The 144,179-nt window shown below is 32.9% G+C and overlaps 1 protein-coding gene across 1 annotated transcript; it reads right to left on the bottom strand.

The window, feature by feature from the left end:
• Positions 1–39,698: 39,698 nt before the first annotated feature.
• Positions 39,699–138,328, bottom strand: LOC129219080 (uncharacterized). The gene is made up of 4 exons (XM_054853399.1): positions 137,385–138,328; positions 135,622–137,279; positions 57,343–57,484; positions 39,699–39,910 (listed from the first exon to the last, which is right to left on the bottom strand). Exons 1-4 carry the CDS (start codon positions 137,551–137,553, stop codon positions 39,699–39,701), a joined length of 2,181 nt encoding a protein of 726 aa, XP_054709374.1. The 5' UTR covers positions 137,554–138,328.
• Positions 138,329–144,179: the final 5,851 nt, after the last annotated feature.

Raw genomic sequence — 144,179 nt, 5'->3', positions numbered from 1 at the left:
CCCTAGGTGGGCACCTCTGTTTAAATAAGCTAGGATAATTAATATGCATAAGTCAGTGCAAGAAGTAGGCTAATTTGAGCTCATATATAGAAAATAAAATGAATAGTTTTTGATGTTGAGATTAAATGGTCATGGATTATGGTATCAGTTCTTATTATTATTTTTTTTTAAAGTTATTATCAACACATGAAGTTTTATTGTCTGACCACTGTTCGTAAAACTGTTTGATTTTTTATTTAAAATTAAAATATATATATTTTTTTTTAGAAAACAACGGATAGAAAAAGTCTATAAGATGCACTGCAAAATTATCGATGTTGGAAATTGCATCATGGATAGAGGGAAATATGTAGTTATTTTTATTCTTAAAGAATATTAATCTAGTCGAAGTTCGTTATAACAACCCTGTCGTCCAAACAAAATCGGTCACTACAACTAATAGTGGCTAGCAAATGCACACAACATATTGAATGTCATTTTTTTCATTTTCAAAAATACTAGGATAACTTTAACAAGTTCAATCTTCCATCAAACCACAATCACTCATTCATTTCCAGTTTAGTGTGCCACGAAACTGGTTAGGGTACCACGAAAAATGTAGCGTAACTATGCGCAACATGACAGTGCATACAGAAATGTTTGATAGTGTTTCAGGAGAAACTATTTTTTTTTTCTACAGTGACCCTGTACACATATGCGAGAGATTCTTAAAAATTATGTAGATTTAAAATAAAAGTTCTAAACACCAAGAAATCCAATAAATACCATCTAGATAACTAAAATTCTCAAAATCATGCTTTGATTTTCTCTTTATGAAAATTAGTTTACAGTATTACTTTATATAAACTTCGCAAATTAACTGACGACACAGAATTTAATTTTGCTCATTTTACTGAATCATTTACTGAATACTAATCATTTTACTGAATACTAAAAATTAATTTATCAAAAGTAAATGAGCATTGCAATAATAATGTAGAACTGGACATATAAATGTTACATTATGGCTGCTATTCAATAGTAATCGCCTGAAGCACATCAAGGTGTATGTCAACTTTTTGGAACCCTTGGTTTTATTACCAGTTAATTTATAGTCTAAGATCCCACTAGCAGCGGCGTACGCAGACAAATCAGTTCTGGGGGGGGGGGCTGAGCTCGAAAGTCTTTGAGCTGGGGGGGGGATACTTATGAACTGTAGCTAAGAAAAGTTCATGTATCGCTTTTCTGATATCAATACGAATGTAAGATTTCAAAAATACATCATAAAAAAAACTTGTTCTTTATTATAATTTTTATAATTAATTTTGAAAATTTCGGGGGGGGGGGCTGTAGCCCTATCAGCCCACCCCCTGGGTACGCCACTGCCCACTAGGCTTGAACTACCCCCATCGAGTTTCTAAAATTGTTGCCATATAGCCTAATAATGAGTAATTTACCCTCACCCGAGTTTCCGGAAATTGTTGTCATAAATAAAGAGTAAAAGCTGTAAATAAAACGCGAAAGTAAGGTTGTCTATCTTTTCCGGTCTCTAAACAGATTGCCAGAGGCTTAAAAGTGCCCAAAAATTTGTAATTTGCCTTCATCGAGTTTCCACAGAAGTAATATAAAATAATGTAGGTAAAAATATTACAAAACCGAAGGCATACACTGTTAAAACCAGGGGTTCCAACCGAGTGAAAATATTCCCTCTAAGGTGAAAGCATAGTGCCTGAAGGTGCAACACAGGCTAGAAAATAGAGCAGAGGAGCCAGAACATCATGCAATCGCAGAAAGACTCATTGCGCATGCGCTTTTTGCCTTAGACATACATTCAACCACCTCAATATGGCGGACAAATGATGATTGCGTTTGTGTGTCTTTCACATTGAATGAAGTACACTATTGGATTAAAACCCAACTTTTCTAGGATTAATTATCCGAAATTACAAGTAAGTACAGCTTTTGATCACTTTGCAGCTTTTAGGGCTTTCAAACATAGTTAAGTGTTTAAAAGAGCATTTATTGCTTTTCAGTAACCATTAGTCTTCTAGTTCTCGTTTACCGTTACTATCCTGAAATTTCCATCATTCAAAACGCTACTCAAAATATCTGTCATTATTTTCTTGAATACTCGATAAGCAGCTTTTATTTGTCACCAAAAGAACCTTAATAAAGATGTTTCTTGTGCTTCGTAGATTATAACATAAAGCTAGCGGAAAAAAAAAATCTCTCTCAGTCTAGCTCTTTTTTGCTTTTTCATTCAAGTGTTAGAATCATTTCCTGTTAGCGGTCCTCGAAAGCGTTAGAACTTTCTTTTGGTTTTTTATTTAACTGTTGAAAAACTTTATGTGCATTTTCTTTTGTTACTCTTGATTAACGTTTATGAAACGATTTTGTGTTTTTCCGTAATTGTAATATCCCTGAATATTTTTGGCTCTTCATGTTAAATAATCCATAAGTACAGCTATGCTTCATTTTCGGAATGCGTCATGTTTTAGTAAATGTATAATTTCTCACATTATTTAAATAATTACTCGTCTTTAAATTATAACGATTTGTGACAGATCTTTGATACCAAGTAAAGGGGTAGATATTTATTGTTTTATTGATTCTTAACATTACTTTTTGTAAAAAAAAAACTCATCAGAACTCTGAATTTTTCACATGTTAACGGCCTCAGAGTTATTATTAATATTATTTATTTTATGAATTTTTAAGAAAACGATAAAGATTTCACTGGTTCGCAAAGTTTTTCATTTGCTTTTACCGCGCCCGTGGGTCAAGAGGTTGAGAAACACTGAGTTAGAGCAATGAGCACTTCTTAATTATGTTGAAAACTCTGAAATATGATCAAATGCTGTAATTACATGTTTTAATTATTTCCAGTACCGAGTTCAATGTGAAAAATGTCCAAAACGTAGAATATCATTAATAAAAAAAATAATAAATAAAAAAAAACAACTGTATTCAAAAACGCATTCAATACGGGAGAGGGGGGAGGAGGATCTATAGTAAGGGTGCCATTTCTCTCTCCGAAGGTTCCTTTTTTTCACTCTGGCTGTCTATTTTTTAAAAGGTGCCTGTTTTTCACCCTAATTAGAGGTGCGATTTCGGCTCCGTATTGGGTGCCGCTGGTGAACAAGCGTTTCTCCCCTGAAAGGTGCCGAATGCATCCTGTAGTTTTAACAGTGTAGGTATTCGAAGTTTCAATAATTGAAACTTCGAATAACGACAACCCTATGATTAGATCACTTTTGCTTGGGCAACCCTATACCATCGGTTTTGTAATCTTTTTACCTACATTTTTTAAAAATATAACTTATGTGGAACCTCGATGAGGGTAAATTTGGGGCACCTTTTAGCCCCTGACAGTCATGATTAGGGACCAGAAAAAGGTAGGCAACCTTACTTGAGCGTTTCATTTACCGCTTTTACTCTTCATTTATGACAACAATTTTTTGGAAACTCGATGAGGGTAAATTACTCATTTTTACGTACCTTTTGGCAACTGGCAACCGTGATTAGTTCACATGCAATAGGTATGTAACCTTACTTGAACGTTTCGTTTACAACTTTTACTCTTTATTTGTGACAAAAAAAAATTGGAAACTCAATGAGGGTAAATTACTCTTTTTTGGGCACTTTTAAACCATTTATCTCCTGAAGTCATGTTCCACTGATCGATTCAATTATAAAATGTATCTTTGCGGTTTCTGCTTCACACCGCGGTTCGGTCATTTCTTTCTAACAAAATATCCAAAAAAATCGCAATTTTTGAGACAGTCTATCATTGACTTGATGTTCTCAATCGTTGTAATGATAATTATTTTTGTCTCCTTTTATTTTCCTGTAACCATTGCTTAACTTACATGGGAGCTCACAGAAAATGAGCTCCCTCACTTCTTTTCCATTTCAAGTGAATTTTTACATTTTAGGCTATATTTGATTCAAATGGCTCTTTTTAGATTTTTTTAAATAAATATTTCCCATTTTTAACCAACCATATGACATTGTACTTAGATAAAATGCGTTACTAAGAACAATCTGATGACAAGAACTCAATTTTGTGAAAAAGTGCAGACACTTTTGTGCTTAGCACGGCAGAAAAGGGTTCCAGCACTTCTTTTGTTAGAAACTAAGTCTTGCCTAGTAACCTCTACCTATTTGCTGAAAATAAGTGCATCTTTAGTGTGATTATTAATTCTAGTAAATGCTGAAATTAATGATAGAATTAAAAATTGCTTAACGAATTAAATTTACTTGCCATATTGACTCATTGCATATCTGAATTAGGGCTGTGGAGTTGGAAGGGAAATTATTGAATCGTGGAATTTCAAAAGGCCTCAACTAATTTACCCCAAAATCAGTCTGAATCTGAGTCGACGACTCCGTATCTCTGAGTACAACAAAAGAAAATTACGCAGTTCTACCAAACCAAACTTCATCACTCCATTTCCATCTAAAAATACGTTCTTTCGAAAATTTCAGTGTATCCCGTTTGAGACTGATGTTACAGCGCTTATTTTATTTTTCGTTATCTCTTGTAATAACGTTAACTAGACAAGATATAAACTTATTTATGATGCTTCTTGTCTTGTTTGAACAATACCCATTTGCTAACGAAGAAAGAGAAATCAAGTATAACCATCTCATGAACAAGAGTAATAACAGAAAGTGACGCAAAAATTACTCATAAGAACAATTCTCGATGCAATGTGGAAGGAGAGAAAAGTGGAGGGGGTAGCTAAGAGACACATCGAAATCAATAAAAGAGAAATATTCGCCTGGAGCGAAAACGTAAAATTGCGTCACGTGACCTTGGAATTCATTTTACGCTCACACTATAAACGTCGATTTACGACTTCTTTACTCTAAAACTTCGTAGAATAAATTTATTAAATCTAAGTGGTGGTAGAGTTTATCACTCCACATCACTTACGCGAAAAAGCATTTTTCATTTTGTCTCGAAGATTTCTAAGAATGTGGGATAATATTAGAGGTAGGATTAGCTCAGTTCGGAATTCATTTAATAATTCTTTGCTAAGAGTAGTAGCCATTATATTTCCATGAAAGATTTACGACATTTCATGTGAATGGTACTGCTCAGATATAAAGCTGATTTTACACTTTTGCTCAACTATTAATCTGCTCAGTTACAGCATCCAGAGACTGCAGTTTCTCTCTTCTTTTGGGCTTATCAGTGTGAAACAGCCATAACAGAGTTGACGGTAAAAAACGGCATTAACTGCTGTTTTTCCCCCAATCACTGTTTTGGGCTCTACGAAAGGGTCTGAATTTTTCGTATGCAGCTCAGGAACGGAGGCGGATTTGGAGCCCGTCGCAATACCATTTGAACGTCACACCTCCCCACAGTTCTACAAAATCCCTCACATCCATCAACAATTACCAAAAAACGAAAACCAATACCGATAACCCCCCCCCGTCCCCCCCCCCCCAAAAAAAAATTAATGACACAAATTTGAGCTATGCCCCCATCCCCCCTTATGGGGCACCTTTGCAAAATACGAAGAAGTTTGATTAAAAAAGAAAAGAAGCAAACTCAATCTTCATCATAAAATTAATCCTCATGTTTCATAAACTTTATTAAACTTAAATATCATTTATGTCAGAAAACACAACAGAAAATTTTAAACTTTTTCTTTTCTTTCTAGTATTAAGCTGTCAAAACAGCTCTTAGTTTTGACTTGTTACTAATAAGCCACGGTGTAGAACAAAATATTTCTACGAATAAAGGAAACAAAAAAGGAATATTTGCTAATGCAGTAACTTATTTTTATTCGGGAGTATCAATTTAAATTTTATTGTTTACTTTAATATATTGTCTTCTGCGTGCAAAATGGTTTGAATATTTAAATATGTTTCCCTATTTCTTCTTCATTTAAAAAACGATTCCCATCTTCTTAATGAAAATAGGGTCTCATTGTAATGTGGGCATAAGTAAGGCTGTGTCATTGAGCTATGATGCAATAGCCAATAATACTATTATAACTCAATTGCAACAATTAATTGAATGCAAGATCAGCATACGAATCGCGCTTTGATAGTAAAGCTTCTGTTACTGCAGCCCTGGTAAAGCTTGACCACGAAAAGAAGGCGGATGACCTTGAAGTGAAACATCATTTGTATCATTTGTAATAGGTAGAATCTGCCAGAAAGCACCAAATAGTGTAAGAGGCATGGTCTCGCTAATCCTATCTATTCCAAAATAATAAAAAACAACCTATTACAAACGATAAACATGATGTTTTTGCTTCAAGGTCATCCGCCTCCTTTTAGTGGTCAAGCTATAATGTGTAGTTTTTGTTGTGTTTAGGGGCGGAGTTACTCGATTGATTGGTCTGGGCCAATTGCCAAATCGGACAACTTGAATGATTTTTTGTTTAACTTTCCTAAATGAGCTGATGTGTGCATCACATGACTTCCTTTTACTCCAATTTAATGTCATTTCCCCATTATTGGCAATTTTAATGTGATTCAATTGTTTACTCTCCAAATATCACCAACAGTGGCCAAATTGAAACCATATTAAAAAAAAAAAAAATTAAAAAAAATTCGCCAAATTTGTCACCAAGTTGGCGACAAAACTTGGCGACCAAAAGACTGGCGATATATCGCCAAATGTCAGACAAATTATAACACCACTTGAGTTTACATCGAAATTAACAATGATTTCCCCCCAAAAAGGGGCAAAAGACCCCCTTAGGAACATCCGAATGCAAACAAAAGGGAAGGTGCACAACTAGGTCCCACTAGGAGTCTACCTACTAAATTTCAACTTTCTAGGACATACCTTTTTTGAGTTATACGAGATACATACACACATACATACGTACATACGGACGTCACGAGAAAATTCGTTGTAATTAACTCGGGGGTCGTCAAAATGGATATTTTGGGTGTCTGTAGATTCCTAGGCATATATCCACGTGTGGTCGGGTCGAAAAAAAAAACTCAACATTCATTCGGGGTTGAGAAAAATGGAAATTAAGACCGATTTTTGAGTGAAATTTTTTTCGCGAATACAATACTTCCTTTTTTGTAAAAGGAAGTAAAAATTACATAAGTTCTTGCCCTTCAAATCTAGTAAGTTCAATTTGTAGAGGAAATAAAAAACGGTTGAGTTCTTCAGAATTGAGCAAAGGCGAATCCAGCTTCTGGTTTCGGATTTGGGGTCTTAAGCACCATTTGCGGGCATATGTAAAGGGATTGGGCCGAATTTTTGGAAATATGTCTCCAAAAGGCACCTTTAAGTTATGTTCGGTTAAAAGACCCCCATGATGACATGACCCCCTTCATTAAGGGGATTAATTAATGAAACTAATTGATGGATAATGATGATGAAACTAATGAATTAATTTTGGGGGAGTTAATTAATAAGGGGTCATTAAAATTATGAAAATACAACGTTAGCATTCACTATGTTCACTGTGTAGTTTATGAACTCAGCTACTTATGAACGATTTAACTGAATGCAGTAAATTAACAAGAGATTTTCTTGGTATAGTGCAAGCGGTCGAAACTTTCATCACAGAATTGCAGAAGCGAAAGTGTGGACTGTGATAAACTATGAATCTGAAGCACCCCCCCCCCCCCCCGCCCCTTAAACGGTATTCCTTGCCTTCAGAACACAGCCAGAAGTTCCCAACACTACTCAAATGAAAGCCAACTTTGCTCAAGAACTCGTGCAAATTTCAAAATCTATTTTCCTTGAAATGTGTTTTAAGGGGTGAAAGCTATTAAATCTTTCATTACTTCCCCATCACGTTTTTAGTGCATCAATGTCGGAATTTTCCGGGGAGAGCTCCGGAATCCTTTTCTTTCCTCTAATGTCACCAAACAAAGCCTAAAAGTACATTTTGAGGCGTCCAATTTCGAAAAATTTCCAACGTAGAGCACACATTAACTTGAGGCTGTGTGTACTTTAACGTACATACACCCTTAACGTAGCACCATGTAACCTAAAATTGCGTTTTAAAACGTAAAAAATGTCACAATTTTTCTGGGGACAGCCCCTGAATTCTGACATTTCATCCAACGTCATTAGAGATAGCCTAAACTGAGTTTCTACTTCTTCAATTTCGAAAATCTTCTGGGGTGGGTCCCTGAACCTGTTTTGCACTGCTAAGACCAAAGACAGTCTGAAATAGCGCCTTTAAGATTTCCATTTCGGTAACTTTCCGAAGGATATCCCTAATCCGCCCCCCCCCCCTCCTCCGTCTCAATTGACGTCTCTAAAGAATCTAAGATAGCCCAAAAAAATGCGTTTTTAAGATTTCAATTTCAAAGCACTTTTTGGAGAAGGTAAAAATTCCATCAAAAGACAAAAACTTCGGTGAAGTGTTGACCTACTCAGCATCAACAAACAACGCCTACAATTGACTTCCATTTTGAAAAAAAAAATTCCTTTTAACGTTCAAAAAAATTACCTAAAATTACGGTTTATGATGTCATTTCTGCAAATTTCGCTAGGGTGGGAGCTGGAATCAACCCCCCCCCCCTCCCCCGTCCCTTTTCTTCTAACACCGCCAAAGATTGGCTAAAACTGCGTTTTAAGACATACGGACTAGAACACCGGAATTTCGAAAAAAATTCCGGTGAATTTCCCCGATGTATCACTCCCGATCCTTCTTTCCTCTTCTTTCAGCATAGAATCCTAAAATTTCGTTTTTAGGACTTATTTAGTATTTGCCTTCAAACCAATAAATTGCACATGAAACATTTTTCAGTGTCAATCTTATCTAATGTTTTATAAATTCAGTCAACATATTTTTTCTTAATTTAAATCTTCAAACTTTAAATAGTAACTGGGAAAAAAAGAAACATGAGCATGGGTGACAGTTACAAGTCTTTGCTCCACCTAAGGAAAGACCGAGGAATAGGCACTGTTCATTTATTTTTTGTTTTTTACAACGGTGGGATAAAAATATGCTTTTGTCAACTGGACCAAAGTTTGCCAGTTCACAATGGCTGCATCTCAACTCTGCCCCCCCCTTCCCCCACGAGGGATAAACCCCTATACAAGTTGCCAATTTATATCATATATTATCGGTCTTATGATTTACATCCTTACCCGATTAAAGTAAACCTACAATCTACAACAGCATGGCACTATCTACCTAAAACAGAGATTGACTTCCATGGGAGCTTACGAACGGGAGCTAAGTTGCCACACTTATTTTCAATTTTTTGAGAATTTTCTCATAATCCGCGGAATTCTGCAAACTATACGGCTCCTACACTTCTTTAATTTTTAATTAAAAATTACACCAGTACTGGTGTAAATATGATATAAATGAAATGGAGAAAATGTGAAAAATTAACTTTTAAACAAAATACTGTTTAAAAACTTTCTCAACTCCCACTCCTCCCAAATTGAAATACGTCCCTCCAAATCAAATAGTGAAAAAATACTGCATCAATTATTTTTTTCCCCTCCTAATTCATCAGATGACATCGTTTAGTAATTCAAAATAATTTCAATCAATACATATTTATAGTTAAAATTTAGTCGTGTGTAAAATAACATCAAACAATTTGTTTGATCTCGAACAATTGCATCGATGGAAATAGACAATATGCGGCATTACGTTTAAAATTTTATAAGCTTATCAACTCAAAAAAGAAGAAGAAAAACGAAAAATCTTTTCTGCGAATGAAGTTGTTACTTATCAAAATTATACATGGTCAAGAAATATAACATAAAATTTTACTTTGTTTTTGAGCATACAAGATAGAGTAAAGAAAATGTGTACATTGAATAATACAAAATGCCAATCATATATTTAATAATAAAAGATTTTACACACCAGATCAAAAAAGTTGAAACAAATTCTTACCGGTTAAATTGTCGTCACCAGAGCACTTTAAAGTTCGTCAGACAACAAACGACGTATGATAAAATGACGTCGTGCTGGCTGAAATGCACTTTAAAGCCGCATTGCTGGACTGGACATTTGCGCTTAACTTTTAAAAAATAGTGGCGCCATCTATTGAATAAAATAAGTATATATCGAATATTCTGCTAATATGTTGCTGAGGAAACAAATCTTTTCTTTTTGCTCGTTTTTGCTTTCAGATTTTTGTAAGAGACTATTTCACAGTGATTTCAAGATACTCAGTCCCCCGACTCTTGGAGGAGGATCGTTCCTAGTATTCGATTTGCATATTGGGAGCCACTGAACTTAATGGGGTATTATACTGGGTGTCTGATAGGGATGAGTGTGTCTAAAGGAGGGATTAAAACCCATGAAGCTCTTTAAGTCAACCCCTAATTAGGATAAGTTACTACTTTTATCACAAGGGCAGATAAGGAAATTTTCCAAGAGGGGCGATTGATTTTTACTACTTATTACACTACGTACCCTGGATTTACACATAATACTGATTACAAATGCTTCGAACTTCATCAATTCCAAAACATTTTTGGGGAGGAGCCCGGAATCTCTCCTTTCTCATGATAGCACCGAAGGTAGTCAAAGATTGCGTGAAGGGAGGGGCTCTCGGGGAATCCCGAACTCCTATATTCCGAACATCAACGAAGATCGTCTAAAATTGCATTATTGAAACTTCAAATCGACAACTTTCGGGTAAGTTTCAAATTCCAGCCCACAGAGACTGATTTGGGTTCAGAAAGACAAATCCAGCGGGCAAATCCAGCTTACCCAAATAACTATAAATTGAATAGAATTTAAACCTTGCAATTAGTACCGTCATATAGCTAACGTAATTGTAAATTTATAGTAAGGAAAAAGTAATTGTCGAAAAGAAGGTGTTTTTGTGACATCACATAATTAGTCTGCAGTTGTTTTATTCCTGAATTCTACAACCTCTAATTTGCAGGTAAGTGTACTCTTATCTTAAAATGTTAATTTAGTCATTATGGCTATTATTTATATACATGTAGCTGCGCGGCCATGTTTTTATTTATTTGTGCAGTTCTTCGTTATGCCAATTATATTGGATTCAAGTCCAATATGGCGATGAAGGGTAATTGCGTTCACTTAAGTTGGTAAGTAATGCCTCCAGCTCAGTGACTGAAACCAGCTCACATTAATGAGTCTCAGCTTGATAATGATGGTGTTGATCCAGATAATTGGCTTCGAATCTAACGGGATATGCAAACATACGTATATCTGCTGCTTTTCGCAAAATTCAGAATAGATAACGAAACATGATTTTGCTGTACTCAATATGTAGAAAAGGATGGCATAAAGCCTCTTGTACTGGTAAAATACATATGTAGGAGTGTGAACAGTCCACATAACTACATTTGTGACTTTTGTCGTATATTTAAATGTTGTACCCAAACTTTCAGCGTAATTACCCTCCTTGTCGAGCATTACCGCTCAAGCAATGGTGCAATTTAATAAACGATTTTAAAAATTCGTGAAATTTTTGTGCAAATACATATCTATTGATTTTTTGCATAAACTTGACTAGCTATTCATTTTTTCCCATAAGTGAACGGTATTTCCCTACTTTGCCCTACAATATGCAAATATTTCGTTTATTATTGTATAAAAGTACTTACTCGGGTACAATTTTTGTATCGTAATTAGTACCATAATTAGCTTTTAAGTCTCTTCGTTTTTCGTTCCAATTTTAGTTTGAATGAGTAATCTTCAAACAAATATTCGATAATGATTGAATTCATAATTTGTTTTACAAAATGAACAAAAGAATAATATTATTACACAACTTTCTTAAACATACAAAATTCAAGACCAGATGTAGTATAAAGCACAATCAGAGACATGACACTTTAATGCACTTGAAAACTATGCACATACATTTAAAGTTTAAATATTGACATCTGATTTGACAGTAAATGAAGCAGTTTCTAAATCAGTAGTGCCAAATAAAACAGCTACATTTTCATTTGCTTTTAAATATTCGTTTCTAAGTCATTTAAAAAAACATATAATATAGATAACATACTCTGTCGCTCTCAAATCCAGTCATTCAAACTCTCTTGCGTAATCTGACGCATTGAAAATAATATTTATTTTTAACACATTTTGATAATATATTTCCTTTTTTCCATAAACTAAAACTTTTCATGCTAAAAAAAGTTGCCAAAAGACAACATAGGATGAGGATATGAGGAATTTCCCAAGAAGATATGGTACACATGCTCAAATAAACGCTAAACTTAAAGGAAAAAAACCTTTTCCTTTAATGAGTTATTTGACGAATCAATATTCTATGTAACATTAATGTAATCGTCCTCAAAGAGCTATAAAATAGCTAGGACAAAACTGGCTATTTGCTGAAACTCTTTCCTAGTTGGCTTTTTTTTTTTCCATTTTTAAAACTCACTTATTGTCACTGAGCTATAGCTTGCTTTGCCAAATAGCGCACTGAGTTTGTTAATGGCCAAACATCAAGATACATATAAAGCAGTGAGAAGCAACTGGATGTAAGTGGCAGAATTAAAAATTTGGAGATAACCAGTACAAATGGTAGGTGAACCTCCCCTCTGTCTTGGGGCAAGAGATAGTACTAGTAGCCGTGGTAGGTGCTGCTATACAGCATGATTTAGAAAAACTTTTCAATGAAAGCATTCCTAGAACCTTGTCCTTAAACTCGTTTTACTCAAAACTTGAAAATGTCCACCTTCTTCCCTTTGCTTCTCACTGCCCCATATCTGTACCTCAGAGCCAGAAGGACGAAAGTCCAAAAATTACGGATTTTCTGTTTATTAGTGCATTGTATGTAGAAGCTCATCCCACATCGAGCCATGTAAACGTAATTCTTTAAAAAAAATCCTTTTCATTTTTTTAACAGGATTAAAAGAGCGCGCGTCCCATCCTTTGCATGCGTCAGAAAAAAGTTTTTCCTCTCTAGTGTAAAATTATCATAATGTGACTTACGTTCCTCTGGCTCTGAGGTACAGATATTATCTACGCTTTCTCCCCAATCATTTGATTAGTTTTTTTTTTTTTTTGCTACTTCTCAGTATAAAAAGAGTCATATTTCAGAAGCTCAAGTTCAAATATTATTGCTGTTTGTTTGAGTCCGCAATGAAGATTTACTTCTGAATCTTCCGGTTAAATATCTGTGGATCAAAGTCTATATGGATTCCAGAGTCACATGTTGTTATTATCAACAGTTCTTTTCAGAACATCGTAGTGCGTTGTCACCATCTAAAAGCAGTTTTAATGCCCTATCGGAGGAACCTGAAAGGAGCCATAAAGCTGGCAATGGGAATTTTTCAAGAGTTGATATCAATTTATCGACTACTTTGATAATATTTTTCCTTTTCACAGAAAACTGTTGTCGGCATTTTGTAACGCAATTTCCAGCATTCGTTCTATCTCAGCCCTCTGCAGCTGTAAGAAAATGTTCTGCCTTGAACCTCCTGGTCGGCGAGTAAATAAGCGTTGGAAAGCATCAGGTATGCGAGATAATATTCTACCTACGGCTAAAGTTAGAAAAACAGGTAACATAAGTCCACCAATTACGCTCGATCCTATAAATTGTTTGGATAGTTGTGCATCTGATGTTAAAATATCATCATTATTCTTTTGCTGTTTCAGCATCTTCAACACTAAATCTTCTGATGATTTTTCACAGGAGTGCGGTTGCAGGACAAGAAGTAGGAATAAAAGAGTGGATATTCCAAATTTCGAACTCATCCTCGTTTCTGGAATAAAGATGAAACTTTGATGGCCTGCAATGACAAAAATATATTTAAAAATGCGTAAGCAGCAGTTAGTAAAAACATAGAAAAGGAAATACAAACAAAAATATAGGGACACTTTTCAAAAATTTACATTTAGTGAAGACTAAGTGTTCTGTAACTTTCATCAAATAAAAGGTACGTTCCAGCTGTCATTTTCCAATAAAAATTAAATCACCCACGCATTTAAGGGATCAGCAACAAATTGAGAAACCAAAAAAGGTGTTCGATCATCTTTCATCGTAAATAGCTAGGAATCAGCTACAAATTTCAGAAATAAATAAACTCTTACTATGTATAATTTACTTTTAAAATTTCGTGAGAGCCTCACTAACATTCACGACTGTATAAGTATTTCTTTCAAAAATACAAATTTTATTTCAAGTGTTTTGGCTCATAACATGCAGAGCTTTCCGTTACACCTAGCCAAACTTTCAGAATATTTGACAGCACACAAGAGAAACATAATATCGAAATTTGAGGTTGAAATATTGAAAATTTGAAGAAATGCGAACGTTTTAAGTAATTGATATTTCACTGCGCGTGCGCGAGAAATAGAATTTATAACCTTTTTTATTTATAACTGAAGTAGATCCCTCAACTCATAGTAAAATTCCAGTTCACAATCTTCAAAAAATAAAAAGATATCAGCCATCTAATGAGCTGAATTTCAATAATTATTGGATATTAGACGAATCATAAGGGGTTGATCGCAAATTTGCAACACTTGCCTGCAATCGTTCAGTGTGATTCATTTTAAAAAGCAGGTTTTATGTGAACGATCCCTCACGTTTCTTTGCCTATCCAAGAATTATTGAAATTCAGCTAATAGATCGCTGATATCTCTTTTAATTTTTAAGACATAGAACTGGAACTTGGCTATGAGTCGAGCAATCGAATTGGGTTTTTTAATTATGAAGGTCATAAATTGCTATCTTTCGCGCATGTGCAGTGAAAATTCAATTGCGTTAAGCTTTCTTATTTCATGAAATTTTCTGAATTTCAATTTCAAATTTTGGTATTATATACGTACTTCTCTTGTATACTGTGAAGTTTCTGAAAGTTTGTTAAGGTTTGATGGAAAACTTTGCGTGTTATGAGCCAAAATCCCGCTAAACAAAATTGGTAATTTTTAATAGAAATGCTTATATCTTCGTAGATATAAGTAATAATTCACGAAAATAGAAGTATAAATTCTTCATTGTTTGTAAACTTATTTCTGAGTTTTATAGTTTATTCCCAGCTATTTAAGATGAGGATGATAAAAAAAACTTTTTGTTCGTTCTCTCAATTTGTTGCTGGTCCCTTAAATGCATAGGTGATTTACTTTTTCTTGAAAAATAACAGCTGGAGCATACTTTTTATGTGACAAAAGTTATAGAACAATTGGCTCCTTATTTCGCGAGAAATCCGTAAACATGTGAATTTTTGAAAGTGTCCCAATACGTTTGGTGATATAGCGTAGTCAAGGTCCGATTATGGTTTTTGAAGACATTGGGCACGAAACCCGATCCTTCCCCCCCCCCCCAATCATGAGTCCTCCAGACTGGAATCATGTCTCATTGTACACAGGAGACTTGATCCTTTTACAAACTTCTCTCTCTCTCTCTCTCTGTCTGTTTTCTTTTAAATATTTTAGTCTAATATATGAATTTTAAATACCACACAACAATTTGACACGGAAAAGCCTGTTTTAAGTATACAACTGTAGAGGCATCACTAAATTCAAAAAAAGTTATAAGCTCCCAACAAAAAATGGGATCAACTGTCCCCAGACTAACCTAAATGTTATTAAATCAGAAATTAGGAGTGTCGGGGGGGGGGGCTTCCTCTTGGCATTTTTCGAAATTGAAGATGTAAAAACGTAGATTTAGAGTATATTTTAAGTTGGGGATAAAGGGGAGAGGGAGGTCCGAAAGCCTCCCCCGAACCCCCCCCCCCACCCCAATTTAAGTTTCCAAAATACAATCGTACGTTATATTTGATTATGTTCAGAAGAGGAGGTCCGGGGGCTCTAATACGGGAAATTTTCAAGATTGTTAGTTGAAAAACATAGATTTAAACGATCTATAGTGATGTTAAGGAAAGAAGAGACTCGGGGGCATTCCCCGATAAATTTTCAAATTTCAAACTCCAAGAACGCAATTCTGATTTTTTTAATTTATTATTTTTTTTTTAATTTTTATTATTTTATTTATTTATTTATTTTTTATTGTGACAGATAAAGGGGGCTCCGGCTCCCCCTGGGAAAAATTTGAAAATTGTTGTTTCGAAAAATGCAGTTTTAGACGATCTATAGTGATATTAAGGAGAAATGAGATGCGGGCGCCATCCCCCCCCCCCCCATTGAAGCCTTAAAAACGCGGTTGTAGGCTTTTTTGTTAAAATTGAGTGCACCACCAGTTTCTTGAAATTAAAGCTCCGAAAACGTAAATTAAGCCAACCTTCATTGAAGGGGGGGAGGGGAAGGAGCTCGCGTATAGAAATGTTTCGTAATTGAAGCACTAAAAACGAAATTTAAGACGTTTTTCGATGATGTTGGCAAGAGAGAGAGGGGGGGAGAGCATTCTCTCGAAAAATTTCCGATCTGTAGAAAACGTAGATTTAGAAGAATTTTTATAATGTTAATGGGTGGAGAGATTGGGGGTCCTCCCCAGGCAATATTTTCAAAATTGAAATTCAATTAAACGCAATCGTAGGCTAATTTCAATACTGTTAGAGGGGTAGGGGGTTTGGGAGATCTCCTCCGAAAAAGCTTCTGAAGCCTTAACAATGAAATTTTTGAGGAACTTCGGTAATATTAGAAGGAGGATAGGTTCTCAGGGAGTTTTTTTTTACTTAAAGTCGAAAAGATGAAATTTATTCGACCCTGAATGATGATGAATGAATTAATTGAAAGGGGGTTTCTCGGGGATTACGTTGGGAGCACTCTCATGGTTTTTCGAAAGTGCAGTCCTAAATACTCATGTATAAACCATCTTTAATGACGTTAGGGCAAAGAGATGGGGTTTGAGAACGTTTTCCCCAGAATTTTTCAAAACCTAAGTTTTAAAAACTCAATTCCAGACCAGCTTTGGGGACGTAAAAAGAAGGAATTGGAGTTCTCCACTCTACCCTCAGTTTGTCTACGTCCTTATCTTCATTTAAAACTTTAATTATTGATAAACATATTGTGCTAATACTTTCTTTCCAGTTTTCCTTTACCAAACACGATTGCTTGCTTGGATTTTCCATAGTAAAATTCTCAATTTCCAGCCCAATATTTTTGTTTTCTTGAAATACAGTAGCCCCCTCGTTTTACGCGGGGGTTACGTTCCACGGAAATACCGCGTAAATCAAAACCGCGTAAATTAAGACAATGTTAGTGTTAAAATAGGGGTTAGGTTCCTTAGATAAAAAAAATACTTCATTCTAGTAATGACTAATTGTATAAATAAGTTTAATGTGTACTTATATCGATTTCTATCGGCGTAGGTGATTAAATGAAAGAATATGCAATAGAACCAGAATTTTTTTTTTGCTCATTTAGATTTTAATAACATAGATATTTTATTTTATTTTCGATTTCTTAGAAATACTTGAAAACGACATAATAGTACGTTAAACTACGCACTGCTTCTAATATTAAAGTTGGGCCCAAAATATAGTTCGATCACGCTCTAAATCTTCGCAATAAAACCATTTCATTGTTTTACCATATGCTATCCACCCGCGCTCAACCGATCAATATTTTGGTTCTAACCTCGCACTAGTCTTTTGAGCGAGCGAGACTCATTCTAGGTTTCAGCTTTCACCATTCCTGCGGGAAGAAAACGACGCCGCTTTATGGTTCATTCTTTCCCCAAACAGAAGAGCCAGCAAATGTTCTCCTGATTTTGGTTCGATGTTTCACCGATATTTTTTTAGTGTCAGCTGTCACAGAAAGCTCGATAAACAATCAAGCAAGCTGATTGCCACGATGGCAAGCAGTTTCTTATGAGTAGCATGTAATCAAATTAATAGGTAGTCAGTTTTTTTAAAAAAATGCAAGGAGAGTCAGTGAAAATTAAAGAAATAAAAAAGAAACCCTGGAGTCGGAGTCAGAGTCGGCATGTTTTCGAACGACTCCGACTCCTTTACCCCGAAATCAGTCCAGACTCCGTCTCTGACTCCGATTCCATAGCCCTTGTTTAGACGCGTTTTATTCAGAACTTGAAATTGTCCACTAACATCCCTTTGATTCTCACTGCCTCATATGGGAATGTTTCGGCGGCCCCTATGAAGCCATCCTATTTATTTATCTATTTTTTTTAAACTGAAGAACCATAAAGCTTGGTTTTGTATAACCAGGGCCGCCGAGAGACAAGGTGTGCACGTTTTATAGCTGGTCCTTTCATTCCATTATTCTAATTTTACTCTATGCACAATACTTTAATTTGAGCCGAGCCCATAGTTTCTGATTAGGCAGATATACCCACTCTGCGGTCTTGTGAATAGTGCACTGAATACATTTTTTTTTTTTGCGTTAAAAATGTTTTGAAGCGTACATTTTTACGGCACTTACTTAGATAATCTTAACAAAAGAGAATCATGGATGTTCCTAAATTGCACTTTAAAAGATTACATTTTCCATTCAAATTTTACAGAAAAAAATACTACTTGTCCATTGTTATTTCAATTCATGAAATACACCGCCAGCTCAGTCATTCCAGCCGAGGACTGCAATTTCGTGCTTATTAGCACTCATCAGCCCGGCATAGGAAGTGACTGAGCTGGAGGTGGAAAACATCTTAAGGAAGCCAAGAGAGCCAAACAAAATGGTAGCTAATATAGAATTAGCACTGACCAGACGAGTGACCGAAGCATGGTTCGGTTCAACTCGAAGATTGCAGGCAAGGCATGGTATATTCATTAAGTTACCGCCCTATAACCAGGGCTAAGGTAGACATACATGAAATTACACCGCCAGCTCAATCATTCCAGCCGAGGACTGCAGTTTCGTGCTTATTAGCACTCATTAGCCCCGGCATAGGAAGTGACTGAGCTGGAGGTGGAAAACCTCTTAAGGAGTCCTTAAGAGGTTTTTGCTCCAGTTCAGTCACTTCCTATGCCGGGCTGATGAGTGCTAATAAGCACGAAACTGCAGTCCTCGGCTGGAATGATTGAGCTGGCGGTGTATTTCATGTATGTCTGCCTTAGCCCTGGCTATAGGGCGGTAACTTACTAAACATATTATTTCAATTCTGTACCTCAGAGCCAGAGGAACATAAGTCACATTATGATAATTTCACTATAGACGGGAAAAACTTTCTTCTGACGCATGTAAAGGATGGGGAGTGCGCTCTTTTAAGCGCAGTAAAAAACTGAAAAGGATTTTTTTTCTGAATGATGTTCACATGGCTCGGTGCGGAATAGACTTCTACATACAATGCACAAATAAACGGAAAATCGCAATTTTTGGACTTACGTCACTCTGGCTCTGAGGTACAGAATTGTTCATTTATATTTACTATTTATTTTTTTTAAAACAACGAAGAGTTTCCCTTTTTCTTCGTTTGTTGCATCCCTAAAAGGAAATTGGTGGCCCCACTTCTGAAAAACTGGGGGGGGTAGCCCCCCCCCCCCCTACACACACCCTTAGCGTCGGCCCTGAGCGCAAGAAGTTATGACAATTGGAATATCGGTAAAATATGACATTTTCGATACTTCAATCTAATGTAACAGAAAGCATATTGAACTTGCCTGAATAATGTATAAAGTTTTTTAAAGTGCCTATACTTGCCTTTCAAACGACACTACTTTAACTAAAAAAGCAAGCTGTTTTTGAACCTCAAAAATGCGAAAAAATGTCGAAAATGCCATTTTTGTGACCTTTATTTACCTTGGGGGAACTAGTTGTCGCAAATTTATCGTTTGTTATATAAAGTTAGACCCTTTTTATATTTCAAACATTTAAAAAAAATGGATACTAACAGTTTGTGGAAAGAGTTGTGGTTCATAGCAATTTCTATCTCTCAAATATGCGCTTGATTGTTGATACTGCACATAAATCTTTAGAGACTCGTAGAAACTGAACAACTCAACTTTAGAGTAAAAAATTCTGGAATTGGTCTTTTAAAAAGATAAGTAACAATTAGTAATTTTTTGGAGAAAATCTGAGATGGCATGAATCACCTTAAAATGCTAGGCGTGACAGTTTCTCATATTCGTGCTCTTAAAGACGAATTAACTTCTTTGAGCTCCTTTTTTAGAAGTAATTAGTATATATAATGTTCTTCAAAGGTGCTATATTTTGTGGGAATGCTATAAATTCCTGAATATTTTATCAGGCTTCATAAGTAAGTCATCATTTTAAAGATTTTTTCCACTGCTTTCTGCGTAAAATGAGAAAGTAATTCACATTTTGGTTGGTTAGTCGAAGCAAAACGTTTTTTTTTATTACGCATTGCTTCAATACATAACATTCCGAAACGGACACCCATAGACTCAGTTGTAGAGTGTCTTGCTAATAATAGGAAGACAGTGAGTATCCCCATGTGCCGAAAAACATCGTTTTTATAATTTATTTTTCTCAGCAGATTTCTGGTTCATTTTTTATGCATATATAATCTAAGCTCCATTACAGGATTCTGAGCTACAGTTTTTTTTTTAATTTGGACACAAGAGGACTACAATTTTAACACTGTAATTCGCAGTGTAACTTTATAAAAAATATTTTAATAAAATAGAAGCATTAGTTTCAACTTATTTTATTGCTTTAATACGCCTTGCTTTAGTGTAATTTTATCAGTACTGATAGGCATTTTCATTCTTGCTTTGCGCCATAAAAAAGCGTCTATGCCAGTGGTTCTCAATTTGGGGGCGATCGCCCCCCAAAGGAGCGATTCGACTCCTCAAGAGGGCGATAAATTCTTGAGGGGCGATAGGGGGGCGACGAGTATTTAAAAGATAAAATAAAAAGACAATCGAAATTGAAAACGCATTCTAAACCAATTGCAAAGAGTTCAGACAAGGAATCATAAGCTATAAAAGAAACTAACAAACATTCAAGAGCTTCCTCCTCATGCCCCGGTTGAACCTTAACCGAGTCAGTATTTCATTGCTATCGCGAAATTTATAAAATTTTTCTTTTCTTTTCTTAAAAGAAAATAATTTCATTAAAGTGTACTTTTATTTTGAAAATTACGTCAATGATGATTACTCTTCGAATAGTTATCTGTTCATTGCGCGAAAGAAAGGGGGGGGGGACGTAAAAACGTTGATTTTATTTATATGTTATTATTATCATTATTTTTTTAGTTGAAGAGTGATTGGATAAAATTGCGTCATTATGTACATTTTATATCAAATTAAAATTAGGCAATTATGTTTTCAATAATATTGATTCTCTAGCCTAAACTTATGGGGGGTTTTTTCAAGGAAGGGGGGGGGGGCGAAAAGAGTCAGTCAACCTCTAGAGGGGGCGATGGAATCAAAAAGGCTGGGAAACACTAGTCTATGCTCAGACATCCAAATATTCAGATCGCAAGGTCAAGACATCCTGACCATTTGTAAATTAATTTATTTCTTCGCAGGAATAAAAACAATAACAGCGGAGGATGAACTTAAGAGTGCAAGTGAAAAGAATTATCTCTCGATAATCCCTCAGATATCCAGTCCCTGCTGCAGGAATTCTTAATTCTTTAAAAGGCCATAAACTTTGCCGTACAGTACTTACATTTTTAAAACATAAAACTATAAAATATCAACTTAAGTAATATTTCTATCAAGCTTTGAGAAAATTGGTTCAGTTGATTTTGAATAAATGGATGGGACGTATCACTCATTGTCAACACGAGTGACACAGCTCAAAAAAGCAGCATCGGAAAAAAATTAAGGAATTATGCAACATTATTTTTAGCTAATTTATTCACAAATACTACAATAGTAGTTAAAAATTAATGATATGCTTTTTACTGGTTGATTTTTACGGTCTAAATTAAAAGTTTGTACTTTAAGTTCGAAAAGTTAGCTTCCAAATTACGAAATTTTAATGAAATGTCTTTATTGATTATGTTGTTTGTGTGCCCCTACGCAGCAGTTATGTAAATTAACTTTGTACAGTGTTGTGGCAAGAAGCATCATTAAAGTTGGGTTTTAAATGTATAAGTGGTACATTTTTAAACTTCTGTTGTGTATTTCTACTGTTATTCAACTATGAAACATTTGGTTAAAAAATGACTTACATTTAATCTTCCATTAAGAAGTATGATCAAAAGTATAAACATAAGAGTATGAATGTTATACTTTCAGTCAGTTTACGTGTTTCGTTTGAGATGCTTTCAAAATAGAATTACAATGCATTATTTAACTTTTTTTCCTTTTTGATAATATTAAGGTTCTGATGTCAATAACATGAAAAAACGATACGCATTTTTAATTATTTGCAATCGGTAATTCAGAAAAAAAAATTAACTCAGGGGACACACATACGTCCTAGTGTCCGCAATGGGTTAAGAAAGCGCTACTTCGACCTTACGTCGAATTCGTAAAAAGAAACTTTTTCCATTTTCAAGTCAAAAAAAGAATGAAAAATTACATTGTTTGTTGTTTCAATGGACGGTTTTTCTGGACTAGCGAAAAAATCGTCAGTTCGTAAATTAGAGGTTCACATAAAACGAGCGTCAACTATGTAATAACAATACTATTCATTATTTATCAGATAGTAATGTAATGTAATAGTAAAAACACCAATTACTTACTTCACTACAAGAAAATGCTTATCCTCTTCTCTGATAAACGGAACTCTCTTCAGCTTGTAATCTCACCAAAGTTCACTGTCATCTCATCATACTTTCCTTGCAGTTCTCAGCTACGCCGTTGGCTACTTTTGCTCTCTTTTAAATATGTCTATAGCAGTTCAAGTTCGCGGCAAGACAGTTTCTCGGAAGATGCAAAACTAAGACAATATTCTTCTGCCGACCTGTTTTGAGTTGAGTCACTGACACAGATTCAGATATCTATTTCAGTAATTAAACGAAAAGAAAATAATATGATGCCCGAAGAAGATACTGGAGGCGTGAAAGGGCTGTTTCATTAAAACGGCAAACCTGGATTGGACTTGTTTTCAGATGAAATGGATAGTTTCATTTTTCCCTTTATCATCCTTCTAAACTTCAGAACGTGAGTTTCATACCTGATAGTCATTGCATAGCTAAATATGATTTCCTAGGTCGACACAGTTGCCAAACTTTTATCGATACCGTTCTAAATTTCTAGTGTACCCCCAAAGCATTAAAAAAAAAAAAAAAGATAATGATACTATTGATGGAAGACAGTAAAGTATTGATGGATTGTGTGAGAAACCAAACTTGAACCCTACTAAATTTCTAGTGCATCCATTTCTAGTGCAGTGTGTCTTGAGAAAAAAAAAACATAGTGCTACCGTAAGCGGAGGTTACTTAGTGAGTGCAGAGTGATATTGTGAATCACGACCTTTCTTTTTTTAAAAAAATTAGTTGAAACATTTCGCCACACTTGTGCTTGTTGGAGTTAGTTACGACTGCATCGAGCGCCTGGCAAATAGAGTAACAAAAAAACCAGCAAAAACTGAAATGAGGATGAAAACTCAGGAATTTAAGGAGAAAACCGGGGCCAGGAACAAGGGAAATGTTGGAAATTTTGAATTGAAAAAACTAATGCATAATTTTAAGCACGGTTGCTATGCTTCATCACAGAAAAATAAAAGGCTTTCCAGTTGAGAAAAAATAATTTTGGACTTAGTAGCAGATGGTTAAAAGGATTTTGGGTACAAATTGTCTGACTTTGCAGGAAGATACTAAATCTTTATCAACAATTCCTTTTTGTTAATTATATGAGAATAAGTTTGTAGTACATTTGTTAGGTACATCGACATTTTATGAATGAAACAAATGTAGAGAACAAATATTTTAAAATTAATAAATTCAGATAATCCATATCACAATCATATTGTAAGGACGTTTTTTCTTGACTATTAAAAGTTTAAAAATTAAAAAAAATTGTGGATATTAAATTGAAAAACATATTAGAAATGTTTTGTACTAATGAAAATATTTTCAAACCAAAACACAAAAAAAACACGACATCCGGTGAATCTGAAAAACATATTTCTTTAAAAAGTTAGTGATAAAAAGAAAAAATATACAAGCTAAAAAAATTTTGAAAATTCTAAAAAAAATGGGAATATTCAAATTATGTGGAAAAAACGGGAAATTTAGTACTTTACATCTCTTCCAGCAATTGTTGCCATGTGTTGATTATAACTAATTTGTAGTTTTAGGCAAACTTTCATGCCTCGTATGTATTACAATGTTTTAGTTAAAACATTGTGTTTGTTATCCGAAGAGAAAACCTGCAAACTTTATATAGCGCAGTATTTAACTAACTGGTATTGCTGCAGTTAATTATATCAATAATCATGTGTTTATTGACAATCATTTTAAAGTGCAAAATATTTTTAACGTTATACAAATATAACCAAAATTTCAAAGGCTGATAGAGACAGATGCAAATTGTCACGCAGACGGTGACAATTATTGTTCTCTGCTCCAATGAAAATGGCTGATTTGAAGGAACAAACACTGAAAATCAAGTTATTGAACTGCAATGTCTGAGGAAACAGATACTATTCTTTCCAAACCATCAGCCATTTAAAATTCATTTATATCTATCGATTTTTTTCTTACTCAGAACTAAAAGTGAAGTTGAAAATAATGTGTACTTTCATAACGCCAAGGGACCGCAATTTTGCTCGTTATAACAGAGTGCTTGTAAAGAAAATAGAGTTTGTGAAAAAAAATCATAAATATTCATGTATACTTACTTTCTCAGTCTTTTAGTTTATGTATTTTCCTGAAGAAATCTGAATTTGTTTCGAAGTGTCTTATTCTAAATTTCTTGTAGCATTGTTTTTCAAGAAATATACACAAGGCCTGAAAACAAAGTCATTTGCACTCCTGGCATAGAAAAATGTTTGAAGTTTTTCTGCATGTGAAAAGCTATTGAACATTTTGCGGGTATTCTAATTTCAATCTCTTCACATTTGTTGCTATCATTTTTTTTTCATCTTCATTTGAATATGAACTGCAATATTGTCTCTCGGTATTGATAACAATTATCAACATTTATTTTTTGTTCAAATGCTTCTCTACTCGCAAATTAAAAGAAAAAAAAACTGCTGTCATCATTTGTTAAGAGAATTATTGACTCATCACTAGTTTGCAGTTGACTTTGGATGTTACAGGAATTTTTCAAAGAAGGGATAAGTTGAACTTGAAATAAGTGAAAAGTCTATGAATCACAAAAATATTGCTAGTTTTAAGCGGGGTTTGCTCGTTAAAAGCGAGTTATGCTCCCATAGACTTAACATTGTACCCCATCCAAATATTTCCGACTTCCTCGTTAAATCAGGGCTCGTTATAAGCGAGTTCAACTGTATAACGGAAGATTGTTGACACATACTAATAAATAGAAATAGAGACGAAGTTATTGTTATCTAACTTATGTACAGTTAAAAAAAGACAAATTCGTTTCTGACAAACTAAAAGTTTCACCATCAAGATTTGCAGCAACGTGTTCACTATGTCTCTATAAGTTGTAATGTTATGCAAACTTCAGTTTACCTTTTCATATTTTTTTTTCGTTTAAACTATCATAATAAACACTATTTTATGTGAAAAAACTTCGTAGGAGCTAACCAATATGCATCGTTTGCAGCATTTAATTCAAAGTTGAGAACAAAAAATTGCACAGAAAAAGTTAATTTCTGAAAAGAATCAGTGGAATTTATACGCAAAGTGCCTTTTTATGCTAGAATTCATTGTGGAAAGCAGAATATTTGAAAATATAAAAAAAAGGCTTTGCCGTGATTAAAAAATGTCACTGTTAAAACTGGACAAAATTATATGGACAACGAGCATTTTGCCCTGAAAAACTCTAGCAATCAATACCCCATAACCAAGAATTTTTGGCAACACTCAACCCTTCTCTTTTGAATTTTTATTTCTGACATTAGAGTTGGTCGTGATATTAGTTTCACATCATGAAACTTTCTTTTTTTGTAAAATATGTTGAACAGTTTGAGAACTGCATTGTAACATGAATTACCATCTAATATGTATTGATGTTTGTTTTTTGGAGCAAGCTCATCTCATTATCATGTGTTTCACACATACAGAAACAGATTTCCTACCTGTTCGTCTTTGTGGTCCTTATTTGCTGGGATTTGCGAGAAAGATCTAAATGACTAATCTTTATCTATTCAGATTTGTTGCTGTTTGATGTACATTAAGTCGTGAAGTTTTTCAAGCAACCACTTTCGTTTTCTCAAATTCTTTTTAGTTTAGTACCTAACGGCACAACAGTAAAAGTAGAATGTGACTTTCCTTATCGTTTACTGAGCATTTATATTGTTATGTAGTGCATTGTGCAGAACAAAAAACAAGCAAATTTTGCTTTTTAGATCACAAATCTAATTGTCCTTATAATTTTGTCCAAATAACAGGGATGTATAAATTCAAACTTCATTGTATAAATACGAAATTTCTATGAATTTCCAATAAAAGAATTTAAAAAAGTCTTACCATTAGTTTCTAGTCTTAAAATTTGCATAACTTTCCAACCAAAATGAGTCAAGTTTGGGGGATTTTCTTTTGTTCTTATAATTTCGACCATTACTGTATTTTTATTTCAGCTGCAAACTCTTTAGTTACAACCCTTGGCTTCGTTTATTCTCATTTGTTGTTAATATTTGTTAGTTTTTTCGATTCTAAGAAATATTAACACATGCAAAAATGATTGATAACCAATATTCTCAACACAAGTGGAATAAAATGGATTACTTCTTGACAACCTAATTTACTTTTTGGAGGATTTTTTACATTTGAAGCAACTTTTGAGGGAATTATCATAACTTGAAACATAACAAGTTGGCGATAGATTTCCCATCCAGCATTCATTAAGAACTTTTTACAGTGTTTGAATTTTTGGGTGTCATTTGTCAGCAAATTTCTTTCAACTAAAGCCTGAGAGGAAAAGTATTTTCAAAAAAAAAAAGAAAGAAAGAAAATAAATGAACAAACTAACTACTGTTAAGTGAGAACAATAAGCAATTCGAGATAGCTCAAAAAAAAAAAAAAAAAAAAAACTCAAAATTGACTTTTGGTTCTGATTTTAGAGGAAAAATAAGGTATCGATGATAATATGAGGAACCTTTGCATCAAGAGTTATTAGAAAACAACTACTGTATTTTCTGTCAGTACTACAATCTGAAAGACAACTAGCAAGAGCATACAATCAGCTTACATGATCCACTGCAAAAGTAAATTTCTCTATTTACTTTCAAATTATTTTATATATTTAAATACACAAAAAACTACTTAAATTGGTTTAAAAAATATTCTGAGTGTTAAATTTTCAAAGAAACTAAATAAAATATTGAAAACAGAAACGTCTTCTATTGCACCACCGTTATATGCTCTATTCAAATTAAAGAATTTTGCAACAATAAAACTTTGTTTCAGATATTGAAATGCCTTCTTTTTTCTTTTGTAGATTTGAAAAAAGTGAATGATTTCCACTCTTATTTTTACTGAAGACTTTATCAGTCATGCTAATAAATGAAAAAAAAAAAAAAAAAACACACACACAATACAGCAGAAATACAGCTCACTCATTTTTTTTTCTTTCTTTTTATTATTACATAATGTTTTGTAACATATTTATCACAAATTGACAATTTTAAGTTTTATTCTACTACTTTCTATGATCTTCTGAAGTTAGAAATCGCAAATTTAAAAAAATGTCCCACTCTTCATACATGTGACTTAAGGCCACTAAACATTCACATACAACAATGAAAATGATAAGAACAAGTACACTGATTTGGCATCCACAATTTTCTCTTCAAAATCAAAGGACAAACTGTCAATAAAAAATTAAATAACTATTCACTTTGTTGAAAATTTTGTCAGGTAAAATGAAAATACTTTATACAAGTAATGAAGATACAAATAAGTTACATAAGAGAAAAATGAAATGAATACTAAAAAAGGAAAATGCTACAATAAAATTTTAGACTTAAATAGAAAATGATCAACATTTTTCTATTTTTGGTTAGTAAAAAGAAGCTGCATTATTTTATAAATGCAGAATAAGAAAAATTCAGAATTACAAATCACCAAATGCCTCACCATGGGTTAACACGGATACTTAGAGACGTAACGCTCAGAGTGAAATTTGGAAGTTAAAATGTATGATAATCAAGCTGTTTTAGATAAAATTTATAAATTTAACAAAATAACTAAAAATTAATAAAACGACTCGACGTCATAATAGTATGAAAGTTCAGGAAAAACTCTTCTATAATCCATATTCAAAGTTACAATTAAATCTTTCAAAGTTGATTTCTAAAAAATGTATAGAAGATTTATTTAAAAAAAAGCTAATAAGTTACATAAAAATTCATATTAGTTAGTAATTGCATTAGAATTTTCCAGCAGAATATCACAATTCACATGTTTACTAAAATGCTTTAAACCAGTTATTCCTCTTAATGCTCTACAGAAGTATGAAAAAAAAAAAAGGCCGACACATGTATATACTTTATTATAAATTACTGTAACTTTAAACTACTTAACTATAACTGAAAAAGTGATATAATTTATAAATCTGCTAAAATATTAAACGTTATGTATTACTTAAATAAACAAGATACATTTTAAAGAAATTTTGAAATTACCCTTTTAGTCATCTGGGAAAATTACTAAATGCAAGAAGATTTTATACAACTTAGCTAGAATTTAGCTTATTATATGAAAACAAAGTTTCATACATTTCAAGTAAGAACTTGTTTAGAAAATTATGCAAGACTTAATTTTTTCTATGAAATAATTTTCAAATATGTTAATGTAGGGGCAGGTGTTTAAAAATATAGAAACAAATATTAATGACCTTAACATGCACTTTAAAAATAGGAAGAATCTCAAAGACATGCATTCAAATCCTGTATCACATAATGCAGTTGTATATAAAAGCAAAAATATAAAATGTACACAATAAAAGTGTATTAAAAATGGTCCCAGAAAAAAGGCAAAGAAAAGATCTTTGCTTGTTTCCACAAAATAAGTTCTCAGAGACTAAAGAAATATAGAAACATGAAGGTACAAAACCCTACATTTCTAATATCATTTATAAAAAAGATAATTTTTATCTATCTTTAAATAAATCTTATAAAATCACTGGATACAGATAATTAAAGTGTCATTACAATCTGGCATGGGAAAATTTCAGAAAACACTTCACAAAATATACTATCCTAACTGTTACAAGAAATGCTCAAAGACTAATAATAATCACAAATCATTTCATATACCTGATGTTCCTGCATGACTGCTGTAAAAGTTTTACAAAAATTTTGTTTTGTGAACATGTCATGAGTCAAGAAAACCTTTTCTGAACATAGTCATGTCAGACAAAGCATGAAACTATTTTTATATACTATCTGAAACACCTCAATAATATTCTAAGAGTGCAAGACTTTTCAACTGCATTTACAATGAGATGAAATACTTGAAACCAAATACTATGGTAGAAACATGTTATGGAAAGAGCCAAAATAAATGGCTGTACAATTTTGGTAACATGATAGCCTCTCATTATACTATTCATTTGACCTTTATCTTATTTTTTCTGTTTCTTGAACCATTAACATTTAGTGAAAATGCTTTACTTTATATTTGTGGCACAAAATACAAAAATTATTCATTTCTCAGAGAAAGTCCCCCCCCCCCATCTATGAACAAAACGGGGTAGTTTTCTATTTATATACCTTATCTTGATAGAAAATATAAATTTATCTTTAAAAAAAGTAATTAGTAATGTTTCTTTTTTCTGGCATTTACTGAGAAAGTCATCGCATCAAACATTTTTCTGTAACTACATTTTTTTTTGCAAATGCACAGATTTATTTACATTCACGTAAATTAAATTGTTATTTTTGATGACCTCATTTACATCACCACTTTGGCATATAACTCCCCCTCTCAACAAGGGTAATGTAGTGAGAGGCTACAATAGCATGTTTTTCCCTTTGATCTAAATATAAAAATCACTTATATCACCAAAAATAATTTAGGGATGCAATGCTTCAAATTTAAACTAATCATTAAAATATCTTGAAACTATGCAATGATTTTCTGAATAGTAAAATGTACCACATTACTATGAATATATAACAGGGAGACATTTTTAAGTATGCAGTGAAAAGAACAACAAAAAATATATAAAATGCTATTTATCATTTAAAAATAAAAAATAATTTATACAAAATATTCATATTAGTATAAATGTATGAAATATGTACCCTACAATTGAAAAGTTAAGAGTACAATTGATGCATATAATACTAATAGATCTTATGTCATGCACTTTGCGAGAAGTTTACACTTGTTGTAAAAATGGTTTTAATGTCTAAGTCAACTATATCTTAATGTGTTTACAAGTACATTGCAAGTAAATATTCATATAAAAAGCTAAATATACTTATATAAATACTTGAGCAGCATGATTACAAAAATGGCATAATAGTTTTGCAATGCAAAGTATAACAGACTTATTTTTCTAAGGAAAAAGCTTAAATGGAATACATTATATAAGCACCTTTCTTTTTCTCTCTAGAAAAATCCTACTAAAAATTTCAAAACAAATATTGACATTTATTACTTCAGTTTGCAAGGTTGGTTATTTAAGAAGTCTGAATATTCAATTAAGTCATGGTACTAACTTATAAATTTTAAATTATAACATTATTCACCACATTATAAAAAAAAGTTTTAAAATTAAAAATATGTTGGAATAATTATCAGGGAAAAAAAGAAATATCTTGATCTCATAATTTCACTTAATTACTCAGACTATCCACTTAACAGTTAAATGCAAAATGAAGTTTTAATAACATGAAAACAATATCTATATACTGTCTTCCATGTGCATTAATATAATAGCTAGTTATTAATTAATAACTAGCATCATAAAAAACCAAAAGCTCCATTTTAACCAATAGTTATATTTCACTTTAAGTTCACATTCATTTTATTTTTTGATTAATTTTATCAACATTTCAAGTTTGTATGAATGAATCTTAAAAATCGTTTTTAATTTATAAAACCTATCCACTTCGAGATTTATAATTAACCCCAGGAAAATTAAACCAAGGCATTGAGTAACTCAAAAACTATATGCATTAATGACTGCAATACCAAAATAAATATGAAGATATACAATTTGTATTCTGATGAGACTATTATAAAGGCTGATATGGAACAGGCGATTTGCAGTTTAACAGCTATCTAGAGACAGATGATCCTGTAAACATTTGACAGCTCAAAGGCTCAAGTGTCCTTTCCCCCGAGTTAAAAAGTAATTTCAGATTAACTTGGTTGCACTAAGCAAAAAGCCATCAACATTGATTCATGAATAATATAATAATTAATACTATGTGTACCAAGAGCACACACCTGTTTTAAAAATGAATCTTTCTCATTTCAACTAGTATAGAGTTTATAGTTAGACTTGTAGAATCAAAAAAGGCACAGCTGTTTTTAAATAATACTTACAAAATAACTGAAATAAAATGGCTTTTATAAAGAAAAAAGTAATAAATAAATAACAGAAATGTTGCATTCCAATTCATATTTTGAAAATGTTTCTTATACTTTGGTTTGTTGTAAAACAATAAGGGGGAAAATTAAGCTCATGAAATATACTTTCTTTATGACTCCAATAATCAGTCACACTCATCACTACATTCATAACATAGACTAGTAACAATTCAATAAAATAAAATTTTACATGAATGAAAACCAAAGTAAAATGCTTCATCATTTTGGATAGAAATCTTACAATAAAAAGGTGTAAGTTTTCTTGACAATCCATTTTAATCATACAGTGACTCACTCTTTCATACATTACTTCTCTTTTATACTTCTTTCAATTGGTCCCAGCAGAGTCCAATACATATTAAAGTTCATCTATAATAGGTTTTTCATTTATGTGTTTTTCAGTCACTTCAAATACCTATAAACAGTGCCTCATTGTTATTCAGAATGTCAAAAAAAGTACTTTGATTGAAGCACTAAGGAACTCATAACTAGAGGAATTATCAATACATTTTTGACTATGAAAACATAACTATAGAAGTTAAATATCTTTCAAAAAGATGAAGATTAAAAGCGAATAAATGTAACTACAAAGAAGTATCTTTTAATGAAAAAAATGAAACACAATAGTAAAAGAACATAGAATATTAAACTTGCATAATTCAATCAGAAATATTTAGCACTGCTTCATTTTCAATAATATTTAACTTACTAAATTAGAAAAATAATGGTACAAAATACCTAATAAATTGTGATTCACTAAAACTATTCAAACAATAACTAATTGATAAATAGATTAATATAACTCTTTCAGAGAACAGAAATATCAAAAAAACATAACATAGTTTACATAAAAAATATATTTAAAAGAAACATTATCTTTCATTGCTAACAAAAGAAATAATAAACTGGGAAACAAAAAATTATGATGATTATACACTATTTATACATAATTTCTTTATAAAAACTAGAAAGATACACAATAAAAGGTAAAGGAGAATTGAAGCTATTACGTTGCAGCCATTATAGCTTTGAACCTAAGCAGTGGTTGAAAAAAGTTTTTAGCCTTAAAAATACATGAAAATTCTTAATTGAACCACAAATTAAAATTTAAGAGGGACTGATTCTGTGAGCTTTCATAAGTGAAGTTAAAGCATATTAAGCAAACATTAATCACATTTTTTAAGGATACTTAAAAAAAACTGTTGCTACAAATATTGTGCACGTTACTAAGTTGTATATATTGAGTTTTTATTTGTTTATTTACATTCCAAACATGCTTTTCAGTAGAGAGAAGTTGAGAAAATGTAACAAAAAAGCTTAGATTAATTAATGTTACTCTGTTTTGAATATTTCAGCTCAGTACAGTGAAGTTCAGAAAATGTAAGAAAAAAGAAGCTTAGATTAATTAATGTTACTTTGTTTTGAATATTTCAGCTTAATGCTTTTCAGTTTTATTATATTCACTCAATTCTGCTAAAATCGCACATTTTTCAGTTTTAAATTGAATTTTGAATAGAGAAAACTTTTCCATTTTCCGCTTCAAATAGCATTTGCCGATGACTAATCAGAAATCTTATGATGAGTATTATCTAATAATTTATTTTTCTATGAAAAATATTTTTTTAAAAAAAGGGAAGAAAATTGATCAAATACTTTTTAAGTTCAGAAAAAAAAATGATTTTGATCACATACTTTTATTTTGAAACTTTTTTTATTTGAGAAGAAAATGAAGTATTTTGAAGATGAATTTTTTTTTAAACAGGCTTTTATGTTTTTCGCTCAAATTCAGATCGAAATAATAAAAAGGACTTTTTTAACTTTGAATGAAAGTTATAGATATTGAAGTATAGGAATCCTGATTAGATTCTACAACAAAGTTAGGGAACGAGAAGGACCCAAAAGGTATAACAAGGTTAAAATGTCTCTGATTTCCCAGTAATCAAGAATAAGCTTTATAATATTTTAAAAGATAAATGTTCAAAATACCAAGCTCAACGTACTGCAAACAAGAAAAATTTGAACTGCTTTTATTTTTAAAATAAGTTTGGTTTTTACTTAAAAATGCTAAAAAAACTAATAAAAATTAAGCATGTTGCAGATTACTTTTAGGTATAAATAAATGGAAAATGCAAAAAATTGTATTTAACCTCTGATTTTCAAATGTTACGATATTTTGCTTATAAAAATAACTATACTAAATGAAGCATCCAAATTCAACTAGTAATAATTGCAACTTCAAAGGCAAATAGAAATTTACAAGGAAACTATCTAAAATATTTGCATCAAAAAGAAAAATAATAAAGGATCAATAAAGTTCCCTTTGCAGTGACAGGAGAATTTTTGAATTAAATTTCATTAACTCTGTATTCTCTTTTTGCTTATCAATTATGTGAATTTGAACATTGTTATATGATATTGAAAAAAAAGAAAGTAGCACTTTAAACTTTTCATAAAAAGTGTTTGAATGGAATTAATGTCTGTCATGTAAAATTTACAAACAAATCTGACTCCCAAATGATCATTAAAAAATGAAGTGTTCAAATTCCTTATCAAATAAAGTAAGAGTTCAATTGTGAGTAAATCATAAATTAACTTTAAAACAATTCTAAAGTTGGTATTTTCATTGTGTTTATAAGGAGCAATCCAAAGTTTTGGGACAACAATTTTAGAATCTGAGCAGCATAACATAACTGCCTCTTGTTCATCGTTCTTAACAATTTTCGATGCCTTGAGTGTAATATTTTACTGGCAAAAATATGGTAATTGAATAGAATTTAATAAGGATTTTATAACTCTAAGAATAACCCAATTCATTAGGAAATAAATTGCTGCTAAAAACAATTTTCTCATAGTTTTCAGGAGCACAATTGAATTCATATAAGTTCAACTAATTTTTCTGCAATAAATTCGGAATATAACTACAGTTTTCTACAACGACAGTGGAAGTAAAAACTATATTTAAAAAGTTTTATTGGGATAAAAGATGTTGAAATACTGTAAAATATTCAACTAAGCATTTTAGTTTTGAGTAAATGAATTGGTATAATTAACCTATTTAAAAATTATATGTAATACAACTTTTGTAGAGATTATTTAATATTTTACATTTGCTTGATTGAATATTTCATTAACTTACACAGTATTAAGGCTAGATAGAATTAGAATGAAATGTCATGGCTAAGAATATCAATGCAGATAATCCTTAAAGTGGAAATAGAGAAGTACAGCTTTCTTAAAATCATACATTTACAATCCTTTTAATGAAGCATTTTACAACCATATTACAGAACATAACACAACAGTTTTCAACCATAAATATCTAACAGGTAACTGTTGTAATAGGTACATAATTCTTATAACTTAAAACAGATTTTAACAAATAATTAGCTCTCAAACTAATTAGGATCCTTTTTTTCTTCCTTCAAAAACAAGCGACATTTGAATACAATATCTTAACAAACACAACAGTTTCTATAACATCAACACTCTTTTTACAAAAAAAAAAAAAAAAAAAAAAAAAAAGCTTACAACATAAAGTGGCAGAATTTACCTACAAAATGAATCATAGGTCATGGATTTGAAAAACAGCACTTCTTTTAACAACACATAAATAAAACCTACCAAAAGCAATCAAGAAATCAAAGTAAAATCGTCTACTGAAAGTCATCTTAAAGGCCCACAAATATACTTTTACAAATGTCAAGTTAAAAGTATATGACAATTTTCCGAATTAGTAAATACTACATCTCGGCTGATTTTACTTGATTCTAACTTCAAAACCTTTCAAAACTTATCACAGTAATCAACTATTGTTATTATTAAATCTTCAAAATTACCATGCACATGAAAATAAGCTGAAAGCAAAATTAATGAATCACATTAGCTGATGATTGCTTAATTTTGTGTTTTGTAAAAAGTAATTACAGAACTAAAATAATTTAAAATTAATAAAGGTTTTTTGAGCCATTTAAAGAACCTTCATTTAATGGTTTATACAAACAGAATAAGTCAATGAAATACTAGAAATGAAAACAATATGCATTATGAAATTTAAAATCTGCTTGATAGAAGCAAAAGGAAATAATTTACTGAAGTGGTATCCCAGTTAATGAGAAGTTCATATGAGCAAGCTTCCAATCCAAATTCTTCCATGAAAACAGGTAAACTTCATATTAATGTTTATGATAAGCATAAATTACCTGAAACCAAATAAAACAATCATTAAAATCATACTTTTAAAAGAAAACTTATTCTAGAAAGGAAAAGATTCTTTGAAATATTTAATAAATAACACATATTTTCATCTTAATCTGTTATTTTAATAAAAAATATTAAAAATATATATTCTTAGTTCATCACATGTCTATCATGTAAAAAGTGTAGTCCCTTTTAGTAAGTTATGCATTCAGCACTATTTCACACCTCAAATACTCAATTTCTATAAAAAAAATTTGATCCAGAATAACATCTGCTGTCAAATATAACCTGCACTGAACTGTGGAAACAATTATTTTTCAAGGGACTGAACCATGTCTCATTTCACCAAGAAAAGGTAAATTTAGTGTTTCAAGAGCAGAAGAAAACTTGGCTGCCCTATCTGTGGATTAAAGAGTTACCATGTATTTCCCTGCATAGGCAAAGAATTTTTATAACCTTTTTTAAAAAATTAGGTTATGGAGGTCTGCCTACATACGAATCTGTACATTTTGTAAAAAAGTCTGCACTTCAGCTGATCTGTAAGCAAAATGACTAAAAACTGCCACTCCTTAACTTATGTAGTTTATCAGGACTGGTAGTGAGTTCATGAATGAATACCTGAATGTTTAAGAACATTGATGAAGGGAGGGGGTTTAAAATTACCACCCTTATTGATTAAATATACACATGGGGTTGCACAAAAATTATGTTACCCATCACTAATGACTTTTATGGGCACCCTCCAACCCTACATACATTTCACCCCTTATTTGAAAAATCTCGAGCCCCCTTTAGGCTCGGGCCCAGGCTAACAGGTGTCCCCTGTCACCTATCCCCCCCTGTGAGCGCCCCTGAATATACATCCTGTCTGTTTTCCTTAGCTGAGACTTCTCCCACCTATTTGCACATTCATCAGGTCTGCTCCCCTTTTATCAAAATAGGGAGGAAACCCAGAAGTAAAAAGGTGCAAAATAATGGGTTCAGCAGTTCTCGAAAAGTAGCATCTAAAAGGACAGAGATAGCAAGTGTGAGCGGAAAGTGCACCCCTTAACCTCTTGCCCCACCCCACCCTTAACCTATCGCCCTTTCTTAAAATGGAATCTACCTCAAGTAATAGTCCTTGCTTTGGGAACCAACAGTACATTAGTTGCTTTTGATAAACCTAGAAGAAATATTTCTTAGGTTCAAACAGTTTAAAATGTAAAAATATTGTGTATATGTTTAATTGTTGATACATTATAAAGATATAGTATTTGTAATGACCAACATAATCGCCAGCACTTTGGAGTAAGGAAAACATTTTCTGAGGTTGGGGAGATAAAAAGCATAACGAAAAATACCGGCCCTCCGGTGGTGTGACTGCAACACAATCAAAAGAAATCTCACTGAGATGGGGGGTCTGGTCATGGATGTATTTTCTTTCTCCTGTCCTGGTCTTTTTTTGTGTGAATATGTTGTTATGCTGTCAATGTGTGCTCACCCTATTAATGGGTCCTTATAGCATGTGTGTATGGTAGAGAAGTCTGACTTCACATCAAATTACGGTACAGTTGGAAAAGTGAAGCAGCGCACCTCAAATATTTTATAGGGTGCTTACTACACACTTGTAATTCTACACATTGATGCGATCCTGCAGAGCATCAGATAAAGGTCTGGTTGTAGAATTTCAAAACATTCTGCTACTAGGGACTGTTGGAGAGTAGTAACACCCCTCAGATCATATTCTATAGTTAGTTACAACAATCAATAGTTTCATTCTTTTTCTTTCTTACTTTTTGCGAAGTTTGGTTTACAAACATATCAGCATGATTTCAGCTTGAATCTTTATGACTAGAAAATATATTCTAAGAGGATATTTTAAGAACCGTTTTCATATTATAATTAATTAATGGGGAATTTTAGGAACTAATATTCTTAATCTAATTCAGACATTTAGCAAAATTAGAACTTTACTAAATCTCTGTCCTTATTAATCTTTGCAAATACTGGAGCCTCATTACATTATATTCTCTCCAAAGGAATAACACAATATTCATGGTAATCCATGTAAAACAATATACTATGCAACTATAAATAACTTCATTCAAATAAATAAATAAGTAAACATTTTATGAGTCTTCTTAAAACATAAAAATGAGCTGAATTATATTATAAATATTAAGGTGTATTAAAATACATTTTAAATTAACTAAATAACTTGATGTGCTCTTTATTTTCAAAGTTCCAAATTTCTTATTTGATTCAAAAAAAAAAAAAAAATCCACAGGCAATGACAAATTACGATTAATCATTTTCAGCTTAACTAGTGTATAGCACTTGATATTATTTGCATTTTCTCTCTGTGATATAATTACAGTTGCTATATTCAAAAGGCTTGTAAGATTATGTATTACAAAATATATATACACATAAATAACATATAAGTAAAAGAAAAACGTCTACAACAATTTGAGTTCAAATAATGTTGAGAAATACAATTTTCATTGGTAATTTAAAGCAAAAAAGAACAAATAGCTCATTTGATTGTGTCTGACCTTTGCTCTCATGAAATTCTCGGTATAGACAAAACAGATTGATGAAATTTGGTACAAATGATAACAACTGCTTAATAGTGCTAATTTGATTGAGATAATAACAGCATCAATTATTTCAAGTGAATTATTAATAAACTAGAATAGCAGTTTCAAAAGGTTTAAGAGAAAATTAAGATTCTATCTGCCACCCGGATATGCCATAATTTTATCAATAAAGTAGTGTGATGTGTAATCACAGAATTATAATTTATACTATCAGGGTTTTGTTGCTGTGATTAAGTTAAACAAAAATTGAACGTAAATGAATAGTTAAAGAAGAAATTTTGTAGATAAGGAAAAAATTTCCATAGTAACTGGCTAGTTCTTGCATGAGTTATAACAAAGTACACGGTTTACAGAATTTTGTTGTTTGTAATGAAAATTTGAGATATTTACTTTATTAAGGAGTTTAAAAGAAGGCATTCAAATTCGGGAGCCTTTCAAACCAAATTGTAGAGTTGGCAGCTATGAAAGTATAAACTTGGAGGAGGAAAGTTAAAATGGTATGACAAAGTTTTTTCTCAACAGAACATTTACTTAGAAATTTTTTTATGAAAGTTAGAATTAGTTAACTCTCTAAAACACTAAAAAAAAAACAGAAAAAGAATTAAAAATTTGATGAGCAGATTTTTTATAAGTCTCATGAATGCATGAGACAAAGGAAACAATACAATACAAAGGAAACAATTACAATTTGTTAGACAAAGGAAACAATATTAACAAATCAAACAATAATAACGGTTAAAGTGAAATCTTTGGAAACGTGCAGGGTGACTGATCAGTAAATGAGCACTTGAACAATTTCATTTTCAAAAAAACAAAAATTTATAACATTGTTGAAAACTGCAGCCTTTGACACAGAATAGTAAAACCATTGGTACAAGTACTGTCTGACCATCACGAGAAAAGCCACCGCCGAAATGTTTGTTCCTGTTTACTGCTATAGTAACGAGAAGTGTCTTATTTTTCCAAGGGAAGCTCAATGTTGGAAAAACCTGTACGACTGCACAAAGGCCAGCAGACAAATGGCGAAATAGTGCCAAAAAACCTTCCTGCTAACACTTGCAGAAAATGAACGAAGTCCGTTTCTATGGCAGTACATGGGCTCAGACTTGACGGTGGGAGCTTTTCTCATGAAAGCCAGACAGTAATGTGTTTGTCCTCCGATTATACAACATTTTCTGTTTGTTTCTTATTTGGAATGACATTGAAGGGTGTTATACTTTACTTGCAAGAAGAAAAAAGAAAACTTTTGAAGCTTTTTTTATAAATTACTAGCTAGCTATTCATTTATTTAGTGCTTGACCTACACTAACCCTTTTTTTTTTTCATGAATGTTATTTTTTTCAAAGGAAATGTGAGTTACTAATATATTAGACGATGATGTGAGGATGGGAATTTAAAACTTTGGTTTATTCATATTAAAATTTTATTGTTGGGAGCAAGTTTCAGCAGTAAGACCTTAAATATTAAAAGTAAAAATTTATGCCTCAGAGAAGGAAAAATGAAGCAATTCACGACCACAGTATTATTCAGTTAAAATGAAAGGAAAGCATACTGACATTAATGATAAAATGTTACCTAGGGTATCTAAAAAAGTATGTCGGCAGTTTCAGTTGCAGACCATCCACCTGTATCATTAGGATTGGCTGGAATTAAAACATCCAAAGAAGGAACATCTTTTATCACCTCAGGACTATCAGGAGATGATAAACTAGACCTGTGATTTGGTTGAGAGATGCCAAGTTCAAACTCTTTACTGCTACTAAGAACTTGAGGTGTATAAGTTGACAAGCCTAAACCTACAAGGATTCAAAGATTAGATTACATTAGATTAGAAATCTGGCAGTGAAAAAACTGTAAAAGTAAAAATTAGAATTAATGCTACATAAATACACCAAGGTTCTTACAAAATCATTTTGACAACCCTTGGATAAATATAAAAAATACACAAACAAGTATCCTATTTATCAATCAACTATATTAATCATCATATCATACACATTTCAGTGGAGTCTTTACTGAGGCGATGGGTGCGAACCCGACCCCTCGTGTAAATGAAAATTAAGTGTTGTGAAAAAGGATATATTTTTAATGCATGTACAATTATTTTAGACACTAATAAACATTTCTCAAACTGTTTCAAACCATTTTCTTAACTATTTATCATCATTTCCCCCATAATGTAACGAATCAACTAGCGCCAAGGGGGCCAGGGAGACTAGATTAGCCTCCTCTTATATTTAAGAAGTTTTTGAAATTTTAATAAATTGGGTACCACCACTATAAATTATTGTTTAACACTAGGATTACGGAAAGGGCCATTTTGATCCCAAGCTAACTTTTTCTTCTAACTGCTCCTCCAAATTTTCAAGAAAAGCTTTATAATTCCTTGAATTTTCCTAAATAATCATGCTGTGTAATAAAGTTTTCAAGAAAATAGTACCTTATTTAAAAACCCAAACTAAAGGATTATATCTAGAAATGTGGGTAAGTCAGTTTGATTCTTTTGATAATACAAATACATTTATTAATGCTGAAACAGCAGAAGCTCAAATATGCCTGTTGGAATACGTATATATATCATTGCAAGAACTTGAAGTATTCATAATGTTTTTTTACATAAAAGGGAACATTAGCCGCTAGTTTCTGAAATGCAACTGAAACAATGCTGGTGATTCTAAGGTAATTTTAAATCTTTTTTAAAATACATCATTATATAACCTTAAAATCACTGAACAGTTTAAAACAAACTGTAACTATTATAAATAAGTTTATTTTCAATTTGTTTTTATAAATATATAACATTATGCAGGGAATGTTGTTATGAATGGAATTGAATGTTCTTTATGAAAAATCCGACTCCATAACTGTCAAAAATAAGACTTGTATTTACAAGATGTTGATCACGAGAAGGATGGGAGACTTTCTTGCACTATGTTTGTGCCATAAGTATGAAATACATTACTTTGGTAATTTCCCTCAATTGCATCACATACTGCGTTCTGTGATTCCCAGGGAGAAATAGGAAAAACACGGTCACCTGACTCATTCGCCGTCATGCACAGGGGGACACTTGTTGACCCGGGCCCAAACCTGAAAGGGGCCCAATATTAAAACTAGGCATGAAATATACAAGTAAACAATATGGAGAGGGGCCTGGAAAAGTAATTTGTAACAAGCCTCAAAATTTCTGTGCAGGCCCCTGGCTATGTGGATAAAATCAGCACAACCGGGAAGTTACGTAAGTGGCAGATGAGCCTGGATCGCCACATAGTATCCCCCCAGTGAACTATGTGAATGTCACATTTATTCACAGCATATTGTAACATGAAGTATGAATACAAGAAAATTTAATTATGCAATAATAATACAGTTGCATAATACAAAATATTTATTTCCATGACAATTGCTAGTCTTTCAGGGAAATGTACACAACAACCACTACAAGTTGTACACGAAATAGGCTTTTTTTTCTGAATTTTCTTGGTGTACAGAAGATAATGGTATAGAAGTGTCTATTGAGTCGGGTTCTTTTAACATATATACAGGCTTTAGTCTGTAAATTGAAATTGTGACATTTTTGTCTTTAATTTTAATCACAAAGGTTTAATCATCACGAGAGATAACAGGGTGAGGCCCTGTCTATGGCGGAGTGAGAGGTGGTTAACACTGTCAGTATGTAAAAATACAAGAGTGCAAGTTTGTAAGGAAGGAATTTTACATAAATGGCTTGATTTCCGTGTCGAGATGGTGAAGTAGGCATTAATGATTGCATAAGTGATTTTAATTGTGACACACAAGTTTCTGCAGGAGATCAACTAGTAAGTACAGTGAAACCTTTGTAAGTTGACCACTCGCGGTGCAGTACTTTGGTGGTCAACTTAGACAGGTGGTCAACTTATAAAGGGCGGTTTTTTTTTTTTTTTTTTTTTGTCATTTCTTGCACCATGTATTCATTTTTTGAGTAATTCACGCTTATTCTTTCTGTTCAATTCACTTTCATTGTTCAACATTATTGAAAGTGAAACAATAATTAAAAACACTATTCAAATAATTTTGTTACTTTTTCCTTGTTTTTAACTATATTAGACACTGTAGTTTTAGAAATTCCATATGTGCCGGCTAATTTTCTCTGGCTTTCTCCATTTTCAATTAATTTTAATATAATATTTCATACTTTTTATTAATCTCAAGTTCAACTAACTTTCTTTTTCAAGCCTTTTTTGTACAACTTATAGCACAAAGAGCAATAAGCGCGACTCTCCCAGTTCATAAAGGCAAAATTAAAATGTTTTATCTCTTAATCCCTTGCACCAGAAACATGTAACTCTACCCATTAGCAGGCCCAGATCTGCGTACCCGCGGTGCGAGGGGCCCGCGTTCTTAAAGGGGCAAACGACCCTAGAAATTGAAGAAGAAATCGAAAAAAACTAGCACTAAGACTTATTCACTTTACAAATAGACACTGCTGGCACCTAGGCCCTACACATTTTGCTGCAGGTGGGCCCAAAACGTATAGATCCGGGCCTGCTCTTTTTAGCACAATTCATGTGTTGCCACAACATATTGCAACTGAAAGAAAAGACTTTGAACTTTTCTACTGACACCTATTTTCATTGAACAGAGTACAAAAAGCTATCTCAAATAGAACAACAAATTAAAAACAAGTTTGGAGAATAAAGAGCAGTGAGCAACATAAGCTTTATGCTGCTGTTTAGTTAGTATAATGCTTGTCTGTCATCAAAACATTAAAAACATTTTTAGAAAGCTATCAAAAAAAAAAAAATGCCGACGAATGTTTAAAAAAATAAACCAAGTGGTCAACTTACAAAGGGTTTTTACAATACTCCAAACCAAATTTGGCGTACATTAGTGGTCAAGATAGACAGGTGGTCAAGATAGAGAGGTTTTCCTTCATTATATGAGATAGGATTAATTCCGTTCCTGAAAAAAGCGGTCAACATAGACAGGTGGTCAACTTACAAGGGTGGTTAACTTTACAGGTTTTACTGTACAATGATGCGAAACATCAGAAGGCAGTCCCAGTGTTGTACCGTTGACTATTTCTGCTCATGTACTATATGTCAGTTTTGATGGCATATCAAAGACCAAGCAAAACTATAGGAAGTATTTCAGGCCAATTTTAAGTGATTATGAGCTTTAAGAGCATTTTTCAGATCTTTATGAAATCTTTCAATCATTTCGTTGGAAATGGCATGATATGGAGTGGAAAAAATTTGGTTAGTATCCAGAATTTGCGTAAGGTGTCGAAACAAGCGAGATTCAAAATTTCAACCTTGCTCTGTAGTAATAGTGATAGGGCATCTAAATCCTGCAATGTAATTATTTATAAGGGTTTTGCATGCAGTTTCAGCAGTCATATCAGAGGTTGGGATTGCTTCGAGCCATCTGGTGAATCTGTCTATAACTGTCATACAGTATATTTGACCGTCGGATGGGGGTAGTGGATCTATGAAATCTAGATGGATGTGAGCGTCATGCAATTAAAAGGTACAAATTGGCAATTTAGTATGCCTATGAACCTTGGTTCAATCCTGTCAAAATCGTCAATGGTACAAAGTTTTTTTTACATTTGTTCGTATGAAGCCAAAAATAACGTTTTGTACTTAATTTAGTTGAAGCAGAAATACCAGGATGGGAAATATTATGAACATTTTTGAAAACTTTATGGCAAAATAACTGTGGAGCAAATCGACGAAAGTTACGTAAGTGGCAGATGAGCCTGGCTCACCATAGAACTATGCAGGTTTCTTTTTCCGAGGGTCAAAATGACCCTCGCCATATTTCTAGGTATGGAAAGATTGCCATAATTCTAGTGTTAGCAGGGTTGCCAACTGCTCCACATTTTGTGGAGTTGCTCCTCAAAAATGGCGAAACTCTGCAGCTCCGCAAAGAAGTAATTTTGCTCTGCATTTCCCATTTGGTCTTTATTCTTACCAGGCTCACCAAAGATTTTAATAAAATTAAATTTATTTTTATTACATTTTGCAAGTTTATTAGGCATGCAAAAATGAAAATTAAACCCTTATACTCAAAGCATGACATATTGTTTAAAGTGCATGTCATAGTGTTTAAAGTGTTATTAATTTAAAAATAATTATTCTTAGGCTTAAAATGATTATCCCGCAAAATTTCAAAATGATCCTCAAATTCACCCCAGATGCTCCACAAAATGTTTCTCCAAGGTTGGCAACCCTGTGTTAGTACAGATGAAGTAAAATATGGTAGAAATTGTCTACAAGATTACAGAGCATACGATGTAGGTTTTGCAACAATAAAAGAAATTTGAGGCACAGGTTTATATGGTTTACAGAAAACATAGAATTGCAACAAAAAAAAAAACACAGTTATTCTCTACCTTCACAATATGAGCGTTTTAAATTTGAACTTGCTTTACCTAATGCTAATGGATTAGTGTCCAAAAAAAGGTTAGATCCTCGGGAGGGGATGAAGAATTCTGAAATACTTTTCACTCCAGAGTCCCCGTACCACTATTTGTGGCTTAACCAGTTGGATGAGACCCTGAAGGCAGCTCTGATTTTTTGAACCGGGCCAGAAACCAAGCAATCTCTGATCCAGCACCCCCAGAGGTATCGTTTAACTTGGAGGACTTTGTGACCACGAGCATATTTAACGTCCCAATCACCATTAATAGAGATGGTGGATCTTCGATCAGCGGGGATCGAACCCAGGACCCTCTGGTCGCAAGTCCGACGCCTTATCGATCAGGCCACCACAGCCTCATTCTGAACTCTTATTAACTTGTTTACATTATGCTGAATGCTTTGATTTTTAGAAACAGCTTCCAGATTCAAACTAGCATTCCTACATAGGATGTAGGAACGAAAATAGAATTCAAAACTTACTGGAGCTCATTGTTAAAAAATGTTTTAAAATAATAAGAGCTCACATTTAATATCAATCAAGTATAGATTTTCAATCAACCTCCTTGTAATAAGAAGTCAAATGTTGTCATTTACAATACATCTCTATTGCCTTAATGTAAAAGTATTTTCAATATTAATAATCTGAAGATTGAATGTAACAGATCTTTATGAGCTAATAGGCAGCAAGCAGTTTGTTAAAAATAAAGAACTGTATTAAAGTCTGCACAAAAACTTTTTCTGTAATGCCTGCTCTTTTTATAGTAAAAAAAAAAAAATCATAACTAATTCAGTGCTTCCTTAATCTTAAAAGCAAAATACACTTATGTGTTTGCAAAATTCTCTCTACATGTGTTCATTATAAAATAAAAGTATATTAGCACAGAGCAGAAAAATGTTGACATCAAGGTTGGCAAGGTTTTGGATACTGCGGTAGAAGTTGAATTCATCATTAAAAATTTCAATTTGCACACGTAAGAGTTTTTTTTTTCATTATACAGGGTGACAAGAAATAACTTGAACACTAGAGTGGTCACAAGGTACATGGAGAAAAAAAATTGCCACCTAATCTTTTGCGGCACTCCCCTAAAATGTGCCAATAGACTAGAAAATGTGATTTGGAAAGTTTCAAGTCATTTCGATGATATTAACACGTGCCGCAGAGAGGCTAAAGTTACGAAAAATGGCAATTTTTAGCAAAAAAACGTAGTTTTTCATGTGTAAAAACAAAACTATTCATTCTAGAAACTTCATTCTGGTCTCATTTTATAGGGAATTTTATTCTCGTTAAGTCTAATTTCGTCTAAATTCTTGAAAAATCCTGAATAATGTTCAATCAATTTTTACAAGTCAGGTCGTAACTAATATCCTCAAAATCGCGTAAAAAGAATGAATCATTATAATATCAGGGGTCTGGCCAGAGGATATTTGGGTCCGTTAACGGACCCTTCACAAAAATCCGATCAACCAAAACGGACCCTTCACAAAAATCCGATCAACCAAAACGGACCTTTCACAAAATCCTGATCAAACAAAACGGACCTTTCACAAAATCCCGATCACACAAAACGGACCCTTCACAAAATTCTGATAAACAAGATCGGATCTTTCACAAATTGTTTATTGAAAGAGCAAATCTGAAAGCAAAATAACGCATATTTCTGTGTATTAAACCGATAATTTTTGGAACCTTTTTTTAAGTCAAATTAGAGGGATCAGCTTATACAAAATCGGCTAATTTTGAAAAAAAAAAAAAAAAAACGGCACTCTTGCGATGCTCCTGCAAGCGATAAATAATTGCTACTGCCAAATAAATATAATGGTTGTTTTATCACAGCTCATTAGCAGCGGTGCTGTTGTAAACTTTTCTGAAAAGGCATTGGTAAGCACTTTTCTCCGCTCATGATTTAATAAACAATAATAATATATATTTGCAAAATGAACTTAGAACTGCAAAGGGATACTAAGGGTGAGGAAAAAATATGATCGCTTCAGATAGGGTTACCAACTTCAAAACTTTCACCACTTAGCGTTTGGCGTTGAACCTTTATAATGACTTGATTAGAAAATATTCTCATCATTTTGTCGGCTTGTCAATATTTGCGTTTTTACGGTGCGGTGCGAAGCGATGTTTAATTGTTATTTTGGGAGAAAATTATATGGGTTTTGATTTTTCGATGCTAACAAGGATGATTAACTTTAAATAAACTATTTTAATTACCGTTTTTTTTCCCTTTAGATGTCTACATTTTGAAAAAGGCAATCTTTTAACATCCGATATGAGAATCATATTTTGTTCTTTTTTCAAGCTAACTTCGCTTTATTAGGATTCAAATAAATGAAAAGTCTCTTTATTTCAGTTAGAACTCTCATTTCAAGTTTTTAAAGCAAAATTCCATTTTCTGTTATGAGTCAAAAATTAAAATGCTGAATAGATGGTTTATTCTATTTTATTTTTTTTTTTGGGGGGGGGGGGTCAACTGTGTTCACAGATAGATGATATGTTATCATAGGACTCTAAAATGCAATTTTAAAATAATTTTATCAAAAATATTTCTTTTACAAGCCGTTTTTATACTTTTGATGCCTTCACTTTGAGAATTGCGATCTCTCTGCATCCGCTATGGGAATCCGATTTTTCGAATTTTTGATGATTATTACGCTTTGTTAAGAGGTAAACCATTGAAATATCTTTTTATTTTTGTTAAAATCACGGAATTTATAAGTTTTAAATGAAATTCTGTGGTTTTTAAGAGTGTCTTGGGTCAAAAAGTTGAATGCTGAACCCTATTCTGAATTTTGTTTTATTTATTTATATTTTTGTTACAATTATTTTAAATACTGTACAGAAATATATCTAGTATAATTTAACACAATTCAGAATGGTAGATAAATATTGATACTTGAAAGAACGATGCCCCCCCCCCCCCGCCAAATATCAGAAAAAAAATCCAGAATGATTTTCTCGTCATAGAAGAGGAAAACACTCAACTTAAAGTTAATTGATGCAGTTTGTGAAATCTCTAAATTTCTAAAATTTCGTTTTAACAAAAAAAAAAACTTTTTTTTGCGAAATTCTTTGATTTTTCACAAAATTATTTGATTTTTCACAAAAAACGGACCCTGTGAAAAATCCTGGACAGACCCCTGAATATAAATTGTATTGCTTCTTTTAGTTAATGGTTGTAACCCCCTTAATATGTTAAGCTATCAGAGCAAAAACAGCAATATTATAAGAAATATATGCAATGAAATCCTGTTACAACGAATACCGATACAACAAAATATCTGTTTCAACGGAAAAAATTTTTCAGTTCCGATTTGATTTCCATTACGCGTTGCTTGAATTTCATTACTACTAAAACCTCATTACAATGAAGAAAATTTCTGGTAATTTGAAGTTCGTTGTAAAAGAATTTCACTGTAATATAGTTATGTTTCTAAAATTCAAAGCTAAAACAAACAACTGCATGTAAAACTTATGAAATTAGCTGTAGAGGCCATAAATATGGAACGTTGCTTTCCTCCTTGGTGGTCGGGGCTAAACACTAGCTTAAAAATCCCAGTCTTGTAAGGGTTTTCGACCCCCCAGAGAGAAAGGAAAAACTACGATTCCAAGGAAAGTGGCCTGTGTTCTTAGACGAGGCCTTGTTAGGGCTTTCGTTAAAATTACAGTCATTTTATGGCTCCTTTCTGCAGTTCAAACCTGCGTTTTGTGAGTAAAGTTGTTTCAGAAAAAGTTTTTGTATTTAGCATGTTGCTACCACATCTTAGAAGTTGGTTTGAAAGCAGTTTTGATTTGCAAAATAGGTACGTCCACTAGTCCTCAACCGGATATTTTTCAAGAATTTCAGGATGAAGATAAGAGGCAAGTATAGAAGATTAAAAACAAAATAAGCAATCAAGGTGAAATTTCAAGTTTCCTTTTTGAGAAATAAAAACAGTAGCAGCTTAGGGATGCCTATAAGAAGTTCATTAGGGTGGAGTGAAAAAATTAAAATTGGATAAAAGCTAAGTAATAGTGCGGAAAAGTTGTGTTTTGTACAGATATTTAGTCATGCAAAAGCATTTTTAAAACAAAAAATATCTTGAGGTCCGCTTTTGCTTTGAAATTGACCATTATTACATAAAAACGGACAAAAGTTATAAAAATTTCCTCAAAAATCAAAATTTTTTAAAAGCTGAGCAATAGCGCGTAAAAGTTGCCTTTTGTATCGATATTTTGTCATGCAAAAACAGTTTTATGACAAATAATATCTTGAGGGTCAACTCGGACCTTGAAATTGACCATTATTGCATCAAAACTGATACAAATTCTAATGATTCCATTAAAGCCAAAATTTTTCCAATATGATGAAAAAGCACTTCAAAGTTGACCGTTCGTGTAAATTACATACCAAACGCAAATATTTAAATAATAAAATATACTAAATATCATATACCTTAAAATCACTCAACATCGAGTTAAAATTAAGTAACATTACAATACTTAGCACACTGAGAAAAATGTATTAAAAGTTATTCCTTTAAAAAGATTAGCTTTAATATACATCAATAATTATTTATATAAAACTAAAAATTATAAAAAACTAACAAGTAAAAGCATTTTTAACGTAAAAGATTCTCTGCTTGAGAAATGCGACTTTGCACCAAAATGTGATTTTTTACATATGATAGTTTATAAAATTTAAGCATAAAAGTATGAAATTATCAATCCAATTTTTTAGAGTCACAGAAAATTACACAGCAAAACTAAAGAAGTTACTAAATGAATTCTCAAATTGTTGTTCCTTCAAATTCAAACTACGATCCGCACACTACAAACAATGACGCATAGTTTGGCGGAAACGTTGGCTTGGAGATCAGTTTTATGACTGACAATATTCAGAGTTATTAGTGTTATATTGCGGCATAAGTTTTCTGGATTCTAATCTTACTCTAATTGATCCTTCCCTCTTGCTAACACCACAAACTGTAGACGATGCTTCTGTGACTAAACTTGAAGCGCAGCACTTGCTATTGATGCCGCAGCTCTATCTGAAACACCGCATCGGTCACATTCCCTTGCCAATGTTGGTAAAGGAACTCGCATTTGTTGAGAGTTGGGTGGTAGCTTCGTGGAACATGGTGTCTCCTTCACTTTTGCTCTAAAATTTGAAGTAGAAGCTTGGAAAATTTAGTCATTTTTGTCCATTTCTGATGACCTTGAAGTTGATTCTAAAATCATAGGTGTTTCACTTTTAGTTTGTTTTGCAACTTTAGAAAGGCGAGCATTGTCTTTTGATTTTCTTTCTGCCTTCCGTCGAAGTCTTTTTGTTGCAGTTAAGTCAGTGCTCATGATCATTTTTCTAACAGTACTCTGGTCATGAAGAAACACCTGTTCTTCCACAGGAACTTTGCGGGACTTTTCACAACTACAAGAGGAAAATTTACCATTTACAAGACGAGATATCAAACAATTTTTGTTTTGCATAATCAGCGAATGCTTTTATTTTAACCAGATGACGTTAATTTTTCTGTTTTCGTATAGATTTTAATAATTCTTTGTACTTGGTATTGTATGAACGAATGAGTTGAAGAATACGAGTGTGAGTAACTATTGGTATTGAAGATTTCCTCCACAGTTCTTCGATTTGTAAAGCTACTGCCTCTGAGGCTTCAGCTACCGTGGGTTCTTTCGTTATTTCATCTGTCTTTAAATGGCTCCGAACATGCAAATAGTATTTCATCATGTCTTCATACGTGGGCAAAACTAGCTTACTCAATTCTTTGGGTATTCCAAACACAAGACACTTTAATTTAGTTCTCGTTTTAATTTTGCTACTAGTAGCCATTTTCCTTACAACTCGACTGACAAATCAACACTCAACTGCTTACATACACTCATTCGAGAAAAACAAATGTTCGACTATGTAGGCAAGGCATAATCTCAGCTAAGCAATGTGATTGCTTATTTTTTCTCAGATGACATGCGAAACAGGTGCCACATGGCTTTGGACGAATTCATTCCTCAAGCTAAAAATGAGAGGGAGGCGAAGTACCCCTATACGCAGAGACTAAAAGTAAAGGCTTTCAAGGGCCTCCCTTGAAGTAAATAAATAGGCAAGATAAAAGTGTTTTCCCTCATATAGTGATTTTGGAATTCTTTCATGACATTTACAGTTTATTTACGGAAAAGAGAAATGACTTATAAAAACCGTAGTTAAAAAAGTAAGATTTTTCAAGAAAAAAAAAGTAAAAGCAGATATTTAAAATGAAATCTAGGAAATAAATATATGAATTCTAAGTTTATAGTATCAAATAACAATTTTTTTTACTTATTAAATTAAGTACAGAAAAAACGAAGTTGCGATTAATTCACTACAAAACAAAAGCAAGTTTTTGAAATGCAAAATCAAAGCGACCCACAGAACATAAAAGTAAAATTAAAATAATTTTTCCCTATTCTTTATGATACCCAGTCACAATTCTTTCCCTCCATCAAAAATTGAGCATCTAAAATAAAAATTACTTGCATTAAAAGTGGAATTTTAGGAAAAAAGTGTAAATTTTGTAAACTTCAAGGTCAAAGCGGACCCTCTAGATGGAGAGGTAGAGCAAAAATATTTTAGCCCTTTCTTTGGGGAACCAAATCACAACTTTTCCGCGCTATTAGAAGTTGAATTTCAAAAAAAAATTTTTTTACCTACACTTTCACTCCACTCTATCCACCTTGCTTAACTTTTTTATGGAGTTTTTCTCTAAACAATGTTACTTATCGAGTACCTGGCGCTATTCATCACACAAGATAGATGGCAAAGGCCATATGACGTAGTGAGAAGCAAAGGGATGTAAGTGGAATTTTTAAAGTTCCTTATAAAATGCGTTTAAAGTGCAGATCCTAAGTAGGCTTTCATTCAACTTTTTTTCTAAATCATGCTATATAACAGCCCCTACCAGAGCCACCAGTATCATCTCTTGCCTCTAAGCAGAGGAGATGCTCCCCTATTATTTGTAATGATTATCTCGGAAATTCAATTACATTCCTTTGCTTCTCACTGCCTCATATACTCTTTAAAAATATATCTTCTCAACTTAGATCCCTGAGTAATACCGTTGAGTTGCAAAAAGCAATGTTCACCATTGTAAATGTAGTTGTTAAACAAACAGTAATTAATTAAATCGGACCATCCATTTTCATTAATGTCCAGCGTGTTGCTAAAGTCATAAAAGTATGACATGAGAACTTTTTTTAAACTAGAAATAGAAATACTTGTAAATAGGTCTTTGAAATCAAAGGAATAGATACATTCGATTGTATTATATTTCAGAAATTCTAGAACAGGTTTATTATTCTTAATGATCCAAGTGTGGCCGTCATCCACAATTTTATTAAAAATTGAATTTAACAGGTTAACAAAAATTTTTCTTGGGGAATTCATATAAGAGTTGGAACCACATGTTATATATTGGAATTTTACAGGATTTTTATGAAATTTGGGATATATGGTGATATACGGAAAAATAATCTTCGAGTTTTTAATATTAACTTTTTGTTGAGGGCAATAACCTTTTTTGCAATGGTGTTATACGAAGCTTTAACTTTTTTGTAGATGGAGGAATTCTGAAGTTCTTCATCTAATAATTGGAGATAGAATTGTTTTTACAAATAATTGAAAAGTTGTTGGCTGCTTTGTCAATAGGGGCGATAATAAAAGTATCTTGAAGATCTTTGACATGGGGAGAAAAATCTGTAAATTTGAGAACATTTTTAATATGATATTTATGTAGAAAAGTTTTGAAATGATTGTAAAATCTCCACTTCCATTCCGCAAACACTTCCAAAGGAATGTTGTACGTAAACGAGGTTTTTATAATGTTTTATAATGTCTATGTCTTCAAGAAATGAACCTAAAAGGTGTTTTTTACTAAAATAAAAAATAGGACGGAATTTAGTGCCATAATTCATTAAATTGCGAAGGGAAATGTTATCAATAATTTTCAGATCACCTGTAATGATATGGTTATGGTCTTGATTGACAAATGGAGCAAAATCTTCTTTTTGGCAAAAACATTGCACATTATCCCAAATCAGATTGATATTTTTACGAAAAGTGTTATAATTAAAAATTCTGCGCCCAAGTGGGATATCATAACTAAAAGAAGGTTTAACCTGAATATCTTTAATTGGAAAATAATGCGACAAATTCAAAATAATACTGTTAAGTTTAAGGTGATCATAACAAGGGTTTTTAAATTTAATCAGTAAATAAGACAACTTACATACTTTTTGTTTAGAGATTTTCGAAACACGACTCTTCAAAATGTCCATAAAAAGAAGCTCAAAGTTAAAGTCTGAAAAGACTAAGTTATCAAAATTGTTATTGCAAAAAAGACTTTGTTTATCATTAAGTGAATACAAAAAGCTTTTTAGTGGAATCCAAGAAAATTTTTTAAGGAAGCTATTTTCAAGAAAAGTGATGTGTGATTGAAGTTTCATGGCGTTGTAGGAGATGTTCATATCAAAGAAGTTAGGTTTTTTACTGATATTATGACCACTGCGTTTATGTCTTGAGGTTTGTTATGAAAAAGATGAAAGGTACAAGAAATAGAATTGGAAACCCTAGAACCATTAAAAAGGTCGTTAAGACCGTACGGAGATAAAGTTTTATAATAAATAATATAGGAGTTTTCTTTAGAAATGCGTAAGTTATAATCTGTTTCAAAATCAAGAATGCTAAAAATGGCAAATTTAAAGTCGTGCATTTTAAAATGATTAAATTCAAGGTTATAGTCCTTTTTAGCAGAATAATTGGAGATATTAGAACAATGTAAGTTTATGCGCATATTTAAACAATTAGAAGTTTGTCCAATATATCTGAAATTACAAAGCCCACATTTAATAAGATAAATAACATTATAAGCTTTGCATGCAGTAGGTAAATGTCGTTGATTTTTTCAATTTCTTTGAATTTCTATTTAAAAATTGTCTTAAATTGTATCTCTTGTTTTATATGTATATATGTATGTATATATATGTATGTATATGTGTATATATATATATATATATATATATATATATATATATATATATATATATATATATATATATATATATATATAAATGCAGGTTTTTTTAAATAGCCAAGGATTAAAATTTATTAACTGAAAATATATTAGTCTACTTATCGATGGCAAATGGTCCGTAATCGTGTAAGTGTTGAAATAATTCAGTAAAGCAAAGGTCTCCAATCAACATTTTTTCAATCCTATGTTCATGGGTTGATACAGTAGAAGGGCTTGACCATCATGAGTCATGCTTCAGCACCTACATCCCTGCTACCCATTCCTTAAGTAGTCACTCTCACTCATCAGCTGCCTGCTGTAACGAACCCTTAGGCTTTCTCCTGGTGTAATATGAAATCCGTCTGCTTTCTCCCACTACAGAGGCATTGAAATCTTCAGTACTTTGTATGTTCTTGGACAGTGGACCATTCTAAATTTTACTGCTTGCTTTCTTTGAGAATTTTTTTTCCCCAAGTTTTATTGTTATTTTAACGTTAAATTTATGCATATTTTTGTTGTTAAGAGCCAACTTTCAGTTGAAAATGGATAAACAATGGAGCATATTTTGCTGCAATCTATTTAAAAAAGAAGAACATTGGGTGAAAAAAGATCTAAGAACTGCAAGCTTGTGGATGACATCACTAAATATGGCATTGAAGAAGGAATGAAAATTTGTACTGCTTGTCGCATACAATTAAGTAAGCAAAAACATTCTTCAGTTCCTGAAACTGATGATGTTATGAGTGAGTTCAGCAAAGATCTAAAACCAGGCTCTAGTAGGATCCCGAGTTCATGAGCCCTCATAATGGGGATGTACAGTTTGAAGAAATTGTGGGCTATATTGCTTGTGCCTATGACAGCAAATGGTGGATAGGATATGTAATTTCAAAAGATCAGAGGTAGAAGAAGAAATCCAGGTTTTTTTCCTTTGTCCTAGCGGACCACCATCATCATTCATTTATCCAAGAAAAGCAGACATTTTGTCCATTCCTAAAAATTTTGTTCTGTGCAAATTACATCCCGTCACTGCTACAAGCAGAACATACCAAGTCTCGAAAGAGGAGATGGCAAAAGCAACTGAAATCTTTACATAAGAAGAAAGTATATCTATACTATAAGATTTAGAAATTGAGTTCTATAGTAGCAAAGTGAGTTACACAAATCTCAAACTGCTTCTTAATGGGCTTAAAAAAATATTAAATTTTATATTGTAGCAATTAAATTATATATAAATAAAACTTAAATTTGCTTTTAAAATATGGCTAAAAAAGCTTCAGTATCTTTTAAATTGAAGTTTTCAAATTTAAATAAAATTTAGATTTTTTATTCAATAATAAATATTTTTTCACCGAAAAAATTGTTTGAACTTGTTAATATGCTTACAATACTGCCAAGTAATTGTTTTTCTACGCAATAGTCCCGGTTTAAACTTTAACTACATTTCATTAGAACAAATGTTTTTTACAAATAAAATTAAAGCAACTGTTTGAAAGAGAATTTTTTTTTTTTTTTTCTTGCCAACAAAAATGCCATCATGAAATTTTGAATTTATATTGCTTAAAGAAGATTAATTACCCTGTTTTTTTTTTTTTTCAAGAAAATTTAAAATTTTGTTTTTTTACAATAAATATATATATATATATATATATATATATATATATATATATATATATATATATATATATATATATATATATATATATATATGATATTGTAGCTAGGTTTTGTTATATATTTTTTAAAACCTTCTAAAATACTGAACAAAACAGCACAAGTTTAACCTTTTAAGTCAATTAGTTCTTTGATAATAGCCTTTTAAAGATTACTAAATGATGTAAAATTTATGATGCTTCCAGAGTTAAAAAAATTTATAACTTTGGAAAGAATTGTTGAAAAAATTTGAAACTTCAGATTTGTCATCATGGAGGTGTGTATCATAGACATAAAAAATCATTACATTCTAAAACATTGACCTTAAAAATTTATTTATTGGTTGATTTGACATGGAATGACCCATTAAAGCACTGTTGAAAGAGGAAAAAAAAATTTCTGCATGATACCAAAAGATTGTCTTCTTGAAATTTTGAATAAATGTTGCTAACAAAAGGCTACGTAACATATATTTTTTTCAAGAAAATAAAAATTTTCGATTTTGAATTTTTACAAATTAAAAAAAACTTTATTAAAAAAAATTAAATTTTTTTTTAAGCAACTGGGCTTTGTTACATATTTTTGAAAATCTCATAAAAGACTGAACAAAACAGCACCAATTGTAGACTTCTAAGTCAAATACTACTCTAATAATAGCCCTCTTAAGATTTTAATCAATGCAAAATTTCGGATTCCTCCAAAATTTAAAAAATGCATAACTTTGCAAAGAATTGTTGAAAAAATTTGAAACTTCAGTTTTTTCATCCTGAAGGTAAGTATAATAAACAGACAAAAAATTATAACAATCCAAAACATTGACCTTCAAAATTTATTTTTTATTGGTTGATTTGATATGGAATTACCCAAAAGATAATTAAGACCTTTAGTATATTTTAAAGGGGGGGATGTTTTTGAATATATTTTATACACATTTTGTTAGTGATCAACTAACAACTAATATATTTCTTAATAAAAATTTTAAACATGTCCAATTAAAAATTGCTTACAAGCAGGGATTTTTCCAAACAAATACAAGCCCACATTGTAATGTTTGACACCCAGTTATTTCAAATAGACAAAACTGATTTTCAACAAATTCACCAAAATTTTCAACAGAAACCCGAAAAGTTAACATTTATGAGAATTATATACAGTTGAACCTCATTAAACTGCCAGCCTTAGCAATGGACTGAAAGTTGGCGGATGTCGAGGGTGGCGGTTAACAAGTTTCCCCCTATTTTGCACAAATGCATGTTTTTATTAATATATACATATGAAAGCATGTACAGTGAAATTGCTTTCCAACAACTACAAATACAACAAAATTTTTATTTAAAACAAAAATTTTTTCTTGATTCAATTTAAATTACATTGCTTGAATTCTATTACAACAAACAAAATTTGCAGTTCCTTGAAGTTCATTGTAACGGGATTTCACTGTATTATGAACTTTAAAAAATAAAAGTGATTGGCTTTCTTGCAGTGTGTCACTGATGGTTCAATGGCTCTCCCCCCCCCCTCAGAATTAGAAAAAATATTTGCAATAAATTAACTGCTTGCGGGTGAAACAGAATTATGATACAAATTGTCATTTGCTGAAGTCTGTAATTGAGTAAAAATCAAAACTGATCATTGAAGCATGAAATAAAGTAACAATTGCTCATTTTTTTATGCATTATTGTTAGAGTTGGTTCTCTGCTTAACAACTCTATTTAATGACTACTTTTTACGGTTCCAAATCCCCCCCCCCACTATTGTTTTAGAAAAATTCTGTTTCAGGATGCATTCTACTTATGGATGATTTTTTGTGGTACCTTGAAAATCCTTAGAGAGCCAACTGTATTTACTTTTAATTTATTTTACAGTTTGGTTCTCTCTATCTCTTTCTATTGTATTTAAAATTTAAACCACCACTTTCTCGTGATTCAAACACTACAATTTATATAAAATTCCATAGCATAGCACCAACTTCTTTAATGACACCAGAAAGCATTGTTGATAAATACTACAAATATATTAAAAGCATTGTTACAATAAAGTTTAATAAAGTAAAACAATCTATTATAAAAAAAAAAAAAAAAATCATGCACTGCATCTAATATGATTTTGGCTCTATTGTGCAATCAACTTACGTGAGTTAGCAGCAGAACTCATGGCAACTGAAGAGTTAAATGTTTCCACGGAATATCCATTTTCCTCCATTGGAGAAGGACTAGCATTTTCAGAAGGATATTCAAATGTGGATGTTGCTCTGTCATCAAACTGTATACTGAGCTGCAAGAAGAGGAAACTTTGTTAACATTTAAAGGAAGTAGAAAGAAATTTTGAGCATATAAGCAGTTTTTAAATAAACAAAAAAGCTTAAACACAAATAATGTATGTTGTAAAATCAACATAACATACAAAACATTCAATATGCACACCATTTAAAAAGTTACCTAAAATTTTTATCATCTGCTAGTGAAGAATCAAAATGTATGGAAGGTTGAAAGACACGAAAAAAGTTTCAGTTAAAACAAAGGGAAATTAAACATTAAATTAATGAAAATTAACTAGTAGATTCTGCCCTTTTTAAGAGAAAAATACTGCTTATTTATATTGTATTATGCCCTAAAATAAAACAATCTTCTATGCATACTCTTTTGAATAAATTTCTTTATCATGACGTAAAAATCTAGAATTGAAATATTTCAATAATTTTGTGACAAGTCATGGGGAAAGCAAAGAAAGAAAAATTGTACACTTTTTTTTTGTGCGGAAGGTTTTTTTGGTACAAAAACTTTGGATTACATTTTAAAAAGTGTACTAAACTACACCTTTGCAGGCAAGAGTCAATTTGTAATACCAGTAAAAAGTTGCTTGTTTTCATAACCCAAAGCAACAAATTATCGGAAAGTTCTGTTTTCATTAATTTGACCCAGATTGTTCTAGAAATTTCACAATAAAAATGCTTATTAAATTAAAAATTTCATTTTTGCTGCAATTAGGGAGCATCAATTTGAATTTATTTTTGTGTAAAATCGAAAAAACAAATTACATCGTGAGCAATACCTCAAATCCAATGCACAAGCCTTTACCCAACTGCATTTTTAATTGAGACTATGTTACTGTCTTACAAAAATAGATGGCAGCACAAGAAGTCTCAAGATGGTTTTGAGACAAACAACGAATTCATCCGAAAGTGAGGCAACTTTTCCTCCTCCTCCGGAGAGATGAAAGTGTAACGAATTTACGCAAGGACACGAATGCGGTAATACAGAAGACACAATGTGACTGGGGTGTCCACAAGGGGGAATTATGGCGCAATTTGCGCCATCATTTTTTTTGGGGGGGGAGGGTATTTTTTAAATTTTTTTTTTATTTATTTAAATTATTTGATATATTTCCAATTTAAATTATTTTATTTTATAAAGTTTATACTTTTTTAAATTTATTTATTTAGCTTGTGTGTGCGTGTGTTTGTATGTCATTGACGTGGCACAGAACTTTTCCAATAAAATAAATATTATATATATATATATATATATATATATATATATATATATATATATATATATAAAATACTTTTAAAAAAATAAGATTAAAAAAAAGAGATCTAAAAATAAAAAAGGGAAGGACGATTGAGAAAAGGGGGTAGGGAGATTTGCGGCCATTGAACTTGGGAGGGAGGGGTATCCCTGCAACGTGAACAGTGGCTCAAAAAAATATCAAAATCACTCGCATATTTCGAATAGCATACTCAGGCCCAGGAGCGGCGATAGAAACTAAAAGGGGGGGGGGAGGCAAAAAAAGAGACAACCAAAAGCCAAGAGAATTTTTAGCGGCAGCAAAAAATGGAAAAAAAAAAAGAAAAAAAGCACAAAATTTTGCTAGGGCTGGTTTTGAGAGCAGATGAGTGGTAATTTATGAAAATCTAACAACTCAACTCACGTATTTCTTAAGACATATTGATGAATTTTGTACAGAAAAACTTTCCCCGAAGAAACACTTAGACTTACATTATTTACCCCAAAGTATTTTGAGATGTCACAAACGATTGGTAATAATTTCATTAAACAAGTATGTCATGTTTAAGTAAAACAATTGATTTACTAATATCTAAACAATGAATATATAAACTAAAAGTCACTGCTTGGGCTAAATAATGTTTCGTAAACAGATATACAAAGTAAAACAAATTCGTAATTATGTTTTGAAAATTGAGATTTCTGCTTTTATATAATTTTTAGTTTTTCTTTCTAAATTGTAAAATAAAATAAATGTGTTCACAGATATTGATGATATGTTATCATATGACTCTAAAATGCAATTTTAAAATAATTTTATCAAAAATATTTCTTTTACAAGCCGTTTTTATACTTTTGATGCCTTCACTTTGAGAATTGCGATCTCTCTGCATCCGCTATGGGAATACGATTTTTCGCATTTTTGATGATTATTACGCTTTGTTAAGAGGTAAACCATTGAAATATCTTTTTATTTTGGTTAAAATCACGGAATTTATAAGTTTTAAACGAAATTCTGTGCTTTTTAAGAGTGTCTTGTGTCAAAAAGTTGAATGCTGAATCCTATTCTGAATTTTGTTTTATTTATTTATATTTTTGTTACAATTATTTTAAATACTGTACAGAAATATATCTAGTATAATTTAACATAATTCAGAATGGTAGATAAATATTGATACTTGAAAGAACGATTCCCCCCCCCCCCCCCCCCGCCAAAATCAGAAAAAAAAATCCAGAATGATTTTCTCGTCATAGAAGAGGAAAACACTCAACTTAAAGTTTAATTGATGCAGTTTGTGCCATCTCTAAATTATAAAATTTCGTTTTAACAAAAAAAAAATTTTTTTTTTTGCGAAATTCTTTGATTTTTCACAAAATTAATTCATTTTTCACAAATTTATTTGATTTTTCACAAAAACGGACCCTGTGAAAAATCCTGGACAGACCCCTGATTTAATAAGGCGCAATACCGCAAAGTCAAATCTATAGTTCATAATATTTTTTGCTCTAACTTTTAGACTTCTACACAGTTACTTTCACATTCGGATCGCTTTAGAATTTAATGGCATTTTAAAAAAATTCTCGAGTTATTTAGTGTTCCAAAAATTTACTAGTGGGTTCGGGTGCGGGAGGAGATGAACACAAGTGATACAAGTTTCCGAATAACTCGGTGTGTGCAGCAGAAATGGCTGCCCTGGTGTCCTTAACTGATATTGTTTACATCTCATATTATATACATAAATTTCAGCACACCTAAGTCGGTTAAAAGAGGTTCCGGTTAAAAAGAGTTTTGGGTAATCGAAGTTCTAGTGCATTGTATCAGGATGGGTAAGTCTTCAGGTCTGTAATGTAAAAAAATGAAAAATATCAGTTGGAAAACGTGAAGTAAATGAAACACCTGCGTAGCGATTAAATTCAAGTATTGCATAGTGATTATACAAACATACTTTTTTGTTACGAATCCTGTAAATGAGTCAAGTTTTATTCCTAAAAAACGGAATATTTCTTATGCCAAGACGGCAGGAAGAAGGTGCAAAAACCCGGAATATATACATAATAATTCCTCAAAAGGAAACGCTATTTCCAGCACATAACAATAGAGAAAAGAGGAATTTCTAAAAGAATTGCCCCACTTTACGAAATGCCAAATTCATTTCTATGTTTTCTTCAGCTTACGGGAGTTAACATTATTATTTATGTACTTATGTTTCCCGGTCTAGCGGAAACAACTCACAATGAGCCATTTTCACGGAGATTTTTTTTAAACATCCACGACCTGGTTTCTGTAAGATTTTGTAGTGAATACCGAAAATGATGTTTATAAACAGCTTCACAGTTTTTATACAAATAAATCACCAAAGGATTCAGCAAATAAAAGGCAATAAAAGAATGATTGTTGCTTACGCAAACGAATGAAATATATGTTCTCTTTTCTCTCTCAATCTTCTTTTTTCATTTTAGTATTTCTCACATCTTTTCATCTTCCAGAATGAAAACCTCCTCAGAGCTTTTTCCAGTGCTAAGATAAGCACAAATACAGTGAAATTCCGTAACAGCGAATACCAATGCAGCGAAATATCCATTTCAACGAAGTAAATGTTCAGTCCGGATTTAATTGTCATTATACTGATTGAATTTCATTGTAACGAAATTCCCGTTAGAACGAATAACATTTGCGGCCCCTTGACGTTCGTTGTAACGGGATTTTCCATGTACATCTTTTCCTCCTAAAGCAAAAAAGCAGCTGTCCATCAATGATGTTACTTTTTTCAACAAATTTGAGTCCCCTATCCTTGTGTCACAAACTGTCACACTTTACCTTACCCCCTCCCCTTGTCAAAAGCCGCGGTTTTTACTTTTTTTTCTAAATCAAAGCTACAGAATTTACAAAGAAAATATAATCTAATAAAAGTATATAAGTCTTTGTTCTTCAAAGAACTACTGATTCTTCTTTCTACTTTTTGTTCTTCTACAAAAGAACTTTTCTGTTCTGATTGAGAATTTGTCAATCTCGGCGATTTTTTTTTTTTTTTTTTTTTAGATATTTCGAATTCAATAGAGATGATGGCATATTATTTCTCAAGTAATTTTTTTTTAATTTTTAATTTACTGAAACGTTTTTTACTTGAAGGCATAAAAACAGGCAAGGTTTAAAAAAAAAAAAAAAAAGGAAAATTCGGAAAACAGGGAATGAGACCAGTTTTGTTTATTATTTCGCACATTTTCGAAAATGGGCATTTTTTTACAAGCGTCGTAGAATAATAGACACAAAAATCACCTTTTCTGTTTGACGAACCCAAAAGACTAAGCCTGGATCTGATAAAGGTAAATGACCAAAAAAAAAGGGGGGAAGAAAAGACGACTTTTGAGACCACCCACAGAAAGCTAGTGAGTGTTTTTGGGTGACTAGCTTTCCGAAACTTCAAATTGAAAAAAATCCTAATAATGTGTTTTCGTTTGAAGAACAGTAAGTTGTTTACGATTTCCAGTGTGAGAAAGTGAAAATGTCATTAAACGTTACTTTATTTTAACTTTGAACCGAAGGAGTTCAACTGCGATTGAACTCTGTTTTAGCAGGGTTCGTTGATTCAGATCATCATTAAAATCATGATTTAAATCAAGTGATTAAAAAAATAATTGATTTAAATCAATTGATTTGATTCAAGTGATTTTTTTTAACAAAATCATTTATTTAAATGATTTTGTTAAAATTTTTTATTTTTACATTTAAATAATTATTAAACATTTAATAATTATTAAACATTTTATTTTTATAAATTAATTTAATAGATCATTCTTTCTGTATGTGAAACAGATTTTCACTCTTGCAATATTGCTTTTACTCCAAAATTACAGTTCAATTCAGTACAGAACCAAATAAAAATTTGCAGTTTTTCTTATACACCATCAGAAAAATAGTTAAGAAAAGTAATTGCTCAGCATATTCTTTTTCGTGATGTTCCAGATATCCGTATCCGCGGATATCCGAGGGAAAATAAAGATCTGTATCCGTATCTTTTTTGACGGACCTTAAACGGATCATTTCTATTCTAAAAAATTTTAAATATTTGAATAAAAGACTCTTAAATTCCGTTTAAATTAGGTTTTATTCCCTATTTAAATTATAAGGTATCATTTCATAAGCCAATTTGTACCCCCCTCCCCCTGTTGCAAAAAGGAAGGGGAAATAAGTTTTAAAAGTGTGTATCTGTGAGTCGATTTGTGTCATCGTAGCTCTTAAATAGGTGAACCGATTCGAATAGTTCTTTTTTCGTTCAAAAACTGATTTTATCGAAAGTGTTCTTATAGCTTGGCCTCGTTTTTGTAGAACTTTAATTACCGGAGATATTAATGAAAAACCGATTTAACGTTTTTCACACTTATGGTAGTAAAAATTTACCCGTAGGTTAAAAATGTTGGCCCTAATTGAAAGAACGAAGTTTTCTGCGTTTGATATTTATTTGAAACTTCCAATTTATATACAGTATGAGCTATAATCTTGTTAAGTAAATTTTAAATGCAATTCTAAGTCTTTATACGCGTGATTGGTAGCGATTTCATAGTCGGAAGATAAGGAGAAAAAGCTCAATGATTTAAAATTTTTACCTGCTGTCAGTTCATATTTGTTAACAAATGTGTGTTCTGATCCACGAAATTCATCTTAATATGAGGTCGGCTCTCTGGGACATGTTTTGTTTTTTAATTTAATATTAGTTTTTGTTATTGATTTGGGGTTTCTGTTATTCTTCATTTCTGTTTTTCTCGTCATCCTTCAAAAAAAAGCGAGACTAAATTCTCTATTTATTGTTTGTAAAGGTGTTCCCGGCTCTGTATTTCGTCGGTCGGAGAAGTTCAGTGAAATGGGTCAGCGCTACATTAATGCTGAAATAAAATGGGAAAAATTATTTCTAGCCTGTCAAGTAGCACTTTACACTCTTGCTCCTGTATCCAACATCTACCGAGTAAGCTAGAAATAATTTTTCACATTCCATCTAAGCATTAATGCAGCGCTGACCCATTCCTTCCATCTCTCACTCAATTTTGACGGTGATTTCTTTAAGGAGTAAATCATAGTCTTGGTTATATTTTTGCCGCAGTTGACATTTTTTGAAGAAACTGCCATTATTCTGACGGGAATACCTTCCGTAACAAATTTTACACTTGGATAGCTGAATTGGGTTAAAAAAAAAATTTGAGACCCATATCCGTATCCGCGTATCTTGACACTAATGATCCGGATCCGTATCCGTAGATCTACTTTTTTAACGATCCGGCACATCACTAATTCTTTTACACTAAAACGTACATGATGGTGGAAACCTTATTTTTAAGCAAAGCATAAAACAAAATCATTTCTTCTTTTTATCTAAGTATTATAACGTATTTATAAATCTTAAAAATTTATTGAATACTTAAGAGAACTCATCTTAGTTTTTAAAGTAAGCTGAATGGATTCATCTATTGTCTGAAATATATTATGTTGAGAAGTGAAAAGTAATTAATAACTACAAATTTTTAATGATTTAAAAAAATGAAAAATCTGATTTAAATTTTTAAAAAAACCCGTCTTTTATCTCCCTTTTTAATAAAAAACCAACCCTGTGCTTAGGGTAAGGTAGAACAAATGCCCCCCCCCCCCCGATAACAGTACACTATTTTTCTGGAAATTTTCATGCATTTCTGTTTTTAAATAACAGGAAATAAACATGTCAAACGTCTGGCAAAACAACGCTAAAAAAAAGCTATTTGGGGGAGAAGGGGGGGGGATGCATAAAAGTGCGTTCTGGGTTCAAGGCAACCGTTTTCGATGCTTATTCTTTACATCGATTAGCTTACCAGGCGATGCAAGTTTATAGATGTAAAGACATTCGCCAAACCAATACGGTTATTAAAAAGGGAATATACGAAATAACCTATAAATTGAGCAAAAGTACATAACTACTGCACACAGTAAAAACTGTATTTTAAATCCAAGAGAATGAAATGTACAACAGCATCAAAAAAATTTACAACCTTACAAAATAAGGTGTATAAAAACACATTACTGATTATGTACACCTAAATGGCTGTCCTTATAAAGCAAAATCTGGTTTAATACGGTCTAAAAAGATCAATGAAAGTTTACTGCATTTTCAGCATATTTGTTCGATTTGTTATAAGTTTTGTTTTCAGAAATCCTTAAAAATATTGGTTAGATTGATAGAATAATATATGCGCCTTCGGCTGCCCCTTGTTTTGGCTGCAACCTGCTAGAATTAAGGCCACTATATAAGGGGAGATGACTTATCCGCCATTTTGGTTCCAAATTGTTGGGGAGGCAAAATTTGTATTTGTACAAAAGCCTTGTTGCAGAAAACTGGTGCCCAAGCTATAGATGTGTTGCCTGATGGATGTTTGAATTTTTGATTCTGTAAATGAAGATTTTTAAAAAAAATATGGTGTGAAAAGGAGGTTCATTACAGTAAACATTTTCTAATACATTTTTTGTTGAATTTGTGAACTAAGTTATCTTTCTAGATTTACCTTAAGCTACATTTTACACAACTTATCAAATATTTTACGACATAACAACCAGCGACAGCGGCGTAACTACGTACCGCAAGACCCAGCAACGCGGGGGGTCCAGAGTCGGAAGGGGCCCTAAAATTTTTTAGCTTCGATTTTATTCTTTTTATTAAACTTTTCCGTATCAGTAGTACTTAGTAGTCGTATTAGTAGTCATTTCCGTAGACTTAACTCAAATGGTTAAGTCTGATTCTGAAGTTCCAAAAGTTTCCACTGCTTGGCAGCCCGGGAGTAAATGACAGCCAAGGGAGGTTTTTAGGTAGAATCTGTAGGGTTGGGGCACCCAGATGTCAGTATTATGCCTCTCACTTCTACATGTCGCGTATTATTGAGAAAAATATCACTACTCATTGAGAGATATACGCTCGGGAAATTTTGTCAATCTTATTAACGCCCGATTAACGAGTGATGTAGCTGGCCCTAAATCTAGTAAAACTAAAGTAAAATTAAGAGTGAATAGGTCCCCTTCTTCCGCATGAGTTTACTCGACAACACACCTAGTGCTAAAAAATTGATGTAATCTTTGAAATGAATTCTGCAATTTATAGCTATTGTCCTATAAATACAGCAATACTTTTGAAGTTATGAAAAAGAAGTATCTTTGTTCAGCTTTGAGCCGATCAGGGGAACAGGAAAGTCACCAGGGACAGCAAACTGGAAAAAAAATACATGAGCACCCAAAATTTGTTTCAAATAGAAATTAAAATTGAAAGAGAGTTACTCAAATTACTTTTGTGAAACTTCGATTTTAAAAATTCCGAAGCGGATTTTCAAATCTTCCTCTAACAGTCTATCGTCATCAAAGGTGGGCTACAATTGCGTTTTCAGGAGTGAAATTTTTGTAATATTACTGGGGCCCCAGAAACCCTTCTTTTAACATTAGCAAAGATCTTCTTAAATTGCGTTTGGGAAGTTCAATGTGCCATTGAACCTCCCCTCTTCTGAAAGCCAAAGGTAGTGCGTGATAATTGCGTTTTTGGAACTACAATTTTGGAGTTATCTGTGGGGAAACCCCCTAACCTCCCTTACAAGTAATTTCATACTGTTAACTTTTTTTTCTCCTCATATGAAAGCAAACCAGTCATTTAGCGTGATCGGGGGGGGGGGGAATTGTAACCCCAAGATTTGAAAATTTAATGTTTTAACAGCCAGTTGCAGAAACAGCGTGATGCTGTGACGTACACCGCAGATTCATGGGAAAGTCTGCCGACTATATCTTGGATGGAGACAAAAAAAAAAAGCTTTTTAACTAGAAATAATCTAACATTTCAGACAGCGAAGATTTGTACATATTTTCTGTCATATATTGCACTGGTAGCATGTTTCAGTGGCTCTTAACTTTAGCATCTTATTTTTAAGCATCGTTCGGTGCTGAATTAGATTTTACAATTAATCTAATGTCGATTCATTTTCCAGACTATTTTTTCGTTTTTTTTAATGTGCGTCGCAGACTGCTGAAACAATTTCTGCTGCGGGTTTTATCAATTCATTTCGGGGCGGCGATCGCCCCCCCCCCCTCTCATATCTCTCCACTCCACAAGAACTTCAAATCGACGCCAAGGAAACACGCTAACAACATAAATGATATGTATGCATTTTTTTTTCTTTTCAGTTCTTCTATTATACCCCAAAAGCTAGCAAGATCAACGGTTGCAAAACCAAAGAGTGAAAAATTACTTTTGTGAAGGCGTTTTTATATTTGCGGCAGCTTCAATAGTTGCGCAGGTGTTTACGTTTAAAGTTGATGAGTTTCTGAATAACAATTTAACTTCACATCCTCCTTTTATTTTTTAGGATTGCCAGACACTTCCCTTTGATAAAAAATAAAATAACGTCATTAGAATGATTTGATTTCTTGGAACTGGAGAACAGGATAACGTTTGCGGAGAATAACCGGTAACGTTCTTTGGTCATTGCTCTGATGAGACATCCCAAGACCAGGGTGCTATTCCCCCCCCCCTCTTTTTTTAATCCACGACCAGTAAAGATTTCAAAGCGTATTTCGCCGACCATCAGAGATCGATGAGTGGAACCCTATAATTATGAGACGCCAACCGAAGGGTTTTATTTGATCGTACCGGACAAGCGTATTTCACGTACTCGCCCCTGCAATGAAAATAAGAAAAAAACGACTCAAAAATTTAGTCAACCGCACTTTTTTCCTTGTATTCACAACAAACATTCAACATCCTTTTGCTTATTACACGTTCAATGCAAATGCCCTTTTTTTTCTGCACATAGCCCATGTATTTTTAAGGTTAAGCAACTTATTTTGAAACATTTTTCTTGGTGCTCGTTTAAATTTAACGATTAAACTAATATCGGTTTATCTTGAAGACTCTTTTTGGGATTTTAAATTTGCTTCGTAAAATGTTGAAAGAAATTCTGCTGGCAGATTTTACATAAAAGTGGGCGTGTTTTTCTGTGTGTGTGTTTTCCGGTAAAAAAATATATACGCTCTCCCCCCCCTCTCCCCTCGAAAAAATTGAAATGACGACCCTGTATGTGACGAATACTCGATTTCTACGCTCATATTCAAGTAATGATCCGTTTCTAAAACGGAAACTAAAGACACTTTCTTTCTCGCTCTCTATACGTTATGTATATAAAGGATTGAAAAAAAAAATTGGAGTCCGCTAAAATCGTTGACTTTCCTCCGCCCCCTTTCCCCAGTGTTTTGACCTCGCGATGAAAAAATGGACTACGCGGTCGTACTAAAAGTACAGATCAATGCAATGTTTAGGCGGAGGCTCAAAAGAATATTTTGTTGGGGGATGGGCGAAAATTTGAAGTTACGCTACTGATCAGCGAATATTATAACGTAATTATAAATACTAGAAACAGGGTTGGATACAAAGTCATCTTGGAACCAAAATGTCGGATATGTCGGCTTGTCCCTTTCAAGGGGTTCTAGCTAGGATCGGCCCTGTTCGCACTAGAAAGTAATAAAATTCTGAAGATTCCAAACAGTGACGTTCAGTACCTCATTACCATCCATCAAGAAAAGTGGTAATGGGGCACCGAAAGCAACTATTTTTAAGAGAAGTAAAAAAGTAGGGCACAGAAATTAAAGTCACGATAAATCAACATTTTTAAAGAGAAACAGTCATCTCTTTTCAATAACTGATCTTATTATTATTATTTCTTTTGGCATATGAGATATTCTCGAATAAAAGATCTAGAAGATGAACAAGATACTTGCACCAGTTTAAGCTTGATAACAGTAAAACACGGACAACAGACACAATTCTCGGCAGTTGAAAAAAAAAAATTCCACGCCACTGAAAGAAATAATATAAAATAATGAAACAGCTGAAAACCGAAAATCGTTTTTGAGAAATAGTATCCACAATTACCATGCATTCTCCCAAGAGAATTAGCAGAAAGTCTTGTCTTCTTTTGTTGAATGTCATAGCCAAGTTGAAGTTTAAGCCATCATACTGTCACTTAGAAGAGACACAAGCCCTAATCATTCCATTCGTCGAACACGCAAACAATATGGAAAAGCAACGACCCTCGCATCCGCTGATCATTATTTAGAGTACATTGTGTTTGTAAGCTAACTCTTTTACTTCTGCAAATGGCCCTCGTGATGGAAAAGATTGGCTATTGGAATTCGGAACTTTTTTTTTTTTATTGTATTTGCAGTTGTTGAAATCAGTAGAGCGGAGACGATGGTATTGTGCTACCAGATCTGTTTTAAAACACGTTTTCATACACGTGGCATATTTAGTTAAATATTGCATCCTTTAAATGAATTTTGAAAAGTCTGTACGATTTTTTTTTTTTTTTTTGCTAATACTAAAACAAATGTTGGTATCTAAGAATTTGTGAGATTAAAATAATTGCAAGATGTTAGTAAGTGGACAAAAAAAAAAAAATCAAACATCAGATTCAGTGATATTCTGCTAATGATGACCAATTAAATCATCATCCGAACTAAAGAGTCGGTCAATCGCGTATATTACAATTGATTCAATTCATTTGAAACAAACAAGGCAAAAATAAATTACCGTTTGAATAAAATACAACAGTTAGTTAAAAGGAAAAAATTCAAACCATCAATGTGTGAGAAAAATCTTTTTAGGTGAATAGTTTGAAATTGTGTTCAAAGTTGCAAATTTTTAACGGCTGGAAATCGGTTCATTCTAGTACTTATTTTATGCGCGTGATACATAAAATGCTTCATAAAGATAATAGCCGGATTTTTAAAAAAAAATGTTATACCACCTATGGCATTGCTATAAAAACACTTACATAATGCATAAGATACACAATTTACATGATGTATATAGGCATCTTACATGATCTGCGTAAGGTTTTGTTTTTTCCTCTCTTTTTCTATTAAAACGTTCAGACCTATAAGTAGCAATGAAAACGAGAAAATCTCAAAACTAACCTAGCCTAATCCTCAAGTCGTTTTGCTTGCAAAGAAAAGCGTCCGAAGAAGCTCACAGATGGGTGCGATAGAAAGAACTTCATGTATAAAATACAAATGTCACACAAAATAAAATATACCTATGTGATGAAAATAGATTAAAAAAAAAAAAAACAACGTTGATGAAACATGAATGAACATACGACAAAAGGGGCTGTTTTTCGAGGTTTTAGCTTTGCAGTTGTATTGCACGTGTATTCAATATTTTGCAACTTTTGTGCTTCTTTAACGTTTCTAACTATTTATAAACCAGATAATAATGACAAATATTTATCCTAAAGTAAGTTATCAAGTGTTCTAAACAGAGAGTCAGTTGCACAGATCACCAGGTGATTCTTTGCCACATATTTTATTTAAATACAATGTTTTATGGTCATTTCAATGGGATATATATTTGAAAAAATTCTCAAAAGGTTGCATCTGAATCAAATACATGGAGATGCAAAACTTTAAAAGGCAATTTCTCATTTTGAACTTAGATTCAGATACGACTTTTGCGCTTAGCACGGCAGTATAAACGACTACATTAATTTAACATAAACACATAATAAATATTAGAAAAATTTCAGGATTTTCTAACGTAATGCAAATTTCTACAGATCGACATGATCAAAAGAAATTCCACATGTAAAAAAGGATAATTAAAATAGAAATTTCAAAGTGAAAACGTTCAACAAATGCTCAGTTTCCTTCCCCTGTCTAAAGTCTCAATTACTCATATTTTATATAAATTCATAACTCATACATTCACCTCCGGAAACCAAAAAATTGGTTTATTAAACCACTTTTAAAATTTGCAGTAATTTACATCTCTAGTTGAGACTGTTCTACCAGCCGCTAATAAAACAGCTAAAAGGTGCATATAAACAACTGATTTTAATTTAGGAAAATTTGCAAAGCAGAACACCCTTATTGCACTTTTATATCTGGGTGTGCTGCGTTTAAAAGTTGTCGCATTCTAAAAAAATCCTTATGAGAACCGAAAGATGAAAAAACACCGGGTAGATTAAACTTTTCAAACGTCAGCCATGTAAAACACGCTGAGAAATTTATTCCAACTTTTACTAAACAGAATGCTCAACTGCGTCGATCGAGCTGACCACCCACGAAATCCCAACACTAATTTTAAGAGAACAGAATTTCTCTATATGTTTGGCACAGGAAATGGTCAAAATTCGAAGGGGTGTCATTAGAAACTTTCGAAGAAAATGAGGCCATTTTCGCAAAAAGGACAGTGGATGAGACGCTTCACAACACATTAACCTTGCTAAGATTTTTCATTTTCAGATGAACTCTGGGAAACTCAATGAAAAATGCTTTCCACCGTTGATGAAAGGTAATTTGTTTTAAATTTTAACGACAATTGTTTTGTATTACAGGTTGGGAAGTCAAATCTTGACTGACTCATTTACCGGGTTGCCATGATTATTGGAAGTGCGGATGGATGAGCAACTGTATTCAAAAAGCAAGAGCACAACTCGTTCACATTTAATGACAGAGGAAGAAAATGAACGGGTTGTTTTCAATCTGTGGCAGTTTTGTTTTATGTTCTCAGGTGAATACGTTTTAGAGTACATAGGGCTGTGGAGTCTGAGACTGACTGATTTTGAAGTAAAGGAGTAGGAGTCGTTCGAAAGCATGCCGACTCCGGGATTCTTCTTTCTTCTTTAATTTTCACTGACTCTCCTGGCATTTTTAAAAAAAATGAATACCAATTAATTTGATTACATGTATAAAGGCCAACTAATACAAAAATCAGTCATTGTGGCAACCAGCTGACTTGATTGTTTATCGAACTTTGTGTAAGAGCTACCTATGGCCGTCTTCTATTTTGCTTATTTTTTAACTTTATTTAACAGATTGCAACTGTCAGCAAACAGTTTTGTTGCCTAACATTTTCTAAGTAATCACTTTCAGATAAAAATAATATTTTTTTACCTAGATCTCGGGTACAAAATAATAAAAGGAATGCATGTATCGCTTGAACAAGTCGAAATTTCTGAGGCAGCTTGGTGAAATAAGTATTGGCAGGAAAGCGCAAATCCAAAAGATCCGATAAAATATAAATGTTTCTTTTTTTAATCTAAAGTACAAAATAAAATCAATACATGGTTTATTGGTTACAACACTCAATAATTGTAGTTAATCCTAAAATTTTCATATTAAGGTTAACTCTAGAGCTGTCAATAAAATTAAAATTAAAAATTGAGCCCAGAAATGTAGGTATAGTAAAAGCTATTTTTATAAAGCTGTATATCGCCGCATTTTGTGTGCAATTTGCTCCCGACCACTCCCCGCATTATAGTGCAATATTTTCGTTGAAATTTTTTAAATGAAATTTAAGCTTTAATATTGGGGAAAATTTTTCAATTTTCAGAATTCAAGTATTTCAATTTTTATAAACTCTGAAATCAAGTCAGCTTCCAAACATTGAAAGTACTGGATTTGATCAGCATCTATTTGTTAAACAGTAAAGGGGAGCAAATTAATCATTTTCAATTTTTTTAAAAAATGGGATTTTAAAGTAATTTCACTTTATAAATCGCAACTATTTGATACAGTCAAGGCCGCTTATTAGAATATCGGTTGAAAGAATATCCCGCTTAATATAATACATTTTCATTACACTAAGGATTACTTAGTTGACGACAGTCTGTAAGTGAGTGGCAATCCTATTATTTGCCACCACGTTTGGTCTGAAGCACACCATGCATTATTTTGCCGCTTTGATGTTTTTCTAAATACAATAAGCCATATAACAATATCAAAAAGCTGCTTTTAAATACAAAAAAAATCAGCCGAACAATTAAATTAAGTCATTAAAAAGTAAAGTAATCCGCTGACGAAAGTCATTAAAAAACTCTAATAAACTAAATTTAAAAGCATAATTGTTAAAGTTGAGAAACAAATACGGAGAATGAACGATATTTTTTCTGTTTCGTCAATAGACATAACATAAAACTTCACCTTGAAATCAACGTTCCAAGATATTGTGAGGCTCCGAGAAGTTGAGCTCCGACTCTGACGATGTTTACCTCTGTTAAACTTTAATATTTTTTCAAAAATATTCCACCTGAAATCCGAGCCAATAACACGTCTATTTTTCAGTAAACTCCCCTAATAAAACAGGTAAACATAGTCAAGGTCACAGCTCAACTAACCAAAGTTGCACCCCACATTTCGGTTTTGTATGAAAAACAAAAATACCAACCCCTCGTAGCAAAAGCAAAGCGAGTTCTTCCATGTCACAACCTATCTATTCAAATACGGATTTTCAACTATGGTTAGTCACTGACAATAAATATCGAAGTTGTGTAGATGCTGAACCTGATATTTAACTCACGCTATAAAAAATTAAACTCAATAAATTAAGAATTGTGCCAGCTATAACAATTTAACTCTTCCCATTAATGGGTTTGTAGGTACGTAATACACTATTTATTAACAGACTATTTACATAGATATTTACAGTATTATTACGGTTGGTTGTGGACGAAAATGGCGAGGAGCTGGCGTTGGTGGTAGTTGCTCGTCCGCGTCCTCGTACCTACTGCCGCTTGGATCCAGTTCCAGGGTTGCCAACTCCTAAAAATGTTTTCCCCTAAACTCATCTCATAAAACCCCTAAAAACCCCTAAATGCAATTGGATAAATTCATATGACGTCAGAAAGTCACGTGATCCTCTAAATGTGACGTCACATATTTGATTAAAAGGTCACGTGACCGTTGCTATTTTTCATTGCTGAGTGAAGCAAAGGCATTTTTATGGCATTTCTAATCAAAACCAATGGTTACAAAGGTTCGAAAAGAAAATAAAAGTAAAAAAAAATATAAAACAATCGAAAAATAGCATTTTCATAGGTAAAAGAAAAAACATTTTTACTTAATAAAACCCTAAAATAAAAACCCCTAAATTTACCCCTAAAAATTTTACCCCCCCCCCCCAAAAAATCCCATTCTAAAATTTCCCCCCTAAATTTAGGGGGAAAACCCCTAAGTTGGCAACCCTGTCCAGTTCGGTCTTGAGGAAAGGAGTGCACCTCCTAGCGGGCGCTGATGGCGCCACACAACCCCCCTTGGTAGTTCATTGCTTACGCTTGAGTCAGAAGGTTGCGTGTTCAAATCACGTCCGGGTCACCAGTTGTAGGTACGGAATACACTATTTATTAACAGACTATTTACATTGATATTTACAGTATTATTACGGTTAGTTGTGGACGAAAATGGCGAGGAGCTGGCGTTGGTGGTAGTTGCTCGTCCGCGTCCTCGTACCTACTGCCGCTTGGATCCAGTTCGGTCTTGAGGAAAGGAGTGCGCCTCCTAGCGGGCGCTGGTGGCGCCACAGGTTCAATTTTGAATTTTAACTCCTGTGTTACCTATTGATCCACCTGTTCAATTCTGGCCATAAAGTTTCGGAAGCGCTGGTTTAGAGGTAATTAAAAATGAAATTTAATTTGAAATTTCAGTGATAAAAGTTGCTCCTCCTTATGTCATCCGATTAGTGTAAAAAATTAATCTGTAAGATTTTTTCGGATCGAGTTTTCAGTAATCCGAGGCGGCATGAGCCCCCATTACCTCGAATTTTCGTGACTCTAACTACCTGTATTTCGAAATCGAACCAGCGGGCTGTTTTCATGTTTAATTGTTGGCAATGAAGTGGCTTAAGTGGAGAAATAACTGAAAATGTTATTCAAGAATGTCTTCGGGAAATATGATTTTCCGACAACGAAAAAACTCGACAAGAAAGCTGGAACACTCCCAAAATCTTTCTTACTTTGAAGCCTCAAAACTGTATAAATATTCTGAGGAGCTTAGTTGAATTATAAACCTACGTCATGAAAGAAAAATTTTCATGCCATCATAAAGAGCAGTGAAAATTTAAATTCAAAAATAAATAAATAAATAAATAAAAAAATAATAATAAATAAATAATAATAATAGTAAATAAGCAAAATAACGTAACAAATGATTTGGATTTAAAATTATGGTTGCGAATGTATATGTGCATGCCACTAAGTTTCACTGATAGCGGTTTTATTTAATTTATAATGTACTGTAAGAAAAAGAAAAGTTTTTACAAAGCATTTAGTGAAAGCAGGTATCGAAGTCTACAGTAGACCCTCGTTTTACGTGGGTTTATTTTACGCGGTTTCAGATTTGACACCTTTATTTTATGCGGATGAGTTTGTTTTACGCGGATGCGGCAATGCAAATAGATAAAGTTTTCCCTTTTTTCAAAATCCAAACTCCTAAAGCTTGCAGATTACGCGTAAACAACTGCATTTTGGCGTGCTAATAACCGAGCTTGCGCCACTGGAGACATGTTATGAATTGATTACAGAGCTCTTTCCAGATGTACAGTTATTAAACTCATACAGTTCAGAATTCACTGGAAGAAGAGCTTTTAGGAGTGACAAAGGAGGCCAAAACCAACAAGGATACCGACGTCGGTGACGCACAACCCAAAACGTTCACATTGAAAGTTTTGAGCCATTCCTAGACAATAGAAATAATCTTTCTGATTTGTTTGTGAATGAAGATTCTATCATGGAAATTACGCAAGTGATCATGGATGCGTTATGCCCTGCAAAGAATTAGAGAAAAATTCTTAATGACTGCCAAAAGACTATCATAGCCAGCTCCTCTTTATTTAGCACGAAATTAATTTATGTTTTCTTTGTACATGTTGTGAATAAAAGTCAATATACGTACACATCAAACTTATTATACAATTAGTCATCACTAGAATGAATTTTTTTGTTATCTACAGAACCAAACCCCTATTTTAACACTAGTATTAGGTCTCAATTTACGCGGCATTTCCGTGGAACGTAACCCCCGCTTAAAACGAGGGTCTACTGTATTTCTTTCCATCTCTTTTGTTGAATGCTATTTAGTTTCGTCATGTTTCACTTTTTTTTTCTTTTTTTTTTAATTAACAGAGGGTTTTTTTTATTTTTTTAATCTAATACGGACGTTTTTTAGTTTCCCTTCGAATTATTGAGAGTTGACTGTGTATCATGTAAATATTATATCTTTGATTTAGTGGCGTACCCACAGAGGGTGAACAGGGAACCCTTATTTATTTTATAAAAGTATAGACATGCGTACAAAATCATAATTAACAAGGACATAACCTTGCTACTAGCAAAATATGTAAATCTTTTATGGCTGAGAGCATTTCAAAAATGATGTTTCGGTACGAAAATACGAAAAGAAAATGAAAACAATTAAATTATAGCCTTGAAGAAAGAGTTTGATTTTAAGAAGCAGTCGGCCGTAAAAACACACTTTCGAAGGGATTTCAGTTCTATAACTAGCAGGAATTCATCTAACCAGATCATAATCATGTAAATTTCATAGCTCGGGGAATAATTTTCTTAGTTTTATTGTACAAATTGCTTGTTTGCTATGCACACATTCCGACACGAAAAGTTATGTCAAAAGAATACCTTGACAAATTTCGAACTTTTAATATTTGAAAGATATTCTTCCCCGATACTGCCTTGAAGAATATATATACGTCTTCTATATTACTACTTTCCAATTTCAAAGTAAGAAACTCAATTAGGCCAGTCATAAAATAGTTTCACATGAATATGTAATCACTTTGATAAGAAGCACACTTTAATTTTATTTCAGATTTGTATATATCCGACCCTAAATAAAAGTATGACAAAAAAAAAAAAAACATTTCTAGGGAGAAAGAACACTCTCAAGAAAATTAACAAAAAAAAAAATAGGGATCAAACTGAACGAGCACATTGTCGTCATTGGATTTGGTAAAAATAAACATTCATAAATCATTTTCCGAGTAATTTTAGTTTTTGATGCATTTCAACTAAATTAATTAAGAAAATAAATCAGAAATGCAAGCATCAAGAATTGCTATATTTTTTTTGCTCAATTGAGCGTCTAACTACCTGATATTTTACCAAAAAATAAGCTTTTTTTTTGTAATGTATTGTGATAATTTCTAACTATTGCTTTCACACAAATTTGGAACAATTTTAATTTCTATTTAATTAAGATACCAGTAGCGTGCATAGATTTTAGTCCCCCCCCCCTTAAAGAATTTTTCTTTTAATTTTAACAGTTATTTTTCCAGAGAATAAGCCCTCATACCTCTTGCGCTCCCCCCCTCGCACTGCGGGGGTTGCGGGGGTGCTAGGTACGCCACAGTACGATACGTTCAACTCCAAATTCATAAGCGAGTTAGTCGCATTCGGTCCCCCCTCCCAGTATTTTCTTCCACTTACTCCCCCTCCCCCAGTCATTGTCAATTTCATAAAATATCTGATATACTAGCAAAACGAACCTCGTTAACCAAATCAAAGATAACATTGATTACTCTTTTTTTTTTCCTTTTCGCTCTAGAACGCCAACTTTAGATTGAGACCAAGATGTTATCCTAACAAAAGAAATGTAAAAAAAAAAATTTTTTTTACTAATTCTAATATTTGAATTATTTTCAATTATTCTGATCAACATAAATGTACTTACAGACACAAAAGCACACACAAAAAAGATGCAAGAGCACTTTTTACAACTACTACAATTTAATTTCAGTGATCAACAGATCATCCTTTAGCGAATCATTGAAAAGTACATCAACATCATACTACACAAAGTAAAGGTTGAAACAGGAATATTAAAACACAAAATAATAAAGTTTGAATCGTGTAAACATCTGCGACAAAACGACACGGTAACGAAAAGGAAGCAAAAACAAGTTTTTTTAAAAAAAAGTCTGAAAGCAGTTCAAGGTGACTCAAACAAGTGTGGAAGAAAATTCATCCCACGCAAGACACGTCCTTTGACAATATATTCGCAACGCTATACCACTAGACAAGTGAAAACTCATTTCATGCTGTAGTGATCATTGACTTGTTCACGCTGCTGTTTTTTCGGTGAGAAATTGTTTCGATTCAATGCGTCGATATTTGAAAGTTTCCACAGGAATTAAATGTTAAATTTAAAAAATCTTCCTAGAAAGGGTATATAGTTATAGAAACAACTGACAATATATTTCAGCTTGTTATGCTTTCCTCGATGCCAATTTTCAAGGTCCTATATAATTGCTCAGTAATATTTCGACAAATATACAAGGTCCGGCTATCTGAAAGTGAGGCCCAAGACCCACAATGCTTTGGGGAACCCCCCCCCCCCCTCTATTCTATCACTTTAAGTCAACGCAAAATAATGTTGAAATAACGTTTAACAATATTTAAAAGAGGTATGTCTTCAATTAATAAATGATTAATTTTTGTTATTTTCACAAAAATGCATGATTTTTTTAATGCTATGCATAAGTTTCTGAAAAATTTGGGGCCCCTTAGGAAGATAGGGCTCTAGGGCCAGGCCTAGTTGGCCTGTGCGGTAATCAGGCCCTGCAAATATACAGCTAAATAGAGAGACAGGAGAACAAACCAATACCGGGTGACAACAAATTGGCATTTGCTTATATCAGGGTTGGCCGGACTGGACCCAATTGGGTTGGACCCCAATGGGTTTTTTTGAAAAACCCATTATTTAGCCCACTTTTGGGTTTTTTAAAATTTTCTGAGAACTTTTTTTTTTAAATAATTTAAATACTCTGACAATTTAAACTTCTTTTTTATTTCTTCTTCACAATAGGCAATGGACATAAAAAATGAATTTTGAACTTTAATAGTATTTCTTAACTTTTAAGGGCATTTAAAAATGCTTCAAAGATTTTAAATAAATATATTTAACTTTTTTCCTTCAACTGGTCAATAAGGAACTCAAATTATCTTGACTAAGTCCTGTCACGTCAGATTTTCTCAATATTTGCAGATTGTACAAAGGATACTACTTTAGCTAAAAGGCTCTCATGTGAATTATTTTCTGCAAACCAACACGTCACAAAACTCGAATAAACAAGGTATATTTTTTAGAAATTAACAGGTTTTACAAATGGTCGGACAGAAAACGGAATAGGATGTACAGTATTTTCATTATCTTACGAAAAAGTTTAATATTTCTTACTCTGTACACAGAAATAGAAAAACAGGCAACATAAAATTCAAAGAAATGTCTTGATTAAGCTGCAATTCAGTAAAAAGGGATTTAAACTACTTGAGGTTCTACAGTAGTTTTACATAACAAAATGAAATACAATAAAGTAAAATACAAAAAAAAAAAAAAAAATGTCGAAATTAAAAACGAACAAATAAACAATAGATTTTATCACTCAAGAAGTAACTTTGCCTTAACTGTTGGTAATCATGGAAACTAAAAAAATCTGAAACTTCACCATTCTTGAATTTTGTCGTCTTTTATACCTTTTTCAGAAAACGCTGAATTTTCCAGCTTTTTTTATCAAGACAATTTTTGTGCTTTGTCCATATACTTATGCTACAATATGCTATGAGTACCCCACCTTTCCCCTAAAAAAAGACAAAAAAAAAACCACATTTCTTTTAAAAAAACCCAGCTTTAGTTGGGTTTTTTTGGGTTTTATTTAAAAAAAACCCAAAAAACCCTGGGTCCATGGGCTTTTTTAAAAAAACCCGGGGTTTTGCCAACCCTGGCTTATATACAAACAGAAAAGGTTTTTCTCAAAATACAGTCAGTTAAGACAAATATTTAAAGAATAATAACAAAATCCTAGTTGACCCGTGCGGAACTCCGCACTCTGCTTCGAATCTTTTAATGTGGCAGTTCTCTCTTTAAAAATTTCAAAGAAGAATATTATGAAGAAGAATCGAAAAAAGTAAACGGATTTAAGTAAACGGAAAAAAAGTAAAAGTACAAAAGAAGGCATGTAATTAAAAGAAATCAGCGACAAAAGCCTCGTTAAATACAACGTTTTGATAATTTGATCATCGCTCACTTTTTGGTTGTACGTATTTTCAATGCAAACATAAATATCATTAAAAGTGTGACTAAGTGACTCGTGAAAAAGCAGTAGTTGTGCATGTGAAAAAACGGGTTGTGGCAAATCCATTCCTGCCTATGTGAGCCTGTGACGGAAAAAAAAGAGGCATAAAAGATATATGTATTGGCACGGATTCGAACTGGCGCCATTCTGATTGTCAGCATGACACTCCAACCAACCGAGCAACTTCGCCTTCGTTTTCGAGTGCTATTCATTGAAGCAATGTGTAATAAAAAACAGCCAAAAAGATTTTTGCCAAAAAAAAGACCATGCGTCTATGTTTTGTCATTAATCAGCTGATACGCTTTAAAATTATTTGTAAAACATGGAATTTGATTAAGGAATGAGAAAGATCTCGTGTAGGGATTTAAACAAACATTCCAGAGAAATAATGTATTAGATTGAAAATAAAAGCTTTTATTTTTGAAAGTTGATACAATTTCCTATAGCAGGCTGCTTTAACCGTTACGGCTTCAATGCCAGAACATGTTTTTCTTTTAATTGAACACTTAAAATTCAAAACCAAAAACCAGTTGAACTGAATCCGTTTTTTAAGTGTAATTTTTCGAACGTAGAAAAATTGCATTTTTTTCCCGCCGTAAGCAGAGGAAAAGAAAAGGATTTCTTATTTTTGAAGTTGATAATAAATTTAATGTTTTACACCGTATTTGAATAAATAGTTAAAGGTTTACTGGGTGAGTCTCGTAATTTCAATTTGGCATAGTAGTTTTTTATTTTCACAAAAGGTCGAACACTGCTAACAGCAAAATCTACATTTCAGCATACAATGAAGAGTTTTTCTGCGCAAAAAGGATTCCCTTGAGATCTGGATTTTTTAATCTAATATTTTTTTATGCTTACATTACGCTTAGTAATCTGAACGGAGTTAAAGCTTTTAAAAAAAAGAAAGATTTGATTAATAGTCAATTTATCTGAAAAATAACTGTAGCCTGCATAAAAGAGTTGAAATGCCAAGGAATCGCGTTTATGTTATTACCTTACGTGTGTTATCTGTTGTAATGAGTATTGTGAGGCTCTGAAAAGTTGAGCATCAACTCTGGCAATGTTAACCTCTGTTTCGGTAAATAGGGAGCGGTAATTGGTGCTAAATAGAGTTGAAAAACTTAGTAGTTTTTCAAAAATATTCCAACTAAAATCCGAGCAATTAACACGTCTATTTTTCACTTAACTCCTCTAAAAAAGGTAAACATAGTCAAGTTCACAGCTCAACTAACCAGAACTGCACTACACATATAATGCGTAATAGTAATCTGTAATGCGCAATATTATTCTAAATTAGCTATAATGGCGGACCTGAAGTTCAGCTTATTTATAGCCGTACCCTTGCCAAAAAAAAAAAAAAAACTTATCAATGAAACCGAACAACTAAGCCTCAATTGATTTTTCGACCATAGGTCTTATTTTTGTCATTAGCCGATATGCTTTAAAATGAGGGGTAAATCAAAGAAATCAATCAAGAATTGAGGAAGATCTCTCGTAGGAACAAAAAACAGGCACCAGAAATAAAATATAAGGATCTCGCATACCGACAGAAAAATAATCCACAGAAATAGTATATAAGAAATTAAAGAGAAGTGTTTTTGTTTTTGAAACTTCATACAATTTGTTATCGCAGGCTGCTTGAACCGTTATGGCTTATATGGCAGCATGTGTTCATCATTTAACCGAACGGTTAAAATACAAAATCATTTGAACAAGTTCGTTTTTTAAGCGCAGCTTTTCGAATGCAGTAAAAATGTGACTGGCTATTTGTTTTTTGCCGAAAGAAGAAAATAATGATATTTTACCCATCAGGTTGTTAGTAATTTTAATGTTTTACTTCGTATTCTAATAAATATTCATAGGTTAACTAAATGAAAAGCGTAATTTCAATTTGAGGTAGTATTTATTTATTTTTTATTTTTTTTTTTGTTTTTTTTTTTTTTGTCCGAAGAGTCAAAAACTGTCATTAGAAGATCTAAATTTTATTATGCGATTTTTTACCTGAACAAAAATTATTCCATTGTAGTCTGAAATCTTAAATCTCATACTCATTTTCGCTTACATCATGCTTTTTTTTTTCTGATAGGAGCCAAAGCTTTAAAAACAAAACAAAAATCTTATAATTAAGAATCAATTGAGCTACAGGTTACATCAAATTTTCGTAATAGCAAGGAGCGTTCCTATCTCATTTCTTTCATTCCCTCACTTGTGTTATTGACTGTTTATAAGTGTCCATGTAGTGCATGATATTTGTCTAATTTTTTGATGCAGATCATCCGGGACGAGGCCCGAACACTCATTCTTCTGGTTACCAGACGAACGCTCTGCCAATCGAGCTATTGCGAGAACTATCGAGCTAATCGAGAAACTGCAGTCCTCGGCTGAAAATGACTGAGCTGGAGGTGTATTTCATGTAATGTAACACAGGATATTTTTTTTTGTTGTTTATGTAACCACATTTCTAAGTTGAGCTATTAATATTTTTTAAAAAGTGTGGGCTGATATTTAAATTATATTCTTGAATATATGTACAACTCTCCGAAACATAATTTTATTTTTATTTTAAAAGAAATTTCATCTTTTATATTCTTGAAAGGGACCTTTAGTTTTGGAATGACCAAAATACAGTGAAACCTGTATGAGTTGACCACCTGCGGTGCTTTACTTAAGTGGTCAACTTAGACAAGTGGTCAAACTTATGGAGGTCGATACATTTGATACAGGACTAACACAGTACTTGACAGTAGCGGTCAACTTAGTAGTCAACTTTACAGGTTTTACTGTACGTTTATAGGGGCGTTAAAGATATCTGCGAGAAATACAAACGTTAACCGCTCTTAACATCTTGTCTGTTCATTACCTAGAACTATGAGCAAATGAGTTATGTAATTTTTAATAAATGTAATGATGTAAAGTTTTACTAGAACCACAAAAACACACATGAAAAAATAAAATATTGTTTTTATCATAATATAAGTTAGACGAAATTTAACACGCTACCACGTATTCAGAAATCCAATTATGTAGTATAAAATCGATCTCATGCTTAGATCAATTCCGACTTCAGATAAAGATCCATCCATCCAAGAAGATATATTATTCAATTGATTTTACAATCAAGTTTTTGGATGTCGCTCAGATAAACGAATCAATACATGGCATATTTTATTCAAAATTTACTTCAATGCTCTCCCGTTTTTCCTGAAGCAAGAAAAAAAAAAGCATCCACGAAGTTTCCTAGCCAAGCATGCATAATTCCTCATTTTACAATATATTTCCTAAGATTCCCAAAGCCCAGCAAATGATGCCAATCAAAGTCAATCAACTGTTCAAGTAACTTAAATTGTTCAGAACATTTATTCAAATTTTGGTTAGCACAAATGGGACGGAAAATGTAAATCTGAGCATGACGGAACTAGTTAATTGCTTGTCACTTTTGTACGCAAGGAAAATAAATTGCAGAAAGAGCCGAATGCCTTACTAGGAAGAAAATTTTAATTTTTTCTTCATATTTCTCGGTTCCTGAGCTCATTGAATAAAAACACAAGAAAGCTCGTAAAAATTGGGAATTTCGGTCTCCCTTTTTGGGAAGGCTTTTGCTCTAACTAGAGCATTCAGAGCGGGAACTTATTCAACATAGTTTCTTATTCTGGTCATACTAAACGTAATTTTAATTTAAAAACAAAAAAAATGTGCGTCACGGGACGCTCGGCAGAAGTGATAACTTTCATAGTATTAAATTATTATCATTATTTAATCCTATGAAAGTAACAATTGGCTTAGCTATAATAAGCAACAAAATTTTTGAATTGTATGTTATCTAAAAATCTTGCAAAGACTGCATCAAGTACAGTTTCGTGACTTGTAGTGGCTTCTTCTGGCTTATTAATCATTTGTAATTGTAATTTGGATTATAGAAACGATAGTAAATTTTTAGCTCGATCAGAAGCACAATTAACATTAAAATCTCAGTTATGATTTTTTTTAACCTTGTTTTTCCGGCATGCCGGAAAGGACCAGGAAAGGGTTGTTGAAAATCTGGTGACCCTCATATTTTGCGGCATGCCGGCAAATGCGGGGTAATACGGTAGTTTGTTCTAATTATGTACACCTTTTCACAGTTCAAAACCCTAAATGAAGCGATATATTTTTAGTGTAACTAATCGAAAAAATGTTTTTGTTTTGAAAATAACTTTAAATATTTAATACTGTCTTAAAATGTTAATTGTAAATAAATGTTATCACCATAAACAAACCACAAGGTTAAGCTTAAATCTGAAACAATAAAATCGGCGTATTATTACGACCAGGCTAGGATTTATATTCCCTCCCCCCTCTAAAATAACTAACTTTTTAACGAGTGATTGTTTTAAAGTTAAAGTCAGTTTAGATTTTATTCTATGATGCACAAATTAAATGTTTACTTATTATTTTTTGTTTTCTCGGCCGTCCCCAACCCCCGAGTTGCGGAGTTGGTGGGGATGAAGTTTGTTTGAAATATGTACACATTATCACAATTCAAAATTTTGAAAATAAGTTTAAAGATTTAATGCTGTGTTGAATATATATTGTTTACAATGTTATTGGTATTATATTCAGGCTCGCGCCAAGCCTGATAGGCCCCGTCGTGCAAATGCCGTTTGAACGCCTTTCTGATTTGGCGTTTGGTGAAAATATGGTTAACACCTGAAATTGAGTTTTGTAGACAAATATGACGTAGAAAAAATACGTTTGGCATTTGATTTATTAAAAAAAACAATGTAAAGCTCCTCTGATACGCTAATGTGTTTTGGATAGAGAAAACATTTAAATATCAAATTTAACGTCGCTCTAAATATGTCTTATCTCTAATTGTTGAATAACTAATTACAAACTTTTATGCCTCTTAAAGCATGATAACAAGGTACTCATTATATTTCTTAGTTGAAGTATAGAGGATATCCCACCTTAAAATCTGAAATCCCATTCCGGTAAAATCGATAATTCTAAAATATGGAAGATACTGAATATGGTATCTGAAACAAAGATCTTATCTAAAGCTCTTCTTTTGACAAACAAATAGTTAAAGGAAAAGGAGGGAAGGGGTGGGAGGAATCGAGTAATTTGGTCAAGTCGTTACTTTTTTGGAACTAAAAAGTTAACCAAAATTATTGTCTACAGTTATACAAATGGTACGCGCAAGTAAAATATATGCAAATGGGCTTACAGTATTTTTTATGTATAACATGAAATAGTCGAATTACCCCGAACAATAATTGAAAATCACAAAAAGACACATTACAGAAATTATAATTATACTCATATTCATCTCAAGATCCAAAATGGGGAATAGAAAATTTCTTGCGCCTCGTATGCTCAACCTTGTGTACTTAAGACATACCGAAACATTCACATTAGAAAGAAAAATGCTAGTGTATGCATTAATTAGCATGAAGTGTTTTCATTTTAAAAGATTTCGCTTTTGAACAGCATGTGCACTCAACAGGCACTCAATAGCACTCAACAGGGCAATAATTTTCCCTTTTAGATGGGCAGCCAGAGGATTGCTTGTTTCAACGAGCAGTGTTATCTGACCGCCACCATTAGACATTATCAGGGCCTGGTGAACGCACGGTCTGGCAGATCCATACACCAGGGCACCACAATTTCAGGGACACCAAAATGGGGTGAATTTCTTTATTTCTTCCGTTTTTTTTTTTTTTTTTTGAAAACTTCCACATGAAAAATGTGCATATTTTTTTGTGAGAGGGGCACCAAATTTTTCCATTGCCTGGGCATCACTTTGGCTTGATCGGGCCCGGGATAAAAAACAAGTTCAATTTTATTTTCTCTGGCGCCGTCGTGCGTAGCACGACCTCGCACATAGGAACGGCGCGGCCCTGATTATATTTTATTATTAAACTTCCCTTTCGTTAGGAGATTGCGTTATGTTGCGATGATCATCCATCTTCTGTTAGTTTCATTACTTTTTCTACTATCACTTAACGTTTAAAACTGACCCAAAGAACGCTTAAAACTGACCCAAAGAGTAAAGAAACAAAATTTCCCCCACCATGCGCGCTTCTGTCGTAAGGAATGCCAGACGAGAGTTGCGCCGTTACGAGCGTTATGTTACAAATCGGTTTACCCTCCCATAAGAAGTTATCACTTCAAAAATAATTTTTCCCCTATTCATCAGTAAAACTAGTCCGATTACCTATTATTGCCGATTAATAGGTGCATCTCTAGCACTGATGTGCATAATGATTTTGAAAACTAGGAGCATTGTCACAATTTTGTTCAATCCACTCGAATTAGTATTTTCGCGCCATTATTTATTTATTTTTTTTTTCCAAACGAAGAATGGGCAAATAGTATAGAAGACAATTCAAAATCATAAATCCGTTTTGAAACAGTAACTCCATTTATTCAGTAATGCAGAGTGAACTTACAACGTAATGACATGAACCTAATAAAATTGCCTCGGAGTGCGCTGAGTTATTTAAGTCATTAGTATCTTCACGAAGTATTTCCACTATTATTTATGCATAATTTAAGCTCTTATATAATGCATGGAAACAGCTAAACGCAACCATTTATTAATATTTCACTTGACCTACCATATGTTTCTGTTCTGGTTGGATTTTCCTACAAGCGTAGTTCAATTAATCTGACAAAGATCACCCGGAGAGCAAGTAGCAAAAATTTCCACTACCCGAGTACCCTCCACAAAACGTTCACGTTGAGAAAAGCTAAAAAAGAATCAAACAAAAGGAAATACGTGACCAAAAACAAATAAATAAAAGCGAACCCCATCTCAGCGGATAACAGGAAGGTAATGGTTTACTTCCGGTTTTACGAGAGTTTCCGGGAATCCAAAATGGCGGAAACGATGGTGCTACAATATAGGTTCGAAAACAAGAATAAAAACACACTGAATTTCGGATTTCTCTATTCAAGGGTTCGTAACCTCAAAACTACAATCGATCCAACTGAGATTTGAAAAGAAAAAATATGTAGGTCTTCGAGGCTAATGCTATTCAAAATAAAATGTCCCATTTTAATATGCAGTTTCGACGATAAATTTAAATTTACGACCCCATCCAGAAATGTTTACAAAAGAAATCAATAAAAAAACGCTAATTTCCAGGTAAAACAATAAACGAGGATATTTTAACTGCATGACACGCGCTTTGAAACGATCGACCTATTTTCCTTTTCTTTTTATTAGTTTCTTGGTTAATACTATAGGAGTTAATTCAGAATTTTCATTGGGAATCATTTTATGCCAACTGTTAATTATTTTTGTGGTAATTACAAGAAGTGAAATTTCACTGTAATGATGTTACTATCATTTGAATATTAAAGAAAAAGAAAGTATTGAAAAAGTTATTTGAGGAAATTGATTACTTTTTACGTTAATTAATGATCTTTTTATAAAGGAATTTTTTCTTATACTACATTGTACTGCCTTCCGATAGTAGAGAAATATTGTGGTGAAGCAGGGTTGTACGATCACAATTTTAGCAAAAAAAGCAGGTTTTTGCGATCATTATTATAAAAAGAGAAATATTTACGAATACGTTTGGTACACAGGGCTGGGAGAGATGCGATGATTTTTGTAAAGCGTTTAAATTAGTGATCGCGGTTATTTTCATTAAGGTAACTTGGAAAAAAACTGAAGATTGGGGGGGGGGGTAAGCAACTTCTGGCTAAGGGAAGGAATCTCAAAACTTTTTTGGTATTTAAAGAGGCAGAGAAACGGAGAAGAATTTTATTTTTTATGCTCGTGCTCCGTTCTTAGATAATAAGTTTCGGCTCCTCAGTTTCGAGTAAGCTGCAGCAGCGGCAATTTTACTATAACATTTACGCAGGACTTTTAGTTTCAGATTTTAAATTGCAATCCTTTTTAGGAAAAGCAACATTCAAAAAAATAATATAGTGAATTAAAGCTTTTTTTTCTGTTTTCTGTTTTTTAGTTTTTTTATTAGATGAAACATTCTACTACACAGATTTCGTTTCTAAAATTATATGAGCACGCTTAAAGTTTTCTTTTACAAGAATAGATGACTGAAGCAATATTCATTTTTTAATATCTATTTTTTCATTTTGTTTAAATACGCATATCTAGAATCAGATCTCATATACCAAAGGTACTTTACCTTTCAGTATTGTGGCTTAAGATTGCTATAATGTTTTCATTGGGAAAAGAAAAGCTTTGGATATAAAGGGATTATAACGTAATAAAAAGTGGCTACTAAATTATAAGTGTCTACAAGCCAGTGGCTACAAAGCAAAAAATTTAATTTTCAGCTCTACTTACTGAAAAAAAAAAATTAAAATATTTAAAAAAAACTAGGAAGAGGCTGGGAGCAGGGGAACATTTAGAGTTATAGCTCGAGGGAAAACTCAGCTCCGTTACGGGAGCTCCTTCTCCAGTTCCTTCAAAGAGTCTGCAACCCTGAAGCACGTAAAAGCAATAATTTTGCAATGTTGTGCTTTAATAATGTTATTTTTACTACGTATTTATTTTTTTATACAAAAGTAAAGTTGCTTGTCTTTTGTTCTCCAGATTAAATTTTCTGATACAATAATGTATAAAAGATGTGCGGATTTGTCTCTTTCTTTTCCGAGTAACATAGTTTTCTCTTAGTTATTGAACTACGTTGAGGAATCTCCAAGAATCCAAATCGGCTTCATCCGGAAATAATTTAGATAAATAGAACTTCTACTGAATAAGCGATTTCAATAAATGAAAACGGTAAAACTCAGTTATAAATGAATTACTTTTTTATATCCCAAATTACTGAATTCATTTTTTAAAGAAACCGAAAAGAAACCGTTATAACGAAAAATTTCCAACTCAGCAAATTTGTCTAACAATGTTTGTCATTTATAGAAAAATCATATACAGTTAAGCTTGACTAGCAGTGTTGGGAAAACCATTTTTGGCTCCGCAAAAAACTCTAGCTTCGAACAGAATATATAAACACAAATATCTCTAAATATGAGGGGAGGGGGGGGCGGTGGTCGGAACATACTTGTTACCATCTAGAAACAGTGAAAGAAAACGTTAATAGAAGAAAATCCATCGTCTGTCTTTACTTAATTTGTATGCAATATGCGACGCAAGTGAAAATAGCTACATGACTGTTGAAGATAAGAATGATTGATAGGTCTTGAAAACAAAGAAAACAAATTATACTGCATAAACACAAGGAAGCTTAACTAGGTCGAAAGTTAGCAAGCACTTTGTTTCTATGGCGATTATTTTCATTGATTTTTAATTCAATACTCTTATGGTGTTTTTTCATTTGTGTCGAAAGATAATTTAACTACAGTGAAGCACCGTTTATACGTTTTGAAGGGACTGTATGAAAAAAGCGTACAAATGAAAAAAAGTATAATAGGTATAGAATAATGTGTATAAGACTCTGCAGGGACCAATTTAAAAAACGTATAATAGATAAAAACGTATAAAAGAGAAACGTATAAACGGTGCTGCACTGTATTTTCAATAGAACAACGCTGTGGCGGGGAGAAAGGGGAGGGGGGTGCATTTAAAGGTTACTCCCCCCCCCTCCCCAGAACAATTGTTTTTTCCCCCAAATTGAGAATTTTGACATGATAATATGTATATACATACATGAAACAAATGTTTGACCCATTGGTTTTCACACTATTGTCAATCCCAATACAGTAGTTAATACACGTTAGGACTGTTGATCAATAAAAAGGAACCCGAAGAAGGTAATTCTGGCTACGCAAGTGCTAAGAGTAATGTAAACAAACGTGCTGCAAGTCTTTAGCTTTAGTCCTACTAAAGACAAAGTACGACTTTATCAAGATTTAGATCGAATCATAGGAAATTAAATTCGAGTACTGAAAATTCTGAAGCAGCTCACGAAAACGCGTGAGCGAAGTTAACGCAATAACATCAAGTTCGTGAACTAATTTCAGTGAACAACACACCTTCACGTGAACTTCCTGACATTATTGCAGCACGATTGAGGGAAAGTGAAAACTAAAAATAATTGATAACCGTAATTAGTTGTCGTCGATGAATGAGAAAGAAATTCATTACTAGAAATCTAAAAGGAAAGAAGCTAAACGAAAAAGTCTAGAATTAGCCGAAATTCAGATTTAGAAACGCCAACTTCAAACACTTCATACGAAAATGGTCGCAATTTTGTTCAATGCAATCAAATTAGCATTTTTGTGCCATTATTATTATTGTTTTTTTTTAACAAAGAATTAGCTAGCAGGATAGAAGACAATCATAAATTCGTTTTAAAACAACAAAACTTCTATTTCCTCACCTATGCAGAGTGAACTTACAAACGTAATGGAATGAATCAAATCAAACTGTCTCCGAATGCGCTGGTAAAGTGTTATTTAAGTTTAACTCTCTATTTATGCAAAACTTAAGCTCTTATATAATGCTTAGAAGCATAAGTAAGAAGACATACATAAGAGCTTAATTGGCACAATCTTAATTGGTATTTCCGTTGTCCATTTCAGTATTAACTTTATTTTAATAGTTGAGAGTAGGGAGGGTGCGAATTCAGAGTCCGAAGCGTTTAATTTCAAGAGTCGGACTCTGTTCATTTTGTCTACAACTCTGCCAGAGCTACCGAGTAAGGGTCGGAGTCTGATTTTGAACTAAAGAAATCGGAGACTCAAAAATTCCAGGAGTCGGAGCCAGTCATTTTCCCTCCGACTTTGCAGCCTTGGTGGACAGAACTGCGGAGTCCAAGCGTCAGAGACGGACTATTTTTGGAGTAAAGGGTCAGAGTCGGGAGTCGAAGGTTTGAAATTTCAAAAGTCGGAGTCTGACATTTTCCCTCAAAGCCCGCAACTCTGCCAGTGCTTGCGGAGTTAGAGTCGGAGCAATTTTGGAGTAAAGGGTCGGAGTTGGAGTCTGAGTCGAAGGTTCTAAAATTCCCGGAGTCTAGCAGTTTTCTTCCAACTCTGCAGCCCAAGGCAGTGAAGAGGGAAAACACAAAAATGAACACAGACAGCTTTAACTAAATACAAAGTTTCACGTAAATATGAGTGAAACCTGAAATGAATAAAAACATATCCACTACCATAACAAAGGAATGGGTCCAAAGATTGAAACATGAGCAAATGCGTCACTCAAGAATATATATTTATATGTATATCAAATAAATACAAAAGATAATGCAGGCGAAATGTTTCAAGTGTAAATGATTGACATATAAGGCAAACGACTCAGGCTTGGATTTGTTTGTTCTGGAAATAAAACTGATCAGGTCGGAGGAGAGATAAAAGTTTTCAAAAGGGAAAAAGCAAACAGAATAGAAGAGACGACAGTGAGATGTTTACATTTTTGAAGTATTAAATTAACAAAAAAGAAAATTATCTTTCAATTTTCGTTTAGAGAGCGTAACCTTGAATTGAAGGTTTAAAAAAAATGGTACATTACTTTCATAAAAAGGAAGAAACCTTATTATAACTGTCGTTCGGTCATATAAGAAATATTTTGAAGTGCCTTTTCCCGAAGCAACTATGTAGTCATTGCTCTTTAGTGGCATGAAACTCGATAGTTACAGAAACTGATGGTAGACAGATTGAAAACCTGATAACATCAACCCGTCAGCTTTAAATAAATTAACAGATGGCCCAATCAAATGTTACATTAGATTTAACTTTAAAATCAAGCAATTCATTTTATTTTCATTTAATATTTAAACAATTCATCTTTTTTATTAGATTTATTATATAGTATATTTCTGCTTAAAAAAAACATCGAAAAAACACTATTATAATGTAAGAGTAAGTTACTTCTGCCATAATTTTAGATGAATGAAGAAATGTTCGCGTCAAGTACATATAGCAAAAAAAATGCTGAAACATTAAAAACGCACAACTACAAAGAAGGCCATTTATTAAAGTCACCAGATGAATGAAGAAATGGTAGAACCAAAACTAGACAGCAAAAAATGTTTACGGACATTTTAACAAAATTTAGCTTTATACTTTCTGCTATTTCATTTTCTGGGGCTAAAACCACGGGCATTGGGTTATTTCACGAAACAGCCACCATGTTGTCCCTCAAGTGACAGTTGATTTATTTTATTAAAAAGTAATAATTATAAAGGGTAATGACCAGATTTTTTTTTCTTAAGAAATCACAAGTTTAGGATTTCTTAAGCAACAATATTTTGCTAATTACCCTTTTAAAGTATTACTTTTTCGTGAACTATGAGCTGTCACGTGTGGGACGAAATACCCCGTTTTTCTATGGAATGGCTCAATGCTGTAAAAGAAAGAATTAGGTGCATACCAAATTTATTTGCGTCCACTTTAGGTAATATTTACATTTCTGGTGTATATATCATGCACGAAAGGAGGATAAAATAAATGCCCGAGAATTTAATGGGAATAGTAGGGTTGAACATACAACTAAAGTAGTAAAATCATGTTACAAAATGTAAAGCACTACAAAAGATAGTCTTTTTTGAATGCAAATACGTACAGAAAACAGGTTATTTTTGTCGAGTATCACATAACGTTAGGGAAAAAAGCTAGTATAATGCATGAGGGAAATTCCCCCTCCCCTCCCCTCCTAGGAGAGCTACTTATGATCAACGTCACAGGTTGAGCCTAAGCCATAATATAATTTAAACAAATCTGAGCTCAACAAAAAAAAACAGCTCTACAACCTTACTCACAAAAGAAGGAATACAAAATTTTCTTCACAACAATGTTCACTGTGAGGAGGGATATCTTATGCCCCAGAAGAATTGGACTTTTGCATTAAAATATTTTGTAATATTTACATGTATGGCTTTTTATGCATGTCACTTTAAATTGTTAACTTTTGTGGAGCGCACAAGACATGCGAGGTTGGTGTTATACACACCCCGCCTTACCACTTACGTTACGTAAAAGCACCTCACCAATTAAGGGTGAACCAACTGAAAATATCATGAGTAATAGAACTTAAGTATAGAAAGTATTTCAGTAGAACTTGTAAAACTACTGCGCTAAACACATTGCCAGTCTCCCACTTAGATAATTAAATTTCATTTTATCGTCATTAAAATAAGGAATCCGAAGGCAAGCAGCTTCCTTATCTAAATAGCATAATACAGATAATCAACAGCGTTTTCACACATTGCTCAATCATAGTGAAAAAAGTGTTTAAAAAAAAAGCTTTGAGACCTTTCCTCACAAAAGACGGAATACTAAGTTTTCTTCACAACAATGCTTACTCAACATTGACTTTTCTCTAGTTTGATCATAAGTTTGCAATAACAGCAAATCCAACTTTTAACTCTTTACATACTTGCAAGTAAAATAATACTACTAGCAAAATGCTTAATTGCCAGTTAAATACTTGGGGGGAGGGGATACGCTCAAAAGAGCATTTTTTTCAGCAACCTAATTGTAATGCCTCAGTTTCAAGGCACTACTTTTTTTGAAATTCATATGAAAATTAAGGTTTTTACGCTGTTCTTTAAGAAAAGCTTGTTTCTGCAAAACATATATTTGTTCCTTAATGGTCACTCCCCCCCCCCCCCAACATGGTTTCATTTTAATACAATATGTATAGGTACAAGTTTACGTTGGGTCGACTATACACTCCAATAAATCCAAGAAAAAATGCCAAAAATTTTCTATGAAAATTGCATACATGTCTTTCGGAGTTTCAAGGTGTCCCATGCTTAGTTCGGTGCAAGAAATTAGCTAAAATTATCCATATTTAATCATTTACACAATACAAAATATACTGCTTTTTTTTTTTTTTTTTGGAAGACACTGAAAATTTCCCTATTCTACTGCAAATCTGTTGTCTCCAAAAGGGGATAAACACAAGCTTACTTGAACAGGTAAAGTAATTAACTCTACGACAATATTTTACGAGACACTAACCAATTAGACGTCAAAAATTCACAAAAGACAACAAAGTTCAAGCTTATTACAACCAATTAACAACATAATAAAAGGCGTCAATATCACTTGCAGCACTCATGCCAGTGGAGTGAAAAAAATAATAATAATAAATATGAATGAATGCTTCGATGCAGGAAGAAAAAGCCGAGCATCCTTGACGAAGGCTTGCCCGGCAGCATCTTGGTCTCGCAAATGACATCCGTCCAATTGGAGATAATTGACATCTAGAGCACCTACTCCAAACAATGGCTCAAATCCAACACATTCCTTGCGGTAATTGTTTCCTGTGCCCGAATACGGTCAGAATCCGATCGAGTGGGTGGGCTGAACTTTTCTGATTTATATGCGGTAAAAGTTTACGCCGAAAGGAATTTCTACCTCATCCATTTCTCAAAAAAAAAAAGGGGGCGGGGGGGGACAACAAAAAGTAAAGATCAGGATTAGCGGTCGCCATTTCGCTACACAGCGACTAAAGAAAAAAGCGGCGACTGAAAATATAAATGTCATTTTCCACAAGGTCACCACTTTCTCCAACATCACCTGGGCTACTCTGAACTTGAATGCCATTAATTAGTAAAATTAACCTTCATTTAAACTGATAATTTTAAAGCCTTATTAGCAATGTACACTCGAGTCCCGACTTACGCGAGGGACGCGTTCCGAGACCACTCGCGTAAGTTGAAATTTCGCGTTGGGGAAAAGGGTATGTGTAAAAACTTCTATAAACATACCCAATTATTTTAGACACTTGTAAACACCACCTCAAACTGTTAAATACCATTTCTTAACCATACATTACTGTTTCTTATGTAAAAAAATGAGTTTCTATTTGTATTTTTAAAAAAAATAGCGTTTTATTCCAAAGAAAATACTGCTACGATGCACAAAATTAATGATTAATGGGAAAGAAAGACATAAAATAAGCCACTACGGTACATACAGTATGTAGTAATAGAAACAAATGCACCCTAATTGTAATGTATAATAGATCCAGTAATGATAATTGTAACTTAAGAAAATTAAGATGTATGCTGTGTGATCAAACCGTTATTCTTATATATTGTTAAATGCACAATACAGTTGTTTCACTAGTTCTTTTATAAGATTTCCATCTATGACAAAACCCCTCTTGATGATTTCTTAAATTCACAATACGAGAGCAGTTTCCATTTTCAAGATTTTTGCATTTTGCTTAGATACTACTCGGTAAACTTTTACGGATTTCCTGTTTTTGACTTTTAATTGTACAAATGGAAGATTCACTCATAACTAATTGTCGTGCTGTCTTCGACGCATTTTATAGCATATTCAAGCATATAATCTTTAGCTTTTCTTCAATTGTCAGAAACTTTCTCTCTTTTCTTTCCATCTTCACAAACTTTAGATGAAACAGCGCTCTTATGTGTCATTACATTTTACCAACTTTCACATTTAGAATGAAAAAAATAAATGGAAAATAAGGAGTAGTTATTTGTATAAGCAACGGTGTGGGATATTCCGCTCTCAGTGATACTAAAGGGATGAAGGAAAAGAAAAATTTAGAGCCAATATCAAAGCCGATACTTACACACCACGATTCCTTTCCGGAAACTTTCGTGTTGCGCCAGGAATTCGCGTTAGGTCTAAAAATTTTTACTGGTGAAAAAATCGCGTTATAGCCATTTCGCGTAAGTCGGATCGCGTTGTAGCGGGAGTCGACTGTAAAGCTAATATGTTGTCCGGTAGTTAATATTATTATTTCGGATTTTTCAAAGAAAGTGGCGACTAGAAAAAAAAATGGAGACTGATAAAACAGCTTCTACTCGCCACTGGCGACCAGAATAAAGCTTGATCTACAACAAAGAGAAAAGGTTACAGCAACAAAATTTATACATGTTTCCTGAGATGAAATGCGAAAGTAATACTACAGCAAAATATTTGCATAACTCTACGTGGCTGCGCGATGCGATCGATATAAAAATAGGCGCATTTCAGCAGTTACCATTTTTTTCCTGCGTTTACATGTTGTATAACGTTTGATTAGTGCTCATTTCTTAGTTCCTTATTTCTTAAAACGAGCTTGCATCTTTCGTAATCACAAGGCCAAATAATTAATGTTTGCAATTAATCATTTTTAGCACGAGTTTATCGCTGTTCATTTGAAAACGAATTATTTTCCTCTGTTCTTTGCATGACGTTTCCTTTTCCTCTGTTCATCAACCTGTAAAAAAGTCACTTTTTAATAAATTGTTTCCATTTTATAACTGTTTTTCTTTTGTTGCTGTGTGACCCGATCCCCCCCCCCCCCGCGACGGTAAATTCTGGCTGCGATAGTGCCTGAAGCGAACTTGAAAATACTCTTAAGTCCAATTCTTAGGTGCAAAAAGTGCACGCGTAGACGTGAATGAACGTGACGATCCTTTTAGAGGTAAGAATCAAAATTAAAAATAATTAATTTAAATCTGTAGTTTTGTTTCCTTTCAACGAATTTCCTTTGCCATCGCAAGACTTTGTAAAACACTACTTATTTGCATAATCGTACTATTATACATTAGTGTTTGAGACAGCAGTGTCTTTATAATATGAGTCTAGAGTTTACATATTAAATAACTATCAATGTATTTTTCAATTGAGTTAGCAGCTAAAGTACAACAAATGTCAAAACTAAGAAAAAATAAATAAATAAAAATTATTTTGTAGTTACTGTCTCTCTTTCTTCCCTGGCAGAATAATTACGTTTATTATCCGCAATGTTTTGATATTTTCTCAGCTGTTCATTCAAAATATATTGATTAAATGTGTCGCTCAGATCTTTCTTTTTTTTTTTTTTTTATCGATTATTAAGCGACTATTTCAAGTTGAAAAAAAAAAAAACAACAAAAAAGGGACTTGACTGATTTCCATGGAGCCCTGGGGTCCCGTGGAAAACAGCCTAAGAAACGCTGCACTAACACATAAAAATGTTCATGAAAATCGACTAAATCTTACCCTGATTTAAGCAATTTAAATCTTCCGAAAGTAGGAAGAAGCAAAGAGTTACTCAAGTTCGTTTACATAACAAGTAGTAGTAGCATCGTAGCATTCTGAATCTTCGAAGTAGATAAAAGAAACCCATTATTATTTGTTACAAAGACTGCATTGTTATACAGAGAACAATTTGCAAAGAATCCCTTTCATCTTCTAATATCAGAACTACATACCCAATTGCCTAATTTCGGTGTTAGAAAATAAAGCAATCAAGTCGACCTACTAAAGCAGAAAATCGTGCGAGAACTTACTTTTGACGTTTTCCCGCCCAAAACATAAATGCTATCATTATAGCTCAATTCTAACATAAAGCCGCTTCAAATGGCCTATGTAATGGATACGCGAAGTTGTCAGTTAAAGCTGCAGATAGTAACTACAAGCGAGAAAGAAGAAACACAGAAGACACAGAAAACAAATACATATAATGGTTATATTTTGTTTAGTACTTAATGCTTATGATTTTTTTTTTTTTAAATATCAATCTGTGTTTTTACAAAAATAAAATAAAGTGGGGGAAAGGAGTTGAAGTTGGAAATCGCAGGGCTGCGGAGTCGGAGGTCAAATGACCAACCTCCGGCTTCTACTCCGGGAATTTCTGAGAGTCCGACTCCTTTATCCTAAAATCAGTCCGACTCAGACAGCACTGCAATAGTTGAGGACTTAGGGGGAAAATGACAGACTCCGACTCTTGAGATTTCAAACCTTTGACTCCAGCTCTTTTAACCCAAAATTAGTTAGACTGACTCTTCGACTGGGGCTCTGTAGCCCTGGGAAATCGAAAGCTTTAAAATTCTAAGAGTCTGTCAGAGTTTGTCTGATTTTCGGATCAAGCCGAACTGGTTTCGGGGTCAAGGATTCGGAGTAGGATGTTTTAAAATTTCAGGAGCCGAAGTCAGTCATCGTTCCTCCGACTCCGCAGCCCTCGTTAAAACTCAGTAAAATCGTTTAAAAAAAGCACATTGTGACCTAAAATGGCACTCGACGTAACCAAGCAATGAAGATAAAACATCTACACCACTAATGCTCGAAGTCTGCCTATTGTTCCCTGAACGTTCGTCAACGCCGCTTCCTTTTTGGCATTGCTGCCAGACAGCGGGGCGGTGCACGATCGGTAAGGTGGGGCGGGGTGGGGGGCTCTGAAAAATAATTCAGTTGCGGAGAGGGATTGGCGATTTGTATGTGCTTGCGCAAAAAGAACCACTAAAAGTCAGATCAATATACATACCAGCTGTGGGAAGAAAATTGAATGGATGGTGTCATATGAAGGCATTACTCTGCTGACTGCAAAAATTCCCATTAGTCACAAAGCTTTTTTGTTTCCCCCTGAAAATTTTAGGAAGTCACGAACTGTTGAAATACCAACTTTCAGAAAGCAAAAAGAGAAGTTGTTCAACTTATGTTGTTGCGTTTTGCAATTGCACGAATTTTATTGCATTTCCCAATTTCACCTGTCCCAACTCTGCTTAATTCGTTTGCTTAAAGCACCAGTGGAAAAAAATTTCATAAACGTTCGATTCAAAACAATCATTGTATACAGGCAATCAGTATGTCAGACGACTATATACAGTGGCTCTCAAAAGTCTTCGTACACCTACGACTTTCAACGAAATAGACCCCAATCCATTGGTTAGAATTAATGTTTCGGAATAGGTATTTAATTATAAGATCTATGATCAACTTTTAACAAAACTACATGAAAAGTTTTTAAAAAATATTAAAACTTGATTTTTTAAAAATCAAAAACCAAAAAGTGCCGGTAATTTTATCTCACAAAAGTCTTCGTACACTTTATAAAATGTCTATATATTATTGAGTAATCTAACTTTTGATTAAGTTATTAATTAGTAGAATATCATACGGTATTCATAGCACCTTTTAAACGTCTGGGAATAGATTTCATTCTTTTTCTTTCTTTTTTTTTTTTTTTTTTTTTTGCGTAATTTCTGAGTATGTGTTCAACCACACTTCGAGTCTCACTGTTTCTAGCTCTGCTTTCGTCTTAAAGCCCAATTTTCGTAATCTAGCCTCCAGACATCTCTAAATACATTACATTAAGTTAAAATCTGGAGATTGAGGGGGTATTTACTAAACTTAAGGAAAATTTTCGAGGCACTAGACGCAAACGTTGAAAACCGTGTGCTTCTTATCGTTATCTTGATAAAAAACAAAGTTGTTTCCAATAACCAAATTTTTGGCTAAGAGTTCAAAATTGGTTTTTAAAATATTTAAAGGAACAGCATGATTCATTATTCCATCAAAAAATTACAAACTACCAAGTCCTGATGCTGATATGCACCCTCACACTAAAACACCTTCACCGTCCTGATTAACTGATCCAACTAAGTTTTTAAGATTAAGTTCCTAATTTTTTCTTCTACTTACAGTTATACAACAATTTAACCAAAAATGTTAAATTCATGTTTATCTGTAAGTAAGACATGATTCTAAAAACGATTTTAGCTTAATTATCATTGATTTTGCGACGAAAAGCGTAAGCTTTCTGTTTTACGCACGACCAAGAAAATTTCTGCGGGAAGAGGTCCCATTTATTCCACCTAATCGGAGAACTTGACGAACAATTTTAGGTGAAAATTAAATGTAAAATGTTTCATTTAACTCTGCAGAAACTTTTACAGCACTCAAATGTGTATTTTTCATAATTTTTTTTAACTTTAAATCTCCGATCACGTTTCGTTAACTTTGCCGGTTGACCTTTTCTTACCTTGTTTTCGGTCCGTTTCCTTTCTTTAAATTATTTTATCAAGCACTTTACTATACAAACAAATTAATTAATTAATTTAGAGACATTTCAAACCAATTTACCACTACTGTGGGGAAAAAATTCAAATTTTGAATGGTGTTTGCTGTTTTTTACGAATACCAGCCTTTTTACAGTAATAAGCACAATATTAAGGAATAAATAAACAAAAAAATTAAAGCCAAATGACTTATAAGGGTCAACACAATGCAAAAATATTAATAAAACGACATATGATAATTTTAATCATGAATTTATTCGAAAATATTTGAGTGTACGATGACTTTTGTGGCGTGTTATTTCTCTGTTTCTTCGTTTTCTGACCCATTTCGAAAAAAAGATCCGTCAATATTTTGAAAAAAACCAATGGGTTGTATTAGAATGACATAGGAATGATGTGAAAAAATATTGGACTTCATATTCGAATTCAGTTTTGAGTTATTTTGTTTTTACTAAAAAATTTCAAAGTGTACGAACACTTTTGGGAGCCACTGGTATATATATTAATTTGTAATCAAATACAGTTACCCTTATACATTTGCGTATATTGGGGATATAATTACATTAATAAATGGAGATATGCTAGGTAGAATAAGAGTTAAGACATACAATAATGGTACGATTTATTTCACATAAAAGTTTTACTTAAAAAATCAATAATGTTTTGAGTATAAAACTATCACACACCAACTTGTACTAGTTATAAGGAACTTTATTAGAAACGTAACATTTATATTTGCATAAATTTCGGGGCCCACTCTAGTAGTTCTGGCGCCCTAGGAGATAGTGACAAGTGCCGCTCCCCCCCCCCCCCCCCAAATGAATAATAATATAAAATAATATATTAATGAAATAGAAAAAAATTAAAGTGAGTTTCTACTTAAATTCCACACTGAGTTTTGCTTATCCAAAAGCACTAGTACACACTTTAAGTTATCTTTTTTAACATTTAAGTAGTGCATCTTATGTTATTGTAACATTTTCAAAAGACTTGAAAATCACGCATTTTGCCCCCCGCTAAAATTGAACTGAATTTCTAGTTAAATTCCGAACTATGCTTTGCCTGTCCAAGCGCACTGGTACACATTCTAAATTATTATTATTATTTTAACATTGAAGTAAAAAATCTTATGGCGCTGAAACTGATATTCATACTTTAAAAAAAAATAAAAAAAAAAAAAAAAAAAAAAAAAAAAAAAACTTTCAACTTCAAAATTTGCCGTTCCTAAAACCTGCCGCTCTAGGCAACCGCCCTAGGTCGCCTACCCCAGAAACCAAGTCTGATAAATTTACATTGGCAGGGTTAAACTTGTAAGGATCAAAGTTATTTGTCAATGTTTCAATTATACGTAGTTTTTATTTATGCGTCGTTACACGTCAGTCCATTGAAAGACGTATAAACGATGCTTAAATGTATTAGAATTTAAGGCGCCCAAAAAATTCCATCATAATTGAATAAGAATGTTAAATTCGAAATAAATTAGGAACTTTCATGATTAAATGTTCATCAAAATATTAAAGGGTAGGCAAAAAAAAACATTAACTATTTTTGCTTTCAAGATGTTTTAATCAAGTAAGCTTAAAATTAAGAAAAAAAATAATAATAATAATTGACGTTAATAGTTCAAAAATTACTTTGAAATCAAAATTTATTCAGAACATCTTTCAAACATTACACATTTTTAGCAATAAAATCGGTGTAATAAGAAAAAAAAAGATAAGTAGTTACCACAAATGGATTTATTCGTTTTCGAAACGCTGTATATCTAATAGTACAGCACGTACAACGATGAGGAATGTATGAAAATAACCACAAACTCATCAAGATTTGAAATTGTAGTGGTAATACGAATGCAGAATCTTTTAAATGGCGACAAAACAAGAAAAAGCTGTTTGCGTTTGTGTGTTAAATGTCCTGGTCATCAATTCTGCATGGATGCTATTCTTGAGTTCTACGCTTTTGGTAGTGGGAGCACATAAAGGTCATTAATGTGCCCCCAAAGCACAGTAAGAACAAAAGATCACATATATTGTAACACACAAAAAGCGCTTATCTTGTTTTGTCGCCATATTAAAAATACTGCACTTTTATTGCCACCTGGTCAACACAATTCCAAATCTTGATGAGTTTGCGATTATTTTCATATATTCCTCATCATTGTACGAGCAATATCTTTGGATGTTTCGTCTTTCGAAAACGAATAAATCATTTGTAGTAACCCTGTATTATTTTAACTCTATAAGAAATTACATATACTATTTCCAGACTAACTATCAGAAACATCTCCATATTCGGATACTTCCTGGAACAGTTACCGTACTCCTTTTGCTTTAGAGATAACATTTCACTACCAGGTCATTCACGCATCACAAAGCCTCAGAAAAACAACATTTCCGAAACAGTAAACTTCAATCAAACATGTCAAGGGTTTTGAATATTTAAACAAAAAAATAGAGAGAAATTCTCTCTTCCGAGTAACGCATATTTCGTACTCTATTTTGCCACGCGAGAGCACGCTAAATGGTTCTTTCAGCACATTCAGAACGTTATATTTAGAGTAGGGGGGGGGGCTGTAGTTGTAAGCGAATCTAATTAGCTACATTTGAAACTAACCAAAGCAGCCGTTTTGGTTCAATTTGTAGCTGGTCCCCTACCATGGAGCATGGTTGATTTATTTTTTTATTGAAACAAGTCAGTTAAAGCTCTAAGTTCTCCAGAAATTCTCTAAAACCTAAATTTTTGCACGTGTTGCAATTTTTTTGTCGGCCACTGTAGATTGGCTAAAAGACCACGGTTAAAACTGTAGAGAAGCACAGATTATAAATATTTTATCATTCGCTACAACATCTCACCGATTTCGAATTTAATCATAATGCTAGGAAGAGAAAGAGAAGAAGCAACAATAATGAAAAGAAAATCTATAAATATTAAAGTGATTCATTATTATTTCAACAGCATAAATAGATGAAAAGTAGAAACACATTGTAACGGACTCTTTACTACTCGATTAGCACTTTCTTAAATTTAGAGCTCGCCCTCAATAGATAATGTTGAATATCTTATCATTTTACAACGTGGAGCAATGTTATTGTAGCCAATGTTGTGAACATGAAATAACTTTCGAAACGAGATTAGGGCAGAAAAAAGGCTTCGATCTAAGTTCGCATTTTTTAAAAGAGTTTTCCAATACATTCTCGCTCTTGCACAATCATAGGTTATCTAAAAATTCAAACGAATTATCTAATGTTCTAGAGTTCAAAGAGTGTTTATTTACTGCTGTAAAGTTGGACTAAAGAACCAGGGGCGTAGCTAAGGGGGGGGGTTTTGGGGACAAAACCCCCCCCGAAAAGTTAGTCTGAAAAAAAAAAGAGAAAAAGAAGAGAGAAGTGAAAGAAAAAAAAAAGAAGAAAAGGAAAAAATTCCAAGCGATTATACATATATATATATATATATATATATATATATATATATATATATATATATATATATATATATATATATATATATATATATATATATATATAAAAGAGAAGTAACCCCCCCCCGAAAGTCGGGTCTAGCTACGCCACTGTAAAGAACTATGCGCACCTGTACCGAATCAATGCTCTTTTTTTTTTTTTTTAAATAAAATGCAACGTTACACTTAGTTTATTTTCGTGGGGGTAACTTCAGCAATTTTGCAGATGTAGAAAACTAGTTCTTTAGGGGGTGCGCCATTGCTCTTAAGAAATGGGAATCCCAGTTATGTACCCCCTCCACCAAGGAGAAAATCCTAGATGCACTAATGAAAACAAAATGCTTTCAGTGTGAAGTTCAATGAATAAGACAAAAAGTCTGATCGAAATCTATTTCTAACAATAATACAAAATAATTGAAAGTTAAGGATACAAAAAAACAAGGATTAATATTTTCCACAGCATCATCTGTTCACTGAAGGGTACTTGAATATTAACGCCATTTTGTAAATAAAATCAGCAAGAGGCAGTTGTTACTGTAAATGAGTATCTTTGCTCCGACTGTATTAATTTCAACGTAGGACGTGGGGGAGGGGGGGATTTTCAATGAATATGGCATTTCACATTGCAGTTTTCAGTTGATGAGGGTTTATTCAAATGTCATCGATGTTAATACTACATTTAATCGTTGTAACGTGCTTTTGAAAATTTACGATTCAAAAAAAAAAAAAAAAAATTTTTTTTTCCTTTTTTTTAGTATTGAGGACAGAGTCGTTATGCGTCATATGCGTCTATGTCGTGTCCCACTACACATATTTTTTATTTTAAAAAATATATTTCTCAGGGCAATAAATAAATAAATGAGTTTTGGACAAAACATCGAACAGCTCCACTTGCTCGAGTACACAAAACAAACAATAACCCTCAACCCAGTTGACTTTATTTGTAGAGATCACCATCATTTATGTCATTCATTTTAAATGAATTAACATCCATTTTCACTGGAGTTAACTTCAAAAAACTTTTCTTTTCATTATTAATCCGAAATTTGTTTTACCCTCGTTTAATATTTATTTTGGTGTATAGATGATTAGCCTAAAAGCTATAATGAGTAATAGTGTAACACCACTACCCCAATTGAAGCTACAAATTTTGGACATTCGTGTAATCTGAAAATAATCTCAATTCTGCGAATACTGATAGGGCTTCTTAATCCCGTAAGTTTTTTCTGCACTGCTTTATTGTAACTTGACTTATATTGAACTACTTTTCCCTTCCGGAGAGACTTACTTCACTGTTGGTGTTGAGCGACTCCACAGTACAAGCTCATTTTAGAAGGTTGCTGGAGACCAATGTGACGATGCAAACAAAGAGATAGAAACATGTCGAATATTTAAAAATCTAGTATAAAATTTAATCCTCTCAAAAAAAAAAAAAAAAAAAAAAAAAAACGTATGTCACGTGGTGCCATTAAAATGCATTTCAGTTGGAGTGAAACTTCGGTTATATTTTGCAGCATGCCAACGCAAGAAGCCTACAACACTTTCTAACAACACTTTCTAAAGATAAACTTTTGAAAAATTCAACCATAATGTTTAAAAATCAGTTTTTATTTCAATTCACATTTATCAGACGTAGAATAACATTTTGGATTATGTAATTTTAGAATCTTAGTTAGATATTGCAAAAGCACTTATTTTCGCGAAGCTTTAACTTTCGCGATTTTTACGAGACCGTCGTAATCGCAGAAATTTAAGAATCAAGAAACATTTCCAACTGTTTATATAAAATACGCGAGCTGAAAATAATCTTCATTTTCACGAAAATTACGACTCGCAAAAATAAGTACTGGTGCAATATTATTTTCAGGGTTTTTTCTCCTTAAGACAAAATTTTTCCCGGTCAAATGGACTAGAGATAATAGAACTACTCCTCGTCTCTATCCCCTTTTACATAGTGTTGGTGTATCAGTCAAGTGTTACCAGGCCTTTTCTCTCAATTCTACTGAATATTTTAAAACAAATTTTAATGTACATACACTGTAATCGGTAAAATCGAAGAGGTGACAACGAAACTTTTTTTTTTCTTTGACGTGCCATTGACGCACTTTGGGACTTATGTGTTTCCTAAATTCAAAATTTATTTTATATATCAATTACGGAGAATTTCTAAATGACGTTTTTGCATGTTAATTCAGACATGAGAATAGTACTAGCAAAAAAAAAGGGGGGGGGGACTTTTTTTTGGGTAAGATTTTCCATGGGATTAATTTATCCTCTATAACACGCTCTTTTTTAAATATAATTTCAATACTGCGTACAGACCATAGACGCAATCAATAACCGTACGGTATTGACTGTTGTGTTTTATCAGTTTTAAACAACTGCTAGTCAAGATACTGAAGGTCGTTCCAAAAGGGTATGATTGATCCATGTTTTTTTAAGCCTCTACATCAACTATCGCTGAGGAAAACTCATATCAGAGGAAATATTTAGTTTCGTAATATTACGTCACTGACATACTTCTCCGTCATAAGCAATCAATGCATTGCCCCAAATTACGGTAAGAAAGAAGTTTAACATTTCACTAATCAGTCAAAAATTGTTGAAATTCTTTCGTCATGAAACAGAATCGCAGACATTTTGAAACGCATACATAATTGAAATTGCTAACAGTGCTAGAAAATGCAAAATACAATGCTCCTTCAAAACGAATTTAAAATATTTTTCTTTTTTAGCACAAACATGCTGTTTCTTTCTAACAGGAGACTATAAAATTAGTGATTCAAAAGTATATTTTATAACTGCATTAAACAGGAGGCACAACTGAAAAATGTCATTGAATAAAATCTTCACTTCACAATAAAATTCGGCCCCTGATATTAAATTAGGGTTGTGGCTCAATTGTCTCGTGGCTAAAAGCTTCGTGGCATTCCAATTAGTTAATTTTTTTCTCTTAGGTGCTGTTCATGACTGATATCCCTTTTTTTCCCAACAAACTAGGGGGCTGTGACCCCTGCTCGGTTCGCTCGCCAGCCCCCGTTCGCTAGCTGCTGTGGCTGGATGACACTTGCGGCGGTTGACAACTGATGATTTTAATGCTGGAACCTCAGGAGGTTATCCTGGGTATCCGGCCTCTTAAGGTTTAAAGAGGAACTGGCGGAATGGCTGTCCCTTGGATGTTCTGTATCAAACGGTACCAATATTGACCAGATAGACACTCACAGTCCACGATAGAGTCACACACACAGAGACAAACAGACGCGCACATGTATTAATAGCATAGCTTTGACCCTCTCCCAGTTGTCACAAAGTGTCCCCCTTCACTTTGCCCCTCCGCTCCCCTTGTCACATGTCACTGTTTTTTATAAGTATATTTTAAAATAAAATGTGTGCTAAAACATCTTGTTACCCCCTTCCCTCCTCCATGTCATAAACTTAATTTCACGTAACCTCTCCCACCTCAAAATAGACACTTTTGAACGACCTCTTAACCCTTTGCACTCCAATTTCTTTTCTGTATACTGTGTCATGATACTGTATACTGTTACGGTGCCATTGAACGTGCAACATTAAACTACAAGCTACAGTTTTTTATGCGAGCTGCCCGACATGCAAGTACGTAGCGATATTGACATTGTCGGGGCTGACCCCATAGTTGAGCACAAAGGTTTAAAATGCAACACGATAATTTTTCCCTTAAATTGCTACATAATATAATGAATAATAACCGAATATTCAGTGCATCTGCAAAAATTTTTAACATTGAACGTAGCATTTAAGTGTAAAATGTGCCGTTATGATAGTGCTTTCAGAAGGAGACTACCTTCAATAGCTGCTGTGCTCTTAAAAACAGCACGAAAATACCCTCAATAAATTTCAACGATAATGTAAGGAAAAATTATATTAGAAAAAAAAAAACTTAATGCATGCTCAATAAAAGGACGAGGAGGGTTGAGAGTCAAAACCAGAGAACTCTTCGTGTTCGCACTTAATACCAATTCTAATGTGGTAATTTATGTACCAAAAAGAACTGCCATGACCCCCCCCCCCCCCGTCAGGCTCGGCTAATGCACCATAATTTACTATACGTGATTATCAATATCATTTATGACGAAATTAGAGTGAACAAAGCAAAAGAGTAAAATACTCCACAGCCCTGAAACAATTGGATGCGTGCACTTATGATTTATTTACGACATTTCCCTTAACATCTCAACACTGAGTATTTTCCTTTTATTATTAAAAGCAAGATTCATTAATAGCAAACACGCAAATAGGAACCCGTTTTGACATCTAAATTATTAAAAGACCGCTTTTATCGAATAGTATCCCTCCTCCCCTCAAAGCATCCTCTACTAAACAAAAGAATCCTTCCATTTAGTGAATTACCAGAGGCATTCTACCATTACTTTCGATCGTCTCTGCTTTCAAAAAAAGAGAGAGAGAGCAAGTTTTCCGCAAGTCACCAATCCAGAAGGCGTCATAAGCCGATTAAGGCGAACAGAGATAACAATGGGATTGAAGTGACGCAGGCAACGAAGCATTAAAAAGGCTTTGTTATCACCCTACATTTGTAGATGGGAGCAATATGGAGGATGCCATGTGTATTAAGAGACATATTTGCATGGGGGCATTTGAAAAAGGTGGAAATCTGGACAAAAAAAAAATATTTTCGTGGAATAGAAATTGGAAATTAGTCGAAGAGATTTAACATTTAATTCAAATCGTGATATTTTTTTTTCCTTGCGGATTATCTTTGAAAAAAATAAGAACCTTGGAAAACAATCATTCATACACTCAATAAAATCAACTGCTGTCTTAGTTTATTGATTTCATTATAGATTTTTCATACTGTACAGAAAATATGTAACTACGGATGCTATATCTTTGATAAGATTATGCATTTTTTTCCTAATATCTTACATGGGCTCGCGAATTTTCACCATGCGTCGACTCCCCCCCCCCCCACCCACTTTTTTTAAACTAAATCTATCATGACCTATTTCATTTTTGGTTCCGGGCATTTTTAGAGAAAAAAATTTTATGAGTAAAACTATATTGAATGAGTTACTCTTATCACAATGGCAGAGTAAAATATTTTTAAGGTAAAAAAGATTAACAAATGACTGATTCTGCTTGAGTCGAATTAAATGGGACAACGGATGATGCGACACGGATTAAACGGTTTACAGTTTATAAGGAATCCTTAATTTTGATATCAAATCATCTTTGCCGAACAATCTTCGAGAATTAAAAGAAATAAACATAATGTGTAAGAAAAGAGTTTTTCCTTTTCAAATCTCAAAGATGTTTTTTTTTTTTTTTTTTTGCATCGGAGATAAAAAGTAGGAATATTTTCATCAATAAAAATCAACTTTATGTCATGTGTAAAGATTACTGATTGACCATAGTTTCAAATTAATATAAATACTCGAATAATATATATATTTTTTAACAGCGCAACCAAAGTGTTGTTTATTTATATGTCTCCCTTACGTAAACTATTGTAAAAGTACACAGCGCAGTGTTCAGAATTTGAGGCATTTTTCAGAATCAACCAAAGAATCAAAAACAATTTTTCTCAAAATTCGTTTTCTATAGTCGATTAAACTGTTGTACTCCCTCTCAACCTAAAATTTTGTTTAAAAACAGCTGATCATTAATCATTTTCTGATCATAATTTTAAGACAGGAAAACAACTTCAACCGGTTCCGCATGAATTCTGCACACGTAATGAAACGTCAAGTCTCCAGTCGCCTTTCGATCTGTACTGATGCGAAGTGGGCCACCTTTCCACTTTGTTGGGTGGGGACTCAGTTCCATAAATCTCATTTTTGAGGCAAGAATTCGTTCAATTTCACCTAGATTCGGCGAAACCACTCTTCAAACTACTGCGAAGAAAACATGCCCTTGTAAAAAAGGTCGCACGGTGATGCATATCCAGAAAACCATTATGGTATGAAGAGTGAAATTACATTCAGTTGATTTATAAGGAAAGTTAACGTTTTTTAGTGTTCGATGTGAAATGTATTTCGGCACAATTCAGATGCTACAACGTCTGTCCTCATTCGCTTCAAGACAAATTGATCATTTGTAGCGACTTACCGATTTTTACAGAAATTTAAAAATACTTATAATGTGGCTCAACATTCATTGCGCTCGATAGAAGAGTCAAAAACGTCGAATTCGTTAGAAATGGGGAGGGCGGAAAACACGATACAGAAATCAAGACTTCCAGTGTGTTCCTTAGCAGGGAGTTAAGCGCAAATTTTCTTTTGAAATTTAATATTTATTGTAAGCAAATAACGACGCTTCACAAGAAAAACTTGTTTCGACAAGTTTGAGGTGGACTCGTCCAAAGCAGAGCTCAAAGAATCTTGAACTGGACTAGTAATAAACCAATTCTCAGAACACTTAGCAAAATTTGCACAAAATTTGCGACACATGATTGCAAGGATCCAAATATCTTAATTAAATCAGTACCTTGTTCAATAACTAAAGTGTATCACTGTAAAAAAAGCTAATCATTTCTTTAAATAAGCGATTAAGAAAATGAGTGCTTACGGTTGCATTATGTCTTAAACAAAATTGCGCTTTAAGTGATTAAACCGAGAAAAGTAAGTAAGCAAACTACTGGGAAAACGCTATTAGCAACTTATGAAACAAAGCACGCATAGATGTCTCATTTTTTAAGGAAGAGCTAATTTAAATTTTAGAGAAATAAGAGATCAAAAATCAAACAAGGAAAAACAAATCAAAAGTTAAAGCTTGTTTTCATTAAACTTAAGTTTCTTTTTATGTTAGTACCCAAGTCGGAAGGGGGGGGGGTTACCACGCAGTTTGTTTTTAGGAACACGTTTTAACAGAATTAAATCAAACAACGTACAGCACAAAGACAAAAACTAAACAATAGACGAATACAAGTGGAAATGAAGCAGCTTATTGCATTTCGACAAACATACAACTACAAATGAAAGACAAATGTTTAACATACAACTAAGGACAAATACAAACACGTTTAAAAAAATAAATTTAATTTAATGAACAAAGAGCAAATGAGAACAAGAACCCCTTTTGCTATATTATAAAACAGATTTTTATCTGGATTCTACGCCATTTTCCCGCGACTTATCGTCTTATCTGCCCCTCCTTACAATGACTCCAGTATTACGAGCTAAGATATCAGAAGCAGTTATGACTGGTGTTATGGCATCTATATTGAAATTGATGGTGTGATCAAAGAATATCACTTGAAAAATAAAATCGTATTAATGACAGTACAAAGTAGAATTTGGCAGTTGCAAGTAAAATAATTAATAATACAAGTTTAATGGTTGATCGGTTCAATCAAACATTAACGAAGTCAACGGTTATCAACATGAGTAACAACTCTTTGGTCAAATTTATCAGTATAAAGAATCTATTTAGTTCCACTTTCAATTTTTTCTTAAAAGAAAAAAAAAAGCGTAACTTTAAAGTTTTCTTTTTTCCTCACGAACTAAACTTACCAAGCAAGCGTTGGTAATTGTTTTTCAACTAAAAAAATCTATCGCTGCTGGTACTCTCCCCCCCCCTTTGAACAGCCTGTTTCCTATCTCCTACGTTACGTAATCGTTGTACCTTATGATTTTCCAAAACATCCCAATTCCGTCAACTCTATGTTCGCTGGTAATACAGCAATTTACTACCAACTAGGATTAGCACATGCACACGATATTCAAGATCACATCTATATCTCTCAAAATCATTTACTTCCAGGCAGTTTTCAAGTTAAACACTGATAAAACGAAAGCACGAAGTCAACATTATCCCCACACCCACCCAAAGTTTTTTTTTTTTTTTTTAAGTTACCAGTTTTCCTCACACTATTTAAAAATTAAACATTTTTCAGATTTCATCTGGAAAATTGAAATGCATATATTAATTGCATACTTATAATTCCTGAATTAAGTTCTTTATGTTTATAAAGCTTCAGAATTAGCAATTATTGCTTGAAACTGTTCTATAAACAAATGTCTTTTTAATTCAAATTTACCAAATTTATACTTTTTTTTTTTTTTTGCTTCTTCGTCTTTTATTCGTAATAGTACACATCAGTAGTAACGGTCTGAAAAATCCAAATACGAAAAAGGTGAGCATTTAATTTAATGGGGTGCACAATTTTCTTAAAATGTACATTATTAATTGACATGTGCAACTGAGTTATCTTTACATAAAAACACGTTGCGCAAAGTGTAATAACATAACGCGTTGCCTCATTTTTATTATGTATTATATTTGAATGCAGTGCTTTCCATTCAATTGAGAGGCGAAATTAATAGAGCAAAGAGATTTTTTTGGGTGAAAGGTGACGGGCGGATGAATCTTTTATTCTTTAAGTGGAAGTGAACTTCGCACACTGTCAATAGCACATCAAAAGCTAGGCATTACAAAACTCACTAAGAACAAATTTTGACGATTATATAGGAATAGAAAAGTTGATCTTGTTTTCTGAACGCAGTGTCTTAGAATGACTAAAAAAAAATTTCTTTATAGTACCATCTCGCTTAATTAGCATTAAGGAATACAGTACTGGAAAATGTATGCAATTTATATGTATACTTTAAAGCTTTAAAAAAAAAATATATATATATATATATATAGGGTGTTCCGTTTTAAATTGCAAGACCTTTATTTTCGCAACCGTTAGTCCTAGATGTATACTTCCAATTGCAAAAATGTCCAAAAGCACATGCAGAGTTAAGGTATTGAAAGTGCATAGCTGCCAACATGCCAGCTTAAAAAATCTTACAATGTGCGAGGTGGCTATATTTCTACCCTTTTTTGACGATCATAAAGCAAAGTATTAAAATTTAAAGTATTATAATATTTTCAAATCCTTACCTTGAGTAGATCTGTGCTTTTATAAGCAAAACACACACACACACACACACACACACACACACAAATTTAAATATAAGTAAATAAATAAAATTTTATTTCTTTGAACTTAACTTTGAAAAGTTGTTGACTTCGAAGCTTTCAAAAATTATCTATCAAAAACTTGTTCAAAACAATAGTTTTTCTGCTCTCAAAAGTGCTGGAAGTAAAACCTTCAACCGTTTGCAATTTATCGTAAAATCAAAACCAAAAACCGTACAAATCTGCCATGAGACTGTACAAAACTTCCGAAAATCTTATAACGTACGGCTAAATCATACAAGTTGGCAGCTATGAAAGTGTGAAGCAAAAAAAAAAAAAAAATGAGTCAAAAATTACGAAATTTAACTTTTTTTACGCGCCCTAAGTTCCCTAACTAATATTTAGAGAAATAATCTCCATTGAAAACTATTACTAACACAAAAAGCTTGACATTTGTGCGACCAAAACTTAAGGAGATATTCCAGTTTAAAATTTTAAGGGACCATACAGAAGTTGAAATTGGAACTTATCGCTCTTTCAGAAGAATGACAGGTCGTCAAAGTAAGGAAAACAAGGTATTTATATTTGTCATTGCTATTCAAAAATAAATGAAAATATTATGCCGTGATACGCAAAAATGCAGGACAAAACCTCGAATAATTTGAAAAAGGACACTATGCACACATTTAATTTTAAACACTTGTTAACCACTATATTTTCCCCCAAAAGGTGTTATTGATGGCGAGTGAAAAGTGGTGTAAGTCACAAAACGCTGGGTTTCATATCTCGGTGAATATTGGTCGTACTAATTTCAAACTTTTTATGTTGGAGTTATTTTTCGATGGATATTATTTCCCTAAATATAAGTTAGGGGACCTGGGGCTCGTATAAAAAGTTTAATTTTGTATTTTTTGACTCATTTTTATTTTTACTTCAAACTTCCCATATCTTAACCCAGCTTCTGATTTTGAACATTTTTGCAATTGGAAGTATACATCTAGGGCTAATGGTTGCGAAAATAAAGGTCTTGCATTTTAAAACGGAACCGTCATTATATATATATATATATATATATATATATATTAGGGTGGTCTTTATTTATATGGGAAAAAAATTTTTCGGAATTCAACAAGTGACGCCCCCTAGTTTTGTGACACTATAATAAAAAGTAATCGATGCAAAATTTGAACTCGATCGGTCAGTAATAACACGTGCCCCTAGAACGTTGAACTTCAACACTTTTGATAATTTTCCCACAAATCTTCGAGTTTTACTTCAGACCCCGTACATCGTTTCTCCTATGTTTGCAAAATATTTTTACAGCGAGGTAGCACTAAAATTAATCTTTTTAATTGCTTCATATCGTCTAAAGATTTTACATTGAATAAGAATGAAATAGTGTTTTATAAACTTTACTTTAACCGTACGCTTTTCTCAATGTATCTCAATCGTGTGCATTTTTTTCCGATAGTCTTGAACTGTCTGTAAAATACTAAATTGCTTTTGCGACTCATATTTGGTAAATTGATTGTGAAATTCTTCGATTAATATTGTGATCCTCTTTCAGCTGCATCATTCACAACTTTCAGCACTTTAACGCTATCTCTTCCCTTTAAATAGCTTCCTTCATTTTGCCATGAATCAGGATCCAATTGATAAGTTACAAACACCAAAGATGTTTTCCAAACAGTTTTATTGACTTGTAATTGATTCTATAAAGAGGAAGATCTTTACTAAGAAAGTATTCCAAATCATCTACTGTTATCTGAAATTTTTATACAGTCATCAGACACGTCTTCCTATTCAGCAAGCATTTTTTTGAAGTAGTCTTTTCCTATCCTCAAAGTTAATTCCTTCATCCAATACGGACATAGCTACTACTTCATCCCTTAAGTACCATAAGTGATTTATGAATTTTTCAATCACTGCTTCTGCTGCATGTTTGTCATCATTTAGTACGCTGCAGGTTTTTTAGACACTAGACTTTATATTGATTTAAAAAGCCTAGAAAGGGCTGCTGCAAAAAACTATATCTTCATACATTATTTAACTGTAAAACAGCATTTACGGGCATTCTCTTCATGAATTTAAATTGTTTCCTAAAATAAATATAGAAATATTCAAACAATAAATTACTTTTGCCACAAATCTGGCTCAGGCACAAGCTCCAGGTTGCCGAAAACATATCCCTATAGGAGGGACGACTTCACCAAGAAATACTATTACAAGTTATGAGAATTCTCTGTATTATTTCACAATTCCACTTTCTACGAACAATAATATGTCATCAACTTCGTCTTTTAGAATTTAAGTGGTATGTGTCCTTTTTGAATTTTGAAGAGCTTAAATAATGGAATATCGAGTCTAGAACTAAGAAAGGCAAGAACTTCTTTAAAGACACTCTGCAGTACGATTTCAAGTGCATGATGATAGCAATACAAATGCAATATATCACCGTTCAGTTTTTGCTCAAAAAAATTACATGCACAATTTATACGGCCGGTATTGTAAGCCGCTGTATAAAATACTACAGCTTGAACAGTTAGCAATAAAGAGCAATCATCTAAGATATCATATACAACTGAAGAATTATCTCAGAAATTCTGAGTAGCTGTTCAACATTGGGACCTGAAGCTATCACGGTAAGCCTATCGGCGTTTTTTTCCCCAGTTACATCTCGATGTAGATTTGTATCTCAGGGAATAACTAAATAATCTATATTTAAATTCATGAAATCTGATTTTACCTCTCTAAGATTTTCTCTTGCTCTATTAAGGGATGTACGATTGATCAGAAGGTTATTTGGATTTAAATTTACTGCATCTACATAGGCTGTTAATAAATGAGCAGCAGGAATTTTTTTTTAATTTATATTTTGGATATGGAAAATTGAGTTTATTTTTATGGTAGAGTAATCGAGGATTTTTCAAAATTTAAATTATAAGAATGCATAAACAATTAAGTATATAACTAAAGAACAGCGAATTAAAATATAATTGTCATTACTTATATTTATAGCATGGAAACCTAGTGACCCTATTTCCCACACTTATTACATACATAGAAAATTTTCTAAATCAACACCCCCAAAGCCTGGAGGAGGCAATTTGTTGTTGTCAAAAATCATTCATTAATGGTCTAGGTCATTCATTAATGGCCTTTAGAATCCCTTGTGTCCATTTTGGTGGAAAGAAATGTTCCCCTGCCGCTTAGTTTGAAACGAGCGCGAATAGCAGTATGCCTGTCTTAAGGCCATTGGTGTACATGTACCCTATGTAATATGTAAAATTTTACAGACTGAAAGTGAAAGAATGGTTGGTCTGGAAGTAGCAACATCTATTGAAGCTCAAAATTACTTTAAATATGAAACTTAGGAATATTTTTACATAAAAATGAGAAAAAACGCAATTTTTTCTTCGAAACTCAAAAAAGTAGGCCCTAGGGGCACGTGTTAATATTCATGGATTGTCTTAAAATTTTGCATGGATCATTTATTTGTATAATGGAACAAATTGAGGGGGCGTCGTGTAAAATATCTACAACTTCAAAAATAAGGACCACCCTAATATATATATATATATATATATATATGCAATGAATACCAAGCTTTTATAATAATTAGGTAGATAAAGAGATAAAAATATTGTTACGATAGAAATTCAAGAAATTTTTTTGACCTGAACAGTTCTGGTTCTACTACCCTAAATGAAGCGTAGGAGTACTAAAGTAAAAGTGGGTACAGTGGACGCCGGTTAATTGAACAAGTGGTTAATTAAATCAACCGCTTTAATTAACAAACTTCTCGAATTGAAAAAAAATAATGTGTTTTTGTTTATAATAATATGTGCAAATGTTTACATTTCCTCCGAGGATTTCGAATGGGAGAGGGATAAAAAACTTAATGAAACGTAAATGCCATTGACCGCCTATTTTAACCTGACACTGAACTGATTCAAATGTGGTAAAGTTGAATATCCCACCTAATGACTCAAAGAAAGTTCTTTCTCAGAGCAACAGATTTTTTTTCCGGAATCCTTTCATACATTTCAGCATTTAAACGTCTTATATAATCTTTCCCAATGGCAAGACATCAAGAAATTAAACTGAATTTAGTTTTTGACTATGCGAAAATGTAAACGGCAAAGGAAAAAATTTCAAAAAAAAAGAAAAAATACATGCAAGTGTTTCGGGGTTCAAGACAACCCTTTTCGATGCAAGAAGATTCTTTTCATCTATTAACTAAAAGATGTAAGCTTATACACAGGCGGCTGGTGTATAAAAAAGTGAGAGGTCAAAAGAAATGTACGGGTTAGGAGGCGTTGGCCCCTCAAGCTGATTTTTTTTTTTTTTTTTTTTTTGGAAATGTGGGCTTTTAATATTAATGAATTAATAACTTGAATAACTTCTAAAAATGTGGAATATAGCATCAAATATCGGACGGATGGCCACTGTAGATTTTCCCCATCCATTAAATTTAATTTGGGACTTTTTAGTTTTTACTTTCGTAAAATGAATCAATCCATCCTGTGAAAAATCATTTATCAATCGATCCTTAGTTTCTAACTGTGAAAAGTGAGGAGGCAGGGAAGGCCCCTTTACTTTGGGAAGTGAGAAGGCAGTTGATCCCCCCCCCCCCCCCCCCCAGCCACCTATGAGCATTAGATGTAAAGATATCCTACAAAACCAACTCTAACTTTCGTCGAATGTTCTGACATCTTAAGTTTTCCTTTTTTTTACTTTCTAAAACGGTATGCGGGTGAATAAACGGTATTTGAATTCCATTGGCGCATAGAAAATGGTAGGTATAACTAAATGCATTATTGTTATCGTATGCTTAAATAATAAAGAATATTTTCTTTTATTTGGCCCACACAATCGATTCTCGGCAACTGTTTCATTTTAGCATTAATAGCTAAAAATAGTTATGAATGTATACTCACTCTACGTTCAACGTTCTTTTTTAATAACCTCGCACAATGTTTTTACCATAATCATACACCTAAATAAACATCAAAACATATTTTATGAAAAAAACATTGTAAAAATATTTATTAACATACAAAAAATTATTTATTTTCACGTGACACAATTATGTCACCCTCTTGCTAAGAGATGTCCTTGGCCGAGAATAACCAGCGTAATACAGAGTAAAGTTAAAAGAAAGCTGATAAATTTGAGCAAAATTCAAATAATATTGCATCAATTCACTTTGCACAGCGACAAAGCGTGCTTGTATCAGTCGTTTCAGCATTCCCCTGGTAAGTATATATTTTTAAATTTTAACGTTGCCGAAATGTACGTTTGTACAATGCAATGCTTATTGTGTGTAGGCGTCACGTATTACGTTTAAGTTCTGGTAAAAAGAACGCCATGTGTTGTTTTTATTCGTAACTCCAGAGCTCGAATACGCTACCTTGTGGTGATTAACAATACTAAAGAAAAAAAGGTAAAACATTCCATTCCACGAGTTTTCTTTGGGGTAAATTACAGGCTTCAGTTTATGATGTAATGTCATTTCAGAAGATTAGAAAAGAAAGCTTCCTACAAACATGATGAAAAATTACTGTCATTCCCTAAGCGTCAAAGCTAGTTATAAGTTACGGCATTTGTTTTACCTTTTTCATCCGCCATTAGAGAGTGGCTGAAGCGCCCCTATAGTTAATTGGAATTGCGAATAGGTTGTGTGAATTTGTCACTTCCCTGGCGTCACTCCTCTGGCAGTTTTAAAGTCAATAGTATAGCTCCCTGAAGGCATATTTTCCCCTGGCACCTGTAAAACTCAAAAATGTTCAAACATCATCTGGCTTTCATCTTTTCAAATACAAAAATAACGACAACTAGTGAAATAATGAATGTCGAACTGAAGAATTTCTTTTTTTTTTGGGGGGGGGGGGGGACGCAAAAAAATTCATTTACCGTACATTTACCCATACTGGTAATTCTGTAACCAATGAGTCTTTTTTAACTTTGTGGCCTTTATTTTTACTTTTTATAGCAAATGCATTCGTTTTTTTCTTTGAAAATTATGTTATGATATATTTCTCAACGATCAGATTTTTACTATATTTTAAATTAAAATATGCATGAGTGTAGTAAATCTTCATTGTAAGTCACACAAACTAGTTCATAAATTTCATTATATGTTTGTAGTTAGCAGATGCTGATATAAAAGCAATTATAAATTTGATGTATAAGGTGTGTGTGAGGGACGGAGATTTTTTTAGTAAAATAACTGCTACTGAAAATGCTTAGAAATATGTTCTATACTGAACCGTACCGAGGAAAAAACCTTTTCACTGGTTTTACTTTTTTTTTTTTTTTCGTGTCACTTTTAATACAAAATAGAACTAAATGCAAAGTTTTGAAAATCTTTCACTCAAAATATCACATTTACACGAGAAAACCTTCAGCAATCATGTGACGTCAGTGCAAGTTATTACACTTGTTGCAACACAACATTCCTAATGCGCCAGTAGTGGTTCACAAAAGAAGAAAATGATGACTATTTCAAGTGACTAACAATAATTATATGAAATAAAACGGATATTAACTTTTAAAAATTGCTTGCATCAAAACATCATTTCATGAGTTTAGAACTTCATAAAAGGAAGTATAAAAGAGATTTCGTAAGCATGCATTACAGTACGAAACAATTTACAATTGCGTTCTTTTTTTCTTGTCTTCAACAAAAGGATGTTGATTAATAGTTTGACGAATTGTGACTAATCAATGCAGTTTAAAGGTACCTTTTGGGATAGGATACAAAAATTCTTTTTTTCGTAATTAGAGGCTTTTTTCTTTTTAATTCTTTTTTTTTTTAATGAAAATCAAAAATTGAAGCCAAAGTTCAATAATGACAAGGAATAAAAAATAGAACAGCAAAAATTTGAAAAGAAAATTTTCAACAATATGGTAAAAATTTTAATATTCATATAAAATAGTGTAATTAACAAGGGTTATTAGCGTCAATTAACAACACAGAGAACATTTGGGTCCGTTTAAAGACCCTTCACAACATTCCAACTAATTGAAAGGGATCCTTCACAAAATTTCGATTGCCCAAATCGAACTTTACACACTCATCTATTAATAAAACAGTACACAAATCGGAAATCTAATCTATATCGATGCATAGCATTTGGTTTACACTTTGAAACTTCACGAAAAGATTTGGTTTTTAATGAAAAGCGTCATAAATACATCAAATAAAACCTTGTAAAATATCCTGGACCGACCCCCTGAATATATAAACACATATTCCCATATTATCTTAAAACAATGACAACACAAAGTGCGGCTTTTGTTGCCATTTCTAACGCAATTCGAAATAACCACATTAGTATCCGGTTTACTCATTCTGCCAAAAAGAACTGCAGTGAAATTTTTATTGGGATGTCAATTTCACAGAGTAGGAATTATCTGCACTCTCATATTTACAGATGCTTATCAGAAGTAAAAGAAGAAAACGACACCTGCACAATCACTTTGGAGCGGAACTATAACCCATGGATGAACAATGCAATGAAAATACAACAAAGCAAAATATATATCCCCAATTATTACGTAATTACTTTCACTCAGACGTGCCTCTGACTCAAGAAGCATAACCACCAAGTTATTACTGACATTGTGTCTTTAAAAACCTTGACTAGGTAAGGCCAAGGTCATATTCGTTCTGCTTCATAAACTTTTTGAATGAATGTCAAGTAATTACTAGATAGGCTTGCCAGATTTCTGAAATGTTAAACCGGGACACCGGAGAAAACGTACAAGCGCAAAAGAATTTATGAATTAAAATAATTATGATGTGTAATATAGAGCAAAAAATTATTAAAAAATTTTACATAATTGCAAGGAAAATAGTTCAAAAGGGAAATGAGCGCTGAAACAGTTATTTAGAAACATGCTCAAAATTAAAAAAATTACTTTTTAGGTGCAGTTGTCTGGTTTATGAAGGCAAGGCAGGCAGGTTTGAGCAAGGGTTACTTCTTTAAAAAAATAAATAAAACTAACAATTGAATGGGTTCCTAGAAGAAGGGCATATGTTACAGCCCTTCTTCTAAGACAGGAAGGACTAAATATTATTGAAGATCAAGTATAAAATATGCCTTTCTTTTTGAGATCCACTCAATTATTTTGTTATTTAAGAACAATGAAGTCAGAGTACCCTGTTTTTGCAATGTTATTTGAAAAAGCAATATTCCAACGAATAAATTGCAACTGCACGCCTCACTAGTTGGGAGTTCTTTCCAAAAGCACCGTGTGTTGTTTTGATTATATATCAATGAAACTTCTTTCCCCTATTCCAGTCGAAATATGCATTAGTAAAACAAGCAAACATCCTAGAAACTAATCAATCTCGAAAGTTCAATCACAGATTCCGATTTTGTTGTTTTTCTTGAGGAATGTATGCAATCTAAGTGAATTTTTTTTTCCAGTAAAAAAGCATTCGAAAGTTCAAATGAAGACAAAAGTACAGTGACCGGTGTTTGGTGTCATTTGCCTCTTCCTACTTTCACACAGGAAAGAAATGGTGGAGAGTTTGTTGGTGGGGGGGGGGGGGCAATTGAAAAAACATTTGTATGGGAAAAAAGTCAATAGATGTTGATATTAAGTATAGTGAACAATGCAAGAATGAGGACCCCAAAAATTAACGGAAGTGATTATGCCTCGCTGAGTTAATGGATTACCTATCCTATGAAGAAATGTTCACCTTTCGGGAAATTTTTAAAAGCTTGATTTAAAGAACAAAATTTAGAAGAGTATGAGGAACTCCAGGTCATTAAGAAAATGAATAAAATATGTGTTGTATTATTAAACCATACCGTGAATCATCTACGTTTTCGAACATTTCCTGAAATTTAATCTTGCTTGCAATAGAGGAGATGCCAGAAAAAACGTGGATATAGATTATCGAAAGTTCATTAACAGAGTTAATAAAATTTGAATTTTTATTTCATATAGTAATAATTCAGAAAATTACAGAGTGCGTGTTGGCAGGTGTTTTCATGTACGTTTACGCTAAGAATAAAATTAGTGAGATAGATGGGATAATATTGATGGGTTATAAATGAGAGAACAAAATGTTGAACTATGTAAAAAATGTTTAGAGCATCTACTTGTTTCATTTTAAAATTTAAGTTTTCCCATTGTCTATAAGTTATGATTTGGCGCTTTAAAAACTATCGATTATTTTCAGCCGTTTGACAATCAAGTAACATGAATTACGAGGAAGAGTCATCTTAGAAGTACTTATGACTTAAAGAACTAAAAATGAGTACCAAAAAAGAAATTTTCTTTGTCACTTTTGAGCATACATTTAACAAGAAAGACTAAAAGGAAGAAAAAAAATTGGTAAAAAGCGAAAATGTCATAGAGAAAAGTTAGTTTTTTTTTTTTTTTATTGACTTACAAATACAAGCAGTCTTTAAAAAAATTTTTAAAAATCTCACGGATTTTTATTTTTTTAATTTGTATTATTTATATTTCTAAAACTCTCAACACATAAAAAGTTTCCTTACTGAAAATTAGCACAAGTGGCCCAATATTATAAATGTAAGGTACACAGTGGCGCACACAAGGGAGGGGTCCAGACCCCTCCCATAGGTCTTGCTTTTTTTCCCTAATAATTATGATTCTATGTTTTTTGCATGTAGAATAATTTCAAACAAAATTCCTCATGTTTAAAGATTTTTAAAAATATTGTGCACTTTTCCTGCAACAAATTGTCTATAAGAAACAGAATGGCGATTATAAATGAATAAACAGTAATAACCATGTTTTTAGTTTTGTAATTGCAGATTAAACTGAGATTCTATGAACTTGAATCCGTTTTTTAATTATGAGAAAAGTAAAAGCTTAAATTATTTTGCTTTCCAGTTATTTATTTAAGTATATTTCATAAAATTAGGTCAATTTTTTATTCAATAGTTTATTTTTTACTGTTTTTCGTTCTTGGGTATCGATAAAATCAAGTCAATATGTTTGACGGCGTATTGTGGTGTGATATGAGAATGAGGTTTCGACCTTGAACGAACCTCCCTTTTGCGAAATTCCTGTGTGTGCCACTGGCTGTTATGATAGCTCAAAGTCATGATCATGTTAAGTTGTTACTTAGATATAAATTTTCTACAGAAAAAAATTTCAAAAAATCTGTTTACAACTATATAAATTGCATCTTTTTTTTTTTTCAATTCAGAAAGTGAGAAGCATAAGGGATAATATGGCTGATATGAAAAATTTAGAGATAACCAGTACAAATGGTAAGAGAATCTCTCACCTGTTTTAAGGCAGGCAATGGAACTACAGGGTGGCTAATAAATACTGCAACACTCCAAAAAAATAAGAGTCAATTATAATTATTTGGAAAAAAAGATCATGAAATGAATCTTTTTTTTTATGTATTTAATTATTTTGTTCTCAAACAATCTTTAATATTCCAAGTCTAGAAAGTTTGAGGTTTCCAGTTAATTTGAGGTAACTTAGTGGCATTTTAAGGCATATCTTTAATAGCTAAAACTATGATTTGCATTCAAGTCCATAAAAATCAAAATCTATTGCTATTGTAAAACAATTTAAATTACATTGTTTACAAAGGTACGGAGAGGTCGGTGTCAACAACATTCTCCAAGTGGCACGAAAGTTAAATGAAATATTTTCTTCCTATGGGTAAACTGTTTTTGTACTTTGCAAGAGACATATCTACACACATATTCATTCCGTATGCATTCAGATGTGGGGACAAAACTTGAAGTATTTTTGGGGACAGTCAAAACACACTTTGTTTGCTTACAAGTTTACACACAAATATCATCATGAATGATGTAGCCTAAATTCTTTTAGCGATAATTCGAAAAGTAAACAGCTTAAATTGGTAAGATTGTTCTAGAGTTTTCCGAAATCCAAGATAGCTTAAGCTACAATTACGTATTTTCAAGACTCTACTGTATTCAGAAATGATAAGTTTGTCTTAGCTGTATATTTGATTAATAAAATTATATACATTTACGAAAACACTTAGTTGTTGTTTTTTTTCTAGTTACTGTTCTACATTACAATGAGTCAATAAAATTAATGTGTATTGTGTCATAAAATTTTAGAGAAATTGAAGAGCAGCAACATAAAAATTCAACATCTTAATTTTTTCTCTTACACTAAAGTTACTTTGAATGTAATAATATTAGTAATAATTTAGATTTATTCTCTACCCCCCCCTCCATGGTACTATATAATAACTTTCATTCATTATACAAAAAAAATTAGTGTTTACTAATTGCGGAAATTTTTTTAGCCAAATTGAAACTTTGGCCAAAGTAGCATATATAGGCGTAGTATCCCTAATATCAACGGAATATTCAGTGCATCTCTAATAATTATGTTCTATCTCTTGAAAGTTTTCCATTGGCAACGCACTACTACAACCTTTGTATGAAGAATCAGTGAGGTCAGGGACGGATACAAGGGGAGGATCATGGGGCACACATTTTGGAGCCATCCTTAGGGACTTTAAAAATTAGACAATGTTCGGTCAAGTTAAGGCACCATAAATAAGTAAGAGACTAAGATCGGGTCTTTAAGAGTAGTGGTTCAATTAGGGAAATTTTTCAAAGTTAAAGCCTTAAAAACTCAATTTTAAGCTTTCTTTAGTCTTGTCAAGGTGGTCCTGGCCTCCTTTACGATATACATTTTGGAGCCACACTTTAATAAGTTTCCCGGGATATGGGCCCTGCCCTCCTACCTAATCTGAAACCAGACAGTTCATTAGTGATTTTGATTATCTCCAAAAATAATTGTTGTGAAGAGGAAAAGTAAAAAATTTTAGTTTGTTATTCAGATAAATTTGACTCATTGGGGAATCACAATTCTCCATTGTCTCCCTCTATATCAGCGCTAGTTGAACGCCGAATTCGTTGTTTGAAGTACTTATGTATCTTATCAGTACATTTTATTTTACTAAAATATATTTTCATTGTTTAGGATACATAAAAGCTTGTGGGAAGCATTTGTGGCCGCAGGGCCCTGTTCAAGGGCCCCTCCCATTGGGGAAAAAATAAGACAAACAAAGAAATTGTATATTTGACTTTTATTAATTTTAGTGTGAAAGTTGGTCTGCAGCACTTCTTTAAAAAAAATAATAAAATTAAGAAAACGTTTACTCTGAAGTTTTTCTGCAATTTACAACTATTAGAGCTTTACTAGCGGGAATAATACACATGTATATTGGAAAAACTATGGAAGAATTAATAACTCGATGATTTGTCAATACAAAAGTCTTACTTAACTGTGTTAATATTGTTCAAGGGGGTTATGGAGGATTTGGCATATGTTGCAGATATGAAGATGCATTAGTGATTGTGTTTGGTAATGTAATTTGCATCTGCAATATGTTTAGTTTATTAAGCATTATTTCAGAATATAAAACCTGATATACATGCTGCATTATAAAAGAATATATAGACATTTTTTAATACTAATTGCAATATACTGCATAGTAAACAAATTTGATTAAAAAGAAGCTGCAAAATGAAGGTAATGCCTGATCACGGAGAGATGGCAGATGACCTTGAAGCAGAAACAACATTTGTAATAGGTAGAATTCGCTGAGTAGTAAGAGGCGCTTTCTCGCTGATCCTAACTACTACAAAATAACAACCTACTACAAATGATACAAATGGTGTTTTTGCTTCAAGGTCATCCACAATCCCTCAGTGGTCAAACTTTATACTATGTTCACTTATGCAGCTAGAATTATCCTCCAGTCCTTACAGGTATAGAAATGCTATACTGGTATCGAAAATTTTACGTAAAACAGAAGTTTGTGACGGATTGAACTTTACCCCCCCCCCCCTCCCTTCCTCGGGTAAAGATTTGGAATTTTCAGAATCCCTCCCTATATGAAAATCTGGACACTAGTCTGAATGGCCGCCCTGGGTGTTCCATTTATTGTCCGCCTCTCCTGCATCTATGGCTGATCGTCAGCCCTGTCAAATTTTTCAGCCAAATTAAATGTTAGTCTAAAGAGTAGATATGAATGGACAATGGACCAACACACTGTTCACTAACATTCTATTTTTCTTTAACTTTGCTATCGAAAAATAGGAACTTTGATTTTTAATAAACATTTAAATTTTAGCATATGTTTTCGACTTACTCTAAGTTATATTGTAAGAAATTCTTGTGATATTTGGTTTGATTAATAGAACTATATGTGGCTTATACCTACACCACAAAAAGACAGGGTAGGAGTGGGTGTTAATTATAGGGTTTGAGCTGAGTTGAAAAGTTTTTTAGCAAAAATGCTAAAATGAAGAAAAAGCTTTAGCAAAATACTAAAATGTCCAAAGTTAATGAATACCTTCCCATAATGCTAAATATGGGGAAAGTATTTCTTTCTAAATGCCTCACTGCATTTCATCTGCAATTGAAAACTAAACTCCAAATTCTAAATTAAATTTGAAATGAAAAATATTTAAAATTTTGCTTACCACTTAAATATAAGTTTCATTTTTAAAATAGTTCAAGTCTCATCCCCACAATAATGCATTTTTTGGATGGACATAATGCCCATTAAGACTAAGTATTGTTGCACTTCATAGAGCCTGGTATGGGAAAGTGGTAAATTTGGTTAAAGTGGTCATAAATCAAATAAAGAGCTATATATTCCTAAGTAATGAAACAATAAGGGTATTTTTTTATTTTAGATTTTAACAACTAGGAACTATATTATGAATTCCAATTTTTGTTACTGGCAGTATTTTATTTAGTGAAAAAAATTGTTTTGTGTGCACATGAAATATTTTAAAAATTGAATACCTCTTAACTTCTTCGTAATTTTTTTTTAGCAGATTGGTTGTGCAGGCACCTTCCCCAATGTCTCTAGAACACGTCTGCATAAACAGCTAAAGCTGGATTCATTTTATGTAATGTTTTAGAATAACTTAAGTAAGATAAAGTAAAGTGGTCATAGAGGTTAAGCTTAACGTATATCCTTCATCTAAACTCATTTAATCTTCACTGAAAAGGTAGATATCAGTTAAATAATGAGTATTGACCATTTACAGTTTTTAAGGAAAACTGAATTATATACAATTGAGTGAAAATTTGATATAGCATATTAATTGAATTAAAGCAAGATTGTAATCCTAGAATATTTATAAAAAAAAAATGTATAGAATTTGTGCCACCCCCCTCTTTTCCTCTCCAAAAAAATCATCTGTTAAATATCAGTAAAAAGTAGAAACTTACAACTAGAAGTATTGCATTGAATAAATAAAGTAAGATCATTTTATTCTCTTTCGTTTTTTTTATTAAGTAATATCTTGACTATTTGAGCGTAAAATTTTCTTATTATGTAATTTAGGTAGTTTAGACATTATTCAGATGCTATATTTAATATATTCCTAAAGAAATAAAACATTGCAAATTATCACACCTTTCTTGATGATGTTGATGAAATCCTAGAGTGAAACATAGATTAAAATTCTTGGTGAACCATTTTGTCACCATAGTTGACCATCAAAAATTAATTCAAACAAAGATAGTTTCTTCAAAAGAACTAGGTGTGTTGAGTATTAAAAAAAATATGGTTATTTATGATGGTTTTAGATCAATTATTTTAATTAAGGCCACTTTACCACACTCCAGGTCATTTACACACATGAAAAAGAAAATGCCATGAAGCTATTTAAATCAATTTTTTTCTGTCAAAAATTCAGTGCAGCTTGTTCTTCATTAATGCAATGTAAAATAATGACATAAAAATTTGAAGTTTTAAAAGAAATTCCTGTATTTATGATTTACCTAATGTGAAAACCCTGGATTTTATGACCACTTAAACATCAAAACTAAGATTTTTTAAAAGATTAAGCAGAATATCACGAGCTCTTTTGATGGTGTTTCTCCAACCCCCCCCCCCCCCTTTTTTTTAATTTGAACAAAAAAGCAAAAATGCCATGCTTCATTTTCGTAATTTGGATTCTATTTTCACATTTTGCGAGAAATGTGATCACAGCGAAACAATGGTTAATTCATGGATGTAAGAATAACAGGATGGAGCACTTGTGGAATTTCTTGATATGATAATCGTAACCGGCCGCCATCTTGGGTGCATCGAGAAATTGTGTCTGCAATGTTGTAAGATACGCTAATCTCCTATAAGTTGAAAGCGAATCTCGTCTATCCATCGAATCTTTTTGGGATTTGTAAAGAATGTGAGATTGTGTTTCATCAGCACACTATGCAAAATAAATTGAAAGGTCCAAAATTAATTGTAATGCAAAAAGCACCTAAAGTTTTCTGAAGAATTCAATCATTTTGGGAAACTTCCATGCATTTCCATTTACATCTTGAATTTTTTCATATCAAATGTGATTTTTATTTCGAAGTAAATCATTCCAAAAAAAAAAAAAAAAAAAAAAAAAACGAATGCATTAAATAGATGATTTGGTTTACATATATCTAATTCTGCATAAATGGATAATTAATTTCTTTCATAATGTATGGTTTAATAACGGATAACCATGGTAACATGTTATGTCATAAATAATCTTGCAGCTTATCTTACATACAAATACAAACCCAAGTTGCTTAAAATATCGTTACAAATTGAAATGTATTTAAGTGATTTGCTGCTACTCTTCAGTAACTTACAAATAAGTCTATCAATAAAATTGTGAAAAGAAATTCGAAGCATTGTCAGCTACTTTTATTACTTGCTACTACGTGCAAAAAACTTTTTTTTTAAATTAATCCTTGTAATCAAAGTTGTTTTTTTTTTAATCAATATTACATTTTATCTGGTGTAAAAATTAGAAATTACAATGCAACAAATTTTAAAATAAAAAGGCTTTCCTTTAAAAAGAAAAACTTTAGATCCACATTTTATGCATGGAGGTATAGGTTCCTACATCCATGATTTTATGTAAAAACATTAGCAGTTATTGTAAAGTAGTAATAAATTAATGTTTTACATTTTTTACTAATTAACATTACTTTTTTTTTCCTATTGTATCATATTTGGTTGTCATAGTAAAGCTAGTGTAATGTAACATAAGATTTAATGAACATTGAAAAGCAACAAGATTTAAATTTAAGGTCTGGGCATTTTTTTAAACATTAAAATTAATTTAGATGTGCTAAAAGTAATAAGTAAGAATTTGAATTAATAATGTAAAATGTTATTATACTGATACTTTCATTCATTACATTAAAAAAAAATGTTTCTTTACGAATTTTCGAAGTTTTAAGTTTGTTTGCATTTGGTTGCCAAATATTGAAATAATCGGGCAAACTGAGTCTTTGGTTTGTTCGCCGATATGCCGAATATCAGTCAAGTATTCCGTTCATCTGTAATAATAAATAAATAATCAAAATTCAAACAACACTATGAGTAGGTTTTTAAGTTGTTTAGAATTTCATACTAATTAACATTTATTTGTATGAAATTCCTTTTTAAAAACTGATCTATTTTGTCACAGTTATATTTTATTTTTATCCCCATTCTGGCAATTTTATTAAAATTAGTCTTTTCTTTATAATAGTCTTTTATTTATCTTTGATGATTTCCAGCTGCTTTCTTCCATTTAGCTGTATTCCAATTTCGTAATCTGGAATGGAGGATGCAAAGTTTTGATAATTTAAATAATTTTGTATTTTTATCTAAGGGAAAATCATTGTGCTTTATTAATAAAAATATTTTGAAACCAGTTGAACATTCATTTGTCACTAAATTAATTTTAATTAACTAAAGACATTAATTATACAATTAGTTGACCATTGATGAGTACTGTTTCTTGTTGTTCATCTATAAATTTATTTTAGAGGAGTTTTAAAACTTTAAAATGATAACTTTAAAACAAAACCAAATTGTTACTTTGAGCTGAAATTTTAAGTCCGGGTAAGAAATATACAAATATACACTGAATAATAAATTTTTCAAAATGTTTATGTTTTTTTTTTTAGATGTAGACTTTTATATTAAGTTTTGAAAAAATGTTTTGTCAATTCATGTAACGTGTTTTACGTTGTTTGAAACTTGACTTGTATAGTAACCTAGCTTCATAATTTCTTCGATATGATATTCAATTAAAATCAGGAACTTTTTTAATGAGTTTCCTATTACCGTAAGTATTTATATCAACCAATACTTTTCTTTTAGAGACTTAACAGGTAATTTTATTTTAAACTAAGGGAACTGTTTATGTGTTGTAAAGATATATCCCCATAGCTTTAAACAGAAACATTTCTGTTTATTCTTTGGAAAATTTAAAGCTTAAAATATAGTTGTGTTGGGCATTAATTACCTAGGTAGGCAATAAATACTTTTATTATCAATTTAAGCGAGAAAAGCAAAATGCGCGAAATTTTCTCCCGCATAATAAAGAGTTTTTTCCCCCTTTCTCACCACCCGACATGGCCGCCGCTCTCTCACAGTTACTTCAAACGCGACAATGGGAGTAGATATGGAATGTCCCTCTTGTACTCCAACCTCCATGGGTTAGCCTGTCATACTCATTACCTGCCAACATCTACTGGAAAAAATCCAGTAGATGATTGAGACACACAGCAATATCACATTTTTCATTGTTATTTAGGGAAAAATAGAACTTTTTTACTATCCATCAAAGTCAGGGTTTGAAAATAACATGATATTTTAATGTATATCCGATATTGTTAATCAGCACAAATTAAAGTATTAAAAATAGTAAATGCATCCTCAAAAACTCTTTAGTTTCTTAGATTATTATTATATGCAGATTTAAAATTAAGGTTTTGTTCATTATTTATATCTAATATTTCATTCTATATTTTTATCAATATTAATAAAGTTAGTTTAGCATTAGCTGTTTCACTCATTTTTCTTCTCTTAGCTACTTTTGAAGTTATATGATTCAGAAATAAAAAAATATGCATTAGTCTGTGCACAGTCTTAAGACATTTCCTTTTTTTCCAACCAACGTTTAATATTTAACTAGGCACTTTTAATATGAATTAAAATTGATACATTACTAATAATTTTATGAATATAAAATACAAGTAAGAAACGAGTATTGTATTACTTTGTTGCATTAATGATGTATTAATACATCATAAAAATATAGTACTTTTTGGTTATTTTTAATAATAAATGAACAATATTACTATGCTTAGTATAAATTTTACATTGAAAATACCGTAGATCAAAAAATAAATATCCAAAATAAATATCGGATATATATCATGATCTTTTTTCGACTGATATCGGCGAACCCTGATCAAAGTACAATTAAATGTAAGTTCCTTACATTACATACACAATCAAGAGAAATGCTCAAAATTAAGGTAAAACCAATTTCCTAACTACTCTAACATTCTATAACATCTAAAGTTTGCTATTCGACTTAAAAGAAAAGGTTCAAAAAACAAAGAACAAATTTTTCTCCAAATGGAAAAAGTTAATCCTAATCACCTAATCATGCCATAAAACCTTGTAGGTACTTAAAATGATAAGGGCAACATTTTAACCAGGAGTTGTTTTCAGAAAGGGTTTTGTACTGGAAGAGGAGGTGTGTTAGAGCAAGTATATAAGGGTGTCAATAAAATCCCAGGCCTACCTTTTTGGAAAGTGACTCAGCAGCCAGAAAAAATTTATGGAAGGTGATATGGTGAAAATTAGGGGGGGGGGGGAGGATTTGGTTAGTTAGTCCTTTTCAATGGTCAAAAATAGAAAATTTCGTAGTTTTCGGATGGATATATCCCCAAATGCTCTTGGGTACCCCTTTGATTTTTTACTATTTTGGAGGGGGTTCAGACCAGTACCACTGTGGGAAGGCAAAGCACAGTAACTGCATTTTTTTTTTTTTTTTTTTTGCATTTTTTGTCATCTTTTGTACTCCAGCTTTATTGTACAAGTTTTATTTTCCTCTGAAAAAAAAGCAAGAAAAAAGTCAAATTCCAACTTTTCTCCATTGTAAGTAGGGAATTCAAAACACTGTTCTTCAAATGCTGTAGACCCTTGTTTTAAGCGGTACGGTTTAAGAGACTACTCTTTTTTTATTAAGCCTTAATTAATGCAGTTTTGAGTAAAGCAGCACTTGAGGAACGCAACCCTGCCATAAAATACTGTACCTCAAAAACCAACTTCTTCAGATACTGCTTTAGTTACCTTCCTACGGCAGAGTAAATCTTCTATCTGGGTATGGATTTGGATCAGGGATAGTCCAGACATTAAAATTGCATAGCTTGGGAGCAGATTTTAGGATTTTACGAATTTTAGGGACCATAAACAATAATAATCATTATTTTGAGTTATTAAAGTAGGTTAGTAATGCAAGGAAAATAAACAAAATGCATAACAAATGTTCACTTCTATATAACAGTAATTTAGGGTAAAAAATACAGAATTTTAAAGTGGATCTACAATAGGGTGGTCCAAAATTTTGAAAATGAACGAGTCATACCCTCCCAATTGGTTCTACATGCAGTAGCCTCTCATTATATTGTGCTTGTCGGAGACAAAGCGCAATATAACCAATGTCATTAAAAATAATCATCCATCCAACATACAAGCAAATTAGCATTCGCTCCAGATGTAGATAAAATTTAAAATTGTCTGCGATGAGTTCTTAAAAATTTTCTGCCAAAAAACACTGTACTACTCCTCTTGAATTTTATATCGTAATCAACAGAAAAAATGCAAAGTTTTGAGCGAGTAGTTCTAAGCGACTAGAAAGTTTTTTCATTTATACTTACTCCTTTCTTAATATTATTAATTGGGGGCACCTCAAAATTGGCGATCAACATTTGTTATTAAAAAGTAACATTTCAGAAATTTGTTTAAAAATATCAGAATTTTCTGCAAACATTGAAAATTTTTTGCGAATGGTATTCGCATGTTTGTCTATATTATCAGGTCTGATTGGCTCTTTTTGATATGATTTTCAAATGGTTTCAATGTAGTTCGTGAATTACTGTGACACGTATTAAAATTTAAATAAGTTCAAAATTTATGAAAATTGCAGCGTCAGAAGGGTACGAACATTACTTAAATAATTTACCAGAATGGCCCGAAGTTGGATTATAAGAATACATTTTAACGGTAAAAACCATGGCTTTCACTGTCCTGTCCAAAACTAGCTGTAACTTTGATCTAAAGACACCCAATTTAACAATTCCCCCAATTTAATGATACACTTCTCTGGTCTGGATTTGACTGCGTTGAATGTATTTGCTCCTCGATTTAAAGATAATTTTTTCCAGTCCCTTAGCAATAGTTAAATCAGGATTATTCTGTATATTTTTAGAAAAACTGTATTTTGTGAGAAAATATCAAAAGTGGAATAAAATGAATCAAGGTAATGTTTCACATTGAACATTTTTTCAATTTATTTAGGCAGCTGATTCTAATCTAGTTACATTAAGGTTGAATTCTTCATTAAAAATTTCAATTTTTATGCATGAGTTTAAATATATTTTTTTTTAAATAATAGTAAAACACATTTCCTATATTTATGCATGAGTGCAAATGAAAGTGTTCAAATATAGTGCTATAATCTCGACTTAAAATGCAATAAATGACAACTTTTCAACTTAATGAAAAATATTTTGGGACATTTTACAGCTTTGTGAAAATTTCCTTCTCTTGACAATTGTGCCATTTCATGAACCAAAACTAGTCTACCAATCTATATAAGGAAAATGCCAATGTGTTTCTAAAAATTAGAAAGCTACTGCAGCGTTTTCTTATTGTATTAGAGACTTATTTTAAAAGTATGAGTTTTTAAGAAAATACACAAGTTTAAAAATATAAGTGCTCACATTTAATCAAATTGTTCTTAATTAGTTTTTTTTTTTTTGTTAAAACATCATGTAATATGCAGAAACCATGAAAAAAGAAGTTTTTTTTTTGCACCTAAATATCGAATATTTAATAGCATTCATTCCTGTGAGTAATAAATGGAATTGAAATTAGTTTTCTTGATAGTGTTATGACTTTCATTTCATAAAATTACCAAATCTTACATAAACAAAATTTTATGCAATCGAGTTATTGACAATTTTTTTAAGTAAAATATTTTTTAGTGCACATTTCAGAAAACATTAAAACTTATTAAGATTTATACATTACAAATGTTGCAGTATATTGCAGTAAATTATTAAATTAGACTTATACAGTAGAAGACCGTTATAATGCACGCCTTGGAGCCACAACTTTTGCGTTATACAGGTTTTTGCGTTATATAGATCATTTCACAAATTTTGAAACTAACATTCAGAATATATCTACAGTGGCTCCCAAAAGTCTTTGTACACCTACGACTTTCAACGAAATAGGCCCCAATCCATTGGTTAGAATTAATATTTCGGAATAAGTATTTAATTATAAGATCTATGATCATTTTTTAACAAAACTACAAGAAAAGTTTAAAAAATATTAAAACTTAATTTTTTTAAAATCAAAAACCAAAAAGTGCCGGAAATTTTATCTTACAAAAGTCTTCGTACACTTTATAGAATGTCTATATATTATTGAGTAATCTAACTTTAGATTAAGTTATTAGTTAGTAGAATATCATACAGTATTTATAACACCTTTTAAACGTCTGGGAATAGATTTCATTCTTTTTCTTACTATTTTTTGCATAATTTCTGAGTAAGTGTTCAACCACACTTCCAGTGTTACTGTTTTAAAGCCCTATTTTCGTAATCTAGCATCCAGACATCTCTAAATACGTTACATTAAGTTAAAATCTAGAGATTGAGGATGTATTTTCTAAACTTTAGGACAATTTTCGACGCACTAGACGCAAACATTGAAAACCGTGTGCTTCTTATCGTTATTTTGATAAAAAACAAAGTTGTTTCCAACAACCAAATTTTTTGGCTAAGAGTGCAAAATTGGTTTTTAAAAATTTAAAGGAACAGCATGATTCATTATTTCATCAAAAAATTACAAACTACCAAGTCCTGATGCTGCTATGCACTCTCACACTAGAAACACCTCCACCGTCCTGATTAACTGATCCAAATAAGTTCTTAAGATTAAGTTCAGAATTTTTGCTTCTACTTATTATACAACAATTTAGCCAAAAATGTTGAATTAATTTTTATCTGTAAGTAAGACTTGATTCTAAAACGTTTTTAGCTTATTTATCACTGATTTTGCGACGAAAAGCGTAAGCTTTCTGTTTTTCGCACGACAAAGAAAATTTCTGCGGGAAGAGATCCCATTTAATCCAGCTAATCAGAGAACTTGGCGAACAATTTTAGGTGAAAATTAAATGTAAAACGTTTCATTTAACTCTTTAGAAACTTTAACAGCACTCAAATGTGTAGTTTTCATACATTTTTTTACTTTAAATCTCCGATCACGTTTTGTCAACTTTGCCGGTTAACCTTTTCTTGCCTTGTTTTCGGTCCCATTCCTTTCTTTAAAGCATTTTATCAAGCACTTCACTATACAAACAAATAAATTAACAAACTTAGAGACATAACAAACCAATTTACCAGTACTGTGGGAAAAAAAATTCAAATTTTGAATGGTGTTAGCGGTTTTTTACGAATATCCGTCATTTTACAGTAATAAGCACAATATTATGGAATAAATAAACAAAAAATTAAAGCCAAATGACTTATAAGGGTCAACACAATATTAATAAAACGGCATATGATAATTTTAATCATGAATTTATTCGAAAATATTTGAGTGTACGATGACTTTTGTGGTGTGTTATTTCTCTGTCTCTTCGTTTTCTGACCCATTTCAAAAAGAAGATCTGTCAATATTTTGAAAAAACCAATGGGTTTGATTTAGAATGACATAGGAATGATGTGAAAAAAATATTGGACTTCATATTCGAATTCAGTTTCGCGTTATTTTGGTATTACTAAAAAAATTTCAAAGTGTACAAACACTTTTGGGAGCCACTGTATATATTAGCTCTTCAGAATGAGTTTTATCTGCAATGAATATTAAAGCACCAATATTACAATTAGTTATTCACAAATAAATATGTTTCACAATCAAAAGAAAGTGCATTATCCTGCACTTCTGCTTGCTTCATGGTTTGCATAACAGTTCCATTTTAAAGAGCCATCTGGTATTTTCTGTTTATTATGATTACTAATTTTAAATTTAAAAGCTTTGAATTAAGGTGGAAAGATGAAAAACTTTCAAAATTTAATTTGCCTAACAATTTTTATGTTTGCAAAGCAAAACAGAGGGATTTTTGAAGCTTCAAAACCTATTGTTTACTTTTGAAAAGTTGTGCGGTTTATAGAGAATTGCGTTATACAGGTCAGCGTTATAACGGTCTTCTACTGTAGCTTTAGTCTACTTTTGGACGGTTTAAGAGGTTTTTGGACGGAAAAAACCAGCTGTCCTGTCCAAAACCAGTTTTGAACCATTTAAAACCCAACCCTGGCTGAAAACGTAAAAATTTTACAATAGTAGGAGTAAATTTAAACTGGTATAAATGCTATTAAAAAAAATAGAATCTGGATTCCAAAGTTACTGGGGAAGTTTTGGATAATTGTGAATGCTTTACTTTTCAGACTATGCCTAATTACATATGCTATTTCTTGTTACAAAATGACTTAAGAAAATTAATCTTCAGCAACATAGAAAAAACAATAAAGTAGTCAACTAAATTTTGCAGGTAAATAATTTATAATTTTATTATAAAAAATATGGTTAACAGTTTTTTCAATAATTAAGGTTTACAAACTAATTATGTACCTGTCCTTGAAATCCTTAAAAACATTGCTAGATAAATCACTTGAAAAAAATATATGAACAAGGACAAATCTGACATTTAAATCTTTCTAATCAATAGGCATAAAAATCTGAAAACTATTGCAAAAAAAAAATGAATTGTTCAAGATAAACAATATCAAGAGAAAGAAAAATATTCTGAAAAAATATTTGTTTCAGAAAGCATGCGTTTTTTTCGCAATGGCAAGCGATCTTCAAAAGCAACAACATTAAACCATCACTTACCTTTTTGTTCCTTGTCTCTAGGAGAGCCCCACGGCCGACTTTGACATTTTCTCCAGTAAACACAATACCCGAAATGACCGGCAAATCGGCTCCTACGTCCATTTGATCCCAGTCCTCCAAATCATCATCCTCATCATCTCTGGGCTCATCTACTTCATCTCCATAGTCTCCAGCGATCCCATTGACCCCAGATCGTGGGGGTGATCCGGCACGCTTGGCACTCCGGGACACCTTGGCTGGCCGGCAACCAAAAGGAGCAGGATTGATGGCAATGTTCGGTTTGACATCCTTCCCCCGGAAATCGAACACCACAGAGGTGGTGGCCTGGGGTGCTTTTTGCCAAGTGTTCCCTTTCTTGGAGAGAGGGTCTCCAGAAGATGCAGCCGCCGCTACGACCATCCCGCCACTAAAGCCACTAGCACGCGGGTGGGGCGGCAGATCGTCTTCAAGGGGTTCCGCTTCGTTGGGTTGACTGACTCGACTACCTTGAGACAATACCTCCGAATGTTTACTACTGTCGAGGAGAGGTAACTGTTCGACTGTGACCTTCACAGATGCTTCCGAACTCACGACAATGTCCGTGTTTTCTTCTTCGACAGTTGAAGAGTTTCTGTGACTATCAGGAGATTGCAGCAACCTGTCTTCTTTCGAAAAAAGGGTGTCACATGACCTAATAGCTGATAAATTGTCCTCCAATACGGGGCTAAAACCTCCTTTATTTATCTCGTTGTCATCGTGATTACCAGCATCACTATCAGGCGATAGAACCACCTCCTCCTCCTTCTCCGCTGGAATGTTTACATTCGTGTTCGAAAGCTCTTTGGCACTTGTTTTGGCATCCAGGCAGTCGTCTCCAATGTCGGGTTTCTTGACCGCTGGTCGAACGCTTCCCGATATGGCACCGTTATTACACGAGGAGGTAGGTGTTGCAATCGTACCTGGAATTTTGCGGAAACGCAAACCGCCAGGGTGATTCGATGGTTTCTCAGAACTATTCACGACGGGTGGCGATTCGAACATTTTTTTTACGTGCTTCACCGTGTCGCGCTTTGGAAGCTCGTCTTCATTGATATTAGACGCGGAAGTGCTTCGATTATAGTCCCATCGGCGAAGAGATTTGGCAAATAATCTCGGTGAAGAAGCAGGCGATGGCGTTTTCTCATTTGGTTCATCGTTCTCATCTGTCAGTGTGCAAATGGGGGAGATATTTTTTGCTAAAATGCGGGCTTTTACTCCTCCAACATAACGAGCGTTCGGCCGCCTGCTCGAGGCAAAGATCTGCTGTTCAGGAGTGACACAAACCAACGTTTCCATACTTTGAGCTTTCTTCACGTTACCTGTGCAGTAATTTCCGGTACTTGCCCTAAATCCATTCTGACGAAGACCCCTCGTATTGACCCGGTACGGTCCAGAACTTCCTGGTAAATTCTCCAGACTGGAAAATCGTCTGACAACCGGCTTGCATTCCTTCTGAGCACAAATACTAAGAAACTTGGCTCTCAAACGATCAACAATGCCAGGGCCATAACGAATATCTTCCCCATGGCTGTCATCCTTTTTTTTACTCGCCGAATCCACTTCCGTGCACGGATCTTGACCGACGCTTCTCAGCTCAACGTTGATGTTCCCTATCGTAACTGTCTTGGGAGGAAGATTATCTTGCTCAACCGCTTTCACCGGCCATCCAAACTTGTTCGAAACACCGCCAGAGGCGATGCTTTCACACGTGTTACTACACCCTCCGTTACGAACAGTGTTTACACCGCCAGCTGATGAATCTAGGTTACGACGAGTATACTCGTCGGCACTCGGACTATTTCCAGCGCGCTTTTTCATGATAAGCAACTTTTTCCACTCCGGTATATCTGAAGACGTATCATTATCCAGTGCATTAGACGCACTATTGACACCCGAGCTAATGCCTGCATACATGGCTTTCCGATATCCTTTTCCTGTCACTTTCCTGATATCGGCTTCCTCGAGAGGAAATGCCTGCGTTGCTAACCAAAGGTTACAAGTGAAAGTGACAGCTCTGTGGCGCACTTGCGCGTTGTAAATTCATAGTCAAATCAGTCTCACTAATGACATGCACTAATTAACAACACAAGTCGAATAGTCATAACAACACGTTCAATAAACACTCACCATTAAGCCTAGTACGAAGCGAGATAAACCGGCATAATTCAAGCTTCTGAATAGCTATGAATATCCCACACCCCAGAAATCGGGTACTGTGTGAGCTCATTCGCTCTGTGAATCGTGAGCACGAATGACACCACTTCCGAATTGAATGATCGCGGCGGTCAGCTGCATTGATATCGGCGTTGGCGGTCAGTTTAATAATTCAGCTGCCATATGCTAAATAAGCTGCTTCGAATGGAGTTGGCGGTCGGGGAGCGCCGTTAGAAAGCGGTCAGTTTTGCCCAACAAAAGCACGTGGTTCATCACAGATTACAAACTCGTTATGATAATTTTCAACGCGTTACAGTTTTCTCCCGCTCAGTAAAGAACGCTCCGGCTGACATCTTGAATGTGACGTCACTACCTGTTCCACAACAGGATGGAGCGAGCTTCTGCCATCTGTTAGCAAAGCATATAACTAAACTGAAATTTGAATTTACAGACAGAGAATTATGTGAGGGGTATTTTCCTCCTTCATTATTTCTTTTTTTCCTTTTTTTTTTATAAACTACTACAAATAAATAGGAAATTGGACTAAAAAATCAAACTGGAATTTCAGATAGAAATCCGTTCTTCTGCTTAAACTAACGATATCTTAAATAAAAGTGCCGCTAAATTATTTTTAAAACAACAAGAATTCAGGTATAGTGTCTATAGAACTGCACCGGACAAAATATTTTTTAATACAAAAGTTCACATGTAATGTTTATAAAACTGCGCAGATTCTATACAATAACAAAAATGCTGAAACAATTCTTTGTGCTAATTATGGTAATAAATATATTATGCGTGTATTTTATTAATAATGCCGGGAAAAAAAAAAAAAAAAAACACAATAAATAGAAATTTGAAACGCATTTATGCAATCGAAACCCTTCATTCAATTCAATGTTAAAATCAATGTCTCACTAGGTAGCAATCGAAAATGCATACGGAGTCTTTTTTTCTCTTTTCAACGCTTCAATTATTTGTTCTCATCTTCTCCTTATTGAGATTTACGGTCTTAAAATCTGCCGAAATGTAAGAAGAGTCGTGAAATTAAAAGACTTGGCGATAAATAGAAGATACCCCGGGACTTCATCGTCTGCACAAGCGTCTGAAAGGTGTCTTCAGTTGATCACCGAAACTAGCTAGTTATGTTTTATGTTTCAGGTAGTTTATTTATAGTGGTAATAAATATGGAGGGGGGGGGGAGTAGAAATGGGAATATTTTTTATTTTTTTATTTTTAATTTAGCGATTTATTGTTGAAAGATTAACACGAGGCGTGTTTTTAAAGTAAGTTCCGTTTTTATATAAAAAAGGAACGAGTACAGATAGAGCTAAGTAATTTAGTGCACAAAAATCTACCACCCTTACGCTATTTTTCGACATTGCTCCCGTGATTTTCCAAGCATTTGTCATAGCGAGGTACAGGTTTTTGTATACCCATTCGTACAAAGTTACCGCCCGTTTAGTCCACCATGAGGACTCTTACAGGGCTTTGGCTGTGGCGTTTTTGAACATCCTCTGGTCTGCCCTCACCTCGCTCGCAGCATCATTCATTTGTTTCGGCATCTAAAGTCTTTCTAAGGTGGTCTGTGGCACAACAGCAATAATGAGCTCAGAGAACATGTTATCCCATGGCTGACTACACAGGCGGCAATTTTCTATGAATAGGTATACAAAAACCTGTACCACGCTATGACAAATGTTTGGAAAATCACGGGAGCAATGTCAAAAAATAGCGTAAGGATGGTAGATTTTTGTGCAATAAATTTCTTTGCTCTATCTGTACTCGTTCTATTTTTATGTGAAAACGAAACTTACTTTAAAAATACGCCTCGTATAATTAAATTTGGTTACTAAATATTTGTTTTAAGTTTTTGCAATGTGCAATCGCTTGGTTTGTTTAAAAAGACTTTTTATTTCATCTTTTTAGTGGAGAAGGAAAGAAGGTAGCCTCCAGGTCCTTATTCTTCTCTAAAAACTCAAAATTAAGTACTTAGAATTGAAATTTAAGTTAAAGTCCTATGTTTAAGAAGCGTTTTTCATTATCCAATTAATTTTATGTTCGTAGGACTGTCTATGTAAAATTAAAATCAAACTGTGACTGCTTCTATTTACATTTCCAACTAGCCAAATCGACTATTTTTAAGATGGACAGCATCTTAATTAATTTCTTGTTACGCCACTGCACAGAGGCGGACTGGGTTTCACAAGAGGGCGCCAACCTTGGCCTCCAAAGGGCACAAAAAAAAGGTGTAAAAAAAAAGGAAAAAAAAATAGGTGTCAAAAGAGAAAAAAAAGAGAAAGAAAAAGAAAAAAACCGATGTTAGACAAGTTTATGGGTTAAAAGAATAGAAAACAAAAGCGAAGTGAAGGCGCACAGGTTTGTTAGCGCAAAAAAAAAAAAAAAAAGTTGCAAAAAAATAAATAAATAAATAAAAAATAAAATTAATTAAAAAAAAATTTTTTCAATACAAAAAAGGTGTTTAGGCTAGAATGGCGCATCAGCCCGCTGACCGAAGGGCCGGCGGGCCAGTCCGTCCCTGCCACTGCATCTTAACCATTAATTACTCCAAACATCCTAGAAGTTATTGCTGTGTCTTGCTTTTATTAATATTTATTATTTAAATTTTCTTTATGGCTACAAAAGAGAATAAGAATGATTCTAGACAGCAACTGTAAAAAGATACTTTTTAGAATGCTTTCATTAGAATTCGCTATCACTTATGAATAATAGCTAATTTATCATCCTTTTTTGGGCATTATAACCACATTCTTAAATGCTCTTGTACGCTCATGATATAAAATCCTAAATTAATAAAGTATGTGCATGTAATTTCATTGGAAAGGAAAATATTTTGTTCTTTTACTCCCGATTTTTATTGCTTCTTAGAGAAAATTAAAGAACTTTAAATATTTAACGAAATCAAATATTTAATGAATTTTTAACACCTTTTTAAATTATGAAAAAATTTTTCTCAAACACATCCATAATAATTCTTAATACTTTCTCATGATTGAATGCGATAATTTATAACTGTAAACTATTTTTTACGATTTTGTTTCTTTCAACCTTCAAAATGAGTGAATTAAATACTATAGCCTAGTGGTGCCCAACCTAACGACCCGCGTGCCATATGCGGTCCGCAAAACCGATCCATATGGACCGTTGTTATGTCTAGAGTTATGGATCGAAAAATATATTCTGGAACTTTCCAAAACAACCGGTAATCTTTATTAGGTATTACAAATGGTTGTTGCAAATTTGGAGCCTAATAGTAGGTAATTGGTTTCTAAAAAACAGATGGAAACTTCGTATCAATAAAATAAGTACGCGGCAATGATAACATCACTTCTTGGTTCGTAATTAACCTTCCTTTACCACGTTTTACCATGTTACCTATGAAAAAAAATAAATAAAATATTTAAATTTTATAGGTGTTCTGGCCAATAAGGTTCATCTTAGAAAGAGGTGCTGCCAAAAAAACGGAGATTCTCCGACCACTGATCAAGGGGCGGACTAGGTCTCTCAAGAAGCCACAAACCAAAAAATAAAATAAATGAATGAATAAATATATTTATATATTTAAAAAAAAAAATTTAAAAAAAAAAGAAAAAATTAATTTGAATTTTGACATCTTGAATTTAAATTATGTTTTTCGCAATCACGTGTTTTTTTGCGTGTGTGCAGGCATGTGTGTGTGTGTTTGTGGGTATGTGTGTGAGTGTGTGTAGGTGTGTGTGTGTTTGTGTTTGTGTGCAGGCGCGTGTGTGTAGGCGTGTTTGTGTCTGTGTGCAGGCATGAGTGTGTGGGTATGTGTGTTTGTGTATATGTGTGTGTGTGGGTATGTGTGTGTGAGTGTGTAGGCGTGCGTGTGTGTATGTATGCATGTAGGATATGGACGCAACCTGGAGACGGTTTTCGTTAGAGGAGCAGCATCGTGAAAAGCTGGTCGACGGCTAGTGTTGGCAAAGGGAGGCGGGGGGGAAATAAAATGATAGCACGCCAAAAACAGTCAAATGAGAAAAATAAGCAATCGTGATTGCTCAAAAAAAATTAATTTGAACTTGGACATCTTGAATTCAAATGATGTTTTTCACAATCACGAGTGTGTGTGTGTGTGTGTGTGTTTGTGTGTGGGGGGGGGGTATGTGTATGTGTGTAGGCATGTGTGTTTGTGTCTGTGTGCAGGCATGAGTGTGTGGGTAGTTGTGTGTATGAGTGTTTGTGTGCGTGAGGGCGGGGGGTGTGTATGTGTGTGTAAGCATATGTGTTTGTGTCTGTGTGCAGACATGAATGTGTGGGTAGTTGTGTGTATTTGTTTGTATGTGTAGGTGTCTGTAGGTATGCGTGTGTTTATGTGTTTGTGTGTGTGTATGTATGTATGTGTGTAGGGGTATGGTGTAGGGGTATGTGTGTGTGTATGGTGGTTTTTGTGTACGTGTGTGTATGTGTTTGTGTGTGTGTGTAGGATATGGAAACAACCTGGAGACGCTTTTCGCAAGAGGAGCAGCATCGTGAGGCCGGCCGACGGGTGGCGCCGCGCCGGTGGAAATTAAAATGATAGCACGCCAAAAACAGTCAAATGAAAGCAATAAGCAATCGTGATTGCTCAAAAAACAGATAGCTCATAGGCTCTGAGGGAAAAATTACCGAAGACGCTCAGGTTTGGGAGCTTAAAAAAATAATAATAAAAACAACTAGAAGGCGCAAGAAACACAGAGGTACATACGTTCGATGGTGTAAAAAAAATGGAGGTGCACAAGTTTAAACGCGCAAAGAAAAATGAAAGAAAAAAAGAAAAAAAAATATCGCTCAGGTTTGAGGGCGCAAAAAAAAAAAAAAAAAAAAAAAAACGAAGGTGCACAGAAGAGGTTCGAAGGTGTACAATCTGGGGGGGGGGGCACATTGGCCGATGGGCCCGGCGGACCAGTTCGTCCCTGCACCGATTACGCTGCTAGAAATAAATCTCTTTCTGCACTAAATGTGTTTTCGAGTTTTGGCATAAGTTTACATCAACACTCATAGAGGGCGCCACAACGCTTCTTTTCCTATGTTAGTTTCTTTTTTCCGCAGAATACGAATCAGTGAGATCTGATAAGAAGATGCAACAGCAGATTGTGCTTATAGTGGATATTTTCTATAATTGTTTTCATAATTGTCTACAGATGGCGACACAGAACGTCCTTCCATCATTTAAATGATAAAGATTAAAGTGTCGTTATAGTGTCATCCTCTCATCCTTTTATCCATAAATGATGTCACACTTTGAAGGGGTAGGGCGAAGGGGATTGGGTTGTGGGTTCGTGAAACTGACAGCTTTTGACTCTGTGGAAGAGGGGGTAACAAAAAGTGTGACATCACGCAATTTTTTACATTATGCTTATGAAAAACAGCGTGACATATGATAAAAGGATGGGATCGGGGTTCGGCTGAGGCTGAGCGAGGCTTGCTTCTAAGACAATTTTTCATAGTAAATTAATCTATTCTGCACATATTGCTTAATTTGCATGAGAGCTTTTGAAGCACAGTTACCTCCCTTATTTTCATTTTCACTTAAATTTATTCATAATAGGCGGGATTCAGGCTATTTACTCATTAAAATAAGTTCTGGAAACTTCAGGGTTTATAAAATAAGTTCCGAAGAAGACTAAAGTGTTCCCAGTCACCCTGATCAAAAATATTCATTATCATGAATCATAATTAGACGTTTTTTATCAATAAAATTTTTAACATTGTAAGCTACTCCGATTAACTTATACAAAACAATTACATTCTCAATTGTTTGATCTTTTACTTTTACAGTGGCGAATCCAGGGGAGGGACTATGGGGATCATCTCCCCCCCCCCCTTTCCCAGACCAAAGCCTTCAATTTCCCCTACGTCCTTAAAGTTCATCAAAAACTTCGATTTTAGGACTTCAATTTCTGCAAATTTCCGAGGAGAGTCCACGAATGCATATTTCCCTAACATGTTCTCAAATCGGCTAAATTTTCCTTTTTTGAGCTACAATTTCGAAGAATTTCTGGGAGAAAGTCTCTATGCCTCAGCTTTCCTTTTAACAATATCAAAGACGATCTACAATTGCGTTTTCGGGAAAAAATTTCAAACATATTTCGAAAAAAAGTCCTAAATCACATTCCGTCCGCTATCTTCATCAAAGTAGCCTTCAATTGCGGTTTTAGGACTTTAACAAATTCGAGAGGAATTCCTGCTGCCCCTTTTCACATCATTCAAGACTGGTTAAAATTTCGTTTTTATGATTTCAATTAAAAAAAAAAATTGGAGGAGACTCCGAACAATTCCTCTCGTTATTTAAAATAATCTACTATTGCGCTGTTTGGGCTTAAAATTTCAGAAAAAATTCTGGGGAGTACATCCAAGCCTCC

Source organism: Uloborus diversus, chromosome 3 (assembly GCF_026930045.1).
Source record: "Uloborus diversus isolate 005 chromosome 3, Udiv.v.3.1, whole genome shotgun sequence".
In the NCBI taxonomy this organism is placed as follows: Eukaryota; Metazoa; Arthropoda; class Arachnida; order Araneae; family Uloboridae; genus Uloborus; species Uloborus diversus.
The sequence above is the reverse complement of the archived record's forward strand: the minus strand, read 5'-3'. Positions and strand labels throughout refer to the sequence as shown.

What these genes read in the sequence shown, in the direction of transcription:
- LOC129219080 (XM_054853399.1), bottom strand. Translation starts at nt 137,553, where the DNA reads ATGTATGCAGGCATTAGCTCGGGTGTCAATAGTGCGTCTAATGCACTG. An exon ending in TAGAGACAAGGAACAAAAAG is followed by an intron (nt 57,485 to 135,621) that starts GTAAGTGATGGT and finishes CTCTTCTTGCAG; the next exon opens with CTCAGTATACAGTTTGATGA. An exon ending in GAGTTCTGCTGCTAACTCAC is followed by an intron (nt 39,911 to 57,342) that starts GTAAGTTGATTG and finishes GAATCCTTGTAG; the next exon opens with GTTTAGGCTTGTCAACTTAT.